This window comes from Mytilus trossulus, chromosome 5 (genome assembly GCF_036588685.1).
Source record: "Mytilus trossulus isolate FHL-02 chromosome 5, PNRI_Mtr1.1.1.hap1, whole genome shotgun sequence".
NCBI lineage: Eukaryota > Metazoa > Mollusca > Bivalvia > Mytilida > Mytilidae > Mytilus > Mytilus trossulus.
This window is the reverse complement of record NC_086377.1, coordinates 18540738-18642684: the sequence shown is the minus strand read 5'-3', so window position 1 is coordinate 18642684 and position 101947 is coordinate 18540738. Positions and strand designations below refer to the sequence as shown.

Below are 101947 nucleotides of genomic sequence, written 5' to 3'. Positions count from 1 at the left end.
AAAGTTCAATTTTGGACCCTTTTGACCTCAATGTGGACCAATTTGATAACCGGGCTCAAACATCAAAAATCTAAATACATGGTTAGATTAAGCATATATCAAAGAACCTCATATATACAATTTTTGTTGAAATCAAACAAAGATAAATTTTGGACCCCAATTTGGACCAACTTGAAAACTGGGCCTATGATCAAAAATCTAAATACATGTTTAGATTCAGCATATCAAAGAACCATAAGAATTCAATTTTTGTTGATATCAAACAAAGTTTAATTTAGGACCACGATTTGGACCAACTTGGAAACTGGGCCATAATAAAAAAATCTAAGTACATGTTTAGATTCAGCATATCAAAGAACCCCAAGAATTCAATTTTTGATGAAATCAAACAAAGTTTAATTTTGGACCCCGATTTGGACCAACTTGAAAACTGGGCCAATAATAAAAAATCTAAGTACATGTTAAAATTCAGCATATCAAAGAACCCCAAGGATTCAATTTTTGTTAAAATCAAACTAAGTTTAATTTTGGACCCTTTGCACCTTAGTGTAGACCAATTTGAAAACGGGACCAAACAATAAGAATCTACATACATGCATATATGTCTCTGTAGTAACTAAATTGAAGAGTATTGAGGGCCCTAAACACAAAAAGATACAAATCCGGTCATTTAAGGACTTACTGTGGATTCATTTATTTTCGGGGATATCAATTTTCGTGAATTGATTTCATGGTTCTGCCAATCTCTGCAAACAAAACATATAGAAAAATTTGAATTCGTTGTTCAACTGTACCACGAAAACCTTAATAATTGGTAGCCAACGAATAATAATGAATACAGAGAATTATGTGACTCCTATGAAGCAGGAACTGGCGATTTCATCTATGCTAAGGTACTAACTTATTTACAGATTTGTCTTGCTGATCAGTTTTATTTTTAAAATTATTTTGCTTGAAAAAGATCAAATTTGTAAAAAATGCCACACTAAGACTACCAAAACACAGTGTTATACAGTGTTAAAGTAGTCTCAGTGTCACATTAGGGCACTAATTTACCGCAGATTTCACCAATATTGACTTATTTGTAGATCGTGCCTTTGTGGATCTTTTTTGCTTTTCTTAAGTTTTTCTCTATTTTCTATTATTTAAATTCTGATAGTATGGGCAAAAACGCAAATAAATCGTACAAATCGTTTGTGAAGGGCAAAATTAAACTACAATAAGAAAAGACAGACTGTTACAATATCGGCCGAGTTGACTTATTCGTAGATAATATAAAAAATGTCCATTCAAATTTTCAGTTTATCCACTGTAGGTTTGAAGATAATAGGCAACACTGGAAAAATTATAAAATTCATGCATTTCATGTAAGAAGTCTCATTCAGTCTAATAGTTTTGGTGCCAGGTTTTGATAGAAAGTGGGTAAAAAAATCGTAAAGATCTTTATTCTGCACAACAAAAATGTCAGACTTCCTCTATCTATCTAAAATAAAAAATAAAAAAATCTTTCACATCCCAAGATGAAAATAGAAAGTTTGATCTATTTTGACGTAAAAACTTCTAATTGTGATAAATCAAATGAACGCTAAATATACAAATGTAACAAAGTTTTCAAACCTTGACGTGATTTTTAGGGATTGCCTGCATAATTAAATATGCTTGAAATTGCGTGATAAATTTTAGTTGAAAACTAGGTTTTTATTAGTGCTTATCATCGGTTGTTGATCGAGTTCTACCCGATTATATTTTATAACCGGTGGTAATCAGATGTGAAATAGACTTATGTGTCCTCTTGGGATCCGACTGGTGGTGGACCAAGGAGGAAATCCTGGATAATCATAGATCTGTTCTATGTTCCTTTCAATTTCAACCAGCAATGATTCACAGTGTTGAACGGAACTGTACGATTTTATAATGTTTTGGTCATTCGGGAGACTGTCAAGCGGGGCTCCGATATTCAAAACAATACTAAGTTGCTCAGTTGATGTAAAGTTTGAAGAACTCAAGTAGTGTTACTATAATACGTTTCTCATCTGCTTCAAGTTTTGGCAATCAATTTCAAAACATTCTATACGTATATATATGAACCAATGAAATAATAAAAACAACATATGCATCCAAACGTTTTCTGGTGGGGCTCCGAGTAAATCGATCAAAACTGTCACGGAGCAGCGATAAAAAAAATGTTTACTAAACATAGAAAAACCCATCTTTACTACCAGAATTTTGACATGTACCTTTTCTGATATATAGTCTTACCTGTCTGAAAGTTTAAAAGTCGTTGTCCAAGTGGAAACCCAAATATATTCATTTTCTAAATGTCGGATATTTTAATTGACTGTACAATCGCTTGCATGTTTACTGCATAATCACTTGGAGTTTTCCTTAGCAAAATTCATTTTAAATACATTACAAAATATTTTTTTTTGGAAGGTGTCTATATCGAGAGAAATCAACATTCGAACAGTAAGTATACAAGACAAAATAAAGGGACAGTAATATTTGGAAAAAATAAAAAAAAAAGCTAGCATTACTCCCTTAACGTAACTTCAATTTCCGCTACATAGATGATGGGTTCACATTATATGTTTCCGAAAAGTCTGCTGACTATGTTGAATGCATCTATCCCATCGAAATAGAAATAAAGCAGATACAATTACGTCTTCCTCATATCATGACTAACATCCTGACTTACATCAAAGCTAAATGGTGATACTTTACGACAAACGCGACAATTAAACAGCTTTCCAAATGTTTAAATATTTATTTATTTTTTAAATCGCGTTTTTGCCTTCAACAATGGATTTCATAAGAAAATAACACTCTGTAAAATATTTACCTCGGTACAGTGTATCCAATTTCATTATATTTAGAACAAACATTGCCTTATATCGTTTCTTTTGTTGACTAGTAAATAAGTTTAATTATTTAAATTATCAACGGTCTATCTGTTAGCGCCAATAAATTGGCCTTTTAAAAAATGCAATAAGCTAACGCATAGGCAATAACTTTTGCCAAAAATAATTTTGGAATTATTCTGAAATCCTTGGACTTAAACTTCAGTAAATGATGAAAATGTGTCCGTGGAGGCATTAACGCATATCCCTAAAATGAAAATGGGAGAGAAAAAAACGTATTCAAAGTTATAAAGTTAATATGTTGCATAGGCGGATCAGGGGGGGATTGGGGGGCCGGGCCCCCCTTTCGGGAGAAAAATCTGGTTGATTATATAGGGAATCATTGAAGCATGACTGGAGCGGGCCCCCTTTTAGGTCAGTCAGCGCCCCCCCCCCCCCCCTTAGAAAAAGTTCTGGATCCGCCACTGCGTTGTAATGTTGTATGTGATTAAGAATTGAAGTTTGAATTACATGAAATAAATTCATTAGTAAAGTCAGAGACATATATACATATATGTGTATATATGTCTCTGGTAAAGTATCGATGTTAAAATCGATGAATAAACAAATAATTCAAATTCAAATTCAAATTCAAATTCAAATTCAAATTCAAATTCAAATTCAAATTCAAATTCAAATGCAAAATTCAAATGAATCGTACAACTCAACTCTATCTTGTGGTTGGAAATATGTACATTAAACTAGTTGTGGCCACATTAAATAAATTCAGAAAAAAACGATACTGTAAATTCACGACTTTTGTCACTTTGATTTTTAAGAGGCACACCAAATATTGTGAAAAAAAAAATTAAAGAATAATCAATACTAACTGAAACAGTTATATATGCACTTCGTGTTTATATAGAACTTTGTCTGACTCTCTGTAAAAAAAAATATAGCATACTACACATTTTTCATTTACAAAAACTAAGTCGAAACTGAGATACACATTTGTTTGAATCTAGCACGCAAATAATCTGTTTTCCCGGAAAAGATGATATATCGAATGATTAATAACTATTTAAAAACTTTTTGCTTGTTTTAGAGTGATTGAACTGCAATCTTTTCTCTAGCAGGTGCCCGTAACTCTAACCAATGGTGTCGCTATTTGCTCTCGACGTCATATCCAGGTAAACATGGTAGAAAGTTGGAGGGAAGAAAACATGTTTGAAAATCCATTGTTTACATGGAAAGTATGTTTCTTTGTGTTAATTATGTCAATCTGCACGTTCCAATAGGTATTATTGCATACTGTATGAAGATTAAAATACCAATCAAATTATTTTGTTAAAAAGGTTAGCCAATTTACTGACTTTCTTTTCTTTTTTGTCAAATTTTGACACATCAAACTTTAGAATGAAAGACAATACGTTAACTATTAGTCCAAATAATTATGACGTTTGGCAAGGCTATTTTTATTTTTTTTCTGGGACGCCTTCCTACAGTCGTAGGAAGGCGTCCCAGAAAAAAATTAAAATAGCCTTGCCAGACGTCATAATTATTTGGACTAGTTAACTATCAGACATATATCGTTCACCGACAGTTATACGGTACCTTTTGATTCTATAACTCTTAATTGGGTTGATTATATTTTCAATCTGCACTGAAAGACTCTTGATACAACAGTATCGGCGAAGATCTTTATAGAGGGAGGGTAGGAGGGGTTCTGATCCCGAAATCCCGGGCTTAAAAACACGAAATCCCGAAATCCCAAACTTAAAACCACGAAATCCTGAGGTCCCGATATTCGAAAAAAAAGAATTCCCGGATCCCGACGGGGTCAATTCCGAAATCCTGAGCTTAAAAACATCCAGTTCCGATAAAGGTTCTATCCCCTCTATATAAATAGTTATCAAAGGTACCAGGATTATAATTAAGTACGCCAGTATCAGAGGCACTAATTCTATCCATTGGAAGACCCACTCGTAAATATACGTTGATAGTGGGTCTTCCTATGGGTAGAAACAAGTGCCTGTGGCCAGTATAGCTGTTTCAGTTAGTATTTTCGTCTACATAAGACTCATCAGTGACGCTCATATCAAAATATTTATTAAGCAAAACAAGTAATATAATGGAACTACTGTGATAACTATTAATTTAGATATTAAGAATAAGATGTACTGTACGTTGTAGTGCTGGGATAGAACTTAAGACTTTGTCAATGGTAGCCCACAGCTTAAATTTTGTAGCCCATATACATAGTCCTATACAAGAAAACTAATAATTTAAGTAGCCCACACCAAATTTTAGGGGTCATTGGCCTGTGGGCCCCTGCTCATTTCATACCCTGTAGTGGAATTGACTTGTGTTAGCCTTAAATCACATTCCCTCCTATTCTCTTTACCCCCTTTCATGTAAGCATATCACATGTTAACACAGGTCCATTTGCAATCTTTGTTAGCTATATACATGATAGAGGTAATGTGTTTGAATAAGTTGTGACTTATATGCTTTAGTTAGTGTATTGGTTTAAAATAAAGAAAGTAATTGTTTTTGATTGTTATGAAATAAAAAAAAAAGGTAAACGTGGTACACAAGTTTTCTTTTTGTGAAGTCAAACTGGATTATCCCAGTAGAGTTTCTCTTGAACAGCTTGTGGGGTGAGTACTTGTAAGGAAGGAGAAAGAGAATTGGGGCAAACATGATTTTGTGCAAATGAACCTCGATTTCTGCTTCACTAACCCAAAACTTAAAAGATGTTGTATTTAATAGTCCTAGTTAAAAGTATAAATTGTTGATGTATCGCAAGCCTTTCACTGCAGATTTTAAACAATCAACACAATTTTGACCATGCATTTGTGCAATACTAGAAAAGCTCTGTTGTTCTACATTTGTAAATGGAGTTTGACATATTACAATGTAATAGACCCTTATTGCTAAGATTTCGATGTCTTATAACAGATTAAGTAACTTGTAAGTAAAAGCAGAAGATTCCTATCAGTTATCAAACTCTTCACAAGCTGTTAGAAATGATTATCTTTATTTTTGTTCATTCAAAATCTTCATTGTTTTCACTCCTCCAAAGCTACATGTATTAAACTACTTGTTTTTCATATTCCACCAACTGGTTATACCAAGCACACAATAATATAGTCTTGTAAATACCAATTAACAGTAATCATGAATAAATCACAATTCATGATAATTCATTGAATCATATTCATATCAAGAGTTAAATTCTGACTCTGACTCTGGGTTGCTGAAATTTTCAGTACATGAGAAATGTGATTGCATCCCTGTTGTTCTGTCTGAGTACTTCCTAAGCCATGCTTATTTGAGGCAATTATGAATATATGTGAACCATATATTAATGGCTAGATACTTTATCATGCAAATAAAATGCACGAAATAGAAGTATCAAGACCTGTTGGCACGACTACTTTTTCTATCTATATCTAAAAGAAATATAATATGATATTTTTTTAAATATTTTAATTTAATCCTAACCCTGATGTCATTGGATGTTCAAACATGCAAAAAAAAAAACACTTTAGGCAGATTTTACAATAAGAAGGCATTGTTGTTTTTTTGTATCCATCAAAAAAGCAATTGCTGAAACTGTGAAACAGACTGTGTAATGGAGTAATGCATTATGTTATTGAATAAAATGTGTCTTTCTGAGTAAATAAAAATAAAAATTACTCTGTGTTTGTGTTTTTTGTTAGAATTAGAGGGTTTTTAATTTCAAAATATTGGACATGGAATAGACATCATGACCTACTTTACTGACATCCAGCTTATTTGGAGTGGAATTTTGAAGTATTATTTATAAGTGGAGCCTAATAACATGGACTTATATTTTAATAAAAAGTCTTCTTTTGTGTTTCAATCATAACTTTAAGGCAGATTTTTATTGGTAAAGGCTAAAAAAGGTAATTAAATAATATTGTTGCTAACGTCACGTCTTTTCCGTCCATTGTGGTATGTCACGATCGCAATTTTCTTGTTGGTTCTCAGACAGCCCATTGAAGTTATTTTTATCCCGGGTTTTATAAATAATTGAAAATAGCAATCATATTAAATTTGGATGACGTAAGGGGGTCAAAGGACTTGAGGAATCAATATCATTGGCTGTTTTATTTTTTGCGAACGTTACTGCTCGAGGTTTCCGTCCAAATCAGTGTCACGTGAGCAACATATATTTAGATCTGTAACTCTCCTGTATAGGAGTTACGATATCGCCCTTTGCAGAAATAGATTCAGAGTCAGTTCCTTCACATGATGGGGAAGCAAAGAAGGTAAGGTGTATGTAATATCGTTACAAGAGGACCTTAAATATATTCCGTCCATCAAAAAGACGTTCGCAACAAAACGTAATGTCATGATAGTAGATGTTGCTAATGTTACTATTACTAATTGGTTTCTTGTGTATTCATTTGATATAAAGTACACCTGCAAATGACATTCTGTATATTTAGAAATTCTAAACCAGACTGTACAATTGTATTACTCCAGGCATATATTAAACATCACTGTGTGCATACATTTTAACTTTTAAAGATGTTGTTGCTCATGTGACATGTCCAAATGTCGCTAACGTTACTAATTTATGTCTCCGTCACGTTAGCAACATGAAAGTAGGAGACAGAACACAATACTGTAAAATCTGCCTTTAGCAATATTTAAAGAATTTTTTGATGAGATTGAACTTTTAAAGAAATTGCCTCTTATTTTTTGGGGAATTCAAATGAGACACAAAGTTCTATTATGAGGTTAAGATTCTTCATTTCAGTTAATCTGTGTATACAAAATATATGTATTTTCTATTTTAGGGTGAATATTAGTGTGTCTTGTAAATAAAGACTAGTTCACATCATTTATCATGGTAAGTACAATCAAGGACTTATATAGAAGGATACGAAACTCATAATTTTTGGAAAATATGTAGAGAATAGTTGGATTTGAACATATCTTCTATACATTTTTAAATTGCTTATATTTAATCTTATACCTTATTGATAACCATGAAAATTCTTCTGTACATGTACATTAAGACTTCAGACAAAATAAATTTCATCAAAATCAATCAAGAACTTTTTAAGTTTTTAGCTGAACAGTTGAACTATGTTTTATTGTTGTTTTCACACCGAATGTAGAATAATGCCCCAAAAATAATTACCCTCCTTTCTTAAATAATTCAAATTACATGAAGGACATGAACATTATTAACCAAATTAACTCTATCAATGTAGGAATCATTTAAGTTTAAGAAAATATTTATTTCATTAAAATCCATTAACAACTTAGTTTTAAGGTGTACAGTGTGGTTTCTCCAATGATGGCCCGAGAACACAGTTATTTCGTAGTGCATTTCTTTTAGACAATAAATTCAAATTAAAAAAATCGCACCTGCTCTTTCTCAAAAAGATTTTTACAGTGTAGTGTACTACCAGTGAGACAAATAATATCAAAATTATAGAAACTTCTACCAGCTCTAACTCAACATATTGACAATTCTGTGTTAAGGGGGTGTAAAATTCAGTTTGACAGCTTCAGACGTGATAAAATTTGACCTTTTTGAACTGGACCAAATCACTACTTAACATAAAGATTCAGCACCCAAATTTTTTAAACATGTAATTACATCCCCCTTCTTAATATTTCATGCATTCAATATCAAGAAATAAATTGGGAAAGTGAATCAAATAAAATATGCAAGTTATACACTGTTTACACTAGGGACTATATTCGTAGACAACGAAAACCAAAGGACGATAACTGTGTCCTTGGACCTGATTCTCTACATATTTTTTTATCGCAACAAGGATTGTAAGAAGTTACCTATGCCTCTATATACGTCCCTGGTACAATGTACTCGAAATATGTTTATAATCATTAAATGATTTTGAGAGTTTAAAAATCAGTACTGATAGTATTTTAGTAAAACAGTTATGCCCCTTAAGCTTGGGAACATTGATTATATGGAAGATTACATTGTTTATAGTGCTCTTATCAATGTGTACAACAATATATATATATAATGTACCAGTATAAATACATGTAAGTTAGATGCTAACAAATATAAAGATGGTTCAATATAAATGTCTTATAAAACAAACAAAAAATAAACAGTTCTTCATAAATGACATATTATTTAGTTTTGGATTTTAAGGAATCAAACAAAGATTATAAAACCTTAGCAGTTTCATTTCTTTTTTCTCTTTCTCCTCTCTTCCCTCCCTTTTCTAAAGCAATAAATGTTTCAATGATTTTATTGAATTTTAACTCCTCCCTCACAAGAAAAAAAAATATAAATAAAAAAAAATAAAAATAAATAGCTAAGATAAGCTTTAAAACACACTGAAAGTAATTAAGAAAAAGAAAAGCAAAAAAACCCCAAAAAAACGAAAATGGCCCTTATAGCCCCTAGTCCTTTATGAATATATAAATAAATATCAGGAAATAACAATGTAAAGAGGTAAATAGAAAAAAGAAATGAGAACCACTTGCATTCACTTTCTCTCAGTCTCTCATACACACATACAATTCTTACTTACATACACACATACATTACTTAATTATGTACATAATTATTGTTCACAATTACATCAAAGAATAACCAAAATCTAATCAAAAAATTTGCTCACAGATTAATATCATACTCTATGGTGGAAATATATATTGTAATGGGGTCCAAAATTTTTCATATACATCAACATTATTATTTTTCTTTGCAATATAATATTCATATGACTGATATTGTTTTATTCTATTTTTAAAACCAAAAATATTAGGAGTAAGTTCCTTAAACTTACATTTATAAATATAATTTTTTGCTACTATAAATAAAAGATTCATGAATAAGCTTTCTGAATAGAAACCAAGGAATATCTGCTTTTTACTGATGGCAAAATCCCTGCTATACAATCTTATTTGCTGTAATAATGATGACCAAAATTGATATGTTATTGGACAATCATAGAAAAAATGTACAATAGTTTCGTCATCAAGTTTACAAAAAGTACATGAACTAGAATCTTTCTTCTTTATCTTGTACAAAAAAGAGTTTGTAGGAATTATTTGGTGCAGTATTTTGTATTGGAAGCTTTTTAAGTAGGTATCTTTGCAAGACTTCCTTAGTAGCATAAAGTATGTTTGCCAATTTTCAATTTCTGAGTCTAACAACTGCTCCCATTTCTGAAATTTTTCAAGGGGAGGTTGAAATATATGATCGATAAGACTCTTATACACAAATTTTGGTTTCTTATTCTTAATAATCTGAGTACAAAAAGCATCAGAAATTTTGACATTTTCAATCTGTTGAGAATCACAATATTCTTTTATGTGATCTTTAATAAATTTTGGAATATTGGAGATTAGACTGTAATATTTCAGAAAATTATTTGTAAGAATCTTATGTCTAATCTTTTCAAATGTAAAGAATTCTTTGTTTTGACCATTTACAAGGTCTTTTATATACTGTACACCAAAGTCCTTCCATTGCATATAAATAGTGTAATCTGAAAGTGGCACAAAATTTAAAATATCTAGCGATAATATATCATTTGTACAAGCCTTAGTATCAGGCTTTGCAGTATGTAAGCAAAATAAAACATCTTTCCAAAAAGGATTCTTAACATAGCCATGAATTTCTAGTAGTTTTTCTTTTTGTAAAGAAAAGACTCTGTCACCACCAAAATTGGTTAATTCAGACAATAATAAAGTCTGCCATGACCCCTCTAAATTCAAAAGAAGTCTTCTAACCCAGCTTATTTTTAGATATGTACTAAAAGATGACAAATGCACCATGTTCAAACCTCCCTGCATAAAATCCCCAATTAGTGTATTGCGTTTTATACGTTCTAATTTCCCATTCCAAATAAAGTTATAAAAGAGAGTATTTAACTCTTTAATTTTAATCTGGGATAGATTTGGTAAAGCTGTTAGCAAATGAACTATCTTTGGTAATGCCAGAGTCTTTACAACAGTAATTTTACCAAGTAATGTAAGTTTTCTGTGTTCCCAAGCCTTAAGTATTGATGACATTTCCTTGATTTTCTTTGTGAAATTTATATCTAACATAGCTTGTAAATCTAATGAAAAAATCTATTCCTAAAAGTTTGAAATTTGACTATGTCCATTGAAGATTATAATTAGGACAAAGTATATGGTCTGAATATTTTTTGGTTCCAATCCAAACAGCTTTGGTCTTGGATGCATTCATTTTTAGCCCAGAAACCCTGTGAAAAGAATCAAAACATTTTAAAGTCTCCTCTAAAGATTTTTCCTTTCCATCTAAAACAAGAAAAGTGTCATCAGCATACTGGCTCAACAATAATTCTTTGTTATGAATAGGAATACCATGGATGTCAGATGTAGATTTTAGTTTTAGCGCTAATAATTCAACACCTATAATAAATAAATATGGGGATAGGGGGTCACCTTGTCTACAGCCTCGCTCAAGATTGAAGAAACTTGACAAATTACCATTATTTATTACACAGCTTTTAGCTTCTGAATAGAGAGTCTCAAACCATTTGCATATAGATGGTCCGAAATTAAAGCTTTTTAGAGCTTTTACTATAAAATCCCACTCAACAGAATCAAATGCTTTCTCAAAATCAACAAGTAACAGTAAACCAGTCATATTATGCTCTTCAAGATAGTGCATAAGATCATATAATAAGCGAATGTTTTCCCCAATGAACCTATCTTTAATAAACCCATTCTGAGTTTCGCTTATAATAAATGGCAATACTGGTTTGAGTCTATTAGCTATAGCTGCTGAAGCTATTTTAATGTCAGTATTCAGTAAACTGATGGGTCGCCAATTACTCATATATCTCCTATCTTTTCCATCTTTTGGAAGGCAAGTAATGACACTCTGATATTGAAAACTAGAAAAATTTCTATGCTCATACCCAAAATATAAAGATCGATATACAAATGGACCGAGATCTCTCCAAAAAAATTTATAAAAATCAACTGTAAATCCATCAGAACCTGGACTCTTACCATTTGTCATATGTTTCAGTGCCAAAGCACATTCATCAAATGTCAAGTTACCCTCACACAGATCACTTTGTTCCTGTGTGAGTTTAACATTATGGTTATAAAAAGAGTTGTCTTCCCTGTCAGATCTTCTGCTTGAATACAGAGTTTTATAAAATTTCTGTTGTTCAAAAAGAATGCTTGACTGTTCAGAAATATGTTTACCTTGGTCATCAATCAATTCAGCCATTGTCTTTTTAATGAAATTACTCTTCTCTAATTTGCAAAAGTATTCGGAGCATTTTTCTTCATTTTCATGCCAGTTTGCTCTTGATCTGAGGAGTAAACCTTCAATCTTTTGTTCCCTTTTATTTTCTAGTTCTCGTTTCTTCCCATATAAAGTAGCTTGAACATTAACATTTGGTGACATATTCATAATATTTTCTAATTGTTCAACCTCTTTTTCAAGCTTAGATGTATGTTCTCTATCCTCTCTATTTTTTCCAATACTATAAGAAATGGACAAAGTCCTGATCTTCATCTTCAGGATTTCAAAAAATAATTGATCATTACATGTAAGTTTAACATCGAGACAATTTTGAATGTCACCTGAAAGATAATACTCAGAAATAGTGTCTTTTATACATGTCTTAATTTTTTTCACATACTCAACATCTCTTACAAGTTGTGAATTAAATTTCCAATACCCCTTTCCCCGCTTAGCAAGACTGGCAGAAAAAGTAAAGACAATGGCAGAATGATCTGTCTTATAACCGGGTATAATCTTCGTGTTCTTCATAAGAGAATATATGTCCTCAGTGACTAAGAAATAGTCTAGTCGACTTTGTTTAATAGGAGACAGTTGACGCCAAGTAAATTTTCTGTCAGTAGGGTGACATGTTCCCCAAGGATCTAATAATTCTAATTTTTCAATAATTTCTTCAATCTTTTCACGAGATTTGGGATTTCTTTTATGTAAAATGTTATATGTATCTAGATTGCAGTCCTGGACAACATTCCAATCACCACATAATAAAATACTAGTATTAGCATACAATGCTATTTTATATAATATATCATCAAACAATAATGGTTCATCTGTATTATATCCATATAGACATACTAAAGTCAATCTCTGTTCAAATAAAGTGATATCAATAACAATATAACGACCATTCTGGTCAAATTTAGTGTCATGAATAGTAAAATCTAAACCCCTTTTAAACATGATACTAACTCCAGCGCTTCTATTGTTATGGTGACAAAAAATGCAAGTATTGCCCCATTCTTCTTCCCATATTTTTTCAACATCTTTACTGCTATGTGTTTCTTGAAAACATATAATTGAAGCATGTTTGCCCTTTGCCCAATCAAAGACATCCAATCTTTTCTTTTTATTAGAAAATAAACCCCTTACATTCATAGATAGTATATTAATATTATTATCTATTCCCATAGGTTATGTATATATAACAGATAGAACATAAACCCGAGAGCAAATAAGTTAATTGTAAAACAGTAATAAAGTACATATTGTAATCACATACACACAACACACATACAATAAAATGACACTGGTGATAATGTACAAAACACATCAGATTGTTTCACAGTATTGGCATAAATTATGAATGGTTTTTAAAAATTAATAAAAAAAAGAACACAACAAAAAAAAAATGTATCAACATAGGCTTGAAGATTATCTTACTCAAAGTTAAAAAAATAAATAATAATGTTGTAGTCTAATAGTGATTTAAAGCAAAAAATGAATTGATTGCTTCTTTATTTCTTTATTTCTTTATTGAAGTCACAGAGGTGTAGCCTGGTAAAAGTAACTTGAATTGAAGGGGGAAACACCTGTTTGTTATCTTGAAAAATATATTGAATTATCTCCCTTATCATCAAAACTTTCAACTATGCTCATATACAATGGAATGGAGATATAACATAAACAGATGAGACCAACATTTTGACAATTTAAAAAAGAGTTAGGGTTATCTCCCTTATTAAGATCAGTTTTTCAAAACAACTCATGAAGCTGTTTTCTTTCTAATTTTCTCTTCTATATTGTCAAACAAGTCAAACTTTATTCTCTGGTTACAAGTTTTACTGTTCTGGAGCTTCCCATAAACACTACAGTTATAAAACCAAACATTCTCTAGTTTCCCAGTTAGGTTAAGTCTTGACATCAGTCCTAAGTTCTTTTGGGTGATATCATCATGGAATTTTATGTCTTTTTTCAATCCTTTTTTGCTCCTCATGATCTTAATTTTCAAATCTGTGTTTCTTACTTTGGCAATGATTGGTCGTATTGCCCCATCTTTTCCAGGAATGCGATGTATGGCAATCAAATCAGTAGGCTCCAAATTAATCTTCAAGTCTTTTTTAATAAGGTTAATAAATTCAGCATGTAGATGTTCATTGTTTTTTTCTGGATAGTTCACAATGCGAATGTTGTGCTTTCTTGAATATTGCTCATTGTAATTTGCAGATTTCAAAGCATCCATACTTCTTAAATTACAATCCTCCACTTTTTCATCCAACTCCTTGATCTTAATTTCTTTCTCCCTTAGTTTCTCCTTCAGAAGGTGATTTTCCAGGTTTAGAGAATCAACATTGTCTTGCAACTGTCCTGTTTTTTCTCTTAACTTACTATTGAATTCTGCAGTGATAGAATCTTTTAGTGTATTCAATAATTGACTAACAATACTTGTAACAAGTTCTTTTAAGTCGCTTTGTTTGACTAACGACTCTAAATCAGATTTGATCACTGTGTCCTGAAGGGATTTTTTTATATCTTTTAGGTCTGAGTGAATGCTCATAATGTCAATGTTGTCAATACTTTCCTCAGACACATCTGAATGGGTTCGTTTGTCTCGCTTTGGTGGTTTTTCTTGTTGATCTTTGTTGCCTCCAGGTTTCTTGGCAGCTAACAATGATTGTACAGTCTTAACACCTGCCTGATTTTTGCCTAGAGACATACTGTGGTAGTAATGGATAACAATGGATACTAATGAAATTAAATCCAATTTTGCACACTAAAAAGTTTATATCCTCTGTATCTTTTTCAAATGAAAATATTTTTCACAATTAAGTCCAGAAACAGATAGTCCATCAAAAACTGAACATTCACATATATTTTCTGTTCATGTTAACACTCTAAAAACACATCAAAATGCCAAAAAACTGCAGAGCTAAATTAGCTCACAACTACTCTAGTGGCCATCTTGTTTTTCTTCTTACCAGAATTTTATAATATAAAAAAGAAGATGTGGTATGATAACCAATGAGACAACTATCCACAAAAGACCAAAATGACACAGACATTGACAACTAATGAACTATAGGTCACCGTACAGCCTTCAACAATGAGCAAAGCCCATACCGCATAGTCAGCTACAAATGGCCCTGATAAGACAATGTAAAACAATTCAAACGAGAAAACTAACAGCCTTATTTATGAACGAAAAACAAATATATATATGTAACACATAAACAAACGACAACCACTGAATTATAAGCTCCTGACTTGGGACAGGCACATACATAAATAATGTGGCGGTGTATAAGACTTATTTCATAGGTTTACATTAGCAATCTCTATGATGAGAAAAAAATCAGTGCTGATCACCTATTTTTAAAGAGTTATACAATACACATGTGTGCCCCTAGGACATATTGATTATATAGAAATTTCATTCTTAACAATCTCATGTGAACTATTCTGGAAAAATTTAATAAAAAAAATTTTTGCCCCTGACGTAGGGGAGGGTTGCATTAAGTTTTACCCTTGTCTGTCTGTACGTACACCATATGTCTATGTCATAAATTGGTTTTGCACTCTCAAACTTTATTTGCCTCAAAACAATGTTTTGAAACTTATACATTAACTTTAGTTTGCCGTTCTTATTACCATAAAACACATATGTATCAAGTTTTGGTGGCATCACAACTACCATTCTAAAATTATGCCCCTCCACAAAACACAGATAATATTTGAATTTTGATGGTGTCACTTTAACTGTTTTTGAGTTATGTCCCTTTATAAATGGGAAACTGCTGAAATATTTGTTTAGTTTGCCTCAACCAAATGTTATGAATCTTATGCACAATGCTAATTTTCACAAAACTCAGAACAAGTTGGAATTTTGGTGGAGTCACTATTACCATTTTAGAGTAATTTCCCTTTAAAATATGTAAAAATTGCTGAAATATTTGTTTCTTTTCTCTAACTTTAGTTTGCCGCAAACAAATGTTATAAAAACTGATACACAATGCTTTTAATCACAAAACACAAAACAAATGAAATGAAACTTATGTACAATATGCTGTTTTTCATAAAACTCTGATCAAACTTGAATTTTGGTGGTGTCACTGTTACAATTCTAGAGTTATACCCCTTAAAAAATGTAAATATTGCCAAAATATTTGTTTCTGTTTTCTTACTTATGTTTGCCTGATTCAGTTTAACTATTGAATCTTATAAACAATGCCTTAGTATTACCACATAACTGAGATCAAGTAAAATATTTGGTAGCATTTCTTTTACAGTTCCTGGGTTATGTCCCTTTATATCGTAATGTTAAAGCTGGGGCATCATCTTAGACACAATCCCCATTTATAATGATAGGTTCAGGGTTGGCAAAAACCCGGGTTTTATGAGTATTGCCCAGCCCAGTGGGAAATACTGGGAAAACCCGGGTTTTACTGGGTTTTAGTGGGTAATACTGGGCAATACTGGGTAATATAAAATACTAGTCTGAATTTTATAGAGGATTCAGTGATCAAACACAAATTTTATACATTTAAGATATATATAACCTTTTTTGTTTGTCTGGATTCAGGTAAACCTGTTCAAATGTAATTCATAAAGCAAAAAACTTTTTTTTAAATAAATATAACTCCTATTAAAAATTAACAATTACAAAAATGAATTACATGTAAGAAAAAATACATTTAATTAAAGTATACATATGTACTGTCACTAATTAGTAAGTAATTATTCTGATTATAATGCAGATTTGTTTACATAACAATAATCAGCCCTTTCAATTTTATTGTGTTTTTCAAGTGTTAATGGCATGACCCCTTAGGGTGTTTATTTAGCAATATGACAAATGTATGAATGTATAACATTTAAATAAACGGTGTCTTCTGGCTATTCCTACATTTTGTATTTTTCTATTCTGGCTATTCCTACATGGGGGATTAGTGGACAGGCGCGTAGCAACCCGTACGCAAAAACGCAGTTGCGTACACATCGAAAATTTCACAAAAATAAAAATATGGTAAATTTAGTAACAATAAAACTAAAGTAATGAAATTAATAAAAAAATATATACAAATATGTTAATGGTCACTTTGTAGCTATATTCCATTCCGAAAACTAGTCTTCCCTTTTCATTTACGAAACCAGCATCGTGATTCTGTTGATGATGCAAACAATTTAAAATGGATGAGTCCTCCAGGTGTCAATACACAATTGTCACTCACGTCTTTATACCTCCTTACCCTGACATCTTTTCTAAAGATTCCAAAAATAAATGATGAAATAAAATAAAAGAAAATGGGCATTGATTTTTCAGAATTAATTTGGAGAGAAAAAAAGCTGAAAAACACTGCTTGTTCACTCATAAAATAAAACATAAAGATATGTGATTCGAATTTTTATTTATGTATTTTTTCAATAAAAAAATACCATTTAATTTGCAAAGTGTTGGCTTGAAAATTAGTTTGTTTTCTAATTTAAAGTGGGTTCAGCATGACTAGGAAACAAATAAATATACCTTATCAAGTCATTTTAACCAACTACACATAAGAAAAAAAAAACAAATTGTTGAGCCAACAGTACGGGTGTCTTTATTTTTCTCTGATTATTTATTTCCAAAGTTGACTTGTTTCTCCTGAAAGTAAGATTTCTCTAAGGTAATTTTAAGTCCTCGGAAATTGCGAAAATGCAGGATTTTGCACCATTTACCCCAGAGCTTTCTGGGGGCCTTCAGCGGCCCCCAGACCCCCGGCCGTTTGACTTCATTCTCCTGCATTGCGTACACATTAAAATTGCCTAGCTACGCCCCTGGTGGAATAACAATAGATGTTGTGATTGCAAGATTTGTTGTTTTAATCATTAGTCTCTAATTAGGTCCCAGGTAACTTTAACTGTGGATTTTAAATAAAATAACTATTTATATGAAATTTATGTAAAAAATGTTGCTTATGTTTTGGTAGTTGGATCAAGTTTTATGATAAAGTGTTTCTATTATGGAATTTCTTGAAAATAAAATCATTTAAAAGAAAAGGTAGTTAAAGCATTTAATAGTACCCACCAAGGATTTGTATAGTTAGACGTCTAACTATACAAATCCTCGTACCCACCAATTTCAACTTAAGCTTCAAAAATTTGAATGGTTTCATTATTTGAATAAAAAATGATTTTTTAACAACAAATCATTTAGAAGGTTGACATAATAAATTAAAGAAGTTAGCCAATGCACCACACCCAAACATCTTCAGAATGATCAAGTTGTTGAGTCAAGAAGAAGCCTTCCTTGCTCTTGCTTCACACTAAGCATTACAGAATTGGTGGTAAACATGGTCCAAGAAGGAGAAAATATACAGGGAAATAGATGATAGACTTTGTGATGGTTTTTTTTCTAAATCCATAGGATGTCAGATGTGAACAGCTTGATATTTTAGTCTGAGATGAATGAAATTTTTTATTAGTTGTTATCGGATTTAAACTAACTGCGAGTACTCTCAGATCTGTACAAATTGTTGTTTTGTTTGGGGATGTATTAATACTCGTCCACGTCCACTTGGTGTTTTTGTGAGATGTATTTCTATTTGTCACTTCGGGTTCTTTAAGCTGACTATGCGGTATTGGCTTTGCTCATTGTTGAAAGCCATTCGGTGACCTATAGTTGTCAATTTCTGTGTCATTTTGGTCTCTTGTGGAGAGTTGTCGCATATGAAAATATACCACATTTTCCTATTTTTGTATTCAAACATTGAAAACAATGTTACAGAATGATGAAAGTGTGCCAATCTAGTATGTAGATGCTGCTTCTCATCTGCTGAAAATTCATTCAGAGTTTGTTTATTCTTATGTGTTTAATTAAATGAATTTTTTTACTGTATAAGATGCTTTAATGTCAATTTAGTGTACTTTTGGTGCTTTAATTCAATGAGTATGTAGTGTAACTCAAAATTTATTTCTTATTTATTAGTGCTTTATTTCAAAGGAAAATTACTACAATTTAGATAACTTTATATTTCAATTGATATCATTTACAAATGTACTTTTATATAATTTCAAATACTTGTACATTACATTGAGCCTATAAATTAATTTTGTGTTTTTGAATATTATTTACCACAAATTTGCTTTTAACAAATTTATATATATAAAATATTGAAATATTGAATGAGTTTAAAATATTGTAATAAAATTTATGTTCTTTTTCTTTATTTTCCACAAGAATTACCTGGATTTACCTTAAATAATTAGTTAAGTGTTGTTACAATATAATCCTACTTAATCTGATTGTTTACATACAAATTCTGGGAACTCCTACATAAGATTTTACTATTTTACCTATAAAATTCAAAATGTAGGAATAGCCAGAATGAACCAAATAAACAATTCACTTCAACATTGCAATATTTTTTTTTCAAAGTATGGATTATTGAAACAATGATTTGTGCTTATGTGCAAATCTTGTATTCTGGCTACATAGAAGGGAATGAAATTGAATTTTTCATTCTTTTAGAAATGACTGTCAATGGTTATCTGTATAAAAAGTGTATATTTAGCAGTAATACTATTAAACTACACCAAGACTTTACTATTTTACATTAAAATAAGCTTAAAAAATCATATTGCCCAGTAATGCCCACTATTCCCTATTTCTGGGAGTATTGCCCAGCCCGGGAAAACCTGGGTTTTCCCACCCGGGAATTCCCGGGCGGGTAATACTTTGCCAACCCTGAGTAGGTTATCAACAATGGTTTATATCATTAATATCTTTGACATTTTTGAAAATAAGTGCTGATTCAAATATTTTTTTACAAGTTATCCTCCTTGAAAATATTAGTTATTGCTGAAATCACATTGGATTTTTTCTGAAGCAAGTAAAGACACCAAGGTTTAGTTATTCTTTTATCATGGACAGCTGCAAACACTAAAATGTCTGTACATTCCCCGACCATCATCTCGTATGGCCTCTATTACAAGACCTACCTATGTATACAAAGATGCCAACCATCACGATTTTTGCGTAGTTTTTCTGATTTTGAGATAAAAACTATGCTATTACGGTCAAAGTCGAATAGTTACGGATTACCAATTATCGGAGTTCAATTTTGTAAAATGCAGATTTTTATCATAACTTTTCCATCCTGGTCCAGTATTTAGAAAATGCCAATGTACTGCTTCCTGTTTCTCGGGTGTAATCAACCTATTGTTGTGTAACTAACTGACTTCGGAAGAGGCAAACTTGCGTTTTATGAAGTAGCTTCCCCCTTTGTCTACTTCTCCTTCACAAAACGAAAATGTATGAGTGGAGAATATCTGAACAATTAATGAATGGAATACATACTACAGACAACATATTATACGACAAATTTTAGTGCACATCACTTTGCAATCACTTGTCGGTAATTTTTATTGGTAAATGCAAGTTTATGAATGATTACTGAAAACGTTTCAAAAATACGGAAAATTTGATAGTCTGTTACTGATTGTGTCAAAAGGGGGTTGGCATCTATGTGTATATTCTCCGACCATCATCTCGTATGGCCTCTATTACAAGACCTACCTTTTGTATTTATTGTAAACTTGTTCTCGTCTTGAACATGCATGAAAATATTTGCCACTGGATGTTAAGCAACCAACAATTAATCAATCTGTTTATTAAAATTCAAGTTGCTGTGATTTTAAAAATTCTTTAGGCATTTGTCAGGCTTTCAATATAAAAGTATAGAAATGCCATCACAGAACATATAAAAACTGAAACTTTAGACTAACATAAATTGAAACGTTTTGAATTTTATTTCAACCCATGTGCATCAATACATCTGGCTGAACTATAAGTACTCTTAAAATCCTTATAGCTGTAGTTAATACCCTTTAAATAAGTGTGTTTTGTCTAATGTGCACTTGCTGTACTTTAAGTCCTCTTAAAATCGTTATAGTCATAGTTTATACTGTTTAAATGTGTTTTGTCTCCTGTAATTCCAGATTTACAGTAGAACTTTAGAATCAATATAACATTGGAATATGAGTCATTCTCCTGCAGGTGACATACATTACTTCCTATTGATTTCTATTGTCACTAAAAACCATATATTGGAAATTGAATTCTTAGAATTGTACACACGGATTTGTATTTATTGTCACTAAAAATATATATTGGGTATTGAATTCTTAGAATTATACAGGCTAATTTGTATATTTGATCAAATTGGAATGGAAGCTGTTTTACAAAGTAGTCTAGTATCTTTGGTGGCCTTCGGCTGTTGTCTGCTCTGTGGCCGGGTTGTTGTCACTTTGACACATTCCCCATTTCATTTCTCAATTTTATCTGTGAGACATTTGTTAAATTTACTATGCAAAGATGCAAATGTAATAAAAATTCTAGTTTTTACTGGAGACGTACATTAGAAAGAATTATACCATAGATCACCAACAAAGTAAAATCTTGTCATATAAGTCTGCAGTCAAGATCTCTTGAAAAATAGCATCTTCTGAAGAATCGCAAAAGTTTAAAAATTATATCAAAAATAATTTTCCAAAGAAAGACATTTTATATAAATATTACAAAAAACTATAGCATTAATAGTCCTAACATATATGGATCCTTCTTTTTACGACTTTAAATATTCAATGTTTCTTGCATTCTGTATACAAAACATTAATGGACTGTAGATGTCTTTGGTTGTGCTGTGTTGTTAAAAAATGTATAGTTTTAACTTAATGTCAGAACCCCCAATAGACCTTTTAATGTATGCGTCCTTCACATGAAGAAATCACTTTCTATATTTTTGGTGAAATTTATATGAAAGGTTTACATTGAACATGTCTCAGACTAGTTATTTGACTTGGAAATAAAAATAAGTTGCGTTGTAAGACCTATAGGCTATTAAGCCTAGATTTCTTTCAGGATTGTTATAAAATTTATATTGAGGGGTTTCATAAAAAATTGTCTTGTTTAAGTTTTACTAATCAACTTATAGAAGTAATATCATTCTTTAAAATAGAAATAATATGAAAAAAAAAGCATATTTTACATTGATTTCAGCCTGTTTTATGTACAGTTTTCATGTATATATACATTTATGAAATGCTTATATTAAAAGATCCAATAAAATTTATTTTGGAGTTATTTCCCTTTGAGAGATAAAATATGTACATTGGGGACTGGGAGGCAATCTTTTAAGAAAGAGATATTTCCAGTTTTAAGCAAGCACTATTAACATGAACAAATTTGTAGTCAGAATATGCCTATGGGAAATTATTTTGTATGAATGGATATTTTGAATAAAAATGTCTTCCCAAAAGCTAATTTGTTAGGCATGTAAACAGGAATTTAATAATTCTTTAAACCTGAAATTTTTGCTTTAAAGACAGGTACAAAGATGTCCACTGATATTTCTCTTTGGCTTCATGTTTTATGATACTCCATCAATTCTCCTAGACCTCTTGATCCTATTGATTCTAAAGAAGCTTTGGGCTAATGCCTGCTGAAATCCTCTCAATTTTTGCTATGGATTATATATATGAACTCTAGAAACATTTTATTTTAGAATTGTCAAATTGATTTATGTGATGTTAATTAAGTTTTTTTCTCCTTGATAAAATTCCTGCGTTATTGGAAGCATTAGAACCATGTAACTATAGCATATATTGATCAATGGAAAATTTGTTTATTTCTTTTTGTTTTTAGTAAATTGTTTTATACTGCTAATGTTTCCATTGGGAGGTGTGTCATCTGACAATATATGATTATCAGGCTGTAATTACAGTTAAATGTTTTTCTCTGGTTGAAGGTGTTTGAATGATGAGCTAAAAACACATCTTTGGGTTAGGTGATTAGTTGTGAGTCACTTAATTTGACCTGTGATAGATCCTTTAGCTTTGAATCAATGATAGTAAGTGTGCTTTGTCTCATGTGCACTTGCTGTGCTATAAGTACTCTTAAAATCGTTACAGCCATAGTTAATACTGTTTAAATTAGTTTGTTTTGTCTCCTGTGCACTTGCTGTCCTATAAGTACTCTTTAAATGATGTTTTTTTTTCTTAAAAAAAAGCAATGTTTTTTTCTGTCCAAGGTATGAAGTTCACATACATGTAAGGCAGGACCTGACCATGTATAACATTTTCATTGTTAACTTACCTAACAGGTTTCATTAGCCTTTTCATGTTACATGTTTGTGATTAATGAATTTGTTGTTATTCCTATCAGCTTGTTTGTATGCCTACTAGGCTTTTTTTAAAAGGAGGGCATTATATTTCTGGTCTGTGCATCTACATGGTATATGTCCTTCTGTTAAACAATTCTATGAGTTTTGTTCTAGTTTGTTGTTTGCCATGAAGTTGTGGTATCATTTATTGTGGTTTAATTTATTTGAAACTTTGAACACATTATCAAAGTGATTTGGACTTTTTGAAATTGACCCAAATATCATGGTTCACTGAACACGGAAATGTGATGGTCAATGATAGTGTGAATGACACAAATTCTTGTACATGAGTAAGTTCCTGAATATCCAATACTGAATGCATGAATTGATGATACTGTGGATTAATTATTATTTGTTAGATATCAGTTTTCGTTGGTACAGGACTACAGGTGAACCACTAATTTAAATGTTCAACAATATACAGATTGTATCCAGACTGGCAGAACCTGTAATGTACTGTGGATTCATTATTATTCATTGGATACTAATTTTCGTAGTTTTCGTGGATACTGGTAATCCACGAATTCACATGATCAACGAATATCATATGTTTAATAGGCTTTTAATATATATTCAGATATTGTCAAAACCTCAAAATCAAATATCCACGAATATGCAAGTTTTCAACAATGAACGAAAATTAATACCCACAAAAATAAATAAATCCACAGTACATGTAATCACATATCCATGAAAAGGCAAGTTTTCAGCAATCCATGAAAAATGGTTCCAAAGACAATATCAAATGAATCCTGCATCCTCCTTGTCAATCATTACCATTAAAAATATACCTTTGTATAAATATAATATTGAACATTACAATTTTAATTTTCAGGTTTCAGAACATGGCATCATCATCGTATGATGAACTTTTACGACAAGTTGAGAATTTAAGAAGTGAAAACTCCCAACTGAGACAAGAAATCGATGTCAATTCTACGAACGTAACACAGCTGGAAAATGAAGTTACAGAGATGAAAAATCCCACTGCTGCCACCAAAATGGATGACGAGGATGCTAGCTTTGACGAGTTTGATGAAGAGGGGATCCATGTATTTGCCCAGGGAGGAGGTGGTGAAAGTAGGGATACAAATCCTAATGGTAAGTTAAAATGACTGGACTCAAACTCAACTATAGACCTTTGGTTTTTGCTCTAGACAAAAAAAAAATAGAAAGTACCAGAATAATTCCATAAACTCCTGCTTTAACAGACACTGCTATAAAACAAAAATTGACAGAAAAAATTAATAAGATATAAGAATTGCTCAATGAAAAATAAGAAAACCTCTCTGTTGTGAGTCAGTTTTCTTACACTCATACATCATCTCTTGTTTTCTGATTTAACTCATAGATTATTTTTAGGCTTTATTCTGGACTATCATCCCTTATGGCCTCTATTATGACAAGACCTACCTATTGTATTTATTGTGAACTTGTTCTCGTCCTGAACATGCATGAAATATTTCCCACTGGACATTAAGCAACCAACAATCAATCAATCAGGCTTTAAAAGACACAAATGTGCAGATCTCAAAACGTACATGTGTATTGTAAACTAAAAATATCCAGTTGAAATTCCAATTTCAAATTTTGTAAATAAATATAGTTTTCTTGCACTGGAAGATTATTTGCTTGTCCTTTTCAGAAAATTTCAACAGCCTCTTAACTTATAATTGGATAAATACAGTATTTCCAATCTTGTAAAAGAATGGAAAAGAAAGAATGTTATAATTTAGATCTCTCAAATCCTAGAGTCAACAGTGTTGATCTATGGTGGATTAGAATGTGAATGTAATTGGAATTTTTAGAAGATTTAGTAGAATATAAGATCAACACACAGATAATTGATACCTGGGTTTAATTAAACTAAAAACTGCTGAGGTTGAAAAAAAATTGTAACAAAAGCAAATGGCTTATAGTGTAGGGTTACCGGTATCACATTTTTTTTGTCAAACTATTTGTGTGGAGGTGTCTTTAGGTTTTTATTAAGCTGAACTCTTTAAGTTGTACTCTATGAGATGATCTGAGCTATCTAACCTATAACCCCAAGCTTTTTTTATATAAAAAATTGACAAAGAAAAAAAACCCTTAGATATCTTTGATAAGTCAAATAACAAGTGTTGAGTATAATAATTGTATTAAAAGTATGCTTTTGATTTCGGAATTTGTGGTCAAACTTCAATTGTCAAAGTGCTGTCACTGCCAAAAACAAGAAATCAAATATCTTCAAATGTCTTCACTCCATGAAAAAGATGTTACAACCCCCCCCCCCCCCAAAAAAAAAAAAGAAGAGTATCCAATGTATTTGAAAGTAATGCTGATTGCAAGTTTAAATAAGAACTGCATATATATATTACATTTATAAACAATATGAAAGATGGTAGGTCTTAGCATAGATGTAATACCCCCTTAGTATTAGTATCTCCCTCTGACATTGATTATCAGTTAGACTATTGATCTTATAGTGATTGATTGTTATCACTTGATAATTGATTGTTTATAGGTTTATAAAGAGATATTGATACTCTGGTAAAATCAGAGGGGCCATGGAGGGGGAGGGGTGAATGTAGCATTTATTTAAAAATGTTTGTTTTTATTTTTGACACTTTTAAAACAAGATTCACATAAAAGAAATCATCTATAAAATTAAATAAAAACCTGTAAAGCAACCTAATAAAGTATGTTGCAAAATTTCAAGAATAAGGTATTTCATATAAATGATGGCCTTTTCAGTCTTCTATACTAATACATTTGTACATGTGTTGTCTGGTAAAAAGATAGATTATTTACTTATCTAATTTATCTTATAAATAAAGTTATTGTAACAGTTTTGTGTATTAATGTGTTATAAATGATGGATGAATTAAAATAAATATTGAATAGTTTAAATTCAACATGTAAGGTTAACCGTAACCCCCTCTGGTGAACCCCATGAGAGTTAGCCTTTGATCTTGTACTTGAAAACAACATCAAAGAGCACAGTATGTAAAAACATATTTGATGTCACCTTATTTTTCAATTTTCCAGATATATACATAACATAACACCTGGGTTCGTAACCTCATTCTGAAGTATTTATTTTAATCTTAATATTTTGAATTATAATAAAAACACAATTTGTACAAGTACTCAGAAGAGTACATTTGAAAATGCTACTTGGTTTAAATGGACTATAATTTAATGGATGATAAAAGTTATGTTAGTATTTCCACTTGAGGTGTATTTGACCAAATTATTACGGAAAGGTAAAGTCAAAAATAAAATCGGATATTTGGGGAAGATTTAACACCAGGTGTCATGGATAATGATATTAAAAGGTCAGTCTGTCTTAGTAGCTAGTATGTACCAGTTTTTAGTTCTGAAAATGTACAACTACTTGTTTTTTTTTAAAAGGACAACTTATTTCTAATGATGAAATTGTGGAACTTGCCTCAGTCTGTATACATACCAGTTTTTACTTCTGAAAATATACAATGACTTGCTTGTCAACAACTACTTATTACTAATGTTGAAATTATGGAATTTGTACTGTTTGCCTCAGGCATATCTATTCAAATATATTCGTTGAAATGTTTTAAATGTTTTAAAATATATAATTTGCCCTATATATAATGGTTTACTTTTATAAATTATGACTTGGATGGAAAGTTGTCTCATTGCCACTCATACCACATCTTCTTATAGATTGTATCTATATCTAATATTGATATTTTTGAGATTCTTATTATTAGTCAATTTTAAGAGACAAATAACTCTTTTACCACCAATATACCCCTCCAGCATCATTTTGCAGTATGTGACAAATTTGACAGAAGTCAGATAACCTTCACTAGTTAACGCTGAGAAAGATTTTTACTTTTCCATTTATTATCTACAAAAAAATTCTATGACTTTCATACTCTTAACCACTCTCGGGTCCTGAACATGCATGAATTTTTTGCCCCTGGACATTCAGATATTTCTGTTCTCCATTCTTCAGCTTTATAAGGTGCTGGACTTTTTCGTGAGTTGAATACCCATTCAATGGTGGCCTTCTAATGTTTTCCCCTCTTTGACAAATGTTTGATCATGTTGTTATATAATTACATTTCTTTGACACCTTTCATATCCATATCCATTCACAACTTTTTTTGCATGTTTTTGTTTTTATATCGGAAACTAGGTATATATTATACCTGTAGCCAGGGGGTTCTGGGGGTTTTGGACAAACCCCTCCTTGAAAACAAATAAGCTTTGTAAAGTCAATGTTCTGTTTGAATTGTGACTGTTAAAGTCGAGTTTCTGAGTCCAAGGAACCCCCTTGGAAATTCCTGGCTACGGGCCTGTATATTTTTTATAAGGTCCATTCATATTCAGCTTATATTGTCCTTGACACACAAACCAACACTTGAGTCATTTATTTATTATTGACTGGGTAATAAACTGTGTGTGGGTAGATAGTTACATTCACCCTAGAATTCTAGGATAACTTAATTTGCTATCGTCACAATAAGTATTGTGTATGGTAATCTAACAGAATGAGTCTATGAGTATGAGTCATCATACAGAATCGGTAAATACTGATAATCAATTCGCAGTAGAAACTGACACAATATTTGTGATAAAAGTTAATAATGAAATTGATTAATAAATAGATTATTTTCAAAGGTAATTAAATGCCAATGAAATTCCAGAACATGGTTTCGAGGAATTTGGTCTAAGGATGTTTTTTACGTTTTTATGTCATTACAGTTAACGAGTAAGTTTCATTTTGTAATTTTCTCTTTTTTCCGAAGGAAATAATAAAATAAAAAATCTTTCATGGGATTATATGCTTGTTACAAGTCAAAAAATAAACCAAGTATATATAAATCTCAATACAAAATTTAAATGAAAATTGATATGTGGCTGTGTTTGGTGTTTCTAAATTGATTTTCTCATTAAAATATTTTTTTTATCAAAATACATGTATTTGGCATTCAAAAACTATATTGAAACTAATATGTTGGTAGAATTATATCAATAAATATGGCATAAATGCCATAATTAAATCAATATGCACAAATTAATTTTAATTGTTCCACTGTTAAATGATTAGATAATTATATTAATTGCATATTAGTTGAATATTATCTAACAAATCTTAATTGTTTGTTTGAATATCTACTATAGGATAATTGATTATATGCCAGACAAGTATTGTAAAAACAGATAAAAATGTTCGTTAACTCAGATTCCCTAATGTGTAACACTTTTATTATACATGTATAAAAATAAAAATCACAAAAATACTGAACTTAGAGGAAAATCAATTCAGAAAGTCCATAATCACATGGCAAAATCAAATAACAAAATGCATCAAAAAGGAATGGACAAGAACTGTCATATTCCTGACTTGGTATAATATATACTCCTGAAATGAGAATTTGATTTTATTGAGCTGCAACTCATCTGAAACCATACAAAATCTGAAATATTTGTGATATGACATATTTATAATGTAGTGTTTTGTTCTTGCTAAATTTGTCTTTGAAACTATCTTTTTTTTCACAGGGAATATAAAAATGAAAATGTGGTATAATTGTCAATGAGATCTATCCACAAAAGACCAAAATGACAGACATTTTTGCCAATTTTTAGAAAAATATTCAAATTCAGAGACCTTTATTGAGCTGTAACTTATACTCTTTCGGGGATGCTCATTCGACATACTGGCCGCAAAATTTTAAAACTTGTTTAAATAGTTGCCCCGTTGTACCTTCATTTTTTAAAAAGTAAATTATACTCACTTACAATTCCTTATAGGATTACTATATTTGGTATGATGGTTTCTTGCAAGGACTACATTTTAAAACTATCTGACCTTGAACTCATTTCATTGATCAGTGATATATGTTTAAGTTAGTTTTTCTATGATCACGCATTACATTTGTGCTATAAGCTGCTTGACTGGCAGGTTTCACATCTTTAATTCTTGACCTCAATTTCATAGTTCACTTGACTATATAATTTGTGTGGTGTGGTCAGATGCTAAAATATTAGCAATTTTTCAAATATACTTGGTACATATGGAATAATTTTAGGGTGGTCATTGTACATGTCTAACTGGGAGATCATGCCATTCTTTAAGAAAAAGGGGGAGGGGGGTTAATGGTTCCAATCAAATGTCTCCAGTCTCCATTAAAAATGTAGTGATTATCCAAAAAAAGAGGGGGACCTTCCCTGCATCTGTAACTGATATTGCACTTTTATTTTAAAGAGAAACTAATTCTGAATTGAAATTTTATCTTGGCTCCTTTTAATTTGTTTTATGGATTTTAATTTTGTCTGAATGCTGAATTTCCTATCCTGTTGCATGATTCAACCTTGGAATAAACCAGTAACCTAAAGTTAAACATGCAATTGATTTTATATGGGAAACTTTAACATGTTTTGACATGAACATAATGAAGAATGGTTGAGAATTATTATATGATGCTGAAATACTTAATTGATTGATGCTTCTAGCTCTGAGAAACAAACATTAAAGTCATTGGGGATGTTCTCAAAGGATATTTAAGAATTTGAAGAAAAAAATGAATGAAGAAACAAATATTAAAGTCAGGAAGGATGTTCTCAAAAGATATTTTAGAATTATTTAGTGCTATAAACTAATGAATTTTAGGGATACAAAATTAATGAAGAAACAAACATTAAAGTCAAGAGGGATGATCTCAAAGGATATTTTAACCTGATTAGTGTAATAATACTAATGGATTTTAGGGATTAAAATTTGATGTGGATTCTGACATGCATGACACACATGTATTGACTTGAGCTTCCTGAAGAGTAATACTGGCTAGCAGAGGAAATGAATCAATATTTAACCCTGGAAATTTTATCCATCATTCACTGCCAATTTTGATTTCTTAATTGCGAAAAAAAGTATTTGTCGCGTATGCCAGTTACCACATGAAAGATTTAATATAGAAATGAGAATGAAAATGGGGAACCCAAACAAAATGCAGGAAACAGCCCAAAGCCTGACCAATGGTTCATCAACACAAAATCCTGCATCCAACCGTATTACATGTGAGATTTCAATTAAGTTTTCTAACTATTTGAAATAAATGAAGGTTTTCTACAAGTGCCACTCTTGTTTGGTACTAATTCATTTGTCAAGAACAATACAATTTTCCCTGATTGCATTGATATTAGAGTTAAGAGAAACCCCATAAAAGTGAGAGGTTTAGCTAGCTATAAAACAAGGTTCAATACACCATTTTCTACATTAGAAAATGCCTGTACCAAGTCAGGAATATGACAGTTGTTATCCATTCGTTTGATGTGTGTGGACTTTTGATTTTCCTTTTTGAATTTTCCTCGGAGTTAAGTATTTTTGTGTTTTTACTTTTCCGATTAGCCTTGGCATGAAACGACCATAGTTTGGGGTTAATTATGAGGGTGTAATTAACTGTTGATGGTTTCTTCATAATCACCATAACTCATGGTATCTGATGGTCTTATTTCCTTCTATATGATTCTTACCATATTAAATGACAACATTTTGTGATTGTTTATTGTGATATTAATTTGCTTCTCGCTTTCTTCATGAGTATCATTGAAGATTCCCCCTTGAAGATTCCATTCAGTATTGATTGGAGTTCAATTGATGGTCACAATGTGGAAGGAATTAAGAACATAAATGACTTGCAAAAGATCTTTTAATACACTTGGATCATGATGTCAAAAAAGCGAGTGCACAATCTGTGCGTAGATATAAAAAAGTAGATGTGGTCTGATTGCCATTTAAACATTAGTCTACACAAAAGATCATGACCAAGAAATGTACAACTATAGGTCACTGTACATTATACATGTTTTCTTGTTAAAGAATTTACAAGTGTAATCTATTATTTTGCTAATTTATATATTTAGGTGTCCAGCACTGATCAGATAGATACAAAAAAATAAGTTGATCCATGGAGATTGAAAGCTCATTTAAATGCATTATTGATAATCTCTACTTATATCTTTTTATGAGATTACCCATATAGTCTTTTAGATTCTAAAAAGGTGAATTGCTTTAATGCGTAAATGAATTCTTGTTTCAAAAACTACCAAGAATTATTAACATCTGCAATGGCGACAGCAGCTACTGCTGTTTGTTTGTCTAGAAATTATTCAAATTTACAAGTATTGACCGTTGCTGGGATAAAGCTGTTAAGATAACCTGTTGTTACTGAGAAATCAGGGAAAAAATCCTTGCATTCTATCTGTTCAATTTAACTGATAAATAGTGATTGATAAATGGCACCAACCTTGAGTTGTTGGAATATTGAGATAAATGGATAGAATTTTGAGTCTGAATATGGTTGGTCATTGATCTGTTCTGATGGAGAAAGAAAATTGGGGGGGGGGGGGGCTGATTGTTTTTTTGCACAATACCTAGATTTAGTCATTGCTGTGTCTGTCTGTCAAAGATTTGGCTTCTTGAGAAAAATGCTTCTTTGATACATTTTGCAAAATTAAGGGGAACATTAGATAAAAAAAAAATAATAAAAGGGGGGGGGGGGGAGGATTGTGAATGACTGCCTTAGTGTCAATATAAACTTTATAAATAGTATGTAAAGAAAAGGGGGTTGTTATGAGGACAGACAGGCACGGATCCAGAGGGGGGGGGGGGGTTCCAGGGGTTGGAACCCCCCTTTTTTTGGATGATCAATGCATTTGAATGGGGACATGATGTAATTGGCCCCCCCTCACCCCCCCTTTTGTCCTGGGGTTAGGAACCCCCCTTTTTAAAATGGCTGGATCCGCATTTGTCAGATGTGTGATTTCTGTCACTTTCTTAATTTATATTATGGAAATAAAAATACTGTAACAATTTTACAATATTATTGATCAAATCTTTGTTAGCTGTAATAATTCACAAAGAATGAACAGCTTCAAATGCATTTCTTTTCTTGAAATCAAAGACATTAGAACGGAGGATATGAAATTACAGCATGATCAAACGAAAACATGATAATCTATCAAGGGAAGGGATTATTATAAAATCGATTTAAATAGCAGTCCTAAGATTTGTTCCAAGATTCAGATTATAACAAAAAATGCTTTTATTGATGAAAATGAGCTCTTAAAATTTGCATAAAATGGAGATTGCTTTTATTTTGAAGTTAAAAAGAACAAAATTAATGCCATATGAAAATTAAGAAGTATGTGGTATGATTGCTAATATAAAATGGATATTGCTAATTCATTATGAAAATAAGTAGATATGGTTTGGTTGCTGATGAGTAAACTCTCCACCAGAGACCCAAGCACACTTATAGATAATAGAATATTGACCTTCTATGGATTAGCATACATGTGCATTAGCAATACACATCATTTATGCTAATTTTAATAGTCACGTTCGTGTTGTAAATGACGGCTGGGTAAATGTGTGCTTGATCGGTATATGTGATTTATATTTGATATTAAATTACAGGATATCAAATTTTGAACAATACATGTGCATACCTTTCGGTTGACTTTATTTCTACCGAGATGTTCATCTGATGAAATTACAAAGGTTACGTTTTTATCATCCCTCTTTAAACTGCTGTAGGTTAAGTGTGCATATAAATTAAGGATAATTGGTCGTTAACATGAAAGAGATAGGACTAGTATGTTCCGCATAATTTTGAGGATTTAAATTGATTTTTGGAAGTCATTTAGTGAGTTTTATAACAAACGATAGATGTTATCACTAGGAGACATAGTACAATGTTAAAGATTAGCCATGGTTTTGTTGAATAGGGATGATACGGTTAGCGTAAAATGTTAGGATTAGGTTAAGGAGGAATTTTCGTCAAACATTTGTAAATTATCGGGGAAACATTTGTCATCACAGTATACAGCTTCAATAGATTTGACCTTTGGGATTTATTACCAATTACAGTGAAATTGAATTCTGTCTAGCCGTAGGCATTGCAATATAAATATTTCAATGAGAGAGAACTTTTTGAAGATATTCTGAAGTGGGATTTACACTGATTTCGAATGAAGATTTGGCGAACTTTTTGAAGTTCTATGTTTAAGAGAATTTACGCATTAGCTGATGTTAAATGAAGATTTGGCACATATTTCATTAGAAATCTTGTACTCTAAGAGATGAATCACTTGTTTATTTACATTCAGATTCATTGATTTTTTTGTCTGATTGGAATACTGGGGAAATTGTGTATTGGTTTTAAAGATGAAAGGGCTTGTTAATTACATCATTGACTGTGTAAGTCTTTGACTCAGAAGCAGATATTGATTACCCTCACCTTTGTTATGATAATGGAATAGTCTGAACTTTGATGTGGGATAAACCATATGTCTTTGAGTGGGTGTGTGTGTTTCATATGTCATATCTCACAAAATCTCACCAATTTAGAAGTACAGATCAAACATGCTTTTATTTTCACTATACTGGAATAATAAATGATGCAGTTATTATTGGAAAATATTTGTGATTGTTTTTGGTGGCAGATGCATTCTTTCCAATAGTAAAATTTAATGGAATTGGGATATAATTTTTTCACACACTGGATGTTGAAAAATTATGTAGATGCCTAGTTTCGTTATTTACTCAGGAAGTTGGGGAAAGAAAGCAAATGTGGATAATATTTTGTTGATATTTCAAGATAAATTGGATGTTTATTGTTAAAAGAAATGATATGTGCCTTCTGTATTAACACAAGCTCAAAGATAACGGTGGATTTATTGCTTTTATAGTTCCAGTTAATTGTCATCTAGTATTTTATGGAAACACATGGTAATCTTAGAACTGTGGTATTTTATTCGCAATTACAAGAAAAAAGGAATTTTGAGAACAAATTCAATTGGAAGTGAAAAATTGAATTGAAGGCATAAGTTTGTATCTTAGATCTATGGTATTTTATTCTTAATTACAAGAAAAAAGGGAATTTTGAGAGTAAATTCACTCAAAATTTGGAAGTGATAGAAAAATAAGAAATTAAGGCAAAAGTTTGTATTCTGATGTGTATGTGCTAGGATATAGATGAAAGATATTTTTGAGAACAAATTCAATTGGAAGTGATCGAAAAATCAAAAATTTAAGGCAAAGTTTTTACTTGGATGTGTGTGTGTGTATTAGTTTCAGTTTTACCAAAGGAATTTACATGAAGTATTTACGCCACATTAGATAATTGACATGTCCGATGATTTTTACCTATCACTAGATGAAATAACCGAAGAAGATATCATTATAGGTGATGATGATGAGGGTTAGTATACAAACATATACAAACTAACTTTGTATTAAAAGTTGAGGGGGGATATCGATTGAGGTAGCCTGAGGGACCCAAACCTGTCATTAGACTTTTACTTATCATTAAATGAAATAACTGAAGAAGATATCACATTTTTGGTATTTTGCAATTGAAATAATAGTAAGTAAGGACCAGCAAATTTCTTCAATGACCATCATGGATTTTGTTTTCTAGAAATCCATTAAGGGACGACATCAAAAGATCGAATCTTTGGCCTGTTCAATTGTAGGATAAAAAACATTAATCAAATAGGGGTGGGGGTCAACATTGCTGCAAGTTTTGTTAATCTAAAATCGATTTTACATATATATCCCTATTTGTCAACTAATTTTTCCCAAATTAAGTTAAGAGGGGGAGGGGGTGTGGGGGTTAGTGAAAAAAATATTTGAATTAAGTTTTTTATCCTTCATTGAACTTTTGATGTTGTCCCTAACCAATCCTATTTTGGTATAAAGATATATTTTTCTGAACAAACACTGGTGTTAGATTAACTTCTAGAAATAAAAGCAGTTTTCACAGGTTTTCAGTTTTAAATGTCAGGTTTTTTGTTCACAGATTTCACTGTATATATTGACCTGAATTTACTCATGCATAAAATTGCCCCTTGTTGACATTAGATCATTGAAAAGTTAATGTGGTCTCCTCAACAATACATCATTTTAATGATATATTAATAAAGTCAGTTTTATGAAAAATTTGAGCATTGAACTGGAATGTAAAAAAAGAACTGAAGAGAAAAAAATACCACATTATAGATTGATGCATGTGTATTGTCATTCTAGAATAAATTATAATTGCTTGATCTGTAAAAGGGGATATAAAATTAGTGAATTTCTTTCTTATTCATCCAATTGTTTTATCTTTTAATATTCGAAATCTAAGAAAAGAATAAATCATTAATTTCAGAAAATTGGGGAGGTTATACGTTATGGGGGTAAAAGGGCTAAAAAATGTCAAAAAAAGGTAAAATAACCATTTTAGGCCATTGTTTCTTAGAATTTAATAGTGTACGCCTATGTGACCCACGCCCAGAAAAAAATATGGGGATTGAGACAGCAAAAAAAGTTCTCATGACATTGGAATAAAAAATCCTGAATCACATTAGCACAGGCTCTAAAAAAATAAAAAAATAGTTGTAAAATCACCTGCAAAATGAATAATAATAACAGTATTTGAATAAAAATAACAGAAAGTTTACCCCCCCCCCCCCCCCCCCCCCCTCACTTTATCTAGTTGCGAAAATTAGAGGTTTTGAATTTCATCAAAATAAAGTTGAAACCTCAGGGAATGTTTTTTTTTTTTTTGAAAAATGAGAAAAAATCGGGGGGGGGAAGCAAAAACAGGCCTTATCATACCTTTTCCTATCACATCACTATATATTTCTCTTACATGTATATAGTACATATAATTGGGGGGTGGGGGCTGAGGCTGAGTCAGTTAATTGAGATGCACTTTATATTTAACCATTATAACAACAGATGTTGTTCTGTCTGTAACCGCATTATGTGCCAAGAATCATGGCGGTTTAGAAAGTTCTTCACATATCAGAATCAGTGTGCTCCTGTTGGTATTGTATAATATTGTATTAACAATCAACCATATAGATTACACAACATTTCAGGTAGTCCTGTGAACAGTAGGCTTCTATCATAGTACATTAAATCTGATTACATAACAAGTTCATCAGGTACTAATGTATCAAAGAATGAAAACACAGGCTGGATTTAATTGACAACCATGTGTTGATTGGTAAATTGTTTTTAGTGGAAGAAGACGTCAAGTCTTCTGAAGACTTAAGGGGCCGACCCTTGGCATTGAGTCTCTGTATGCCGCATTCGTTTCTATGTATTACAATTTCAAAACAACTTAGATTCCTGACACCGATTTTTACACATGATTAGGCATCTGAATCATTTAATTTGTAAATTATGATTGTAAAACAATCACTATCGTAAATATGACCCTTTTATTAATGTAAATTACTAGATTTCATCTCATCCACATGAACGTTATTTGTTTACTTGTAACAGGATGTTTTAACTGTAGATATTTGTATTACGCATGCGTGAATTTGGTATCGGGACAACTCGCCCTGTTTACAAGTTCGCCCTTGAAGTTACGAATTTGCAATCCTGCAGACAAGAAGATTTTGTTTTTATATAAATAAAAAGGATATATAAAGTGTTGTCTTTATTCATGGTTTTCTTTTGTCATGTGAATTAGATGCCCTCCGTAACATACAAGTGAACCTCCCGTTTAGGAGCAAAAACTCCCGTGTATGAAATTTTTCAGACTCCATATTTGAACATTTACTACTGTACGGGTGTAATTGACACCTGTGTTAAATTTTACCTGAACATCAAAGAAGATGTATAATTATATGGCTTCACTTGACAACTTGGGTGTCAAACATACTGGTAATCAACGATGTTTACCTCCGGCTAACTGCCGTTGTGTTATCAAAACGATGTGTATTGGGAATATTGAAATACTTTTTTTGTTACTTCCCTTTGTTTTATCCTGTTTTCAGTTATTTTGCTTTTAAAAATGTAAATTGTAAAAAGACTAAAAATGATTTATATTTTAATCAAATAATCATAAAAGGATGTTGATTAAATGAATTTAAATGATTTTGGACAAATAAAAAAATTAAAATTTGTAAATTATTTTTAGCAATCTAGACCTCCTTTCAAGGATTAAATTGAAGTTTATATAATAAATTTGTTTACATTTGATTAGAATTCAACATACAATATGTGCAACTAGTCTAATAAAAGGCCTAGTAGTAAGATCCTAGTAAAATTTTGAAATTTAAATTTGTAAATGTTAGTAAATAGCAAGACATTTTACACTGTTTTTAAGTCTTTTTTAAAAGCTTTCTACAAATATGACTTTCATAATGCTTAAAATCCATGCAGTACTAGTGTTAGTGTGTTATTTTTTTAATTAATTTACGATGTTGCAAATATACATGTGGAGCTTATTTCTTTCTTATTTGTCTATACATTTACAAATGATAAGGAGATGGAGACAGGAACAAAAATATATACAGATAAGATATATAAATATAATGATTCATTTGCAAGCAGTGAACAATCATTTGTCAAAAACAAAATAAAACAAAACAAGAAACAGATTCTTCTTATTATTTTATTTAATTCAAATAGAGAGGCAATAAGGGAACTATAAACATTACAATTTGATGGAAATTTGATGAAAAAACACAATTTCTACATCATTTGGTTACATTAACGACAAAATTTATGTCGATAAAAAACATGATGTTTTGACCATTCAGTACTTAATAGATGCATAGTTCTTGGGGAAAAGTTTCATCAAATAATATGAATATAAATGACTTTTTTTGTGCTCATTTTTTTCAGTGGGTTGTGATGATCTTCCAGTTAGGTTACCCTCATTTGGAGTGTTGTTCCCAACTTGTTAAAGGTCCATCTTTGTGCATAATTCAAAATTGGAAATTTCAACAAGCATCTAATATTCTTAATCTGGAAAATAAACCCTGGTCTGCTAGCTTCATGTATATTTTTTCTACCGATTTAATATATAACTAGAATCATGCAAACAGACTTAAGGAAAAGGCATGTAAGTTCATCATACAAATATGACACTTTTTCTAGACAATCCAGATCTTGCAAAATACGTCGCTAAAAATTGTAACCTTTAAAATTGTTGTTGTGCAGTAAAAACCCATATGGAAACTTTCAAAAGTTATGTAACAAGTCTTACTATTTTTATGCTCCATTTATGGGCAATATGTTTTCTAGTCTGTCCGTCCGTCCTGCTTCTGGTTATAAAGTTTATGGTCGAGGTAGTTTTTGATGAAGTTGAAATCCAATCAACTTGAAACTTAGTACACATGTGTTCCTCTTGATATGATCTTCTTAATTACTGCCAAATTAAAGATTTTACCTAATTTTCATAGTCAACTGAACATAGAAAATGATTGTACGGATGGGAAATCCATGTACTTATGACCTTTTCTTGTTTGAAGAAAAAAATACATTTTAAAGATAATGGAACAAAGCAGCCTGGGTAAGTGGGGGCTGCTTTTATGGTAATTCAAGTTACCTTTTATTCACCTTCTTCCACTTCAGAGCTATCAGCTCTTTGATTATATGGATATTTATAGATTTTGATGACGATGATGATGGATTGGTATTTAAAGTCCAGTGGGAAATATATGCATATCTGGATGAGAATATGTTAACGTTCATGTTATATTACTAAGGCAACCAGTCTTTCCTAATACTAATTTTGTGCAGTTAATGTTCCAATATTCATTAGTCTTTAGTATTCAACAGGCAATCAAAGGTGAATTATCAAACTTATCCCTCTTGTTCTTATGAAGAGCAGAGTGGTGGATATCTGAAGAGATTGATGATCTTAAAAAAGACTGGAATCACAACTCCTGCTCAGTGGCGGGTTCCAGGGATTTGAAACCCCACCTCTTTTTTTTGACGATCAATGCATTTGAATGGAAACATATAGTTGGACCCCCCTCCCCTTTTTTTTCAAATGGCTGGATCTGCCCCTGCTGCTGACTATTAACCTTGTTGTTAAAAGCCAATAATTAGTTGTCAACATTCTAGTAGGTTATAGTAGTTTTCTATGGCTTAATACATGTAAATATATGCATGCACAGGGATTAAAATTTGCAGTCTTTCAAAAACCACTAAAATTAGGACCTAGACTACCACCAATAACTCATTATAACCACCCTTGATGTATCATGGTGCAACAACCGACTTAACTAAATAAATGCACCATCAAGAGTGCATAAAACATTGAACATGAATGCAAGAAAGCAGTAAAAATTAAACAGAATTCAATCAAATGTTCTAAACATGCATTTAGAAATCTTTTATTTATTAGCGGAAGCAATTAACCAACAAAATGTAACATTTGAGGTGAAACCGACACAAAATCGATACGTTTTATGTGGCCATTGATACTGAAAGTTGTTACATAACAATGTTATCAGTGGAATACAGCAGATGAAATATCGGAAGTTAATAAAAGGTGACGTGATATTTGATATAGATGGCTAGAGTGGGGAAAATTGTTTGTAGACGTCCAAGATAAGACGTTTTATGTCTTGCTAATAGTTTGCTGATATCAGCAGTATTTGTTTTGACATTAAATAAGAAATGCTACTTAGATTTTTTTTTTATTGTAGAAATTTTGTATTACTGTTTATAGTTATAATGCTAATGATAAATTGGGGAAATTATAAAGATTGGAATCTGTCATTATGTAAACATTGGAAACATTTCAGACTTATTGATGTTTGTTGAGGGCTTTTAATAGTTAGTTTATGGATACTTTGAAACCTAATTTTTGTCTTGGCTTTCCTTGTTGAAGGCTAGAAATAGGAGTTGCTGTCTAGTAGTGACATTATGGAGCATTAGCATGATGTTTAGTGTTCTGCTAAAGTCAGTTTGTTTGGAATAACTTGTGATATATAGATCAATGACATTTTTTATAAAGTTGCATTTAATATTATCAGTACATATCAGTTTGACAACTCTTTCAAGGCCCTGCCACCTAAGGTTTATTGACTTTGAATTGATGTGTTATTGTCTATCAGATTGTTTTTTTAGAATCTTCTGCATACAGGCAAGACACATCTGTGTCAACAATTTGTTTTTTTGAAAATAACCAAAACCTGAGTTGCATGCTTTGTTTTGACTTCAAAAGGGTTTACTTCTAGGTTAAGACACTTCCTCATAGTACTATTATCTTGGCATAATACTATAACCCCCAACGCATGTGCACCTGTCATAAGTCAGGAGCCTCTGGCTTTTGTTAGTAATTTCACTGAACTAGTACACAATTTTAGCTCACCATCACTTGGTGTACGTCGTCCGTTGTCGTCCAGCTTTAACTTTTACAAAAATCTTCTTCTCTGAAACTACTGGGCCAAATTTAACCAAACTTGGCCACAATCATCATTGGGGTATCTAGCTAAAAAATGTGTCCAGTGACCCGGTCAACCATCCATGGCTAAAAAGGGGTAAAATGCAGTTTTTGGCTTATAACTCAAAAACCAAAGCATTTAGAGCAAATGTGACAAGAGGTTAAATTGTTTATCAGGTCAAGATCTATGTCATGGTGTGTTATTTGGCTTAAATTTGTGTTAGTGTTATTTTGGATAAAAATATGTTTTATTTTATGAAAGAAAATTTAATGTTTGTATTTTGTAAAAGTTTTAATTAATCTGTTTAATTAATTTTACCTATGCTGTGGCATTGAGTACTCGAAATGTCACAGTTTGCTCAAAGCACTTAATTTTGAAAGACTAATTGTAATTAGCATATGTCACTTGGAAAGTTTACGTTTTTTTATCAAAGCTGTAATCAAAACATTATAGGATTAGGCTTTGTTAATTAATGTCTATTTTTTGTTAATGAGAGTAATATACACATGTCGAGTCATATTGATTTATATTTGGTTTTAATATAAATAGCGTTGTAAAATTTAGGAAAATCAGTCACCTTTCGGAAACCTAACCTTTCACTACTAAAGTCTATTATACTGGTACTGTAGGACTGTCGATCAGTCTACTAGTTGACTTTGTAGTGTTTAGACAAAAATGTATTTTTGACTCACCTTTTATTTTTGGGAATTTTTAAGATAATAGTCAGTGTTTCGGAAGCGTAACCTCACACTACTCATGTCATTATACTGGCCCAATAAGACTGTCTACCAGTCTACCAGTTGACTGTGTAGTGTGAGACAAAATTTATCTCTGACTCATAAATTTTTAAATTAGAAAATACTTTTGAGAAACTTTTATTTTGAGACTTTTACATTTTGAATTAGAGATTAAGTACATTTTATGATTTAGTAGTTTTGGCATTTATTTTATATTTTACATTTTAAGGAGAAATAGTTTTTACTTTGGAAATTGATATTTTGAATTGATACTTTGTACTTTAATTAGATTATTATTATTATTTGGAATTGTTTACTAATTGATTTGTTATCATCATTCGTTTAAATTGTTACAGTTACAGTAATTAAATTATGAAAACCTTCCTTGCGTTTTAGCTATGCCTATCAGAACATTAAGTCTAGCGATAGACTGACCCCCTGTCCCTTGGTTCCAGCACATACGAGTTAGCTCCCCCTTATCTAACAGTGCTCTGGAGTGAACCTTGGTGACATCTATCTGCTCTGAAATTTTCATTTGAATAGAACAACCCGTTGTTGGGTTGCTGCCCCTGAATTGGTAATTTTAAGGAAATTTTGCTGTTTTGGTTATTATCTTTAATAATATTATAGATAGAGATAAATTGTAAACAGCAATAATGTTCAGCAAAATAAGATTTACAAATAAGTCAACAGGACCGAAATGGTCAGTTGACCCCTTTAGGAGTTATTGCCCTTTATAGTCAAATTTTAACCATTTTTCGTAAATCTTAAAAATCTTTTACAAAAATCTTCCTCTCTGAAACTACCAGGCCAAATTAAACCAAACTTGGCCACAATTATCATTGGGGTATCAAGTTTAAAAATTGTGTCCGATGACCTGGTCAACTGACCAAGATGGCCACCATGGCTAAAAATTGACATTGAAATGTTGTTTTTGGCCTATAACTCAAAAATCAAAGCATTTAGAGCAAATCTTACAAGGAGTTAAATTGTTTATCAGGTCAAGATCTATCTGCCCTGTTTATTTCAGATGAATCAAACAACCTGTTGTTGGGTTGCTGCCCCTGAATTTGTAATTTTAAGAAAATTTTTTTTTAGATAGAGATAAACAGTAAACAGCAATAATGTTTAGCAAAGTAAGATTTACAAATAATTCAACAAAACTGAAATGGTCAGTTGACCCCTTTAGGAGTCATTGCCCTTTATAGTCAATTTTTAACCATTTTTCGGAAATCTTACTAATCTTTTACAAAAATCTAGTCCTCTGAAACTACTGTGCAAAATTAAACAAACTTAGCCTCAGTCATCTTTGGGGTATCTTGTTTAAAAATTGTGTCCAGTGACCCGGTCAACCATACAAGATGGCGACCATGGCTAAAAATAGAACATAGGGGTAAAATGGGGTTTTTGGCTTATAACTCAAAAACCAAAGCATTTGGAGCAAACCTGAATTGGGGGTTAAATTGTTTATCAGGTCAAGATCTATCTGCCCTGCATATTTCAGATGAATCAAACAACCTGTTGTTGGGTTGCTGCCTCTGAATTGGTAATTTTAAGGAAATTTTGCTGTTTTTGGTTATCATCTTGAATAAGATTATAGATAGAGATAAACAGTAAACAGCAATAATGTTCAGCAAAGTAAGATTTACAAATAAGTCAACACGACTGATACGGTCAGTTGACCTCTTTAGGAGTTATTGCCCTTTATAGTCATTTTTTTTACATTTTTCATAAATTTTTGTAGACTTTTAGAAAATATTTTCCACTGTATTTACTTGGCCAAGATCATTATAGATAGAGATAATTGTAACAACAAGAATGTTCAGTAAAGTAAGATCTACAAACACATCACCATCATCAAAACACCATTTTGTCATGAATCCATCTGTGTCCTTAGTTGGATATTCACATAGAACAAGGTGAGCGACAGCTGAATCCCCAGCTCCTGGTGAGGGATTTTTTTGCTGTATTGATGGCCTTCAGCTGTTTGCTCATTGGTTGGGTTGTATTGTTGTCTCTTTGACACATTCCCATTTCAGTTCTCAAATTTATTACATGCTTTGTTTTGACTTCCTGTTATCTAGATATTGTTTTATTTAATTTCTCTAGCCAGTGCTTCTCAAACAACCTATTAGTACAGTAATTAGAAAGCTCATATAACATTCAGTGGTCTAGGCTTACACTAGAGACCTTATATCAGTAGATACTATTGTCAGTTTCAATTTATCTATAGATCGCAATGCAATCAGTCTGTACCTATAGATTGTAATGCAATCAGTCTAGGAAATTCTCAATAACCAGAATGTCCCTGAAGATACCAGTTATAAGCTTATATCTGTTGTTGTAATAAATCCTATTATTGATAAGGGGCTCCTGAAGGGAAATTTTTCAGTTCTACATAAATAACTTTATCCGGAACAGTTTCTTTTCAATAAAAATTGATAGAATGGGTTTCAAACCAATCGAAATTTCAATTTTTTTTAGTGAAATAAAAATGAATGTTTTAATATTTTTGTCCGATAGCTGTCCCAAGATGACCCCGGATCAATCTATGGAATTGGTTAGTAATGTCCAGACAAAATCAATGATGATTGTATCACAAGACAAAATACACTAATAATTTCCCAACATCAACAAGTTAAGTGCCAATATACATACAGCATAGAAGCCTTACTTCAGGTCTGTTTATTTCTATTTGTTTGTTTTCTATTAAGGAAAATGGTTCCATTGAGATGAATTCGTTCAATTTGGCCGTTTGGTTTTTATCTTGACCATATGTGAAAACATATGAAAATATAATCGAAATTCAGCCAACATTATTGTGTTTTTTATTAGTCAATATACAAGACGGATCCAATACGTTCATTATTCTCATAATGTAGGATAAAAACTAAAAACTGTTTGAAGGTAGTCTCTAAAACAGCTCAGTTTTCTACAAATTAGAGTGAAAATGTCCAAATATTCTTTATCCTTTTTCAGAATGAAAATTTTAAGTTTAAATATTTTTGGTATCTTTTCAGAGGAGGATGTTTCACCCAATGACAATCTTACATTTTCTGCCTTCAAACAACAACAGTCAAAGATGGCAGAAAAAACAGAGCAACGAAAACCTGATGAGGAACCGAGACAAAACGAGACCAAACAGACTGTAAAAGGAATGTCCACCAATGATATATTAATGCTAGCGTTGCAGGAATTACACAATGAAAGGTAAAGATCATCCAATGATATCTTAGTGTTAGCGTTTCAGGAATTAAGAGTCATCGAATGATATCTTAGTGTTAGCGTTTCAGGAATTAAAGGTCATCCAATGATATCTTAGTGTTGGCTGTTTCAGTGATGTCTTAGTGTTAGCGTTTCATGAATTAAAGGTCATCCAATGATATCTTAGTGTTGGCTGTTTCAGTGATGTCTTAGTGTTAGCATTTCATGAATTAAAGGTCATCCAATGATATCTTAGTGACTACGCGTGTTTCATGAATTAAAGGTCATCCAATGATATCTTAGTGTTAGCGTTTCAGGAATTAAGGGTCATCCAATGATATCTTAGTGTTAACGTTTCAGGAATTACGTTTTATGAATTAAGGGTCATCCAATAATATCTTAGTGTTAGCATTTCAGGAATTAAAGGTCATCCAATGATATCTTATTGTTAGCGTTTCAGGAATAAAGGTCATCCAAGGATATCTTAGTGTTAGCATTTCAGGAATTAAAGGTCATCCAATGATATCTTAGTGTTAGTGTTTCAGGAATTACATAATAAAAGGTCAAGGTCATCACATATATATGGTGATACAAGGTGACAGGTCAGTACAGCATAGATGCCAACCATTACGTTTTTTGCGTAGTTTGTCCGATTTTGCGATAAAAACTACGCTATTACGGTCGAAGTCGAATAGTTACGGATTACCAATCATCGCCGTTCAATTTTGTAAAACACAGATTTTTGTCATTACTTTTCCGTCCTAGTCCGGTATTTAGAAAACGCCAATGTAATGCTTCCTGTTTCTCGGGAGTTATCAACCTATTGTTGAGTAACTTACTGACTTCCGAAGAGGCAAACTTGCATTCACCCTTTCTCTACTTCTCCTTGACAAAACGAAAATGTACTAGTCGAGAACATCTGAACAATAAATGAATGGAATACATACTACAGACAAGATGTTAAACGACACATTTCGTGCACATCACTTTGCAACCACTTGTCGGTACTTTTTATTGGTAAATGCACGTTTATGAATGATTACTGAAAACTTTTCAAAAATACGAAAAATTTGATAGTTTGTTACTGATTGTGTCAAAAGGGGGTTGGCATCTATGGTACAGGGAATGTTGTTCTTCAAGCTTTCAAGCAACAGGAGATTTTGACTGAGAGTTAATAGTGATCTTCCTAGAGCCTTACTCTGATGCAGCCTTCATGATAAACTGTCCACAAGCCCAAAGCTCAACTTTTTGAAAATGATTGATTTGATTTTGTTGGCTAAGTATAGAGAAAATGCTTACAAGCCTGAAAGCTTGAAGACTGCTGATCTTGGTGCTTTATTTGATGATTTTAAAATAGAATCTATAGGGCCGTGTGCTATGAGTCTGCTATATTTGATGATTTTAACATGAATTTATAGAGTCACTGTTCTTTATTTTCTCCCATGGTGCTATATTTGATGATTTTAAAATAGAATCTATACATGTATAGGGCCATGGTGCTATATTTTTGGGAAAACCAGTGCCATGAAATTCTGGGAAGAACACAGGAGTATCATAATCAACTGTATGTTTTTACTCTATGCTCAATATAACATAGATATATACAAACAGATGTTTTCTATACAAATGTGTTTTTATAGTGTTTTCATTACAACAGATGCATGTGTAACACTGGCAGGTGGCCAATTTTCTCTTGGCAGACATGCATATATTAATGTGACATCCATATTTTATACAATTTGTTATTACTGCCATAGGGTCTTTCTCAAAGTAACTTCTGCACTTGAGGAAAATATTGTTTTCTACATAGGAAGTGCATTTGTTGCATTTATTTTTCAAATAATAAATGCAGGTCTGTGGCTGCCAGCCAACCCTGAGTTAGGGTCTTTTAGAGTTGATAGATCGGTCTACTGAGAAGAGAAAAGTACAATCCAGTTGAATAAGGGAAGAACTCTAAACTTTATTTCTGATCTGTCTCAATAAGTCAATACAAAACAGTTATAAGGCCGTTAGTTTTCTAGTTTGAATTGTTTTACATTGTCTAATTGGGGTCTTTTATAGCTGACTATGCGGTATGGGCTTTGATCATTGTTGAAGGCCGTACGGTGACCTATAGTTGTTAATGTCTGTGTCATTTTGGTCTTTTGTGGATAGCTGTCTCATTGGCAATCATACCATATCATGATATCTTCTTTTTTATATGGATTTTAAAACATTGTTTTTGCAGTTCGGTGCACATGCATTTCCAGGATTTTTGTTCATCAGGTTTGATTGGAACTAAAATTAGGTACTACCAAACACCTATAAACCTTCATTTTATCTATCATGTCTAATCAAAGCCAAAAATATTTAAGCTCAAATGCAACCCTTTTTGGAGTGGGGGTAAATATTTTATATATAAAAAAATCAACAGCTAATATATTAAAAAATTAACATGGTAAATCATGGCAACGTAGAATCCATAATAGTAATAATAATAAAAGTGCTACGGAACGAATCCAGTTCTTTTTACATGAAAGTAAAGCAAACTTTCTTTGGCCTTACTGATCTAGTTGGATGTTTACTATTGAGAAATACAAATCATCTATTAGTTAGATAATAGTTTTGGAAACTTCCCCAGAAACTTGTCAGGCAGATGGAAAAAGTAAAATATCAATTGTTTTAACATATAACACAGGTGCAAAACTTGTTTTTCTACCTCAAAATAGAATCTCTTAAACTTTACCATTATAACTTAATTGATCTTCAACAGATCAGAAAGCAATTATTTTACTTGTTTACATGGAAGTAAATAGTCTTTTGAAAATGAGTTTGGAACTATTTACCTTTTATACAGGTAAGAAGCAGATGCTAAGGTACTTAGGAACACTGGTGATTAATTATCAGAACTATTTTGGTTTGGCTATAACTTTTTTTTTTTATATGGCAGATGTAAGATTTGAAAAAACAAAAATGTTAACACTTGAATCAACATGTGAATAACATATGTGGTAAATAAATATAAGAAGATGTGGTATGAGTGCCAATGAGACAACTCTCCATCCAAGTCACAATTAGTAAAAAGACAAAACATTATAGGTCAAAGTACGGTCTTCAACACAGAGCCTTGGCTAGTATACTTAAAAAAATTTGTTATTTTTACACTCAAGAAAACATGTGTTACACATGTAACAAAGTAAACTTACTATAAAGATTTATTGTGTGGTATTATTCATGTATTGAAGGTGTGGTATGAATGCCAATGAAACAGCTATACACTAAGAGTCCAAATGAGGACTTTTAAGATGTAAATAAAGGAGAAAGAAATTTACCAATGTTCTATTAAATTGACCATAGGTCACCATACAACCTTCAACAATGAGCAAGACCTATAACACATAAGACTAAAGCATATACATTTCATAACAAGAGGGCTATGGTTTTATTGCTGATAATTCAAACCTTTTATAATGCAAAACCTGTACAAAACAGAAATTATGTACAGGTAAGACTTAACAACAAGGACGTTATCAATTCATCACACACTGAATTTTAATCAAAAGATGTTTTGTAAAAAGAGTATCAGAATCGTCATATAGAAACGAAACCTTATTTTTATAAGCTAGAGTTAGAGGAGGGGATAAGGTCTCTGTGCAATGCTAGGCGGTGTTGTAGAAGTTAGAAATAAAAAGTACAGATTCCAGGTCTGCTCGGGAAGGAAGTTACGAATCAGATCTACTCTAATATCGTAAGGTTTGATTTTCTAGGCACTTTATTTATATATACAAACATTAATTCAATATTCTACAAACCGCTTAAAATAACTCTAAGAAACTACTTCATATAAATGATCTATCAAAGTAATTCCTTACAGACACATTTATTTTCATGCAATGCTTGTTATTCATGATCTATTGATCATCATTGTAAGACTTGAATAAACTCAGAAAACGTGAAATGATCTTCACTGAAATATCAAAAGGTTAAAAATAAATATATTTTTATGTCTTCTAAAGAAGGAGACATATAATGTTTTTGGTCTAGTCCGACTTGAATAGACTCAGTAATGGTCTTCTCTGAAAAATCAAAAGTTTGGAAGAAAATAACATTTTATGCCTTGTCTGCTTTTGCAAATATTGTGGGCATTATGTTTTCTGGGCAGGGTTCAATATAGTAGCTGCTATGTAGTGCTATGTTGATTTTGGCTATTGAAAGGTGTAGCTAGCCTATATTTTCTACATATATATATTGATAGCAGTTAGGTAGCAGCTACAATATTGAACACGACCTAGGTCTCACTGTCTGTGTATCAGTCCACCATTTTCTTTCCCTATCTGACTGATCATTGTTCTGTTACTCTGTCTTACTATCTGGTTAAAATCTTTGGTTATGGTATTTGATTGAATACTTACAGCGAAGAATTACCAGAACCTGTTTCTCTTTCAGTTTCAGGAAGAAACTACAGAGACAATATTATCTTTTTCAAAGTTGAAGGTAAAAGAAGGCCACTTTTTTGGCTCATTGAATTTGATAATCAACTAGAGGATAGACAAAAATGAAAAGTTCACGCCTAGAAAAAACAGGTCCTGCAGTGAGGACCTCCAAACCAGGCTCATTTGAACCCCTGCTGAGTCTATATCCCTCACCACAATCAATCTACATCTGAAACAATAGAAAGCTTAGCATAACCATCTTGTTTTTGGTTTAGTTTCTTGTATGAAAATGTTATATCTATTTCAGAGGCAGTTTATTGAGAGATTTAGATGAAGAAGACCGACACAGAAAGTGGTATTTTGAACAACTAGAAAACATTCGTCGTAAAGTGGACTCCCTACCTTCTGATTTGGTAATGATATGTTAAATACTTATTGTATTGAGCCAAAAATAAATTAAGATTGTTTAATTTTGCCTACCTACGCAGTACTCAATTTAAAAAGCGGCCTTTGCAGAAAAATTTAATGATGCAAATTTGCTCAGCGGTTAATAAAAAAAACCCACTTTCTACACTAATATTGTTTTTTGTCCAAAACATGAAACTTATGGTCTTGTCCAAAATAAAAATAACAGCCCTACCTACCTACCTAACGCTGCAATACATTAGTTGAAGCAACATGAAACACAGATTTTTTAAGGGTGGCTTAATGTGCTTATAGTGAAATCTAAAAGAGATTCAACTTAAGGATGTACTTAGGTGAAATTTTAAAAATCAAGAATTTAAAATTGATACTCCATTTTGAAAGAGCACCAGTTAAGGAACAACATAAGCTAAGGCCATAGTTATTATATTTTTAGTTTTACGAAATTTTTTGACAAAACCGATGGGTAGGAGGACGAAAAAAACAAAAACAAAAACTGCTGCTGCTGATTTTTTTTTTAATACCAACCGTCAATATCAAAAAAAAATTTTTTTCATTTCACCAGGAGATTTTCTACTAGTGTAACAACTATTTTCTCTTTTCTTGACAAAGTTTGAATTGAAAATCAATGTGCAACAGCTTACTAAATCACCAAGAGCATAAATTTAGATTCTTTCATGCAGTTATGAACTTTTTTTGCATGAAAAACACTGGGTCGGAGGAGAAAAAAAAATAAAAATCAATATTTTTAATTTAATTTTTTTTCCTATTTGGCAAAAATTAGGGTAGGAGGGTTCGTAAAACTAAAAATAAAAAAACTACGGCCTAAACATATTTATAGGTTATGAACCTACTTTTCCAGATATTTGAGTTTTTAAAAAAGGCGGGACTTTTACCTTACATTTGCATTGGTTTTATTTGGGTCTCAAATTGATGAACAAATATTAAGAAATTGCCGAAATTTTGAAAAATGGCCTTTATGACCTATTGAAGACTTTTATACAGAGAAAATGGGTGTTATGGGGCAAAATATTTTACACTGTATTGATGGAAAAATACCAAGGAGTCCGAAATTTTTATATCAATTTCCAAAACCTCACCTAAGTACATCCTTAAAGTCAATCTAGATCAGTAATTGTAAAGCAGGTGAGACATTTCAGTGATTGATAATGTGTATAATTTAATAAAGAGTTTATGTCCAAAGTAGTTAAATGAGAAGGTTTTATAGCCTGTTGCCAGCTTCAGAGATAGAAAAAAATATTTTACTCATATATTTCCGTTTTGTTAGTCATTTCAAATCAGTCTTGCACAATTTCAAATATACAATTTATGTTCAACTTAATTAATGATTCATAGCTAAAAGGTAAAAAGTGTGGTTATGCAATGGAGAAAAAACTTGTTGATGATGTAATAAACAGGATTGTGTAGAATATCATAGAACATATCACTAGCTTCAATGGAGAAAATCATTTAGTTTTTGTCGAGCCTTCGACTTTTGTCGAAAAAGCGAGACTAAGCGATCCTACATTCCGTCGTCGTCGGTGTCGTCGTCGGCGGCGTCCACAAATATTCACTCTGTGGTTAAAGTTTTTGAAATTTTAATAACTTTCTTAAACTATACTGGATTACTTCCAAACGTGGACAGAAGCTTGTTTATGATCATAAGATAGTATCCAGAAGCAAATTTTGTAAAAATAAAATTCCATTTTTTCCCTATTTTACTTATAAATGGACTAAGTATTTATGCAGGGAAACATTACATTCACTCTGTGGTTAAAGTTTTTAAAATTTTAATAACTTTCTTAAACTATCCTGGGTTTGTACCAAACATGAACAGAAGCTTGTTTATGATCTAAAGATAATATACATAAGTAAATTTTGTAAAAGATAAATCCGTTTTTTTGGTATTTTACTTTTAAATGGACTTAAGATTTTCTGCCAGGAAACAACACATTTGCTCTGTGGTTAAATTTTCTTTTAAAAATCTTTTAACTTTCTTATACTCCTTTTACTTTGTACCAAACTTAGACAGAAGCTTGTACCAAACTTAGACAGAAGCTTATTTATGATCAAAAGCTAGAATTTAGAAGGAAATTTTGTTAATATTTTGTACCTGTGTATCTGTATTTTACTTATAAATGGACTTAGTTTTTCTTCCAGTTAACATAGCATACAGTCTGCAGTTAAAGTTTTTAAACATTTATTAGATTCATAAATTATCCTTGATTTTTACCAAACTTGGACAGAACTTCAGAAGCTTCTTACAATCAAAAGATAGTATCAAAAGGAACATTTTTTATTGATTTTTTTCCTCATTTTTGTTGAGCCTGTGATTTTCAGCAAAAGTAGGCGAGACACTGGGTTCCGTGGAACCCTTAAGAATTTTGTATTCCATTGATTGTTTAAAGTTTCCAGTTATGAAATACAGTTCGAATTAGATTTCTAGAATTCAGCTTACTACAACTGTCTTCTACAATGGAAATTGATTGTAGAATTACACTGGATTTCTAAAATACAACAATTTTTTATAACACGCATTATAATACTTTGGTTGTGAAAGAAGATTTTAGTATTCCAGTTATTAGTGTTAAGATTTTAATTAACAAAAAAATGTAAAATTAAAATAAATTGGCTGAATTGTTTTAAATAGTAGTTCCAATATAAGCTTATGATAGAAATGTTCTGGACTTTCAATAAGATTGAGAAGGGAAATGGGGAATGTGTCAAAGAGATAACAACCTGACCAAAGAAAAGACAACAGCCTCAGGCCACCATGAATGGGTATTCTTTTACCCAAAAATAACTTGATTTATATCTATTTTCTCTGTAAGGCCTAAATTAAAATATTGTTTGTTTCCGAAACCTGACCCTGCCAAGCCAGTTGTGGGTAGGTAGGTAGGGAAATAATTTTATTTTTTCCTAAAAGCTTGAACATTATCGGATGGTCCGGCAAGCCTGAAAATCCAAAATGAATAAAATAATATTTGATACAGTTTTAACAATAAAATTTTATGAGTAGCACCAATTTTGCAGGGTCGGTCGGGATTGGGGAAACAAACAATATTTTATTTTAGGCCTCATTTGATGTCATGAAATATACTATTGTTTGTAAACCATTGTCTCTTTTAAAAACAACAATATCATGAGTTGACTTTGAACTTCTAATGAATTCTGTACATTTAAATAATTGAGTATCCCTCAGACATTTGCTCTTTGATATAAACCTGCATGCTGAATTTAACTATTAAATGTCAGTCACAAATCAATAGTAATTCTGTCAGTGTCATTTGGTTTATATTTTTTTATCCAAATAAGAAAACTCATTTTCTCAGGCTCTTACTTAAATCTCTGGAGAAAAAGAACTAAAAATAATATTTGATTGAAAAACTATTTTTTTTCCTCATTGCTACATAATTGCAAGATTACAACATTAAATTTAATTTTAAAAACAGAAATTTTATGTACTCGTAGGAAATTGCTTTTTTGCACGACTACAGCTATGTAAATTTGCTTTATTGATTAGAAAATAATGTTTAATTGTATTGTAAATCATCAATACTATTATATAACAATCTGGTGATTGTTAAAAGAGGGGCGAAAAAGGGGGGTGTATTTGCACAGAAGAATGCGAAATAAAATTGCCATCGCAAAATGAACAAACAATTAAAATTGTCTTGTATATTGATCTTTTTACTGATTTCACGAAACACAGTGAATAACAAACCTTTTTCACTGCTGCACGTGAAATTAAAAGGGTGAAAACCGTTGCACAAAAATAACCTTTTTCCACCCTCTGAAACATGAAGTATATTTAATTTAACTGTTGGATAGAAAGTGTTTTGTGGCATTTTATTGAGTAATGCATGATAAGGAATTGCATTTAAGAAAATTGAAAAGTGGAAATGTTTCTTTTTATTAATAATTAAAGGATTGTTAAAGGGGGTAGGAGGTTTCTGGAAGTCTTGGAAAAGAGATATATTGAAATAAATGACACTTAATTCCTACGCACACTTCACAAAATCCAAAGCATAACAACCATGCTTGTTAAGGGGTATTCTTACATGACATAAAAAAAGCACAGAATCAGAACTTTTATTGCTGTTCTTCATCTCAAAGTCACAGTGAGGTCTTTTAAAAGAGGTGCGAAAGATCCCAGAGGGACATTCAAGCTCATAGATGGAAAATAAACTGACAATGCCATGGATAAAAAAGAAAAAGACAAACAGAAAAATAATAGTACACAAGAGACAACATGGAAAACTAAAGACTAAGCAACAGGAAACCCACCAAAAACTGGGGGTGATTCCAAGTGCTCCGGAAGGGTTAGCAGATACTGCTCCACTTGTGACACCTGTCAGTGATGCTCAGACATGTTAATTCAAACCTGGTAAATAGTATAATTCGTTAGGTCACATTCGTGGAAAAGTCAAGGGATTGCAGTTATGACATTATGAACGTATCCAATATCATCTCTGAAACAGATATTCTGTAATTGTCAACAAACTGGTGTGACACAGTCCATAACACACTACAAAAATTCACAAATTCACTAATAATAAATAAGACCTTTAGCACTGGTTTGTTCAGAATTCTTAGCTTAATATCAGTTACCCTTCATCTGTGATGGAATAACACAGCTGAGGGGTAACATCGACACATCACAGACTATAAAAGGCAAAGATATAGTAACACATCTTGTTGTTTTTTGCTGTTGATTATAGTGGAGAAGCAGCATATCTGAGTTTGTCATTATATTATGTAAGATCCGCCAATCTTTTATGTTTTAGTATAGGTGATAAGAATTATATAGAATTCAGGATGCCAGTATGTCAACACTTTTCCTTCAGAACCATTCATATCTTAGATAGGATCTTCGTTTATTTTTGCTATAATTTGTATGAAGGTTCTGCCATCAGTCTTAAGCTTTGATGGAGAGTTGTCTCATCAGCACTCATAGTCATACCACATCTTCTTAATTATATAGAACAAACTTTATAACTTTTTTCTTTCTCATTACTTTTGTCTTTCTCTGTTCAATAGACGTATTTACACTTGTATGCAAATTTGTCCGCCATTACATAACATCAAACAGGTTCCCGTAAACTTTTAACTTCATAATTCAAAACATATGACGTCACAACTAAAAAGTGATTGTTGCTTGACGTCAAAAGGTAATTCGGAGGTGATGTTAGGTCATTTGGAGGCAAGATACAGCTAAATACCAAAAGTGTAAATACGTTTATTAATGAGTTTTGATTCCCCCTATGGTGTCTACCTCCTCAGTTTTATATAAAATCAATGAACTTTGAAGTCTTTGATCACATCCTGAAATCTCTATGGATTAAGATGAAATACCTTGACTGATAAAAGTTTATTTAATGGCTTCTAGAAAAAAAACATCTTCTTGTGAAACAGACTTCTGAATAAACATCTGATATCTTGTTTCTTTGAACATCAATATTTGTGAATGAATTAGTTATGACTTTAATGCTTCCCTTTTGTTTTGTTAAAAAGTAAAATGAAATTCATTTATCTTAACTTACTGTAAGTTATTGTTTCTCATAATATTTGATGTAAACTTATCCATGGGTCAAGGTATTCTGAAAATATTCTTCTAATGATCAATAGTTCTTTACAAACATACAATTACATATAAAGGCCACAATTAGAAAAATATTTTGGTTTGCTTAAAACCTACCCAAAGGTTGAGACAGTGGGTAGGTAGGCAGGCATTTTTTTTTTTTTAAGAAATTTAAGTATCAGATGTTTATTAGTCTTCATGCCTATTTGATTAAAAAAAACTTCTTCAAATCAGGACAATAAAAGAATTTGAATAGGCAGCTTTTTCTGGGTAGGTAGGGTTCGGGCAAACAAACCTATTCTTTTTTATGGCCTAAACGGTACTAATTAAACTGCAGTAGATTTGCAGTTTCGACCTCTTCAGGGATGATTGCTAAAGATGAAGTTAAAAAGAATGAACATATACAAAACTCCTAATTATTGCATTTTAAAAAAAAGTTGCATAAGATCAGAACGTGAGTTGTTGTTATGGTGATACCTATCCTGTCGAATTATCACAATGATAAAGACCTTGCATTAATTTCTGAATTTACAGCCTTAACTTTATAACAAAATTTGCCAGTACAAAGTAACATAGAATAGCAGTGTCATTTAAAAAATATCCTCTATTCATGTTATAATGGTAATAATATTTCATTTCAGCATAATAGACAGTTAGACCTAACGAGAAGACAGTACCAGTTAGAGGCTAAGAAGGTACGGGACACGTTTGAGGAGACCCTCGGTACGAATGAACAGATAATACAGAGACAAGAGGCTCGTCTACAGAGAGTGAGGATTATAGAGGAGGAGATTATGAGGTTACACAGTCAGCAACAAAGATCTCGGGTAGGATAATTTATAAGTACTCTGGCCTTACGGTCATAAAACTTTCGAGCAAGATTTTTGTACTCAAGACTCCAGAATTAACCAATCAAAATACTGGATTTCATGTTTCGAGCATGATTTTTGCGCTCCGAGCACTGAGCAAAGTTTTATGACTTCAACCCCAGGGGTCAGGAGTCATTTATTTTTGTTGTTACAAATATGAAGAGGTGGTATGAGTATGAAAAAAAAGAAGATGTGGTATGATTTCCAATGATATAACTCTCCACAAGAGACCAACATTACACAGAAAATACCCAATATTAAAGTATGGAAAAATTCCATGTATGCAGCAAATGCTTAAATATGATTAATTTTTGTTTTAAAAATTCCAAAAGAGAACATAAAATCTTAATGGTTGAAATTGTTTGCCATGTAGTTCAGAAGAAAAATAAAGAAACTGAAATACGCCAATGGCTGAAACGTCTTAAAAATTTGTTTAATACTACATTACTGATTAATTTTAATAGTTAATTTGTCAATTTCAGCAACAACAGATGCAGTTATCTAATATGTCAGAGTCTATAGATAAAGATCAATCAGAAGATGTGTATAACCAGGTAAACATAGAAGTCAGCGAGAGAGTAGAACAATTCATTGATATTTGTTGGATACCAATTTTTGTGGGTTTCATGGGTACAGGAGAACCACGATTTAAATGTTCAAAGAACTACAAATTTTCTAAAGGAATAATACACAGTTTGCCAAAACCACGAAATAAAATATCCACAAATATGAAAGTTTTACTCAAACCACGAAAATTGGTAACCACGATAAATAAATGAATCCACACTATAAGGATTCATTGATATTTTTGTCATTTTGGTGGGTATTGGTAAACCTAAAATATCAGTGTTTTCCCAATATGATGATAAAAAGATCTGTTATGAATATATATTTATAGAATAACTATTCGAAAAATTAGAGTAGAGAAAAATATTCAACTAGTGACTAATCAATATATGAGTTAATTATCTGTGTTAAGGTGGTACCCAACACTTTAACTAAAATTATTTTGGCTCGTTTTAGTTTTCTTAAAATTTTGACAAAGTATTTACTTTGACCATTTGACAAAATTGTAAAAATTTCAAAAAAATTGAACCAACCGTTTCATCAAAAAAATTACACTGGTTATATAGCAGTTTGACAAACCATTGTTTTCATCACTGAGAAGCTTAATATTCCCTTAACAACACAACGTAAACAAAACGTTTAGCAGATTTTACAGAGTTATCTCCCTGTAGTGTTAGGTACCACCTTAATCTGTCCCAAGTTGAATATTTTTGTATTTGAATTCCTTGATTAGTTTTTCTTTTTATTTCATTGGCAAATGTCTTTTTTATGAAATTAAAGTAGAAACTGTAAGGAACCATATCAATTTTCTACGTATTACCAGAAACTCACATTTTCATTTATTGTTCAAAACTAGCAATTATAAACACATCACAAACGATTAATGGATGCAAATTTCTAAATTCACAGCTTCAATAGACACATGACAGAAATGCATTCATTATTCTATCCACAAAACATAGTACCAAAGAAAATAACCCAAATCAACAGAATGTTAATCACAACACAAAAAGCAGCAGTACATAGGTTTAAGAATGAGACCTAAAATAAAATATTGTTTGTTTCCCCAATCCTGACCGACCCTGCAATTACAGTGCTATTCATAAAATTTTATGTCAAAACTAAGTCAAATATTATTTTATTCAATTCCAATTTCCTGGCTTGCTGGATTGTACAATATTTATGACATTGTTCAAGCTTTTTTGAAAAATAAAATTATATCCCTACCTACCTACCTACACCTGGCTTGGCAGGGTCAGGAGTGGGGAAACAAACACTATATTAATATAGGCCTGAGACCATTTATTTATTTTAGTAAAAATCAGTGGATCTATAGTTGAATTTAAAAGGGGAGATAACTATGAAATAAAGCAAACATACTTTACAAAAAATGGACAATGATAAATCAGCTGAATCTTATGGCTTTTAAGAATAACATTTGTCCATGAAAATATTGGACGTCTTATGTTTGAAATTTTTAATAAAGGTAATATTTAGGGTAATTGAAAGAAACTTAAAGCTTCAACGGAAGTAGCAAACCCTATCTTAATGGATTCTTGGTAAGGAACACAAGCTTTAGAACTTGGAATATTGCATCTACTCCAGAAATGTACAAGTAAAACAGTGTATCCTCCTGCAAAAAATAGTTCAAAATTGATTACATTATTAAATCAATTTAAAGATGTACAAGTAAACTGATTAAAAAAAAATATAAATCACTGTGATACCCAACTATTGATCAATAAACTGATACCTTGTATGCATTTGTTTTTCAGGAACCAGAACAAGATCAAGAGGAAGTAGATAATATCTCCATAGCAATACAGACAGCTGACTTAACGACTGATGAAGCTGCTGACGCCACCATTATTGACCCTGATGCTAGTTTTAATGTATCTTCTCTTTACCATGGTGCATGGCCAATCAGCCCTCTCAAAAAAGGTAAAAGACTGCAGGATTTTGTTTCTTGAACCATTTACAAATATTTCACATTTTTATGCCGTCGCCATAGTGCCACTTAAACAGTTCACCAGTTATATAAAAAAGAAGATTTGGTATGATTGCCAATGAAACAACTATCCACAAAAGACTAAAATGACACAGACATTAACAACTATAGGTAACCGTACAGCCTTCAACAATGAGCAAAGCCCATACGGCATCGTCAGCCATAATATGCCTCCTTAAAAAACGGGAAAATTGCTAGATCTGTTTGTTTCTATTATCTAACTTTATTCTGCCTCAACAAAATTTAAGAAACTTACACACAAAGCTTATAATGTGTGTTGAATAAGTAAATCCTGTATCTGTAAGTGGAATTTGACTCATTTATATTTACAAGCTGTGACATCTGTGGCCCATAGACACATTATTCATAATTTGTTTTCATATTTAGACTTGATATGTTGTTTTACAGTAAACAGTTTATAAATTGCATGCTTTCCTCTTGGTTGGTTGTTGGTGTTTCATAGCCTCTTTTAAACGTCACAATTTGGGCTACTTTGTGGGGGGCAAGTTTTTATTGGTGGAGGAAGCCCAAGGTTAAGAGAAAACCACCAACCTTCAGTAGGAACACTAACAATCCAATTCAATTAAGATTTCAGTCGAGTACTGCTACACAAGCGGCGGTTTGAACTCACAACTGTAGTGTTGACTGGATTACAGTAGAACTATTTAGAGCACTTGATCACTAACTATTTAGATGTGCAATTTCACAAACTTATGTGTCATTGGGATGTGCTATGTGCAATTTCACAAACTTATGTGTCATTGGGATGTGCTATGTGCAATTTCACAAACTTATGTGTCATTGGGATGTGCTATGTGCAATTTCACAAACCTATGTGTCATTGGGATGTGCTATGTGCAATTTCACAAACTTATGCGTCATTGGGATGTGCTATAATGATTTATTTTAAGCCTTCTTAAAATACATAGTATCATATTGCTTAAAAATAAGTTTCATTTGTACATATAAGTATTTGCCCATGTTTTTATAAGAAAAATATGTTCTCATATGAAAAAAGACGTCTTCTATGAAAATGTTATTTCAAATTTTTATGGAAACATCCTAAATGATGACATTTTAAACCAATTAAACCATTAATATTTTGTAGACTCTAGAGAAAACAGTATCCAAGGTATTTCACAACAACAACAACAGCAGGACAGTGCTAGTATTATGTCCTTCAACTCTACAAATACAAATAACTCCCAGAATTCCAAGTTACCAAATAAACCTCATCCTCCTTCTGTTGGAGAACCACCTGAGGAATTGAATGGAGCTACAGGCCAACCACAACCGTTTGGAACTAAGGTAAAATGATGTCATTATTTTGATTATAGTTTGCCATTCCAAAGGATAGGTGGACTTTTCCATTGTTTGAGTTCATTTGTTCTGTGTTTATTATGATATCTTTAGCTTCAGACAAATTTTATACATTTCATTTTTTATACGACCGCAAATTTTGAAAAAAATTTCGTCGTATATTGCTATCACGTTGGCGTCGTCGTCGTCGCCGTCCGAATACTTTTAGTTTTCGCACTCTAACTTTAGTAAAAGTGAATAGAAATCTATGAAATTTTAACACAAGGTTTATGACCATAAAAGGAAGGCTGGTATTGATTTTGGGAGTTTTGGTCCCAACATTTTAGGAATTAGGGGCCAAAAAGGGCCCAAATAAGCATTTTCTTGGTTTTCACACTATAACTTTAGTTTAAGTTAATAGAAATCTATGAAATTTTAACACAAGGTTTATGACCACAAAAGAAAGGTTGGGATTGATTTTGGGAGTTTTGGTTTCAACAGTTTAGGAATTAGGGGCAAAAAAAGGGCCCAAATAATCATTATTCTTGGTTTTCGCACAATAACTTTAGTTAAAGTAAATAGAAATCAATGAAATTTAAACACAATGTTTATGACCACAAAAGGAAGGTTGGTATTGATTTTTGGAGTTTCGGTCCCAACAGTTTAGGAATTAGGGGCCAAAAAGGGACCCAAATAAGCATTTTTCTTGGTTTTCGCACCATAGCGTTAGTATAAGTAAATAGAAATCTATGAAATTTAAACACAAGGTTTATGACTATAAAAGGAAGGTTGGTAATGATTTTGGGAGTTTTGGTCCCAACAGTTAAGGAAAAAGGGGCCCAAAGGGTCCAAAATTAAACTTTGTTTGATTTCATCAAAATTGAATAATTGGGGTTCTTTAATATGCCGAATCTAACTGTGTATGTAGATTCTTAATTTTTGGTCCCATTTTTAAATTGGTCTACATTAAGGTCCAAAGGGTCCAAAATTAAACTTAGTTTGATTTTAACAAAAATTGAAATCTTGGGGTTCTTTGATATGCTAAATCTAAAAATGTACTTAGAATTTTGATTATTGGCCCAGTTTTCAAGTTGGCCCAAATCGAGGTCCAAAATTAAACATTGTTTGATTTCATCAAAAATTGAATAATTGGGGTTCTTTGATATGCCAAATCTAACTGTGTATGTAGATTCTTAATTTTTGTTCCAGTTTTAAAATTGGTCTAAATTAAAGTGCCAAGGGTCCAAAATGAAACTAAGTTTGATTTTAACAAAAAATAAATTCTTAGGCCTCTTTGATATGCTGAATCTAAACATGTACTTAGATTTTTGATTATGGGCCCAGTTTTCAAGTTGGTCCAAATCAGGATCTAAAATTATTATATTAAGGATTGTGCAATAGCAAGTCTTTTCAATTGCACAGTATTGTGCAATGGCAAGAAATATCTAATTTCACAATATTGTGAAATAGCAAATTTTTTTTTAATTAAGAGTTATCTTTCTTTGTCCAGTATAGTAAGCAAGAAATATCTGCAAGATTTTTTTATACGACCGCAAATTTTGAAAAAAATTTCGTCGTATATTGCTATCACGTTGGCGTCGTCGTCGTCATCGTCCGAATACTTTTAGTTTTCGCACTCTAACTTTAGTAAAAGTGAATAGAAATCTATGAAATTTTAACACAAGGTTTATGACCATAAAAGGAAGGCTGGTATTGATTTTGGGAGTTTTGGTCCCAACATTTTAGGAATCGGGGGCCAAAAAGGGCCCAAATAAGCATTTTCTTGGTTTTCGCACTATAACTTTAGTTTAAGTTAATAGAAATCTATGAAATTTTGACACAAGGTTTATGACCACGAAAGAAAGGTTGGGATTGATTTTGGGAGTTTTGGTTTCAACAATTTAGGAATGAGGGGCCAAAAAAGGGCCCAAATAAGCATTATTCTTGGTTTTGGCACAATAACTTTAGTTAAAGTAAATAGAAATCAATGAAATTTAAACACAATGTTTATGACCACAAAAGGAAGGTTGGTATTGATTTTGGGAGTTTCGGTCCCAACTGTTTAGGAATTAGGGGCCAAAAAGGGACCCAAATAAGCATTTTTCTTGGTTTTCGCACCATAGCGTTAGTATAAGTAAATAGAAATCTATGAAATTTAAACACAAGGTTTATGACCATAAAAGGAAGATTGGTATTGATTTTAGGAGTTTTGGTCCCAACAGTCAAGGAAAAAGGGGCCCAAAGGGTCCAAAATTAAACTTTTTTTGATTTCATCAAAATTGAATAATTGGGGTTCTTTAATATGCTGAATCTAACTGTGTATGTAGATTCTTAATTTTTGGTCCCGTTTTCAAATTGGTCTACACTAAGGTCCGAAGGGTCCAAAATTAAACTTAGTTTGATTTTAACAAAAATTGAAACCTTGGGGTTCTTTGATATGCTGAATCTGAAAATGTACTTAGATTTTTGATTATTGGCCCAGTTTTCAAGTTGGCCAAAATCGAGGTCCAAAATTAAACATTGTTTGATTTCATAAAAAATTGAATAATTGGGGTTCTTTGATATGCCAAATCTAACTGTGTATGTAGATTCTTAATTTTTGGTCCAGTTTTAAAATTGGTCTAAATTAAAGTGCAAAGGGTCCAAAATTAAACTAAGTTTGATTTTAACAAAAATTAAATTCTTGGGCCTCTTTGATATGCTGAATCTAAACATGAACTTAGATTTTTGATTATGGGCCCAGTTTTCAAGTTGGTCCAAATCAGGATCTAAAATTATTATATTAAGTATTGTGCAATAGGAAGTCTTTTCAATTGCACAGTATTGTGCAATGGCAAGAAATATCTAATTTCACAATATTGTGAAATAGCAAATTTTTTTTTAATTAAGAGTTATCTTTCTTTGTCCAGTATAGTAAGCAAGAAATATCTGCAAGAATTTTTTTTAATTGGAGTTATCTTTCTTTGTCCAGAATCAACTTAAATCTTTGTTATATACAATATACAATGTATATTCACTTTTTACTACCAACTGATAAATTTAAATAATCTTTACCATTCAGTGATAACAAGCAGTTTTTTTACATCTTAATATTTTATGATGTATTTAAATGAGTAGTAATTGTTGCAAACTCCATTAGAATATTTTAATTGAAATTAGTTTTGGAATAAGGGAAAGGGGGATGTGATTAAAAAATTGGGTTCAATTTTTCTCATTTGAAATTTCATAAATAAAAAGAAAATTTCTTCAAACATTTTTTTGAGAGGATTAATATTCAACAGCATAGTGAATTGCTCTAAGAGAAAACAAAAATTTTAAGTTCATTTGAATCCATTCATTCTGTGTCAGAAACCTATGTTGTGTCAACTATTTAATCACAATCCAAATTAAGATTGGAATCCAGCTTGAATGTTGTGTCCATACTTGCCCCAACCGTTCAGGGTTCAACCTCTGCGGTCGTATAAAGCTACGCCCTGCGGAGCATCTGGTTTTAATTGGAGTTATCTTTCTTTGTCCAGAATCAACTTAAATCTTTGTTATATACAATGTATATTCACTTTTTACTACCAACTGATAAATTTAAATAATCTTTACCATTCAGTGATAACAAGCAGTTTTTTTACATCTTAATATTTTATGATGTATTTAAATGAGTAGTAATTGTTGCAAACTCCATTAGAATATTTTAATTGAAATTAGTTTTGGAATAAGGGAAAGGGGGATGTGAATAAAAAATTGGGTTCAATTTTTCTCATTTGAAATTTCATAAATAAAAAGAAAATTTCTTCAAACATTTTTTTGAGAGGATTAATATTCAACAGCATAGTGAATTGCTCTAAGAGAAAACAAAAATTTTAAGTTCATTTGAATACATTCATTCTGTGTCAGAAACCTATGCTGTGTCAACTATTTAATCACAATCCAAATTTAGAGCGGAATCCAGCTTGAATGTTGTGTCCATACTTGCCCCAACCGTTCAGGGTTCAACCTCTGCGGTCTTATAAAGCTACGCCCTGCGGAGCATCTGGTTATCTTTTATAATGATGAAATTCAGAGAAATTTTAGACAATATGAAAATATGATATAAGCTTTAAACTTTAAAAAAATAAAACTCCATATTATTTTTCATAAACTCGGAGATAATTAAGACAATACAAAATACGCTAGAAAAATAAATGCTGTATTTGTTGTATATTTCAGGTTGAAATGGTGTATTCCCTGTTGAGTATGCTAGGTACACATGACAAAGATGATATGAGTCGTACATTATTAGCCATGTCTAGTTCACAGGACAGTTGTATAGCCATGAGACAATCAGGTAGGTGTTCTTGTAAAATCATATGTTGACATCTTAATGGCTTTTCATTTAGTGTAGATCTAATCGTTTTTGTAAATAAATGTTCAGGATATCAAGAGTCTTGGATAGTTTAGACTCAATCTTAAGTTAATGGTGTAACTGGAAAAAAAAATCATTTATGGACAACAGTATTGCTGACAAAAACCTTAAAGTATTTGGTTGAATGTGTCACTGAAAGTTATTTTACTCTGGAAATTGATTAGCTGCCTCTATGATATAAATATAAAGTTAAATTAGGAGCAATAATTAATGTGGCAGCAACCTCCCCTAAAAGGTTTACCAAAGCACTCATTAAGAGAATTTCAAACGACCTTCAAAAATGGACACCGACCTTCATAGTAAATCAACCAATTGTATTACATATTGTTTGAAGATTAAATATCTAAAAATGAAAAATACAAATGTTTGAAAATTAATTTTGAGAACCTTTTGTATATAATGTATATTCCATGTCTATTCTTAATTTTAAACATACTTATTTGTGATCATTGCACATATATATATATCAATTTACAAAAATACATTATGATAATAGAATTAAGAAAACTAGCTGTACATAGCTTATAATATAATAATATAATACCAATACCAAATTGTTTATTATAGAGACATGTGTATTACAATAATAAACAATATTTCGATAAGAGGTTGTAATTACATGTATCAACACCTGGCCCTTTGGACCTATAGGTCACTTCAAACATTTATACATATAAAAGAACAATATATATCTATTTTTGAAAAACTTGCATAAATAATTTTTCATTTCAGGTTGCATATGCACTACTTTTATATTTGTAAAACCATTCAAACGGGAAAACTATTAAAAAAAAAAATGATTTGTCATCATTACAGATATCATTATACAAAAATACATTTTTATAGTAGGATTAGAAAATAAACTGTACATTAGTTACTTGTATAAAAATATTGTTTTTTGAAAAACTAAATATTTTTATTATTTTAGGTTGCATGCCACTTCTGATCCAGCTTCTCCATGGCAGTGATAAAGACTCTGCCTTACTTGGGAACACCAGGGGGAGTAAAGAAGCACGAGCAAGGGCGGCTGCAGCATTACATAACATTGTACACTCCCATCCTGATGACAAACGTGGACGGAGGGAGGCTAGGGTGCTCCGATTACTGGAGCAACTTAGAGCACACTGTGATCAGCTGAGAGATAGTCTGGATGAAGATGATGAGGGAAAACAAAAACCAGGTATGAAACTTTTGTAAAATGACTTGTAGATTTACAAATTAAGGTGGAACTTGACTAAATTTAATTTGGCTTGTCTAATTTTTAACCGGATTTTAGGGACAAAAATGTCGCTTATTGATTTTTGGGATGTACGGCGGGCATCAGGCAGGCGCCAATCAAATGTTGTCCATGCATATGTTCAACCAAACTTTATAAAAATTTAATATGTTGTTACTGACAACTTCATGAAGGTTAAGTTTAATAATGGCGATATTGTCTTTTACCGTTCAGGAGTTATGGTTCTTGAAAGATGGAAAAATGGAGTTTTCAGTCGTGTCCGTGCATTAACTCATGAACCGTTCAACCAAAGCTTTTAAAACTTTAATATGTAGTTACTGACAACTAAATGAAGGTCAAGTTCAATAATGGCGATTTTGACTTTTACCGTTCTGGAGTTACGGTTCTTGAAAGATGGAAAAATGGAGTTTCCAGTCGTGTCCGTGCATATACACATGAACTGTTCTACCAAATCTTACCAAATTTTAATATGCTGTTACTGATGACAAAATTAAGGTCAATTTCAATAATGACGATTTTGACTTTTACCGTTCTGGAGTTATGATTCTTGAAAGATGGAAAAATGGAGTTTCCAGTCGTGTCCGTGCATTTACGCATGAACTGTTCTACCAAATCTTCCCAAATTTTAATATGTTGTTACTGATGACAAAATAGAGGTCAAGTTCAATAATGACGATTTTGACTTCTACTGTTCAGGAGTTATGGTTCTTGAAAGATCGTAAAATGGCATTTCCATTCAAGTTGTTGAATTTACTCATGAACCATTCAATCTAAGCTTTTCAAATTTTAATACGTTGATACTGATGACAAAATTGAGGTCAAATTTGATATTGACGATTTTTACTTTCACAGTTCATCAGTTATGGTTCTTGTGATATTTGCAGGACACAAATAAATGTTAATAAATCCGGTTTGCTGTCATTGTGACATCCTCTTGTTATAAATTTTTGACAAGATATTAACTATGACCCTTTAAAAAAAATATAAGAATTAAAAAAAAAATTGAACCAATCACTTTCTCAGAAAAAAATGGTTGGAAATATAGCAGTTTGACAAATATTAATTTTGATCATTGAGAAGCTTTGTATTTCCTCAACAATACAAGGTAACTAAAACTTTTAGCTGATTTTACATAGTTATCTCCCATTAGTGTTAGGTACTAGCTAGTGAAAGTATTAAGTTAGGGCTGTCCCAGAATAAAAAAATTAGGACATGCGGTATGTGCCAATTAGACCACTATTCATCCGAGTTCAAATAAAGAGGATTTAAGTAGATAAAGGCAACTGTACAGTCTTCAACAATGAGTAAAACCACTACTGTACAGTCAGCTATCAAAGACCCCAACATGAAAAATGTGAAACCATTCAAACTAGAAAACTAATGGCCTAATTTAGAAAAAAACAATTTAATACCAAAAATAGTAATACAGACATGTACCAAAGACAACTTCAGGCTCCTAGCTTGAAACACACACAGAATGCAATTAGTAAGTAGCTAAAGGTAATAATTTTGTTTAGTTTGCTTGCTAGCTTAATTGTGAAGTAAGGTAGGGTACTAGCCGCCTTTAAGAGTAGACTAGTCCGACATATAACCAAGCAATCTGTCTGTAGGACTAGGCTACTTTTAAAGTATGATAGTGTACCTTACCTAACAATGACTTCACGGTTCAGCAAGCAAGCAAGTTAAACAAAGATATTACCTTTAGCTACATACTCATTGAAATTGGCTGTAATGCAAAAATTGTAGTATTAAAAATGATAAGTATAGAATTAGATGGTTCTTTTGTAATTATATTGAGGTGTACATGTGTTGGTTGAGTAACATTTTGGAGTGACTGTAGAAAAGCTTTCAACTAAAAATATGTGTACAATCAACAATTTTACCTCTTAAAATTACAAAACAAAACATTTAGTTCTTATAATTACATTCTCCCTGTTACAATGAAATAAGGATTAAAATAAAGCTTTTCCGTTTATTTTTCTATACTTTTAATGTCGTCACAGAGATCACCTTCCATCATAGATGTTACATTTTATTAGGAATAAATTATAATTTTGAAATACCAAAGCTGTTGTCGTCACAGCTAATCAAAATCAGAAAGTCCTATGAAACGCAATGTAATGATGTTATACATATGAATATAAAGCTTAGAATAACAAATTTTTGAAATGTACCAAAACCCAGTACCATTATAAAGATATTATTGTTATGATTTCAGCTCCTAGAACGGGTGACATGGAGCACCATCCTGGTCCTGCTGTAGCGGCTCTGATGAAGTTGTCATTTGATGAGGAACATCGTCATGCTATCTGTTGTTTAGGTTAGTATTTTTAAAATTGATCAATATGTGTTAACAGTATAGTATACACAAAATGCTGTAAATTCAGAAATTATTGCACGCATTTATTAAGGTGGTACCCAACACCTTGACTAAAATTTATTTGGCTCTATAATTTTCATAAAATTTTGACAAAATATTTTCTCTAACCCTTCGACAAAAATATAAAAAATGCTAAAAATTTGAACCAACCAATTTATCAGAAAATTAACAAAACAGTGTCATTAAAATGTTTAGCTGATTTTACAGAGTTATCTCCCTGTAGTGTTAGGAACCACCTAATACGATTTGGTCATTTTAGACTTAAAAGTGATTTTAATTTTTGCGAAATTGAAAAAATTCATATAAAATATTACAAAATTGTGATTATAACCTTGTTGCATTTTTTCTCAATAATAAAAACATTGCAACAATTTCTAAATTTACAGTAATTAATACATACTCAATGTGATGTCATGGGTTCTGATTCTGGGCATTTCAAGCCCAAAACTTTAAATTGATGTTTGCTGCTACTTAGCCAACATTTACAAGAGCTAGAGCAAATAGATATTGGAAGATGTGGTGTGAGTGCCAATGAGACAACTCTCCATCGGAATTACAATTTAAAAAAGTAAACCATTATAGGTCAATGTACAGCCTTCAACACGGAGCCTTGGCTCACATTGAACAACAAGCTATAAAGGGCCCCAAAATTACTAGTGTAAAACCATTCAAATGGGAAAACCAACGGTCTTATCTATATAAAAAATGAGAAACAAGAAACACGTATATATTACATAAACAAACTACTGTACATCAGATTCCTGACTCAGAACAGGTGCAAACATTTGCAGCGTGATTAAACGTTTTAATGGATCCAAACCTTCTCCCTTTTTCTGAAACAATAGCATTACATCACAACATAGATAAAATATCAATTGGCAGGCTTAACTCAATCAAAAAACGTAAATGAAGATCAGTTGGTTGGATTCTTTTTTGACGGAAACCTTATAAGGGCATATCTCTTATGAAACATGTTCTTGTCCTAACTATGCATGTAATTATTGCTGCTAAACATGTGCAGACAATTCTCAATCAAATTAAAAAGATTATCACAGAAAATGGTGCAATAAAACATATTGACACAAAAAAGATCTGTATGCAAAAATTAATTGCTTACTTTCATGAAAAGCTGATGGATTTCTTTCGTTATACAATACTTAAGTACATTACATTGTAAAAAAAAGCAAAAAGCAGTCTGACTTGCACACAAGTAATAAATGAACAACTGAAAAATTATTTTCTAGTAGAAAAATACTGTGGATTCATTTATTTTTAGGGTTACCAATTTTCATACTTTGACATTTTTATACGACCGCAAAATTTGAAAAATTTTCGTTGTATATTGCTATCACGTTGGCGTCGTCGTCGTCCAAATACTTTAAGTTTTCGCACTTTAACTTAAGTAAAATTGAATAGAAATCTATGAAATTTTAACACAAGGTTTTTGACCCTAAAAGGAAGGTTGGGATTGATTTTGGGAGTTTTGGTTCCAATAGTTTAGGAATAAGGGGCCAAAAAGGGGTCCAAATAAGCATTTTTCTTGGTTTTTCGCACCATAACTTTAGTTTAAGTAAATAGAAATATATGAAATTTAAACACAAGGTTTATGACCATAAAAGGAAGGTTGGTATAGATTTTGGGAGTTTTGGTCCTAACAGTTTAGGAATAAGGGGCCCAAAGGGTCCAAAATTCAACTTTGTTTGATTTCATCAAAAATTGAAAAATTGGGGTTCTTTGATATGCCGAATCTAACTGTATGAAGATTCTTAATTTTTGGTCCTGTTTTCAAATTGGTCTACATTAAGGTCCAAAGGGTCCAAAATTAAACTTAGTTTGATTTTGACAAAAATTGAATCCTTGGGATTCTTTGATATGCTGAATCTAAAAATGAACTTAGATTTTTGATTATTGGCCCAGTTTTCAAGTTGGTCCAAATCAGGGTCCAAAATCAAACTTAGTTTTATTTCATCAAAAATTGAATTCTTGGGGTTCTTTGATATGCTGAATGATCAGAATCCGAAGATGTACTTAGATTTTTGATTATGAGCCCAGTTTTCAAGTTGGTCCAAATCAGGATCTAAAATTATTATATTAAGTATTGTGCAATAGCAAGTCTTTTCAATTGCACAGTATTGCGCAATGGCAAGAAATATCTAATTGCACAATATTGTGAAATAGCATTTTTTTTTTTAATTAGAGTTATCTTTCTTTGTCCAGAATAGTAAGCAAAAAATATCTAATTGCACAATATTGTGCAATAGCAAGACATTTTTTTAATTGGAGTTATCTTTCTTTGTCCAGAATCAACTTAAATATTTGTTATATACAATATACAATGTATATTCACTTTTAACTACCAACTGATAAATTAAAACAATCTTTACCATTCAGTGATAACAAGCATTTTTTTTTACATCTTAATATTTTATGATGTATTTAAATGAGTAGTTATTGTTACAAACTCCATTAGAATTTTTTTTGAGAGGATTAATATTCAACAGCATAGTGAATTGCTCTAAGAGAAAACAAAAATTTTAAGTTCATTAGAACACATTCATTCTGTGTCAGAAACCTATGCTGTGTCAAATATTTAATCACAATCCAAATTTAGAGCTGGATCCAGCTTGAATGTTGTGTCCATACTTGCCCCAACTGTTCAGGGTTCAACCTCTGCGGTCGTATAAAGCTGCGCCCTGCGGAGCATCTGGTTGATGTATGATACACTGTTATCAATAAACTCAACAAAAATTTGTATTCCAGAAATAGAAATGAATTTACAATATTGCAAATAAAAATCTTTCTAAATATGTGAAAATTGCAAAATTTACCATAAAAATTGTTAAAAAAAATAATTAATAAGGAGTATAATCCACAAAATCTTTATAGTACTGTAAGTTTTTTAAAAATAAAAAATTTTGATATTGTCTTGTAACTAAATTTTTTGTTTTAATTTAACAGGTGGCGTACAAGCAATAGCTGACCTAATTGAAGTTGATCAGCTGACTCACGGTCATACAACAGAACAATACAACATAACATTACGTCGTTACGGCTGTATGGCGCTGACAAATCTAACATTCGGGGATGGAACAAATAAAGCTCTTCTCTGCTCAATGCATGGATTCATGGAAGGACTTGTTGAACAATTAAAATCTAGTTGTGAAGATTTGGTACAAGTTGCCGCAAGCGTCTTACGGAATCTGTCATGGAAGGCTGATTTAGCTAGCAAAAAATCGTTACGGCATGTTGGTGCAGCAACGACTCTAATGAGAGCTTCAATGGTTGTGAAAAAGGAAGCCACGTTAAAAAGTATTCTTAGTGCTCTTTGGAACTTGTCTGCTCACGGTAGTGAAAACAAAGCAGAAATATGTGCCGTAGAAGGTTCTTTGGAATTTCTAGTCAAAACATTAACATACAAAAGTCCGTCCAAAACTACTGCTGTCATAGAGAATGGAGGTGGTGTTTTGAGGAACATTTCAAGTCATATTACTGTGCGTGAGGACTATCGATTAATTCTACGGCAACAGAACTGTTTACCACTATTACTGCGACAGTTACGATCGGCTAGTTTAACAATTGTTAGCAATGCTTGTGGCACATTGTGGAATTTATCGGCACGTTGTGTTGAAGATCAGAAGGCATTATGGGATATGGGTGCTGTCAGCATGTTAAAAAATCTAGTGAACTCTAAACATCAAATGATTGCTATGGGAAGTTCGGCAGCATTGAAAAATTTGGTCGCTGCTTTTCCGTCGATCAAAAGTATGAACATGGACTTAAAACAAAACATGAACAGACCAATGCTACATGTGAGAAAACAAAGAGCACTTGAAGAAAGTATTGACCAGAATCTGTCAGAAACTTGTGACAATAATGAAAGTCCTCGGGACAGCCCTACTGATACAAGTCAAGGAGATAAGGACCAATCACACTTTAGATTTCCTGTCAATCAAAATGTCAACCAAAGTGACGACGTTGACGGAGGTTTACCGAGAGGTCCTGTATATCAACACAGTAATAGTGGGGAAAATTCACCTAGATCTGACAGTAGGCTATTGTCTCCAAAACGTGTGGCTAGATCCGGGAGTCAGGACAGTGTTGGAAGTACACATTCAGATATATCTCACGACAGGTTACGATATCATGGTATCAAACAATTACAGGACCATCATGGTGGAAGTTTGGATCGTAACACGGGACAGAGACAAAATGTTCCGCCAGAAAATTCTCAGCTCAAAAATCCTAATAGTAGAATAGCACAGACAATGAAAGAAGTGGAAGTTCAGAGATTGTTGGAAAGTAATATGAATCAACAGGCTATTGTCAATCCCCAAGCCTCAAAAGCAGACGGACAATTCTCACTTCCACATGCCTTACTTTATCGTAGCTTTAATACACCATCTAGTGGTAACCAGCAAGTTGTCATGATGAACTATGGCAACAATCCTATTTATGGTATGTCACCGACTGGCAACATGATATACAATGCTCAGTCATCGTCAGATGAGGACAACGATCAACCAATAGATTATAGCATGAAGTACACCGATGTTCAGAACACACCTTCTCCACCGACCATCCGACCTCAGCTACCTCCTGCTCCCAGACATGCCTTCGTGAGACCTGCATCAGATCAACATGTTAACATGGGACCAAGGATGCCTATGAATCATTCATTTTCGGGGCAGCCATCATTTAACCGTTTTGGCTTCCAACAACAAGTACGAATGATGTCACCCAGTTTCCCACCACCTCAAGTTATGATGAAGATGTCGTCATCCTATACAGAAACTGATCTTGACCATGATGACCAACCGACTGATTTCTCCGTACGATATGCTGAAAACCATGACGAACCTTACAATGGAAAGCAAAGAGGTTATGAACCAGAAAGGTCAAGATCTTATGAACCTAGAGAACAGGACCCATACAAAAACTGTGCAGATTGTAAGTTAGAAGAGGCAAGATGGATGAATGATCGTATAGAAGAAATGCATTGTAACGAAGATCAAGTCACGACATTTTACACCGAAGGCACACCAAGATATTATTTGTCAATGGCGAATTCCTTGACTGATCTATCAAAACCTGTTCATGATCATGACCATGACCATAATGACACGGAGGATGGACAGATGAAGGAAGAGCCCACGGATTATAGTTCTCAGGCTGATGATAAACAAAGTGGTTCTGGATCAGAGAAACGAAGTGGATCTGGTAGCCTGAACACAGACCATAATACTGGTTCAACTGTTATCCCCAGATACAGTCGTAATGATGAGGACAAGGAAATGAGTCCAGACAGCAGCAGAGATGAAGAGAATGACATCCAGCAGTCATTCCATGCTCCAGATGATGATGATACAGCCGAAGACCAAATTAAGACTTATTGTGAAGAAGGCACACCTATCTGTTTCTCACGTGTCAGTTCATTGAGTAGTTTACACAGCAGTGAGGCTCACGATCGAGGTGATAAAACTCCAACAACAGGAGTCTCCAATCTACAAAGTATTAATGAGCAGGATGATACTCCTCAGAAAAAAACAATGTGTGCGCCAAAATATACTCCTATTACAGGAAGGCAGAAATTAATGAGCGATTCAGACAGTACAGAGTGTTCGGAAAAAGAACGTAAAACTGTAACATTTGATGATAGTCACCATGTGGAGGATACTCCATTGATGTTTTCTAGGTGCAGTTCTCCAGACTCATTGACGAGTTTTGATGGTCACTCTGTCCATAGTTCTGTAGTAAGTGAATATAGTCGCAGAGCTAGCGAAGTTGTCTCCCCTAGTGAACTGCCAGATTCACCAAGTGAAAGTATGCCTGGAAGTCCGAACCCTGAACAAGAACAAGACAAGGGATCAGATGCTGGTAGCAAACAGAGTGACTTCCCTTCCCTGCCCAAACAGTTCACAAGCATGCTGGGAAGGAATGTTCAAATGGTCCGACCTCTTCCTCCTGGTCCTCAGAACCCAATTAAACGAATTCCAATGGACACTGCCTCAACTGTAAGCAAAGATGAACCACCAAGAATTTACGCTGATGAAGGCACCCCGCCATATTTTTCGGAAACTTGTAGTGTTCTCAGTTCATTGACAATGGATGACCCTGAACCTGTCAAGCCACTGGATTTGAAGAATAATATTAATATTTTGACGAATATCGATGAAAATGATGAAACTGTTGTTTATGACCATGAAAAAGACGAGTCATCTAATTCTGAGGTCTCCGAAGGGGAAGAGGATATTTTGAAACAGTGCATCAGTGCTGCTATGCCTAGAAAGATGCGTAGAAGCTCCTCTGACAACATGATAAAAAAGAAAAATGGCTCAAAATCTGAATCGCCCAATAAATCAGACAAACAGAAGCAAAAAACTGCTATGAGAATGTCACACTCCGAAGATTTCACCAATAGTGCTGCTGCTGATGATGATGTCAAGCTGTTTGCAAACGAAGGATTACCACCACAGGCAAATGTCAAAAAGGTGCCACCAAAACCACAACCAAAGCCTAAAAATAATTATCAATTAGGAAGTGAAAATCAGGATAGTTTAAAGAAGTACGCTGATGAGAATGTTCCTTATAGTAAAAATCAAGCATCTGCTAAACAACAAAATCGTCAGCCTCAAGGGGGAAGAGTTTTACAAGCACAGCAAACAAATTCACAAGTATTCTACAAGGTTGGACCGTCTGCTCAACCTCCACAAGGTGATACTTTACGTGTTTATGCAAATGAAGGGGCACCACCGATCCAAAATGCAAACAAACCTAAAAACTTTCAGAAAATTCAAAATATATTGAGAGGAGATGTCGACATTTACGATTCTTACGGAGACTCTGTTACATCATATGCCACTGAAGGAACGCCGATGAATGGTTCAGCTGCAGTGTCACCAAGCGTGAAGAAGGCCAATCCATTCAATTTTGAAGATGTTGACGAAGTTGAAATTCCGGATGATGATATGATAAAGTCTTATGCTGTAGAGGATACTCCCTATAATATGTCAATGCCAACTTCTCCTAAGCATGAGCAGTCAACAGATAAAGCAAAACTAGAGGAGAAACATAAAGAAAAATTAAAACAGCTAGCTGATCTTGATAGACACGAAGGAGAAGATGCTGTTACTACTTACGCCACTGAAGATACTCCCATTAGTTTTTCACATGCAACTTCTCTAAGTGACCTGAGTGTAATTACTACAAATCTTTCTGTAGGGGACGAAAGCTTGAGTCCAAAACCTGAAATTAAAGTGAAAAGTGAAATCCAGAATGAAAATGAACAGGATGAAATAGAGCAAGATAATGCCGATAAAACATTAAAAGGGGAAGACAATGATACGGAGTCGGAAGGAAGTTCGTTTGACGATGATAGTGATGACCTACTTTCTGAGATTATAATGTCTGCTATGCCGAAAGGGAAAGAATTGGGTGATAAAAATACTCAGGCGAAAAATTCTCAAAAATATGATAATGATCGTAAGGCTGAAGGATCAGAAACAAAATCAAATTCAAAATCTTTTCAAATGATGGAAAAGCAAGCACAAAGTCAACCAGAATCTCATCCAAAGGCCTTCCAACCTCAGCGAACCTCAAGTCATATTAGTTCAAGTATACAGAACATGGATGCAGATCAGATGTGTACGTATGCAACTGAAGATACACCCAATAATTTTTCAAGTGCTACTTCTATGAGTGATTTAACAATTGATTCATCAGACATACCTATAAATTACTCTCATCCAGTACCAACTGGATCAGCAACTTTCAAGGAGTCCCTATCTATCAGTAGGACATTTCAAAATTCAGTTGACGATTCGGTCTTTATTCATAGCGAATCTGCCGATTCCGTTCGTGTTTATAATGTTGAAGATACACCCCAGAGTTTCTCCTGCAGTGATTCTCTAAGTTCACTTGGTATTATTGATGATGATAAAGATTCAACATCAGAAAAACTGGCTAAACTTCTTGGAAGTTCAAAAACCTCTAAAAGTTCTGGGTCATCCATTTTACCAGATCCTGACCTTCAACGTGAAGTTGAAGGTCAGTCAAGTGATGAAACAAAGTCTACAAAATCTGAGTCAGTAAAAAGTTTAGAAATTGAAGAATTAAACAAAACTAATATTGTTGATGAGGATGACGATGATGATGATGATGATGCAGAATTCTCAGAACTTGACGAGGCTTTGCTTAATGACTGTATTACATCTGCTTTACCGAAGAGTCGACCAAAAAGTGAATTGGACAAATCACAAAGTTCGTCAAGACGAAGTGTTCCTAATTCTTCCTCTTTGAAAGATATTTCATCACATGTAAGGAAAGACAGACATTCCATCGATTCTGGTCTTCCGTTTTCTGAATATCACGGCACGATTGAATCACAGGCAGAAGTTCACAGCAGAATGTCGAGAAGTTGTTCTTCTGCTGAAGATTTTGAATACATGAACCATGGCCGAAGTCGACATCAAACATCTCATGAATCACGCTATTCTTCATGGCAAAAGACCGCCCAGGATAAACCATCGGAGTTCATTTTTGCCAAACCAGCAGATGTGAAAAGAGGTGCTTGGAAACGATCAAGATCACAAGACAATGAAGGAATAAAAGAAAGAAAAGAATTTTCGAATATTGAATTAACAAAATCAGGACAATATCGTGGACATACAATGCATTATTCTGTAGAAGCAATTCCAACTTATCAGGATAATAACAACCAAACAATTCATGGATACCATAGCTTACCACGACGTAAGAATGTCCGCTCTAATGAACAGTTATATGACAAGAGAATGAATCGTAGCTTAGAAAAGTTCAATCAGCAGTATGATAATATAACAGATTATGGACCCATTGATCATCCAAAACAAGCAAGTTACGAAGAGGTCAACGAAATTGCTCGAGAAATTGCAGCACACCCTATAATTGGACTGGATAATTTTGGTTTTGATTCTGGTGGCAGTAACGAGGATGTAGCGTTGGATAGCGCTGATGTGACCTTGAAAGATAATGTTTGTAGTGCTAACGTAACAATAACAAATGAAGATATTCAAAGTGCAATGCAATTTGTCATGCCTGAAGATGGAAGTGAGGATCCAGAGTGCTCCTTTGAGGAGGAATTTACAACAGAAAATGAAAGAAGTCTGTTGAACGATGCCAGTCGTATTGTGATGGAAATTCAACATAAGCGTATGATTGGTAGTAGCATGGATGAAGATATGTTTATTGATAATGAGACAATGTCATTAGTCTCTTGTGGATATACGTCAGACACTGCTTCAGAAAAGTCTGGAACTTGGTCTGTACATTCCGAAAAAGTCAGTGACTTTTCAGGATCAACTCCTACTGAAGATTTTTCCATTTCAAGTGGACCAAGAATTGTGAAACCCAATGAAAAACAACCAATGACACCACAAAAAAGTGTGGACTCTGATAAGTCTGTTAGAGGCCGTAGGAAGCCACTGTATAGTCCAAGGACCCCACATTTACAAAAACCTACACCAACTAAACAGGAAATGAATGCAATCAATGCAAAGCAGGTCAATACAACAAAAGCTATGGCCAGACCAGGCGGACCAGCAAGGTCCAGGTCTCATCCTCAGGCTAGTAGCACACCAACTAAAGCACAAATGAAACCTAAGATTATTCCAAAACCAAATGGTACTACACCAGTTAGCCGACTGTCAGTTAATGCAAAAAATAGTCCATCACGCTTACCTACAGCAACAACTCCGAATCGTAAAGTCATAGCCAATAGTGCAGAAAAACCTAAACCTTTAGTAAAACAAGGAACATTTACTAAGGAATCGTCATTTGAAAATGCACCAATTATTGGGTCTTATGAAGACAATAGGAAATTGGAAAATGTGGACAATGTAGATAATGGACAATCTGTTTCGAGTAGCGGCAAAAAGCAAAATAAGGAAAATGCTGTGCCTAATTCATGGGTTAAAGCTTTAAATTCTCATAACTTTATTATGGACTCAACTGAAGAAAACTTGGAAACAAATAAGACTGTTGCCAAAACAATGAAAACTATTAAAAGTAGTGGACCTAGTCAGACAACTAAAACACCAGTGAAAAACACTAAAAATAAAGTTGTGAATAGTGATCTGAAGAAGACTCTTAGTGGCACACAGTTAAATGTTACTAAAACTGGAAGTGGCAATTCATTGAATAAAGTTGGCACAAACTTGAATAAATCAGGCAGTGGACAGATGTTGAATAAGTCTGGAAGCGGACAAATGTTGAATAAATCAGGCAGCAATGTTAACTTGAATAAATCGGGCAGTGGCAATTATCTAAATAGATCTGGACAAAATTTGAAACATACTGGATCAAATCCTAACCTGAAGAAAGTGTCGAGTAAAAGTGACTTGAAGAAATCTGATAGTATTGCAAGTCTGAAAAATAACTCTAGGCCTTCAACACCAGTGGGTAGAAAAAATTCAATCACTAACCCGCCTTCTAATAAAAAAAGTGAAAGTCAGTTAAATAAGTCTTCCTCATTCTCTTCTGAAAATCGTAGATGTAGTGCTGGTGTTGTGGGCAAAAAACAAGTTGGAAGTAAAATCGCTGGTTTATGGAAAAAAGAAGACAGTTTCAATGAAGGCACACCCAAATCAAATAATTCAAAACTTCCAGTTTCTACAGTATCTCCATCGAGATTACCTAGAGCAAATTCAGGAAGTAAACTCCAGCCACCGAAAACTGATACATTGAGTGCCAAAAACATTTCGATTGATGAAGAATCAGAAAATCAAAAGGATGAAATAAGTCGTAGTTCAACTTACGATAAGTTAGTGACAGTGAATCGTTGTAGTCAATTACCATGCCCAGATAACGAGTCTGATGAAGAAGTTGATAATGAGGTCATGAAATTGTCAGGATTATCACTTCAAGATAAGGATGACGATGGACTGAAATCTAGATCCAAGGGAAATAACTCTAAAAGTGTAGGAAGAAAAAGTTCGCAAAGTAGTATTTCATCAGAGAAAGAATCTACAAGTTATTCAAAAACAAGTGGTTCAAGTAGTAAAGATATTTCACCAGATAAAAATAAATCTTTCGGAGACTTTGATTTGAAGTCGTTGGAGAAACGAATCGATTCTGGAACATGGAAGAAAAAGAAATCTGACTTGGATAAGAGTAGTGTTCAAGTTCCTGATGCAGACGAAACAAGCAAATCATTGGAAGCTGTGAAACTGCTACTTGAGTCTTCAATAGCAAATGGGAGCATAGCTGGTAGTGTTATGAATGAAAGTGTTTCTAGTCAAGCAAGTTCAACTATGAGTTCCTGGAGGAGAAATACAGAGGAATCATTTGCTAGTGTCGCCAGTGATGACGAAGACTCAATTTGGGTAAGACGAGATGGAAATACTTCTCGTTCAGAACCTGAGCTAAATAAACATTCACTAAGTCCAAAAAAGAAATCAAAAGAGAAAAAGGAAGGTAGCAAAAGTTTTCTTCCAAAAGGACTGAAAAATATATTCAGTAGGAAAAGTTCAGAATCGAAAAAATCGGGATCAAAAACATCGTTATATTCATCACGTGAGAGTATTCATTCTATTCACTCAGTTCATTCAGTTCATTCTGTGTCAGTATGTGAAGTCCGGGAAATTGAAAAAATGAATAAAAAGAAAGGAAAGAAGGAAAAAGATAATAAGAAAAGAAACAGTAGTGTATGTTCCCTGGATAATGTAAAGACAAGTCCACAATCAGCACTCGTGCCACCATTTAATTACAAGCCATCTACTATTGTTGTCAAATCAGACACGGAAAGTAAAGTGGACTTGAACAAAAGTCGTATAGATGATGACGATGTGTTCTTAAAGCCAGCAGTGCCAGGAAAAAAAACTGCACCGACACCAACTTCCCAGCATGCAACAAAAACAGAAATGCTGATGGCTCGTAGACGAGCTTCGTTTTTGAACAGTGTGAAATCTGAAGGAAGTTCAGGTGACGAAAAGAAAAGTAAAAGTTGTAAAGTGACTACCGTGTAAGCTATTACTCATGATATATTACAGTGTAAGATACTTCTCATGATATATTACAGTGTAAGATACTGCTCATGATATATATCACATAGGCCAAGAAAACATGTATGTGTGTTTACTGTCACGTTCTGAAAACAAATAAGATGGGAAGGTAGGGATTTTTTCATTTTATTTTTTTTACCTTGCGTCTGACTCTATTAGGAGCAACATTGTGACTTAAACTGTTAAAAATGGAAAAATAAACTTTAGGGTAGGGGATAAAAATGAAGATAGGTAGGGGTACAGTAAACTCACATACTTTGTGTTTGGCCATATCGTTAAATGTCCTAAAGGTTGTATATAGATCTTCATAAGTCATTGTTGTAACACATTTAATGCAAGGTCAGTTTGAATAAGATTTTTTTTTACCAGATCTGACTGGTCAAATAGGTCAAATATAATATGGGCTGTGTCGGATAGAAACCAACTTCAAAACATCTGTTAACTTATTTTGTGTTGAAAAAAGTTACAAACTCTGTAACTGTTTGAAAATTAAGTTGGTATAATAACCCTTCAAAACAGGCCTTCGTAATTGGATGTCCTAAAATTAATCCGTCTTATACATGGACATTTGCATAAATTCAATTTCTACCCAACACAGCTCAATTATTGAAATATTTAATGTTGTCATCATATAGGTTGTCGATTCATTTATCATTGTTTAAAACACATTTAACATGTTTAATAAAGGTCATTCTTAATGATAATTTTTCATCACACACAAAGACATCTGATTGGCCAAATATTATTTATTTAAATGTTGAATGTAATTGTCTTATAGGTTGTTAATAGGTCTGAATTTATCATTGTTTAGTGCAGGTCATTCTAACCCGTAAGATTTTTTTATCATATATGATGGCATTTGGCTGGTCAAAATACTCAAATATAATTTATTGAAAATTACTCTATGATTAAAAATACCATTGAAATCAAAGATGGCAAATAAATTACAAAAGTATTGGAAATATGCCCTTCAAAATGTGTACAAAATTATGGAAAATTTCTGAATATGTATCAAATTTTTCTTACACACAATTTAAAAAGTTTTTTCTTCGAAATTTGTAATACAGCCATCCGACAAAAATTGTAAGGAAATATATTCATGAAAGACTAGTGTTTGCTGTAATGAATGAATTTGTTTAAGGATCTCAACTATGTTAAAGTGCTGTAGAAAAAGTGTTTGTGTACCAAACACAACAATAGTTTTAGTAGTTGTAGCTTGTTAGTAAGAATGTATTTTGAATATGTTGTGTACATGAATTATAACTTGTACAGATTCTTTTGTACAAGTTGTCAGGACTTTTGAAACCTCATAATTTATTTGAAAAAAAAGACAGTCTTGAATTAAGCTTGTTACTGTTAAATTTGCATGGCTGCAAAAATATACCTAGTTTTATAAGGACATTATAAGATTTTTTAGGGCATTAAAATCTGGTACCAGCAAAGAAAATGTAAATGGTATCTAACTCAATCTGGTGAACTTATTTTATTCCAAAGGTGACTCTTCTGAATTATGTTGGGTTAAAGTCTACAGATTTGTGAATGAAACATTGAGCTCACCTGATGAAAGAAGGCAAGTGTCAAAATACTGATAACTTGTACAATAATGTCTATACACTGTATCAGAATTACAACTTGTACACAACATAAACATTCATGAATAAAAGTATTTTTTCTACTTGAGAATCTGATATCATATTTACTAGTAGTAAATAAAGCTGTGCCAGGTCTTCATTACTTTTCTTAATGCTGTTGTAAGATATGGGATAGGATGCATGAACTGAGTAAATATTATTTGAGATATTTTTTGGGGTAAATTGTTTTTGTTGAATTTGTAAATTGAAATAAAATCAGTGAATTTTTTTGACTAAATTCAAACCTTCTTTTTAGTCCTTTTTTTCTGATGGATTTAAAGTTTACAAATTTATAGCAGAAATGTCAATTTGTTGGTGCATTTAGCTGTATGTTGATATACATGTATTACTATAGTTAGCTGTTTAACTACCTCTATGAAATAGACTGTAAATGTACAAATGCTTGGTAGATTATTAACTGTACAAACTTTTGGTAGATTATTAACTGTACAAACTTTTGGTAGGCAATTACCTGTACAAATTTTATAGAAACTTTTGCTGTTATATAATGTAACAAATTTGATGTTGATTGTCAGCTTTTTATACAAGCATATACTTTTTGTTACTTTTGCATTTAACATTTATATTGCAAAAATGTCCATGTAATTTTGAGCACATTTGTTTGCCTGTGTGAATGAGAAAACACAGTTAAAGAGAGATACCTCTTACAAGTATCAGAATTTAACTGAATGAAACGTCTGTTGTATTGATGTATCTGCTTTTTATGGTGAAATTTTCTATGGATATATGAATGAAAAATTGTACAATGTATCTGATATAAGAAAAAAATATTTCTGTATTGATTTTCCATAAATCTGGACTGAGATCAGACAGCAACCCAAATAATAACAAAAACATTAAGATTTTTATAGAAAGAGTTCACTTTTTTTAATGTCTCCATTAAAGATCATTGTAACTCTTCGTACTGAGATTTTTATAAATTCTACAAGATCTAATATTGATTTATTAATTTTTAGGGTGTAAAAAAAATCAATATTTTGTAAAAAAAAAATGCAAATTAATACAAATAGGGCCATTGTTCAATCATTCCAGTAGGAAAAACTCTAGACAACTGTGGTAAGAAATTTTATAGTAACTATGTAGAATTTTCTATTTTTTACTGCTTTGTCAATTTATTTTCCTTTACTATAAGATGCAGTCCAAACTTAGATCATATTCCAATTCCCCTATTGAAATAGTCAGTTTTCTTGAAAAAGTGACCTTTGAAATTAGTTTCAGCAAGGATTTGTATAGTTAGCTAACTGTACAAATCCTTGGTTTCAGAATGTAAATCATTTTCCTCTTTAACTCCAAAATTTGATTTGATGAAAGAGAAGGTTGTAATTATTATAACAAGCTTCAAATTATTTAAAGGTTGTAAAATATGTGTTTAGGTGAAAAAATTGGCATTAACTAATTGTTAAGAATACTTTACTCATATGTGCTACACGATTATTATTTTCAATATTTAAAACAAATTTCAAATTGATATTATATTTAACTGCTGAAAATGGGTATTCTTGCTAAAATTTATTGAAATAGTCACTCTCTTGATATAAATGGACATGCCTATAACGTCTTATAAATGGGGGGGGGGATGAGAATATTGTAAATGTGAATACTAGTACTGATACTGACCATTGTATTCCTGGAAAATATTACAATACACCAACTCCACAATTGCTCAAAAGGCCTGAGACTTATTTCATAAAAAAATTAAGGAAAACAATACTTGTTAGAAATGAACAATTGACTATTACTTATCATTAACAGTTGCAGATCCAGATATTTTCATGAGTGGGGGCCCACTGACTGACCTAAGAGGGGGCCCACTCCAGTCACACTTCAGTGATTCCCTATTTAGGCAACCAAAGTTTTTTCCCAAAAAGGGGGGGCCCCCCTAAATCTGCCTCTGATTAATTTTTGTTGTAAAGTTTTTGTGAAAAGAGCCCCTGTATTTTATCATGAGAAATCATTTACTTAAAATTTACTACATAAAAATACTTAATTTACCTCCCTACAGCAGTCATTATCATATATACAGGTTAAAAACTTGTTGTGTGTCTAGAATCATGTTAACAAGATGTGTATATTATGTGTAAACAAGTTGTGTATATTGTGTAAACAAATTAACTGCCATTTTGTAGTTGTGTTCATTGACTGGATGCTGGCCTATTGTGGCTTCTAATATAAGAATCAAAACTTAAGTGTGTTTATATTTTATCTGTGCCATAGACATTGAATTTTAATCATTTTCCTAAACAAAAAGTAAAATTACAAAAATACCAAACTCCAAGGAAGTCTCTTAACAAATGGAAAAATCAAATGCTCAAACACATCAAACGAAAGAAGAACAATATTCCTCACTTGGTGCAGGCATTTCCTTATGTAGAAAACGGTGGATTAAACCTTGTTTTATAGCTAGCTAAACTTCTCACTTGTATGACGGTCACATTTGATACCATTATATATTGACAACAATGTTTGAGCAAAACAAACAGACATAAGGAGTAAAAATATCAAACATTGTGGTTCAGTAGTCAACATAGTTACTGCATAGAGATAATAAAAAAGAAGAGAAAATATAAAGAAAATTATCAAATCAAAGAAAACTAGAACAACAATCCAATATGACAGATAGGCATTCAAAAGTCAACACTACAGTGCACAAAAAACTACAAAAACAAAGAACACATTTTCTATTGGCATAAAGAGAGACACTGGTGAAATCATGAAAATAAATGAATTCACAGTAAACAGGTTATTATCTAAATTTGGAATTATTATTATGACACATTGATGGGCATTATGTTTTATGGTCTGTGCGTCTGTTTCTTCCACAGTCTGTCCTGCTTCAGGTTAAAGTTTGGTGAAATTGAAGTCCAATCGACTTGAAACTTGATATGTATACATGTTCCCTATGATATGATCTTTCTAATTTTATTTCCAGATTAGAGATTACCCCATTTGTATAGTCCACTGAACATAGAAAATGATAGAGCGGATGGGGCATCCGAGTAAAAGCAACACATTTTTGTTAATTATGGAATTTGGCTCATTTCTTGTGCTCAAAATTTTTGATAAATTCAATGTGTATTCTGTATTTTCATATTCTGTGCTGGGCACAACACAAAAAATATATATCATTTTCAATAGAAGGTACTGAGTGGTACACAACACTATGCAAATAATTTATATGGAAAGCTTTCCTGTTTGAATGGTTTTACACTAGTAATTTTGGGGGCCCCTTATAGCTTGCCCTTTGGTGTGATTCAAGACTCTTGTTACCATGACCTGTAATGGTTTACTTTTATAAATTGTTACTTGGATTAAGAGTTGTCTCATATCTATTTTTCTAGTTTCCACACTAACTTGTGTATAAGTGTTTGAATCTCTCTGACAATGTACCACAAGGTAACACATCACAAAGGGAAGGCTTGGATTGAGTTTCGGGTTAATTGTCCAAAACATGTAGGAATTAGGGGCTAAAAAGTCACAAAAACAAGCTTCTAGACAATAACTTGTATTTAAGTGTATATATCTCTCTGAAGTAGTACTGCAAGGTTCCATACTACAAAGGAAAGGCTGGGATATAGTTTTGTGATTACTGCTCCAAGGGTGTTTTAAAAAAGGGGATTTTTTCGAAATTTCGAACTACAATCAAAAATTCAATAGATGGGGTTCTTCAATATGCTGAATCCAACCATGCATTTAGATTTTTAAAGGCAGTGCTTTAAGGCCTGACTTTTAAGTCATGAGGTTCATCTTTTCATACGCAATCCATGCTGGGGGTCTTTTGGCCAGAAATAGATCCGGAAATGTTCGAATTTCTCCTCTTCTTTTTATGGTATGATATGGTTTTTGTTTCTTTCATTTACATTGGGGACTAAAGAAACGATCAGTGTGTATTGTTCGTTTTATAGAACTTGTTATAAGTGTGTATTTTGCATTATAAGCAGTCAACCTGACTACAAACTATCAATAGTTGTATATTCCGTGTGGAAAGAGGTCGGGTCAATTTCAAGTGTTATCTGACATCTAAAGATTCTTTAATTAGTTCAGACGTTGATATAACAATGAAAAGTCGACTGAACATGATTAATATTGCATCTTCTATAATTCAAAGCGGAATTCGGTTTATGAACGAGAAACCGTAAAGCGTTTTCAATTTCGGTATTAGTTATGTATGTTATCTACGTATTATCCTGGTTCCCGGTACTACGTTCCGGGTATTAGCTATTTGATATATTTGATGTGTAACATTACAATCGGGTACCAGCCAATCTACGTGTGTATGTGTACATGATTTACCGCCAAAATGACCGACTTAAAAAATAGTCCATAAACGTTCCGTATAATAATATGCAAATTCATAATTAATCGTAACTTTTTATATCTTTGTATAATTAATATAACAAAATGGATTCCACAAAATTGAAAATAGCATTATTTTACGAGGATTTCTCATATTTTTTTCACTTCCGGGCGCGCGCAGTAATACGTATGTTTTGAAGAAGCTCGAAGAATTTGACAAAGTGAATTGAGAAGGAAACGGATAGATATACGTTCTTGCTATCAGGTAAAACAATTTAAATGTACAGAACAAACACATTTACTTCACACAAATAGTACAGGCTTAAGCTTTTTATTGTCTAGCTTATACACGACTGTAGTCAAGTGTTTAAACGACGGCGGCGACCTACAAGGTACGGGTCATACTAGGTCAAGTCTAAATATGTAAACACATATCCACGTGCTATTAGGTAGAACGCATCGTAATGCAATATCTACAATTTTTCCTCCTTTATACATCGTTTAACCAGATATATTTCTCCTTTTTACATCGTTTAACCAGATTTATTTCTCTTTCAAATACACTTAAACACGGGTTGTATGTACGTAAAAAATCAGGACGGTGTCCAATTAAAACAAAAGAACTAAACTGGATGAATATTGTAGGAGAAATCTAGACATGCTAGAGGAAAGTTTTGATTTGTGAAATTGGTTTTCCTGAAAAGTCATTCATCCTAGCCTGCAGAAAGGAACTATAACTGTCCACCACCAACTGACGAGCTAATGTTGAGCTTCACATATGGAATTACTCAAATACCATCAATGTCTATGTTTTCAGCACAAATTTCACAATTTATGACACAGCTGTGCTTTTTTTTATACCGTTAAAGATTTGTATACCAAATTTTATTTTTTTATCAATAAATATATATTATATTAATTGTGTCATCTAAGAACAAAGTCTTGTATTTTGCCAAAAGATGCATACTAGTGAATGAAAGTGGTGCAGTTCATTTTGCTTTGGTATATAGAATTGAATTACAATTGTTCATGTTATTGGAATGCATATAAAAATAAGGAGATGTGGTACAATGTATATGATATTTAGTGAGTTTATCAAGCAAAAGTGAATAAGAAATAGGTATAAGCAGTTACAGGTACTACTGTACAATCTCAAACAAGGAGAAAAACTCATACCGTAAAGAGAATTTCATATTTACAAGTAAGTTTTGTTTTTGCGTTGAATAATTTTCTTCTATTGTTTTAATTGCAAATATGGGAAGTGGTTAAAATGCTAATGAGACAGCTGTTATGGCCACAGAGCCTTAATTGAAAACTTCTTTTTCATTCATACCAGTAGATTTTGCCTGGAGTAAGAAACATATCTGCCAACTTTTCAAAATGCACATGGGGGTTTTACGTGAAAGATGGTTCATATAGTCATACAAAACCTTCAAGGGGGCCTTCAAATGGAAGCAGGAAAAGTCGCCCCACTGGCTAATCGGCCCACTTTTTAAAAAAACACCACAAACTGATTTATCAAATCACCCCACATGTGAAATTGGTTAAATCATGTTTAATATTACTCCTGCCAACTCGCCCCACATGTGAAATTGGTTAAATCATTTTAAATCAGGGTTCTCACTAAGGATTTTTGAAGGCGAGTCCAGGGACTCGTCATTTTTGGCCACGGTGAGTCATGGTAACTGTGTTCAGTTTATACAAAATATTTCAATATTGATGTATTTGTGGACTCACCAGTTTTGAAAATGGTGAGTCCAGACAGATTTTGTTGAGTCCAGGACTCATGGACTCGCCTTAGCGAGAACCCTGTTTTATATATATATATATATATATTACTCCTGCCAACTCGCCCTACTTATAAAAAAACGGTATTTTTTAGATTAATATATATATATATATATAAAATTAAAAATAAAAACTCGCACCACTTTAATGAAAACTAATCTACACAGAATACAAACAAACCGAAAATTAATTTAATTACTATTATTGATATATACTGAAGAATAAATGTAAGTTTTGAAGCTTAGTTATTTGCATAACAATTGAAAAGAAACCTGTTAATTGTATCATAATGCAATATAAGGAATTAAACTTATATTCAATGGGATAACATCTTTTTCCATACGTGGGGCGAGTTGGCATTACTAAATTCATCCTGGTTAATAATATATTTATCTAGATTTCACCGATTTCCATTAGGCATGTTAGGTGGGACCAGTAGGCAAGAGTTATATTAACAGAATTTAACTTATATACAATGGGATAACATCTTTTTACATAAGTGGGGCGAGTTGGCATTACTAAATTCTTCCTGGTTAATAATATATTTATCTAGATATTATCGTTTTCTATTAGGTGGGGCGAGTTGGCAGGAGTAATATTAACGGGATTTAACACAGTTCACAAGTGGGGCGATTTGGTAATCCAGGTTGGGGCAGGTTTTTTTTTAAAGTGGGGCGAGTTAGTGAAAAAGTGGGGCTATTTGCTAATGGGGCGATTGTCATGGATTCCCTTCAAATATATTCTAATGTGGTTTTTGGCTTCTTCTTGCATTAACAAGCTTATAGCCATTGTTGAATTAATTGTTTTCTTTAAATAGTCGACAAAATTGCTCTTACAAAATTTCCATTTGGGAGCCTCGAGCTCGATGGGGGAAATACTCTGCAAATACTGACAATTGGCAGGTATGGTCATCAAAAAAGTTGACATGTTACTATGTACATTTACCATTATGTTACTTGATGTTCTTGCTATACACACAGTACAGAGACTAGTCAATCTTTGTGAACTATTTTTTTATGGGAGTCATAGAATATGCGTATACAATCAATAATTAAAAATAGTCTATTTATATTGAAAAGGAAAAGTTCTTATATGTCTAAAGAAGAGGGACGAAAGACACTAAAGGGACAGTCAAACTCATAAATTTAAAGCAAACTGACAAGGCCATGGCTAAAAATGCATTTCATGGCGAGGCACAGAAAATATACTGTAAACAGTAGACTATAGATACATGTATAGGTGAACTAAGGTACAAAAGAACTCTAAATCTTAAATTCTACAAACCACCTCTGTTCTATGGAAGATAATGATATAACTGGACTAGAAATACACACAACCTGTAATTAACTGCCTTTACAGCGCTTTCGCGCTTTGATTAATATTTAGGACCGGTTATCAAATTGGTTCACATTGCGGTCTCAAGGGTCTAAAATTAAACTTTATTTGATTTCATCAAAAATTGAATTCTTTGGGTTCTTTGGTATGATGAATCAAACCATGTGTTTAGATTTTGGATATTGGAATACCACAAAGGGATTATAAGAATTGTCTTTGGGAATTATGGCTCAAACTGTTAAGAAATAAGGTGCAAAAAGGGGGGAAAAGGGTTTCCAGGTTAATGGACAATTACTTGAGTACAGAACATAATTTAAAAGCAGTGTAAGGTTGGTTATTGAAACTCATTTTAATATCTCACCTAAACTGCTCTTAAATTATCGGAAATTTGCCAAAAACTTTACTATTAATGAATTCCATTGGAAATTTGCCAAAAACGTTAGGTTAATGAACATTATTGGAAATTTGCCAATAAAAAATGTTGTATTGGTTATCTTTCTTTGTCCATAATAGTAGTTAAATTTATTAAAATCATGATTGTATGACATTTTATATTTTATGATTTATTTAATTGAGTAGTTATTGTTGAAAACTCCATAAGAAATTTGAATTGAGATCATTTTTGGAATAAGGGAGAGGGAGGTAAAAAAAATTGGTGGGGTTCAATTTTTCTTATTTCAGATTTGAGAAATGAAAAAGAAAATTTCTTCAAATATCAAAGGATTAATATTCAACAGCATACTGAATTGCTCAAAAGCAAAAAAAAACCAACATTTTAAGTTCATTAGACCACATTCATTCTGTGTCAGAAACCTATGCTGTGTCAACTATTTAATCACAATCCAAATTCAAAGCTGTATTCAGTTTGAATGTTGTGTCCATACTAGCCCCAACCGTTCAGGGTTCGATCTCTGTGGTCGTATAAAGCGGCGCCCTGCGGAGCATCTGGTTTGGTATGATCTGAATCTCAGGTATCACTAGCGATAGGAATACTATATTTGAAGAATGATACTGAAGTTTAAGGTGTATATGTCTGTTTGGCATGCATGGTTCATCGGACCATGACCCCATTTTAAACAAACAATGTTACTTTTATGTGATACTTGATGAGGAATTTCAAAATGAATAACTTGGCCCGCCGGTTCTTGTATTCCTCGGGAAATCGTGGAACCGCTCTTGATGAAGGCGGTACACCGAGCTGTAATTGGTCACATACTTGTTGGTCTTTACGAATAATTGCCTCATTGAAAATCCCGAACATAACTGTTTTATTCTTGAAGGGATTTTGATATATTGAGCATGTCTGCATCCCCTTAGATAGCTGTTAAGTGTACCATTAAATTTAACTCTGGTCTTGGCAGTTGCCCTGCAAAGTACACGATTATGTCCATCCCCCCCCCTCCAAAAAAAAATAATTCTATCTTGCAAGGCAAGACATTTTCAACGCAACGATTTGTTTTCCCTTGATGAACATGATTTATCCTTAAATATCACAAAATACTATTCAGATTCCAAATTGACTGACTATATAGGTGTTAATTAAGACAGCTGCTTTGAAAGAAGCGACAGTGTAGTTGTTCACAATGCTCCATTCTCGATTGCTTTGATTAGACCTCAACATTAGTTTGTCCCTACGGGACAAGCCCCATCCTCTTTATATCAGTGGCCGTGTGGTCTTAGTAGTTACTACTGTTATCACTAGCCAGTCAACACGGAGGTTACACCTGACCCCATCTAAGACTACTATAACACATATGGTAGTCTCAGACCCCATGCAGTGCTCAAAAGTGGCGTTACAACACTAAACATCAAAAATCAAAACTTTATATCATTGATTGGTTGATATCTCGAAAGCTGCTAGTATGCATAGTCCCACTCATAAACCACATACATTGAGTGGTTAATTAGTGTTTGGTGAAACGCCACTTTCAGCACTTTTGTGCAATTTTGTGGTGGTTGCTTTTTATTGGAGGAAGAAGAGTACACAGAGCTAGAGAACCACATACTCTTCCTTCTTATAACTGTCACGACAAGACCTAAACAGTACACCATGTTTCCCTAGGCGAATGCCACACCCTCTAACACCATTAATTATTAAAGATTTATCAATGACTTAAAATTCCCATTCCTAATTAACCATTTTATTCTGAACTACCTTTATAACAGGTTCGAAGAAGATACATTTGCACCCTAAGTTTGATGTCTATATATAGTCATGACCATATATAGTCATGACCATATATAGTCATGACCGTTGTCTCTCTCTTATTGTAAAACGTATGTCGACATATATGTGATCAAAATTAAATCCATCTCTTAATCATATTTAATTTATTTTCTATGACATTAGATCTTTCTATCGCACCAAGACAATTTAAACAGTTCCAGCTAGTTTCTTGATTATGCATGAAATAGTTGCTTTTGTACATTAACAGTCGAGAATAGCTGATTGGTGTTGGGAATAAGAAGAAGACAGACACAATGATATTTTATTAAAAATGTATAAAAATATAAACATTTTTTTTACAAGTTAGTAGTCAGTCAAGATAATAATTTATATATATATATGAAAACATGTACCATTATTCAATAAAATACATTATCACATTCCATTTTGTTTTTGGAAATAAATAACTTACAGAAAAAGGTAAAATCACAAAAATACTGAACTGCGAGGAAAATTCAATCGAAAAGTCCCTAATCACATGGCAAGATCAAAGACAAAACACATCGAACGAATGGACATCTGTCATATTCCTGACTTTGTACATGCATTTTCAAATGTAGAAAAGATACACTCACTCGTGAAGTCATTTTTAATACCTTATTCAATCTAAACTAAATGTGTCTATACATAATACACATGTAAAATGGCTAAAACAAATTGTTCAGTGGACAAAATAATAAAGAAAATATAAATCATAGACAATCTTAAATAGGCATGCTAGGGCAAGTGATTGTCATAAAATCAATGAATTTTGTATCTTAAAAGAAGAAGACACCTCTAATATTTCTAAACTGATAGCCGTACTAATCATACTGTCACTCAGTGTAAAGTTTTCAAAACTTTTGGTACTTATATCGTGTTGAGATGGTAGTTACCTGCAACTGAGACTACTATATAGTAGTCTCAGCCTGCAACCACTACCCGAGGAAAACTAAAACCAATATATGAAAATGTGTATTTAAAATAATTGTCGCAAAAAACTGACTGCAAGTATTTATGTTTTCAAAACACATACAACAAATATGGTATCAAATTTGGTTCTACAACATTGATTGTATACTAAAAACAAAATCAATAACAGAGTTATTAGTCAATAAAAATAAAATTTTGTTAACAGTGTTTAAGTAAAAAAAAAAGGAACACAATCTTGTATATATAGTAGTAACTTTAATACGCATTTCTGGTTTGCAGAGTTCTAATGAGAAGGATATAAATTGAGTTATTTCCCTTAGATTGTATTGAGCTGCTAAAACTTTCTATCCAATCAGGTTTACTAAAGAAAAACAAATTAATAAATAGTCCCTGTTTTAATTTCCGGGTAGTATTATATTGAACCCTTGAAATATTTGTGATTTTTCTCTTCAGTCATTGCTTTTAGTCACGAAAATATAACAGCGTATGTTCATCGTCGTGAACATTTCTCTAATGTGAAAAAAAATGTTTAAAAATCGACAAACGTATCCTTTAAAAATTGTAAGTTAAGAATTGTTCATGAATTTATACATGTATATAATTGTTTTCAACCTAGCACTTTTATTTAATATAAATGATGATTCAGTAAAGTTAAGAATTCTAAGTCTTATATATTAACTACCAATAACTTCTTCATACAACCATCATGTAATATATATATAAAAAAAACCAAAGCATCATTCCCATAAAGTAATGGTGACATCATAAAAACAAATTTTACAAAAAATGGAGCTGACTGCACCAAATAAAATAATGTATACAATGTTACGTTAAACATAAATATATATGAATCGCATAATTTATAAATGGTATGGCATGAATATTCTAAGGAAGAGGAGACGTAAATATTCAACCATGGAATGTGTTTATCCAGCAACTGCATGGTTATTTTACTGGCTTTTCTAAACTGTCCCTAAAAGAAACAAATAAATATATAAGTTCATTTCTAATACTGTCAATGGAATTTTTAACCAGTTACAAAGATGATAATAATAAATTAAAAGCAGTTTGATTTCACACCATTCTAAGTATGCATCTTTTATATCTTATCAAGAAAGCATAAAAGGGGAAGGTAAAGACGAAAAAACCCAACAACAGACAACTGCATAGTAGCACACTAAAACCTCATTAGCCAATCATAACATCACAATGGAACAGGATGGAACCAAAACCGCTTTTTGTTTTTTAGTTCTCTCAAGACTTATCTACAAACACAAACCTCACTATGATAACTAAACAGGACCGAAACAAACCATTTTTTTTTTATTTGTTAATCATCTCAAGACTTATTTATTCAGAAAGTGATTGCATACTAATTTTTATTAACTTTTTATAATTTGTATGGATAGTTAAATGATAAGTGTATAATACTAGCATTGTTTTAAATGAGTGCTGTTTGAAATCTAGCGAGTTACCCATACATGCCTATATAAAAAGCTTTGGCACAACAAAATCGAAACTAAAATTGACTGAGCTTAAGTCAGCTTCAGTGGCATTGGAGTGGACTGAAAAGTGGTAGGTAGGGCACACATCCGAATGCGAGAAGCAATTTCTATAGTATCTTCAATTATTATTTTTTACCTTCCCTAATTGTGTTTATCCCCACTTTAGGCCATGGGGTTTCTTAAATGTATATTGTCAGCCTTCTGCTAATGAATTTTAACCAATCAGCATACAGATTACAAAAGGATGATAGTAAGGGAGCAACCATTTAACTTCAAAAAGGGGGAGGGGGTAATATTTTTTTTAATTTAGTATTTCAACGCTATCAATCAAATTATTTTTCAATACTTAACACTATAAGGTATGGGGGAAATCTAGATTAAGATTTTTTTTGGTCATCTGCTTGACTAGAATAATTCAGAAGAAAAAACATACACCCTCCCCCATAGAAGTTACGTGAATACATGGTCGTTCCGTAAGTAAAAAAATCTGATTCTTGTTATTCCAAGGATTTATTCTTACTATAAATTCTTTGTTTCGGAAAAACACTAATAAAATATAAAACGTACACCCCGACCTCTTCTGTCTCGTATATTTCATGATGGTATGCTAATAAACGTCTTACGGGAGGGATTGTGATTGGTTCTGGTACCGGTATGATGAAGACATAATCGTTATAAGTTTAATCGAGTTCTGGAGCTGGCATGTCAGTTAACTGCTAGTATTCTTTTGGTAATTTATGTATCATTGTCATTTTGCTTAGTTTCCTTTGTTACCTATTCTAACATCGGACTTGGATTTCTTTTAAATTGAGTTTAACTGTGCATTTTGATGTGTGTTTGTTTATTCTACATTGGCTAGAGGTATAGGGAGAGGGTTGAGATCTTACAAAACATATTTAACCGAGCCGCATTTTTGCACCTGTCACAAGTCACGAGCCTCTGCATTTTGTTTATAGTCTTGTATGGGTTTTTTATGACCCACCTACGATAGTAGAGGGGCATTATGTTTTCTGGTCTGTGCGTCCGTTCGTCCGTCCGTCTGTCCCGCTTCAGGTTAAAGTTTTTGGTTAAGGTAGTTTTTGATGAAGTAGAAGTCCCATCGACTTCAAACTTGGTACACAGGTTCCCTATGATATGATCTTTCTAATTTTAATGCCAAATTAGAGATTTTATCCCAATTTCACGGTCCACTGAACATAGAAAATGATAGTGCGAGTGGGGCATTCGTGTACTGAGGACACATTCTTGTTAATTTTAGTTTTATTATATGTTTTGGAGTCTTATTTTAGTATGACGTCCATTTGCACTGGACTAGTACACATTTTTGTTTAGGGGCCATCTGAAGCTCGCATCCGTGTGCGGGATTTTATCGTTGTGCGTGTTGAAGATCCATATACAATGGTGGCCTTCAGTGGTTTTCTGCTCTTTGGTCAGGTTGTTGTTTCTTTGACACATTCCCCATTTCCATTCTCTAATTGTTAGTAGAAATGAAGCCAGCATTGTAGCACCTACTTCTAAGCTTTGTGTTCTATAACACAAGGGTATCCTGTCCATATTATTTCTTGCGTGTGGGAACTCAAGTAAGATGGAGAACCTCATTTTTTCACAAGTCTTATACTGATAAGAAAGCCTATAAAGATAACACAGAGTAAAATTGTGTATACCTATTTAATGTCTTCTCCATGTGCTGTCACGCCAAACTGGTCCTCTTCTATAGGACATAGTGTTACTGTAAATCGTCTGGCATCCAGCATATTACCAGGCATTGATGTAAACCGATATCCCTTTCTAAGATAGTCCACCACTTGTCTTTTCATATATCTGTAACTCAGGTAGGCGTACCAAATAGAAACTATAAGAGTTCAGAAACATTTAATCTTTGTCAAAGTCATGAAAAGAGGACCGGCCATAGAAAATATATAGGAGTACCTAGTCAAACTATATCTATTGTGCTATAAACATGGTAGAAGAATCAAAGATTTAAACAAGAACTATCTTTAAAAAAGATATCCGACGTATTTAAATTTGAGTATATGTTTAAAACTATCATTTCGATAACCTTCAGAAGCACAATGACTTAATGATGCAGGACCTTTTTACAGCTAATTTCCTAAAGCATGTAATGCAAGACTTTAGTTAGCTCGCTCGCTTTGTTTGTATAATTGTTTAAACAAGCTTTGTAAATAAGATTGACATCTTTAACAATATATATATATAGGCATAGTTTAACCGGTATATATAATATTTGAATTTAATTGGGTGTTATCCTAATGATTGTACAATATAGAAACAAAGCAAGCAAGCCGACCAAAGTTTTGCTTTACATGCAATAGGAAATTAGCTGTAATAAAATCTCCATCTGAATGTTACTACAAGAAATTCTTTACCATGTTTACTAAGTCTGGTTATATTAAGGCAATAATATATAAGAATATTGTGATGACACCTAAAATTTTAATTTGTCAAAAAATCTAGTGCAAATAAAAAGAAACAAATATACATTTACTACTGTTTACATTAAACTTAATTCATGGTTAACAAAGCTAGAAACTATTGGTAGTACAATAAAGTTTACATTAAAAATTATATAATTATATAATTGTCCCGAATAAACAGCTGTCATGGATGCAAAGAGCTATTGTAGAAACAATTATTTTAATAAAAATATAAATCTTTGTAAGATCTAGTTCGGGATTAAAAATACGAAATCCCGAAATCCCGAGGTCCCGAAGTTCGAAAATAGAATTCCCGGATCCCGAAAGGGTCAATCCCGAAATCCCGAGCTTAAAAACACCCGATCCCGGAGTCCCGATAAAGGTCTTATCCCCCCTCAACAAACTATCAAAAACTAATATTCTTAGCTATAAATAGATTTAAATCATTGCTAAAAAACTATATATAATCAGAAAATATCTAAGCTATACATGATATATAGCCGATGATTTAAAGAGTGAAATATCGGAATGAATGGATTATTCATATATTTGAACATACTATATGAATTGTGTAAATTTAATAATTTGCTATTAATTTTTTTGATCTTGTCATTGATTTAATAATATTCAATCATGAAATTAAATACAAACCCTTTTTATTTATTTTTTTATTTTTTTATTTTGTTGTTGGTTATTTTATGGTTAGGGTTTGGGATGTCCTTCACAATAACCAGTGATGATAGAAGAAACAGTAGTAAAAAAAAAACCCACACACGCATACAATGCCGCAAGAGCAACACTCATTGAAAAAGAATAAAAATCAGATAAATTAAGATTTTTTGTTAATTTTAAGACACTGTATTTGTTTTTTAATATCGTAAGTGTAACCGCAGTTTCTGTATGATGATATGTTTCGAGCAGTGGTCGAAAAATCGTTTCTTACTTTTTTTGTTCAAATATTATGTGTACATATACAAGAAAATTTGCTTACCGAACATTCTGCTACTTTTACAGCAAGTTTTCTAACTGAATTATTTGAAACCTTTTACTGTGCACAAACGTGGATATGAAATGGAGATCTCAAAACCTTTATGTATTTACATGAAAAGGGAAGCAACCCAATACAACCAACCGTGTTGAGGCCGTACTTTACCCGATAATAGTTGATAATGGTTTACTTTTACAAATTGTGACTTGGGTGGGGAGTTGACTCTTACCACATCTTCATATGTCTATATAATGCAATTTCAATATGCTATAATTATTAGGCTAAATCCAATTTTAGTGGAACGACTGGTATTCCAGTAAAAGCACAATACACATATATATATAAGAGACATAAAAAAAACAACATATTTTAAGAGTTCAATTATAAATTCATGTAAAAAACACAATGATCATAAGCTTAGCTGAAATTGGGTCTGACCCCTCAGTTCTAAAGACTGCTTAATAAAGACTCCAATTTGACAAACAAGTTCAGAGATGGGGATTAGAATTAAATGCATCAAGATGTTGAAATAATGAGATATCGTGACACCAAATCGCCTGCACTGTAGCCGTCCCGCTAGACCACACGACCACCTGGGCTTCATAAAAATGAAGCTTTCGGTGGCCGGGTATAACCGTTCCACGTCAGTGTTAATCTAGGTTCGTACTACAGTACATGATATATAAGGCATGGAGATGTTATTTTACAGATCAGCTAAATTATCAATAGTAAAGGATCCTACAAATTAATGTAAGATACAGTCACAGAAAATAATTGTATTTATAGTACGTCTGAGCCAGTGACAACTCTATACCAGATGTATCCATCGGATCGTCTAAACATCAACCCAACAATGCAAGTTAGATCTGTAAATTTGCTTTCGCAAATTTTTGGTTCTTCCCTCGTCGGGATTAGAACCCATCTACTGAGATATCGTGACATCAAATCGCCTGCACTGTAGCCGACCCGCTTGACCATATAATATATATATATATAAGTACGTCTGAGTCAGTGACAACTATGGAACGCCATAGCTGTCTTATGTGTCTTTTTTATTGCTTTTCTATTATAAGATGGTGGTTTTCTATTATAAGATGGTGGTTTTCTATTATAAGATGGTGCTTTTCTATTATAAGATGATGGTTTTCTATTATAAGATGGTGGTTTTCTATTATAAGATGATGGTTCTCTATTATAAGATGGTGGTTTTCTATTATAAGATGGTGCTTTTCTATTATAAGATGGTGGTTTTCTTTTATAAGGTGGTGCTTTTCTATTATAAGATGGTGGTTTTCTATTATAAGATGGTGGTTTTCTATTATAAGGTGCTTTTTTATTATAAGGTGGTTTTCTATTATAAGGGGCTTTTTTTATTATATGATGGTGGTTCCCGTGATTAACCGGAAGTGTGGGGATATCCTCTAGAAATTGACATAAAAAATAGAATGATATCATTCTGGGGTAAATTTCTTTCTGGAAAGGAGTCAAAATTGTTAAAAGTTGTCTATAACTTATGTTTTCAATTGTCATTTGTAAATGGAGATAAATTTTTATGGTTAGATAACATAGAAAATATTTTGAATGAATGTGGCTTAACATATATTTGGAATTCACAAGCTTTTATTAATTTGAATTGGCTACGTCTCACAGTTAGTAGAAACCTTAAAGATCAATTTGAACAGAATTGTCACTTTCTGTTAGAAGAATCACCAAAAGCTGTAAATTACAAAGTATTTAAAGATAGTTTTAGTTCTGAAGTTTATTTAGATATTTTAGATAACAAAATCTTGTAGAATATTGATAAATTTAAAATATTCCTTAATACCATGGACAAATATGGTAAAATAAAAGAGATCTTGACATTTGTGTCGATCATTAATATATTTAAAGCATATATATCGGCGAATGTGAATTCCGTCCGGTCAACCTTTTTTTAAGAAAAACATTTTTATTTACTATAAAGTTGATATTTTCATATCAACTATTTATTGATCTCGTAGATTTCTTAGTTTCGTGTAAAGTATTGTAAAACAAGTAAGCACTAATGACAGGACGATTGTCCGGATAGTGACAGGACGGTTGACCGGACGAGATATAAATAGTCATAACTTTTTTGTTATTCGGTAGATTGGTTTAATATTTGTAGACCTTAAAGATATTAAAATGTATTTTATGAAAATCAAACAAAATAAGTGAAAAAAAATATTTTTGAGCAAATAAAGTTGACCGGACGGTATTCACACTCGCCGATATACGCTATAAAGATATTCAACCCCTCGACAATGTCACGGAGCTGTTCTAAGGCACTGGCTTTTTACAAAGACTAGATGAATTTGTAAATAATAAACAGATTGATTCTAATTCAGCTGTTGAAAAATTCAACGCTATTTTAAAACAGCACTTTTATCAACTAAATTTGTTCAAAAGAAAATCATGAATAGGCCTATTAAGAAAAGTAAAAAACCATGGTTCTCAGACTCTTGTCATGACCTCCATACTACAGTTAAAAAGTACTGTTTACTTGTAAATAAGTTTCCAGACAACGGATCCTATAGAAAATCATTTTACTCATTCAAATCTAAATTTCGAAGAAGGTGTAAACAAGAAGAAAGAAATTACAAGAGTCAAATCTGTGACCAAATTTCACTAAATATGAAAAAAGACCCAAAGACATTTTGGAATTTTACTTAACAAATTAAGTTCTCTTTCAGAAATAAAAGAGGAAAACCATTTTGATCAAGAATTATTTATAAACTACTTTTAAAAAAAATGAACAGTACTTCTAACATCCAAAACAATAAATTCCATGACATAATTATTGAAAAATTAACAACCTTAAAAAAGACACTAAATACATGCAACTCTGACAACGAATTTAATAAACAAATCCAGCCAGCTGAAATTGTGTCGATTCGAGTGTATGTCCTGCCCTTACACATGTTACAAGAATCCTTCATTCATTAACATTCTCATGTTTATGTTAATGTGATTAGTTCGACTCGTTCACCACATTCGGGATGTATTATAATAATGAGTAAATAATCTGTCATAAAGGATTAATGATGCAGTGATAGTCAGATTTAGTGGATTGGTTTCAAACCCTTACACAGGTATTATCCGGTGTTACTATACCGGTCAAATTGACAATTAAAGAATGAAAATCCAAAGCCAAGTAAAAAATAATGTCCTCCCCGGCGGGGAATCGAACCCCGGTCTCCCGCGTGACAGGCGGGGATACTAACCACTATACTACCGAGGACTTAGTAACGACTATCATTTTTAGGTACTTAACGCTCACTGGTATCTTGTTAATATATTGAACGCATCCGCAAATTCAGAGTATTGATTGCTGTAGGCGATATGTTAAGCGCAACCGATCCGTCATTCTACTTATTTGTTTTCTCTGCTACTCTTGCCAAATTGAAATATCATAATGAATTATCGCCCCTCCTTCCCCTAATATATGTTTCAGATTCAATTGATGGCGCTTTTTTTGGTTTTTATTACTAAATGTACAATACATCCAAATACGTATAAATCCTCAATTTTAACCATTTGTATACAGACCCCGTGATAGCTCAGTTGGTAGAGCGGGAGACTGTAGTGGAATGAGAAAGTCTGACATCTCTAGGTCGGTGGTTCGACTCCGCCTCACGGGATATTTTTTGGTCCCATTTCACTCTCAAATATTACCATTGTTCAAGGAATTTTAGCTAATGCACATTACATTAGCGGCTTTTTATGCATGTACGACGTTTCAACCTTATTCATTTTGTTTTAACGACAGACCGCCAAAGCATTTGTAGGCATATCACGTAATTGTGCTAAATATAAATAAATCTTCATTAGATCCTTGATTGGCTTTTCCTTGATCACCTATTTCTCATTGTCTACAAATGTAGCTCTCGAGACTACTTTGAACTGTAGTTAGAACCGATAAAGTGACTGAATGACATCTGTACGCATAAAAGGCGTTATTTAATGACATATTACCCAAGAGGGGGACTAGCTCACATGGTAGAGCGCTCGCTTAGCATGCGAGAGGTACCGGGATCGATGCCCGGGTCCTCCATTAATTTTTGAATGTCGCCAATACTCAATTTTTCGGTAGTCTTTCAGCATTGAAAATGAATAGAGTCTGATATGAACGAAATAAGGAAATTGTGTCGATTCGAGTGTATGTCCTGCCCTTACACATGTTACAAGAATCCTTCATTCATTAACATTCTCATGTTTATGTTAATGTGATTAGTTCGACTCGTTCACCACATTCGGGATGTATTATAATAATGAGTAAATAATCTGTCATAAAGGATTAATGATGCAGTGATAGTCAGATTTAGTGGATTGGTTTCAAACCCTTACACAGGTACTGTGAAAGTACTTTTATTCGTGGGGTACCAATTTTCGTGGTTTTCGTGGATGAATCTATCCACGAATTTAAGTGTCCAACGAAATAAAACAATCATTGTCCAAATCAGGTTAAGAAAGATCCCCATGTAGGTTTGACTACTGATATGATCTTAAGAATGTATTAAATAACGCCAAATCGGAGAATACTTTAATAGCAGTTACAGAATTACACCTGCATGCAAGATTATACTAATTCAATTTTTAATCACCTAAACTGTACAACATTAGATCTTTTAATTTTCATAAAAATATTTTTGATGATGAAAGTCAGATTTCCGGTATTGATATGCTAGTATGATACAGTGTTCATTTTATATCCTCATAGTTTTCGTACACATGGGAAATAATAATTTCATGTTGGGGTTCATCATGATAAAAATCATTTGAAAATTTAAGGTACATTTATAGCATTTGTTTATGCTACTGTTTTCTTTAGGTGACATGTTTATGGCCTAATTAACACCTTTGATGGTCTTTAATCTGTTGATCACTTTATCTTGGGATAATTAGTGTTGTCACTAGGATTTACACGGGTCAATGTTTACTTTGCAATTTCCTTCAATCCAGACTATTTGTAACCGTCGTGTCTAAAGGCATTAATTTTTTTTTTTTTTTTTTTTTTTTAGAAAACTAAAATCCACGAATTTAAAAACCCACGAACATGTAAATATTGCTCAAACCACGAAAATTGATACCCACGAATTAAAGTACTTTCACAGTATTATCCGGTGTTACTATACCGG

At 32.4% G+C, this 101947-nt stretch overlaps 1 protein-coding gene and 3 non-coding genes across 5 annotated transcripts; 3 read left to right on the top strand and 1 right to left on the bottom strand.

Annotated features, from left to right (window-relative positions):
• Positions 1–4004: 4004 nt before the first annotated feature.
• Positions 4005–79693, top strand: LOC134718623 (adenomatous polyposis coli homolog). Of its 2 annotated transcripts, XM_063581266.1 has the most exons (13): positions 4005–4090; positions 7670–7722; positions 24124–24389; positions 44266–44455; positions 49169–49274; positions 55507–55692; positions 56217–56288; positions 58077–58242; positions 59418–59617; positions 63809–63926; positions 64933–65184; positions 67460–67561; positions 70580–79693. In XM_063581266.1, the coding sequence occupies exons 3-13, from the start codon at positions 24134–24136 to the stop codon at positions 79618–79620; spliced, it is 10689 nt and encodes a 3562-aa protein (XP_063437336.1). In that variant the 5' UTR covers positions 4005–4090; positions 7670–7722; positions 24124–24133; the 3' UTR covers positions 79621–79693. The 2 variants fall into 2 exon arrangements, with proteins under 2 accessions (XP_063437336.1, XP_063437337.1); XM_063581267.1 differs by lacking the exons at positions 4005–4090; positions 7670–7722; positions 24124–24389 and adding an exon at positions 33356–34525.
• Positions 79694–99978: 20285 nt separating this feature from the next.
• Positions 99979–100050, bottom strand: Trnad-guc (transfer RNA aspartic acid (anticodon GUC)). Its single transcript has one exon. It is a non-coding gene; the product is annotated as a tRNA-Asp (tRNA).
• Positions 100051–100358: 308 nt separating this feature from the next.
• On the top strand, positions 100359–100450 carry Trnay-gua (transfer RNA tyrosine (anticodon GUA)). Its single transcript is given in 2 exon segments — positions 100359–100395; positions 100415–100450. It is a non-coding gene; the product is annotated as a tRNA-Tyr (tRNA).
• Positions 100451–100790: 340 nt separating this feature from the next.
• Trnaa-agc (transfer RNA alanine (anticodon AGC)) lies at positions 100791–100863 on the top strand. Its single transcript has one exon. It is a non-coding gene; the product is annotated as a tRNA-Ala (tRNA).
• Positions 100864–101947: the final 1084 nt, after the last annotated feature.

Excerpts from the sequence above, each read along its gene's own strand:
- LOC134718623 (XM_063581266.1), top strand. The coding sequence starts at position 24,134 with ATGGCATCATCATCGTATGATGAACTTTTACGACAAGTTGAGAATTTA. Across the intron at positions 24,390-44,265 it reads TAGGGATACAAATCCTAATG|AGGAGGATGTTTCACCCAAT; the intron begins GTAAGTTAAAAT and ends GTATCTTTTCAG. Across the intron at positions 65,185-67,459 it reads TGAGGGAAAACAAAAACCAG|CTCCTAGAACGGGTGACATG; the intron begins GTATGAAACTTT and ends TTATGATTTCAG.